General features: G+C 41.4%; 1 protein-coding gene and 1 long non-coding RNA gene across 4 annotated transcripts; both read right to left on the bottom strand.

Annotated features, from left to right (window-relative positions):
* Positions 1–27,101: 27,101 nt before the first annotated feature.
* Positions 27,102–35,697, bottom strand: LOC311521864. The gene is made up of 3 exons (XR_014711986.1): positions 34,530–35,697; positions 30,078–30,159; positions 27,102–27,219 (listed from the first exon to the last, which is right to left on the bottom strand). It is a non-coding gene; the product is annotated as an uncharacterized lncRNA (long non-coding RNA).
* A 5,286-nt stretch (positions 35,698–40,983) lies between these two features.
* Positions 40,984–124,106, bottom strand: ARHGAP5 (Rho GTPase activating protein 5). 3 transcript variants are annotated; one of them, XM_084630654.1, is made up of 8 exons: positions 123,766–124,099; positions 118,289–118,398; positions 110,332–114,230; positions 98,006–98,153; positions 61,039–61,116; positions 59,610–59,741; positions 56,307–56,412; positions 40,984–42,104 (listed from the first exon to the last, which is right to left on the bottom strand). In XM_084630654.1, the coding sequence occupies exons 3-8, from the start codon at positions 114,055–114,057 to the stop codon at positions 41,774–41,776; spliced, it is 4,521 nt and encodes a 1,506-aa protein (XP_084486780.1). In that variant the 5' UTR covers positions 114,058–114,230; positions 118,289–118,398; positions 123,766–124,099; the 3' UTR covers positions 40,984–41,773. The 3 variants fall into 3 exon arrangements, 2 of the variants coding, with proteins under 2 accessions (XP_084486780.1, XP_084486781.1); XM_084630655.1 differs by having other exon boundaries at positions 98,006–98,150; XR_014712001.1 differs by lacking the exons at positions 40,984–42,104; positions 98,006–98,153 and having other exon boundaries at positions 123,766–124,106.
* Between the last annotated feature and the right edge of the window lie 7,831 nt (positions 124,107–131,937).

Below are 131,937 nucleotides of genomic sequence, written 5' to 3'. Positions count from 1 at the left end.
ATCTCTTAATACCATACAGTCCTGATCCCTTTCGTAAGCAAGGCAGCACATTCAAATGTTTCTAAAAATACAATACAAATATTACAATTCATTGTGACCAAATGCTTTCTTGGCGTTCAGTCTCAGCAATATGAATGAAACAGGATAATCCTTGGCTGAACAGTATGTATAGGAATCTAATTAATATCAACAAGCCGAGCCTGAGCCAAGGTGATGAGGAAAGTGCTACGCATTGGTCTGACGAAGATGAAACATGCAACACTTGCTTATAAAAAAATCCCTACCTTGATTACTGATAATGGGGTATTATTCAAGATGCTCTAGTAGCCTCGGCACAGGGTTTAGGGCTGGGATGAGAATTCAGGAGTGGAGCTTGTAGAAAGAAAATACTGTTCTTTGTACACAATACAAATTTTCCACAAAAAAATTTCAGGTTTGGCAAAAAGAAACACACGCATACACACTCGCTCTCTCTTTCTCTCCCCCCCCCCCGCCCCCACTCGCCAATTAGGAAAATCATAATGAGGGCTTCCTAGCCCCATGCCTGGAAGGCTCTTTTCAATTTCAATTTCTTCCTCCAGGGAGAAAACAAAATTGACAAATGCTTTCTATGCAGGGATCTGGGGAGTTGCAGCCAGACTAAGGGGAAAGCATGGAGACTGAGTGCCCCAGATCTCCACCTGCCATATAGCTGGGCTGGGGAAAGAGGCAGGGAGGTGGAGAGCCTGGCCCCTCACCCTCCAGCAGCCTGCCTGGAAGTCGCTTCTCCTTGTTGCTTTCTGTGCTAAAGTGAAATGTTGGGCAGTCCCTAAACTTAAAAAAAAAAAATCCATTTTTTTCTCCCAAAATGGAATTTTTCTGGAGCTCTTTCTGTGAAAAAGTTAATGTTTTTGACTTCTTGTCCTGATTTGGGACAAAAATTAAATGTGATTTTTTTCCATGGAAAGGGATTTCCATTTTCTAGCAAGCTTTACTCAGGAGTTCTAGACTTTGATGCTAATTTGCTGTGTGGCCTTGGGAAAGTTACTTAGCAAAACTGAGGCTGGTTATTATGGAGATAATACTACTTGTCTACCTTATACGACTTTTGTGGGGGTCAATTAGTAAGTGAATTAAAATCTATGTTATTAAGTATCATCATTTATTGCACCAAGCACCCATTCCTTTGGTTAAGATGATACTTTCTCTGGAGGAAAAAAAACACAACAGAGGAAGGGGAGTAAATGTTCTCCAATAACATCTTGTTTTTCATTATAAGATAGTTAAGGGCTGTTTGGCATTGGTCTGCTTTGGACAATCTGTTTTAGAGGGTCTTTGAAGGTAGAACTCCAAGAGAAGAGTATGTGGGAACATCACTTCCCTTTTGTTGTTTGAGGTGCACAAGCCCATATTTGTATTTTGGAGACTGCAGATCAACTCTGGCATGAATATCTTATTGCACACTGGATCTAAAGGAAAGCTGAGAAATCATATGAATCCTGTTAAATCCTACTTATTGAAATGATCTCCCTGGATATTTGGCAATAGGGGTGATGGAGGATCACGTGACTTCTAGTGCGAATGTAGAATCACTGCGTTTGATTCTCAATTCTTTCCCTGGGCATGCCCAGCCATCTCTTTACCCCTTTCATACACACCCCACCCCCACCCGGTGAGATCTCGTCTCAAAGGGAAAACCCATTTCTTTGTGTGCAGACTCGGGATTTCTCAGATACGTTTTTGTCTTTGGCCTTCGTGTCAAGCCATCATCATTGATCAGCTGAATAACAAGCCATCACCATTGATCAGCTGAATCCTCAGCATCCTCTGAATGCAGGTTTAAGAATCTTGGTACCCCTTCCCTCATATATCACATCCTTCCCTCTCTCTTTCCTGTCCTGCTGTTTGTGCTTTGTCTAATCAATTCCAAGCTTGGCTTTATTAAGAGCAAATAATATACAACTTCTTACAGTGCTAGTATATAAATTGATGCTATTGACTGGATACTGAATTCAGTTTTGGTCACAGTCCGACAAAGAAATACAGAAACAGAAAAGGTTCAAAGAAAGTTCAAGAGTAAACAAGTATGAATGGGCATGGGGCATATGAGGAGGAATTAAAAACCAGGATTATTTAATTTGGAAAGGAAATGGGCAATATGACATAACAGAAATACACAAAATAATAAAAGGTACACAAAGTTCTAAGTGAAGGATCCTACTTGTCCTATTTAAAGAAACCAAGGGACACTATGTAATTAAAAGGAAACATTTAATCTGGACAATTTATAATTAACCTCTGCCACAGAATTCAGAAGCAAAGATCCTTATGACTATGAACAGCAGCTGTATTTACACTACTAGGATAAATGGTAATGTAATGTTTCTATGGTGCTTTGAGATCTTGTGATGAAAGGAGCTATATAAAGTAATATAATTAAGAAAAATACAAGAAATATAAATCCTCATGCTTTGTAACAAACAACTGTGTGCTCATATCAGGAACACGTTTCTACTGAGGTAGAGTACTGCACAATTGACTAAGTGCATAATGGAGATTTTCAGAGTCTAATAAAATTGGAGAGTAAAGCCTGGATTAAACCATTGTTCTGTTCCAGTATGACAGTTCCTGTTTGCACTTATGAAAACTGGAGGCATTTAGTTTTTCAGAAGATGGGAGTTTAGTTTAGATTTCACTGTTCCACATTCTCTGTTTACTGTTTTGGATTGTTATTGACAAGACTCTGAAATAGCCGTCTGCTTCAAAACAAATTAAGTCCTAAGGAGTTTTAAAGCTCTTTAAAAATAAACAGGGACAGGGGAAAATGGCTGAGGCAGGATTAAGCGGAGAGAAATCCTGTGTAAAACATAACTGTCCCAGAAGAAAGGTAGACGAGTTGGAGGTGAGAGAGAGAGAAAAATTAACACACATTCAGAAAAAGAGAGTGATGTTAGAAGGATATAAAGCCATGTAATATGTGGAAAGATTAAAGTACAGGATGAGGGTCAGGAGTTCTGGGTTCTATTTCTAGCTTTCCTATACATTTCTTTTATTATCTTCAAAAGGTAATACAAATTCTCTGTGCCACTGATTCATCATCTGTAAAATGGGAATGTCAGTAGTGCCAAACCTCCAAGTGATGCTGCAAGACTTAATTTGTTAGTGTTTTTAAGCATCTTGAGTTCCTTGGATGCAGAGTTCCATACAGAAATGCAAGATATTATCGATAGTCTGCTTTAGTTAATATACACCAAAATTGGATCGTTTATAATGAAAATACAGAGAAGTGTGATATTGCTTTAAAGATAATATCCTGGCAACCAGGGATCAGCTGGAAAAGTCTGGTATGTTAAACAATATGTCTGAAACCCTCAAGTAGAGAGATTCTTCTGAAGAAAGAATTCAAGGTGGTTTCTTCTGACCATGTTCTTACCCCAATCAGGTATGAGGATCTAAATTTACTGTTTGTTGATTTGGTTTTGCTATTGTTTAATAAAAATTTAAAACTTAAACTGACAACGTGGGGTCCAGTTGAATTTCTGCCATGAGCACCATAAATCCACTTCACGCACATCTCAAATCAAAGACCCATCTGTCTTTGGCTGTTAAGTACAATTTGAAAAACTGAATCTGACAGCTCAGGTTGGTCATATAGAAATCAATTACGCAACTTGCGTGAAGAATTAAAAACTAACCAAATATTCTCCCAAGCTGTCCAATACCACCACTGCAGACTCTCAGGACTAGACTCTCCCACATATACTCAGATTGAGTAGTATTTTCTTCTGTAAGAAATCCCATTGATGTCCAAGGATGAAAGGATCTGCTCTTCACACAGCAGGTCTGATTGCAACTTCTTTTCCAGGATAAGCAGTTAAAATACCCACAAACTTTATCTACTATCAGTACTCAGCAACTAAAAATATTTTAAAGGATCATTTCCAAGTGCTTCATTTCCAGAAATACTACACTACAGTGCTTAAAGTAGTAGTAGCTGGGGGAATTCACTTAATGCTGCAGAATAAGTCTGATCTCAAGAGCTGAAAGGGGAAGTAGTAAAATGCAGCTAATCCCTTTATGTAATGACTTCTAAGATATGCTCTTCAGGAAACGTACCTTTACCGAGCCATAGTCCATATGTGGGACCAAGGCATGCAAATAAAACAGCAGAAGGATGCAAGCTAATTGCTTTCAAATTATACACATTTCTAGAAAGAAGAAATATATTAGATCATCCAGTCCCTGACCCTGCCAGTGGTCTCTGCAATATGTTAACTAGTTTTACATCCAGTGTCTCAAATGAATGAGGTTCCACCACTTTCCTTGGAAGACTATTCCAGAGTCCTCTAGATCTCAATTGCACTCTCACTTTATCAGATAAGAATAGCCATACTGGGTCAGAACAATGATCCATCTAGCCCAGTGTCCTGTCTCAGACAGTGGCCAGTGCCAGATGCTTCCGAGAGAATAAACAGAATAGGCCAAACTTGGGTGATCCATACCCAGTCATCCAGTTCCAGCTTCTGGCAAGTGGAGGTTTAGGGACACCTGAAGCAAGGGGTTGCCTTACTGACCATCTTGGCAAATAACCATTGATGGACCTATCCTCCATGAATTTATTTCTTTTCTAAACCCACTTATACTTTTGGCCTTCACAACGTCTCAAGGCAACACGTTCCACAGGCTGCCTGTGAGTTGTGTGAAGAATTCCTTACATCTGTTTTAAACTTGCTGCCTATTAATTTCATTGTGTGACTCCTAGTTCTTGTGTTTATGTGAAGGGGTGAATAACACTTCCCTATGCACTTTCTTCATATCATTCATGATTTTATAGACCTCTATCACATATCCCCTTAGTTGTCTCTTTTCTAAACTGAATAGTCCCAGTTATTTTAACTTCTCCTCATATGAAAGCTGTTCCATACCCCTAATCATTTTAGTTGCTCTTCCCTGTACCTTTTCCAATTCTAATGTCTTTTTTGAGATGAGGAAACTGGAACTGCACACAGTATTCAAGGTGTGAGCATACCATGGATTTATTTTTTTATACACACACACACACAAAAGATATATAGTGGTATTATGATACTTTTCTGTTCTATTATGGCTTTCCAAATAATTCCAAACTTTCTGTTATCTATTTTGACTCCCACCGCACATTGAGCAGATGCTTTCAGGGAACAATCCAGGATTATTCCAAAGTCTTTTTCTTGAGTGCTAACACCTAATTTAGACCTATCTCCTCTGTAAAAATGGTTCATCATTTTGTAGGGATTATTTATCCCAATTTGCACTACTTTGCACTTATCAATATAGAATGTCATCTGCCATTTTGTCATGCAGTCACCCAGTTTAGTGAGATCCCTTTGTAACTCTTCACAGTCTGCTTTGGACTTAACTATCTTGACAAATTTTTGTAATGTCTGCAAGTTTTGCCACCTCACTATTCACCACTTTTTCCAGATCTTTTTTGAATATGTTGAACACCATATGTCCCAATACCAATCCTTGGGGGACCCTGCTATTTGCCAATCTCCACTGTAAAAACTGATCATTTATTCCTACCCTTTGATTCCGATCTTTTCACCAGTTACTGACTCATGAGAGGACCTTCCCTCTTATCCCATGACTCCTTACTTTGCTTAAGAGCCTTTGGCGAGCGACCTTTCTGTAAGTCCACATACACCATAACCACTGGTTCACCCTTGTACACATGTTTGCTCACACCCTCAAAGGATTCTAATAGATTGGTGAGGCATGATTTCCCTTTATAAAAGCCAGGCAGACACTTCCCCAACACATCATCTTTATCTATTGTGACAAAGTTCCTGCTCTACCTTGGTGGGTCTTGTGCTTATTGGCAGATTTGCTCGCCTTGGAGCTTCACGGCAGCCCTCAGCTTGGCCGTTTTTCCGAATTCACAGTCCAGGTCGACTCCTCCTGTGTCTGACGAGGAGTTGGGAGGATTTGGGGGGAACCTGGGCCCGCCCTCTACTCCAGGTTCCAGCCCAGGGCCCTGTGGAATGCAGCTGTCTAGAGTGCCTCCTGAAACAGCTGTGCGACAGCTACAACTCCCTGGGCCACTTCCCCATGGCCTCCTCCCAACACCTTCTTTATCCTCACCATAGGACCTTCCTCCTGGTGTCTGATAATGCTTGTACATCTCAGTCCTCCAACAGTCCGCGTTCTCACTCTCAGCTCCAAGTGCCTCTTGCTCCCAGCTCCTCACACGCACACCACAAACCGAAGTGAGCTCCTTTTTAAAACCCAGGTGCCCCGATTAGCCTTCCTTAATTGATTCTAGCAGCTTCTTGATTGGCTGCAGGTGTTCTAATCAGCCTGTCTTAATTGTCTCCAGAAGGTTCCTGATTGTTCTGGAGCTGCCCCTGTTACCTTACCCAGGGAAAAGGGACCTACTTAGCCGGGGGCTAATATATCTGCCTTCTATTACTCTTCTATAGCCATCTGGCCTGATCCTGTCACACTATGCGTCTGATAATTCGGTTCTTTCCTATAGTTTTGAACAATTTGCCTGGTACTGGTGTTAGGTTAATTGCCAGGATCACCTCTGCACCTGTTTTTTAAAAAATCAGCATTACATTAGCTATCTGTCAGTCATCTGGTACAGAGGCTGATTTAAGCAATAGGTAGTATACCACAATTAGTAGTTCTGCAATTTCATATTTAAGTTTCTTCAGAACTGTTGGGTCAACACCATCTGTCCTGGAGACTTATTACATTTTAATTTATCAATTTGTTCCAAAACCTCCTCTACAGACACTTCAATCTGGGACAATTCCTCAGCTCTGTCACCTAAAAACAATGGCTTGGGTGTGGAGATCTCTGCAGTCAAGATGTCAAGGTTCCTTCCCCACTCTGAACTCTAGGGTACAGATGTGGGGACCTGCACGAAAGACCCCCTAAGCTTATTCTTACCAGCTTAGGTTAAAAACTTCCCCAAGGTACAAACTTTGCCTTGTCCTTGAACCGTATGCTGCCACCACCAAGAATTTAAACAAAGAACAGGGAAAGAGACCACTTGGAGATGTCTTCCCTCAAAATATCCCCCCCAAGCCCTACACCTCCTTTCCTGGGGAGGACTTGATAAGAATCTTCACCAATTTGTACAGGTGAACACAGATCCAAACCCTTGGAACTTAAGAACAATGAAAAATCAATCAGGTTCTTAAAAGAAGAATTTTAATTAAAGAAAAGGTAAAAGAATCACCTCTGTAAAATCAGGATGGTAAATACCTTACAGAGTAATCAGATTCAAAACACAGAGAATCCCTCTAGGCAAAACCTTAAGTTACAAAAAGACACAAACAGGAATATACATTCCATCCAGCACAGCTTATTTTACCAGCCATTAAACAAAAGGAAATCTAACGCATTTCTAGCTAGATTACTTACTAATTTAACAGGAGTTGTGAGGCTGCATTCCTGATCTGTTCCCGGCAAAAGCAACACACAGACAGATGAAACCCTTTGTCCCCGCCACTCCAGATCTGAAAGAATCTTGTCCCCTCATTGGCCATTTTGGGTCAGGTGCCAGTGGGGTTACTTTAGCTTCTTAATCCTTTACAGGTGAAAGGATTTTGCCTCTGGCCAGGAGGGATTTTATAGCACTGTATACAGAAAGGTGGTTACCCTTCCCTTTATATTTATGACACAAGACACAGATGCAAAAAATTAATTTAGTTTCTCCACAATAGCCTTGTCTTCTTTGAGTGCTCTTTTAGCACTTTGATCATCCAGTAGCCCCACTGACTGTTCAGCAGACTCTCTGCTTCTGAGGTACTTAAAAAAATAGCTGTGTGTTTTTGTGGCCTTAGATAGTTGCTCTTCACATGCTTTCTTGACCTGCCTTCTTATACTTTTACACTTGACTTGCCAGAGTTTATGTTCCCTTCTATTTTCCTGGCTTTGACTTCCAAATTTTAAGGGATGCTTTTTTGCCTTGAGTTGCCTCTTTTACTCTGCGGTTTAGCCATAGTGGCATTTTTTTTAATCCTCTTACTGTTTTCTTTTTATTTGGGGTATAAATTTAGTTTGAGCCTCCATGCAGTTTGCAGGCATTGCACACTTGTAACTGTTTCTTTTAATTTCTGTTTAACTAGCTACCTCATTTTTGAATAGGTCCCCTTTTTGAAGTTAAATGCTATTGTGGCGGGTTTCTGTCATAAATATAAAGGGAAGGGTAACCACCTTTCTGTATACAGTGCTATAAAATCCCTCCTGACCAGAGGCAAAATCCTTTCACCTGTAAAGGATTAAGAAGCTAAAGTAACCCCACTGGCACCTGACCCAAAATGACCAATGAGGGGACAAGATACTTTCAAATCTGGAGGGGGGGAGGGAGAAAGGTTTTTGTCTATCTATGTGATTCCTTTGCCAGGAACAGATCAAGGATACAAGCCCTCCAACTCCTGTAAAGTTAGTAAGTAATCTAGCTAGAAAATGTGTTAGGTTTTCTTTGTTTTGGCTTCTGAAATTCGCTCTGCTGGAGGAAATGTGTATTCCTGTTTTTGTGTCTTTTTGTATCTTTAGGTTTTGTCTAGAGGGATTCTCTATGTTTTGAATCTGACTGCCTGAGATAAAGTTTCTTGACACCTTAAATAACGGCTTCTTGGAGCAGCTAGTCCTGGAACCCACAAGAGGAAAGGCAATTCTTGATTTAGTCCTAAGCGGAGCACAGGATCTGGTCCACGAAGTGATTATAGCTGGACAGTTTGGTAATAGTGATCATAATGTAATTAAATTTAACATCTCTGTGGCAGGGAAAACACCACAGCAGCCCAACACTGTAGCATTTAATTTCAGAAAGAGGGACTACATAAAAATGAGGAAGTTACTTAGTCAGAAATTAAAAGGTACAGTGCCAAAAGTGAAATCCCTGCAAGCTGCATGGAAACTTTTTAAAGACACCATAATAGAGGCTCAATTTAAATGTATACCCCAAATTTAAAAACATACTAAGAGAACAAAAAAGTGCCACCATGGCTAAACAACAAAGTAAAAGAAGCAGTGAGAGGCAAAAAGGCATCCTTTCAAAAGTGGAAGTTAAATCCTAGTGAGGAAAATAGAAAGGAGCATAAACTCTGGCAAATGAAGTGTAAAAATATAATTAGAAGGGCCAAAAAAGGATTTGAAAAACAGCTAGCCAAAGACTCAAAAAGTAATAGCAAAAAAAATGTTCAGTACATCAGAAGCAGGAAGCCTGCTAAACAACCAGTGGGGCCATTGGACGATCAAGATGCGAAAGGCAAACACAAGGATAATAAGGCCATCGTGGAGAAACTAAATGAATTATTTGCATCAGTCTTCATGGCTGAGGAGGACAGGGAGATTCCCAAACCTGAGCCATTCTTTGTAGGTGACAAATCTGAGGAACTGTCCCAGACCGAGGTGTCATTAGAGGAGGTTTTGGAACAAATTGATAAACTAAACAGTAATAAATCACCAGGACCAGATGGTATTCACCCAAGAATTCTGAAGGAACTCAAACGAGAAATTGCAGAACTACTAACTGTAGTCCGTAACCTGTCATTTAAATCAGCTTCTGTACCAAATTACAGGTTTCAGAGTAACAGCCGTGTTAGTCTGTATTCGCAAAAAGAAAAGGAGTACTTGTGGCACCTTAGAGACTGTATTCGCAAAAAGAAAAGGAGTACTTGTGGCACCTTAGAGACTAACCAATTTATTAGAGCATAAGCTTTCGTGAGCTACAGCTCACTTCCTCAGATGCATATCGTGGAAACTGCAGCAGACTTTATATATACACAGAGAATATGAACCAATACCTCCTCCCACCCCACTGTCCTGCTGGTAATAGCTTATCTAAAGTGATCATCAGGTGGGCCATTTCCAGCACAAATCCAGGTTTTCTCACCCTCCACCCCCCCCCCCCAATTCACTCTCCTGCTGGTGATAGCCCATCCAAAGTGACAACTCTTTACACAATGTGCATGACAATCAAGTTGGGCTATTTCCTGCACAAATCCAGGTTTTCTCACATCCCCCCCACCCCCATACACACACAAACTCACTCTCCTGCTGGTAATAGCTCATCCAAACTGACCACTCTTCAAGTTTAAATCCAAGTTAAACCAGAACATCTGGGGGGGGGGGGGTAGGAAAAAACAAGAGGAAACAGGCTACCTTGCATAATGACTTAGCCACTCCAAGTCTCTATTTAAGCCTAAATTAATAGTATCCAATTTGCAAATGAATTCCAATTCAGAAGTTTCTCGCTGGAGTCTGGATTTGAAGTTTTTTTGTTTTAAGATAGCGACCTTCATGTCTGTGATTGCGTGACCAGAGAGATTGAAGTGTTCTCCGACTGGTTTATGAATGTTATAATTCTTGACATCTGATTTGTGTCCATTTATTCTTTTACGTAGAGACTGTCCAGTTTGACCAATGTACATGGCAGAGGGGCATTGCTGGCACATGATGGCATATATCACACTGGTGGATGTGCAGGTGAATAAGCCTCTGATAGTGTGGCTGATGTTATTAGGCCCTGTGATGGTGTCCCCTGAATAGATATGTGGGCACAATTGGCAACGGGCTTTGTTGCAAGGATAAGTTCCTGGGTTAGTGGTTCTGTTGTGTGGTATGTGGTTGTTGGTGAGTATTTGCTTCAGGTTGCGGGGCTGTCTGTAGGCAAGGACTGGCCTGTCTCCCAAGATTTGTGAGAGTGTTGGGTCATCCTTTAGGATAGGTTGTAGATCCTTAATAATGCGTTGGAGGGGTTTTAGTTGGGGGCTGAAGGTGACGGCTAGTGGCGTTCTGTTATTTTCTTTGTTAGGCCTGTCCTGTAGTAGGTAACTTCTGGGAACTCTTCTGGCTCTATCAATCTGTTTCTTTACTTCTGCAGGTGGGTATTGTAGTTGTAAGAAAGCTTGACAGAGATCTTGTAGGTGTTTGTCTCTGTCTGAGGGGTTGGAGCAAATGCGGTTGTATCGCAGAGCTTGGCTGTAGACGATGGATCGTGTGGTGTGGTCAGGGTGAAAGCTGGAGGCATGTAGGTAGGAATAGCGGTCAGTAGGTTTCCGGTATAGGGTGGTGTTTATGTGACCATTGTTTATTAGCACTGTAGTGTCCAGGAAGTGGATCTCTTGTGTGGACTGGACCAGGCTGAGGTTGGTGGTGGGATGGAAATTGTTGAAATCATGGTGGAATTCCTCAAGGGCTTCTTTTCCATGGGTCCAGATGATGAAGATGTCATCAATATAGCGCAAGTAGAGTAGGGGCTTTAGGGGACGAGAGCTGAGGAAGCATTGTTCTAAATCAGCCATAAAAATGTTGGCATACTGTGGGGCCATGCGGGTACCCATAGCAGTGCCGCTGATCTGAAGGTATACATTGTCCCCAAATGTGAAGTAGTTATGGGTAAGGACAAAGTCACAAAGTTCAGCCACCAGGTTAGCCGTGACATTATCGGGGATAGTGTTCTTGACGGCTTGTAGTCCATCTTTGTGTGGAATGTTGGTGTAGAGGGCTTCTACATCCATAGTGGCCAGGATGGATAGCTAATGTGACACCAATTTTTAAAAAGGGCTCCAGAGATGATCCCGGCAATTACAGGCCGCTAAGCGTGACTTCAGTACAGGGCAAACTGGTTGAAACTATAGTAAAAAATAAATTGTCAGACACATAGATGAACATCATTTGTTAGGGAAGAGTCAACATGGCTTTTGGAAAGAGAAATCATGCCTCACCAATCTAACAGAATTCTTTGAGGGAGGTCAATAAGCATGTGGACAAGGGGGATCCAGTGGATACAGTGTACTTAGATTTTCAGAAAGCCTTTGACAAGGTCCCTCGCCAAAGGCTCTTAAGCAAAGTAAGCTATCATGAGAAAAGAGGAAAGGTCCGCTCATGGATTGGTAACTGGTTAAATGATAGAAAACAAAGAGGAGGAATAAATGGTCAGTTTTCAGAATGGAGAGAGGTAAATAGTGGTGTCCCCCGGGGGTCTGTACTGGGACCAGTCCTATTCAACATATTCATAAAAGATCTAGAAATGGGGATGAACAATGAGGTGGCAAAATTTGCAGATGATACGAAACTACTCAAGATAATTAAGGCCCAGGCAGACTGTGAAGAGCTATAAAATGATCTCACAAAAATGGGTGACTGGGCAACAAAATGGCAGATGAAATTCAATGCTGATAAACGCAAAGTAATGCACATTGGAAAATATAATCCCAACTATACATATAAAATGACGGGGTCTAACTTAGCTGTTGCCACTCAAGAAAGAGATCTTAGAATCACAGAAGATTAGGGTTGGAAGAGACCTCAGGAGGTCATCTAGTCCAACCCTCGGCTCAAAGCAGGAACAACCCCAACTAAAGCATCCCAGCCAGGGCTTTGTCAAGATGGGCCTTAAATACATCTATGGATGGAGATTCCACCATCTCCGCAGGTAACCCATTCCCGTGCTTCACCACCCTCTAGTAAAATATTTTTTTCTAATATCCAACCTAGACATCCCCCACTGCAACTTGAGACCATTTTTCCTCATTCTGTCATCTGTCACCACTGAGAACAGCCTAGCTCCATCCCCATTGGAACCCCCCTTCAGGTAGGTGAAGGCTGCTATCAAATCTCCCATCACTCTTCTCTTCTGCAGACTAAACAAGCCCAGTTCCCCCAGCCTCTCCTCCTAAGTCATGTGCCCCAGCCCTCTAATCATTTTCGTTGCCCTCCGCTGGACTCTCTCCAATTTGTCCACATCCTTCCTGTAGTAGGGGCACCCAAAACTGGACACAATATTCCAGATGTGGCCTCACCAGCGCCAAATAGAGGGGAATATTCACTTCCATCAATCTGCTGGCAATGCTCCTACTAATGCAGCCCAATATGCCATTAGTCTTCTTATCAACAAGGGTACACTGTGGAATAGGAAAACCAGGCTTCATAAAGTTTAAACTAGTTCAACTGACTCTTTGAATCAATCTCTGCTGGTGATTTAATTTCCCAAAATTATTTGGGTAGAAATTGAGTTCCTCTCATACTGACACATCTAAGCTATTCTCTTTACACAATAAGAAATCAACTTTGCCACTCTTTTTTGTGTGAATGAGATCTTGTCTGGGTCTTCATTGGGATATTGGGAGGAAGCGCGAGCAGGAGAGCACGAAAGGGGAGGACTCCTGCCTCATACTAAGAAAGTAGGACAAACAGCAAGTTATCTCAAGTGCCTATACACAAATGCAAGAAGCCTGTAAAACAAGCAGGGAGAACTGGAAGTCCTGGCACAGTCAAAGAATTATGATGTGATTGGAATAACAGAGACTTGGTGGGATAACTCACATGACTGGAGTACTGTCATGGATGGATATAAACTATTCAGGAAGAACAGGCAGGGCAGAAAAGGTGGGGGAGTTCCATTGTATGTAAGAGAGCAGTATGACTGCTCAGAGCTCCGGTATGAAACCGCAGAAAAACCTGAGTGTCTCTGGATTAAATTTAGAAGCATGAGCAACAAGGGTGATGTTGTGGTGGGAGTCTGCTATAGACCACCGGACCAGGGGGATGAGGTGGACGAGGCTTTCTTCCGGCAACTAACGGAAGTTACTAGATCGCAGGCCCTGGTTCTCATGGGAGATTTCAACCACCCTGATATCTGCTGGGAGAGCAATACAGTGGTGACAGACAATCCAGGAAGTTTTTGGAAAGGGTAGGGGACAATCTCCTGGTGCAAGTGCTGGGAGAACCAATTAGGGGCAGAGCTCTTCTTGACCTGCTGCTCACAAACCGGGAAGAATTAGTAGAGGAAGCAAGAGTGGATGGGAACCTGGGAGGCAGTGACCATGAGATGGTCGAGTTCAGGATCCTGACACAGGGAAAAAAGGAGAGCAGCAGAATACAGACCCTGAACTTCAGAAAAGCAGACTTTGACAACCTCAGGGAACTGATGGGCAGGATCCCCTGGGAGAATAACATGAGGGGGAAAGGAGTCCAGGAGAGCTGGCTGTATTTTAAAGAATCCTTATTGAGGTTACAGGGACAAACCATCCTGATGTGTAGAAAGAATAGTAAATATGGCAGGCGACCAGCTTGGCTTAACAGTGAAATCCTTGCTGATCTTGAACACAAAAAAGCAGCTTACAAGAAGTGGAAGATTGGACAAATGACCAGGGAAGAGTATAAAAATATTGCTCAGGCATGGAGGAATGAAATCAGGAAGGCCAAACCACACCTGGAGTTGCAGCTAGCAAGAGATCTTAAGAGTAACAAGAAGGGTTTCTTCAAGTATGTTAGCAACAAGAAGAAAGTCAAGGAAAGTGTGGGCCCCTTACTGAATGAGGAAGGCAACCTAGTGACAGAGGATGTGGAAAAAGCTAATGTACTCAATGCTTTTTTTGCCTCTGTCTTCACGAACAAGGTCAGCTCCCAAACTGCTGCACTGGGCAGCACAGCACGGGGAGGAGGTGACCAGCCCTCTGTGAAGAAACAAGTGGTTTGGGACTATTTAGAAAAGCTGGACGTGCACAAGTCCATGGGGCCGGATGCATTGCATCAAAGAGTGCTAAAGGAATTGGCGGATGTGATTACAGAGCCATTGGCCATTATCTTTGAAAACTCATGGCGATCGGGGGAAGTCCTGGAAGACTGAAAAAAGGCTAATGTAGTGCCAATCTTTAAAAAAGGGAAGGAGGATGATCCTGGGAACTACAGGCCAGTCAGCCTCACCTCAGTCCCCGGAAAAATCATGGAGCAAGTCCTCAAGGAATCAATTCTGAAGCACATAGATGAGAGGAAAGTGATCAGTAACAGTCAGCATGGATTCACCAAGGGAAAGTCATGCCTGACTAATCTAATTCCCTTCTATGATGAGATAACTGGTTCTGTGGATGAAGGGAAAGCAATGGACGTGTTATTCCTTGACTTTAGCAAAGCTTTTGACATGGTCTCCCACAGTATTCTTGTCAGCAATTTAAAGAAGTATGGGCTGGATGGATGCACTACAAGGTGGGTAGAAAGTTGGCTAGATTGTGAGGCTCAACAGGTAGGGATCAATGGCTCCATGTCTAGTTGGCAGCCGGTATCTAGCGGAGTGCCCCAAGGGTCGGTCCTGGGGCCGGTTTTGATCAATATCTTCATTAATGATCTGGAGGATGGTGTGGATTGCACCCTCAGCAAGTTTGCAGATGACACTAAACTGGGAGGAGTGGTAGATATGCTGGAGGGTAGGGATAGGATACAGAGGGACCTAGACAAATTAGAGGATTGGGCCAAAAGAAATCTGATGAGGTTCAACAAGGACAAGTGCAGAGTCCTGCACTTAGGATGGAAGAATCCCATGCACGGCTACAGAGTAGGGACTGAATGGCTTGGCAGCAGTTCTGCAGAAAAGGACCTAGGGGTTACAATGGACGACAAGCTGGATATGAGTCAACAGTGTGCCCTTGTTGCCAAGAAGGCCAATGGCATTTTGGGATGTATAAGTAGGGGCATTGCCAGCAGATCGAGGGATGTGATCGTTCCCCTCTATTCGACAGTGGTGAGGCCTCATCTGGAGTACTGTGTCCAGTTTTGGGCCCCATACTACACGAAGGATGTGGAAAAATTGGAAAATGTCCAGCAAAGGGCAACAAAAAGGATTAGGGGATTCGAACACATGACTTATGAGGAGAGGCTGAGGGAACTGGGATTATTTAGTCTGCAGAAGAGAAGAATGAGGGGGGATTTGATAGCTGCTTTCAACTACCTGAAAGGGGGTTCCAAAGAGGATGGATCTAGACTGTTCTCAGTGGTAGCAGATGACAGAACGAGGAGTAATGGTCTCAAGCTGCAGTGGGGGAGGTTTAGGTTGGATATTAGGAAAAACTTTTTCACTAGGAGGGTGGTGAAACACTGGAATGTGTTACCTAGGGAGGTGGTGAAATCTCCTTCCTTAGAGGTTTTTAATGGCAGGCTTGACAAAGCCCTGGCTGGGATGATTTAGTTGGGGATTGGTCCTGCTTTGAGCAGGGGTTTGGACTAGATGACCTCCTGAGGTCCCTTCCAACCCTGATATTCTATGATTCTATGATTGTTGTATACCCTTTTGTGCCACATATACTGTATGAACATGTCTGTTCAGTTTTGCTCATTCTGATCTAACAACGCTCAATCTTTTGGAATATGCAATAAAGAACTGGATGACTCATAATGGCAACAACATTTATCTTTTGTAAGAGCAGTGATATGACTGTACGAGGAGCAGATGTGTGTGTCTATTAATAGCTAACAAATATGGGTCAAATCCTGCGTTAGTTAGATCTTACACAGACAAAATTACCACTGACTTTAATGGAAAATTCAACCAAACAAAGACTGAAGAATTTGTTCCTATTTAAAATCTTATAATAAAGAATTGGATATGAAAACAAATTGAAGTGAATGTATTGTGTTCACAATATTGCGAGTAAAGCTACTGGAGTCCAGAAAACCCTGTATTATCTGTATATAAAAGTAATTAAACATTAAAACATTAACAAATATTAAAAATAAGACCTTTAATGAACCCCTACAGAATACAAATTAAGTCTACCAGTATGCTTGCCTAAACTCAGTATTATAAATATAAATGCAATAGAATCATGCACAAAAGAACGATAAAAGAGAGTAACTACCTTAAAAAAAGAATTGGACAGAGGTGCAAACAGCAGAGTAAGATATACATGGACGTAAATGCAATATAGTAAGTTATCTAATATAAATAAGAACTGAAGCCCATTGGATCTGCATGCAGACAGCAAGCCAATCGGACAAATTTTGCCATACCTCCACCACAATGTTTTATCTTCTACTGCCAGCTCCAAGTCACAAAATCAAGACCGGGACAATCAAATTAAATTAACCTTTGATAAAATCTAGGGTAAACACTACAGAGTCTTAATAAAATTCCAATATACTACTTTTTACCAGCTCACAATTCAGTATACAGTAAATAGGAGTTTTCCCTGCAGTCCATCTCTCCTAACATTTTAATTGCACACAACTTGTCAGCTTGCTTCAGAATCGTTTTGCATCACATCAACTCGCTCTTAACATGAGCAGTATCTGACAGAAGTCCTCTAAACCCATCTTACTAATATTTCTTAAACGCACACCCAGCTCAAAAACTTAAGTGAGCTAGACAAACTTCCATAAAACATGCAGAGCTTTCTTTCTTTCTTGGCATTTGTCATAAATATAAAGGGAAGGGTAACCACCTTTCTGTATACAGTGCTATAAAATCCCTCCTGGCCAGAGGCAAAATCCTTTCACCTGTAAAGGGTTAAGAAGCTAAGGTAACCTCGCTGGCACCTGACCCAAAATAACCAATGAGGGGACAAGATACTTTCAAATCTGGAGGGGGTGGGGAAGGTTTTTGTCTGTCTGTGTGATACCTTTGCTGGGAACAGATCAAGGATGCAAGCCCTCCAACTCCTGTAAAGTTAGTAAATAATCTAGCTAGAACATGCGTTAGGTTTTTTTTTTGTTTTGGCTTGTAAATTCTGTGTTGGAGGGAATGTGTATTCCTGTTTTTGTGTCTTTTTGTAACTTAAGGTTTTGCCTAGAGGGATTCTCTGTGTTTTGAATCTGACTGCCTGTAAGATTATCTTCCATTCTGATCTTACAGAGTTGTTCTCTTATCTTTTTTTTTCTGTTGTTATTCTAATAAAGTTCTGATTTTTAAGAATCTGATTGGGTTTTTTGGGTCTTACAAATCCAAGGCTGGTTTGTGCTCATCTTGTTTATTCTCAAGCCTCCCCAGGAAAGGGGGTGTAAGGGCTTGGGGCGATACTTTGGGGAAATAGGAACTCTAAGTGGTCCTTTTCCCTGGTTCATTGTTAAAGCACTTGGTAGTGGCAGCGTTTTACCTAATCCAAGGGCAAAGACTTTGTGCCTTTGGTTAAAAACTTCCCCAAGCTGGTAGAAATAAGCTTAGGGGGTCTTTCATGCGGGTCCCCACACCTGTACCCTAGAGTTCAGAGTGGGTAAGGAACCTTGGCAGCATTAGATTGACCTATATTTTTTAGTGTAAATTTTGTTTGGGTTTATTGGGGATGCTTATTTTTTCTTAAGTAAATTGGGCAGTTTTTCAAGTGGCAAGTTATATCTTAGGTATTTATACTTTCTTCCTGAAATTCTATTCCTGGCTCAGCTGTATCATTCTAAACTTCATCAGGTTTATTTTATATTGAAATAGCCTGTATGGCCAGTCCTGGGATAAAACAGTTTCTCAGATAATTGATAGACAATAAGTCACTTTGTTTGACAACCATTCTGAAACGTTCCACTGAAATCAACAAAGCCTATGTGCAAGTTGCATATTGTCCTATGACTTTCTCAAGGACAGACTTTTCTATAAAACTGGCTTAATATTATTAATAGCCACCATCATCTCTATTATTACAGCACCTAGAAGCCTCACTCATGGATTAGGACCCCATTGTGCTTGTCACCATACAAACACAGAACAAAAATATAGACCCTGCTCCAAAGAGCTAACAACCTTAACCAGCTCCAAGTAAGATCAAAACGTGCAAATTTGTTTGGTTTTCAGTTTTACTGTAACCTGAAAGCAAACATTGTGAATCTTTGTTCTTCTCACCAGCTTTTGAACCACAGGCCTCTTCTTTAGGTCTATGTGGCTTGAAAGCTTGTCTCTCTCTCACCAACAGAAGTTGGGCCAAAAAAAGATATTACCTCTCCCACCTTGTCTCTCTAGAGATTAGCTTAAGCATTTTGGATGGCCCTACAAAATCATTTTTCAGGTCCCAGCCAGCCGTATCTCACTCCTATCCATTATAATCATAACTCTATCCACAGAGTTTGTTTTTCAGATTTTCTAGAGAATAAGAGGATTGTATGGGACACCTCCAATACTACTCATGGGGGAATTCTGCACCAAAATATTAAAAAAAATTTGGAGTACAATATTTTAAAATTCTGCATATTTTATTTGTCAAAATAAAGCAATATAATCATGCTGGTTTCAATTATTTTGGTAATTTATTTAAACTACAATCCAATGGATGGAGAATGGGAGTGGGGAGCATTGGAGGAAATCCCCAAAGCCCCTTTGTCTAATAGTAATGTAGCTAGGTTTGACCCTTTATTTCTAGTTATTAGTCAACAAATATATACAACCATATGCTCAGTGTTACAGCATCGGCAACTGAAGAGCAAGTGAGGGTTGGGGAATCAAACTCACAATTTATATTGGCTATTGACCATCTCCAGAAAGGAAACAAACAGTTCATGGAGCACATTTTGATAAGAATTTTTTTCAGTCCAAAAATTTAGACCAGTTCTAATCACTAAAGCACCATAAGCATTTATAAGCCTGTACTGTCCTTTACACCACTCTGGCAATGTAAAGGAGCCTTAAAACTTTTACACCTGTTTTATACTTCTGAGGGAATTCACAAAGACAATAGGAACAATTCACTAAGCAGGCAGGCTACTACATTCTGCTCTGCCTGAGGAGACAGAGCCTGCCCCACACCTAACTCCTCAGAAACACCCTAAAACCCTGCCCCTCCATGCCAAACAAAAGGGACAGAAAATCTCACATACACACACCAGCCCAGCCCCCTTCTGGGGTGATTTACGTCTCTACCAGCTGCTCTGGGCACCTGAACCGACCTGCCTGAGCTGCATGACTGCTCTTGCGGCTTCCCTTTGCTTTCCTATCAGAAGTTATTTTTCTGCGGGGAAGCAAAGACATGAATTCTGTGCATGCGCAGTGATGCGGAATTCCCCCAGGACAATTCAATACTTATCAGTCTCTTGTTATATAAAAAGAAGGGGTCTCTACCCAGCCTCCAGTAACAGATGAAGTGGAGCCCAGTTACTTATACCAGTTTTTCAATGGACAATTCTTCAAATAAGCCAGGGAGATATGACTCACTATCCCCCATCTACCAAAGCTTTGTATTTGCTTTCTCGTAAGTCTTTAGCTACATTCATTAATCACTATCCCCTTGAGGTGAGGTAAGTATTATCCCTCAGCTGAAAGGTGACTTGAATAAGGTTACAGGGAGAGTCAGTTTTAGAGCTAGGATTAGAATTTAAGAGTCCATTGTTCTCAGTGTGATGCTCAGTTTGCTCAGTCAGGTTGGCTCTCACTATTTGGCTATACTCCTTGTGGTCAAAGTCACATTGGTTGTTCAGCAGAGAAGCTGGCACAGCTGTTGGGGGGGAACTTGCAATGAGCTAGCATAGTAAGCAGGACCCTCTCACCCACAACCACCACAGATTGCTCTGTGCTCCCTTATGGGGTGGGGGAAATCAAATGATGGTCATGGCTCGGTAGTTTGTACCATTACATATTTTAGCATGTTGGAAGACAAAATATTCTAAACATGTAAACATTTAATAAAGGTTGATATATAAATACAAATCAGCACCAAGTCAAAGACTGTGACAACATCATCAAAAACATGAATTAACTGAAATTCATAGTATCTGTTATCCATTGTACTTTGGTAGTACCAAAAATCTTGTTCTAACGGGATATTCCATACTCAGAACTATCAGTAATGCTTTTCTTTCCAATGAATTTTCTATAATATTTACTTTCATCAACATCAGCCTGTCTACTTATACTTTTTGAATCACTGCAGGTTCCTGAAACGTAAGAGCTTTACCAAAGAAACAGAACAAATGGATTTCTAATTCACAAGGTTAGCCCCAAGCATATACAGCCATTATTTTTGCCATAATACAACTCCTTGGGTTAAAGGAAGATTTAATGCATGGAGATACTGTGTCCATCATACAGGATTGGTGCATGGAAGTCTATATTTATATGCTCACTATCAATTTGCTATGCTCTAGAGTTTTGAGGTTAACTCAGACGCCTTAGGATGGCTTATTGTATCTTTAACTGAGGGATCAAAATGTTATACAAACCCTAGAAAGAAAAATCTCCTTATCATAAAGAACAACATTTAATAAGGATTGTTGGTTTGTCATGAACAACGTCTAACTGCATTCCCAGAGACTCACCTAGTCACCACTGTAAACAGATATAAAAAGCCAGAGATATTTTGGTCAGCTAGGTGCCCGGCTTCCTAAATAGTAGCCAAATAAAACAGTAGCAATAAACAAACACTCTATTTCACAGGAACAATTATCTTTAACTACAAATATCAAGCCTCCCAAAATGTCTGAGGTGCTAGCAGAGGATAAAGTAGCTTTATTCCCATTTATATAGGGGAAATTGGCATGAAAAGGTTATGTAAATTATTTGGGGCGATAACTCCTAATATTGGAATAGATTTGGATACTAGGAGTTCTGGCTTCTGTGTTCTACCCACTAGACATGCTCTTGCCACAACTATGAATGTACCATCATTTTTTCTTTTAAACTATCATTTTGGGGGAGGGGGTAGAGAGGCCTCAATCCGATGCAAAAACCCACAAACAAACAAAAAAATGAAGATTAAAAGAATAATACTTGCCAGGAATCTCAGGCTGAGATTTATGTTTGCCAATACTATTACCAATAAGGCAAACCTAGGGAGGGGATAAATTTGGAGTTTGGGATGTGTGTGCTCTCCTTCTCCGCCCCCGCCCCGCCAGTTTACAAGTAGATAAGTGAATGAACCATACCAAAAGCAATTACCCTATTCATTTAAGGGCTTGATCTTGTCCTATTTATTTCTACAGTTTATTACAAAGGGAGCAGGAGTGAGTACTGGTGACTGAACCCTACCACTGATCATCTCATTAATTTGAATGAGTTCATTTTAAAGCCTAGATGGGACTATTAATCTTAAACAGCTAAAGGAGACTTCACAAGAACATACAAATCCAATTAAATATTAATCATTTACTCTAAAAAAACTAATGAAATGTCAGTATTTAAAAATAACACCTCCAAAAGTCCAAGAACATATTTTTTTGGGGGGGAAAAAAACATCGGAAATTTATGTGGCTCTCTAGGGCGAGATCCAACTCCAGTTAAAGTTAATGAGAAAATGCCCACTGAATGAAATGGGAGGGGGATCTGACCAGTAATGAATAAATCACATAAATTATGCCACACAAAACAATCTTTTTAGTCTAAGAATCAAAGTGGATGAATGGAATGCAGGGTATATAATAGTACATATTACATGTCTATCTATCTAGCATTCAGTAATTTTCAAGAATCCATACTTGAGAAATGTATTCAAATTGGCTTAAGTATGCATCTCACATCAGTTGAAAACTGGCTGCCTAACCATAAACAAAGGATAATGATAAATGGCACAGCACCAAACTGCAATAAGGGATCTGCTGTGGTATCACAGGGATGTGTATTAGCACAGTTTTATTCAACAGCTTTATTAATGAACTGAAAGGATGATGCAGGAAGAGAGCAGAATGCTGGTCAAATTCACAGGTGGTGCTAAATCTCATGAGCACCACTGAAAACAGAGAAAGGGGATTTAGAGATGTTGAAATATTGGCAGAAAGGGGATTTTTAGCATGGAGAAACACAAGCTAATGCATTTGGGGGAAAGTAATCCAAAACAGAGAGCTTTAGTATGAGAGAGATATTTGGTAAACTCTTATAACCAAGGGAGATTTTGGGGAAGGTGAAAAAAAGAGTTGGCATGTGAACCCTGCAGGGTTCGATTCTCAAAGGTTCTTACACTGAACTCTCCAGGTTTGCTCACAGGGGTTGGCAGCAAGCCCACTCCCAGATAGACACTGGGAGATCTGAATGATGAACTTGAACCTCCTAGGGGGAATATCTCATCATCCTCCCTACACAACACTTACATGTGGGGTTATGTGACCTGGCTGGCCCTCAGCTGACTAAAGTAGGTGTTTGCTGGCTCACTGCACATTTGTTGCAGTGGGGAAAGGACACAGACACATCCTGTCCACCAGCAAGCCCTTTATGGACTGATGATAGCAGTCCAGCCCCCAAAAGAGTTAGCAAGAGGAAGAAAAAAAAAAAAGAGTACATACAAATACCTGACACTCACCCCTAGGCCCATGATGGAGTGGGTGAGGAGAGAAAACAAGGTAGATCTGGTGTACAAGTAGATCAAATGAATAAAGCGAGGGTCCTCCAAGATTTGTTGAGTGGAGAAGAGTGGCTCCGCAAACCTGTTGTGACCAGGGCTAGGGGCAGAAGTTTGCTGTGTGCTCCACAGTCTCTGTGAGCGTAAGGGGGAGATGTTTACGGCGGGGTGGGAGGCTGAAGCGAATCACCTGGCCGCTGAATACGCAAAGCCAAGCACCAGGGCGGTTAGAAGAGCACAGCAGGAAGCAGTCCGCATCAGAGAAGCTTTGAAAACCAGTTTCATGGCTGGCCAGGGTACCGTGTGACACTTCTGTTTGTTTCTCCTTGATGAAAACCCACCCCCTTGGTTGATTCTAATTCCCTGTAAGCCACCTGCCCTCCCCCTCTTCGATCACAGCTTGCTTGCAAAGGAAATAAAGTCACTATCGTTTAAAAAACATGTATTCTTTATTAATTGATTATAAAAATAGGGAGATAACTCACAAGGTAGCCCGGGTGGGATATGGGAGGAGGGTAGGAGGGAAGGAAAAGGCCACTTTAAAACTTGTTGAATGCCAGCCTTCTGTTGCTTGGGCTGTCCACTGGGGTGGAGTGGTTGGGTGCCTGGAGCCTCCCCCCACGTTCTTGGGCATCTGAGTGAGGAGGCTATGGAACTTGGGGAGGAGGGAGGGCGGTTAAGTAGGGGCTGCAGTGGCAGTCTGTGATCCTGCTGCTGTTGCTGAACCTCCACCAGACGCCGGAGCATGTCCGTTTGATCCCACAGTAGCCCCAGCGTTGCATCCTGCCTCCTGTGATCTTCTGCCGCCACCTCTCATCTTGATCGTCCCTCCTGTCCTCATGTTCATTGGCTGCTTTCCTGTACTGTGCTACTGTGTCCCTCCATACATTCTGCTGAGCTCCGTCAGTGCTGGACAACTGCATGAGCTCAGAGTTTCATTGCGTGTGCTTTTTTTTCGCCACCTTATCTGAGATGGCCTTTGGGACGGAGGAGGGAGGCTTGAAACATTTGCAGCTACAGGATGAAAAAAGGGAGTGAAGTATTTAAAAAGATACATTTTACAGAACAATGACTATACTCTTTCACAGTGAACAACACTATTCACATTACATAGCACATGTGATTTCAGTATAAGGTCGCATTTTGCATCTTATATTGAGTGCCTGCGGCTTTGGTATTAAAGATCACACATGCAGTGCCAGACAACAGAATTCGGCTTGCAGGCGGCCATGGTAAGCCATAGTCTTTCAGCTTCTGCAACCTTCATAACAGCAGCACTCTCCTTTCCCATACCAAGCAAAGCCCATTCAGTTGGCCATTTAGTGCTGCCGTTTTTGTGTTAACGTGCAGAAACCAAACTAACTCCCCCACATCCAATTCTCTGGGATGATCACTTTACCCCTTCCCCCACCACATGGCTGTTATCAGGGAAGTTCTCTGCTAGCCAAACGCGAACAGTTCAGCGCCATTGGCCCCACCACCACCGCTTGGCTAACTGCGGGGAGGATTTCTTTTCAGCCACAGGCAAACAGCCCAGTAGGAACGGCCACCTCTGAATGTCCCCTTAATAAAATTCCCGTATTTCAACCAGGTTACCATGAATGATATCACTCTCCTGAGGATAACACAGAGAGCTAAAGAACGGATATTGCTTGAATGCCAGCAAACACCAGGACCATACACTGCCAGGCTTTGTCATGCAATGATACCAGATTACTTGCAACTAGCATGGCGTGGTAAAGTGTCCTACCATGGAGGACGGAATAAGGCTGCTCTCCCCAGAAACCTTCTGCAAAGGCTTTTAGAGTGCCTCCAGGAGAGCTTCATGGAGATGTCCCTGGAGGATTTCCGCTCCAGCCCTAGACACGTTAACAGACTTTTCCAGTAGCTGTACTGGCCACGAATGCATCAAGTCCTCAGGGCAAATTAATCATTAAAAAACACTTGCTTTTAAAACATGTATTATATTTAAAAAGGTACACTCACCAGAGGTCCCTTCTCCAGCTTGATTGGGTTGGGAGAGTATTTCAGTCAGGATGATAAAAAGATCCTGGCTGCTGGGGAGAATGGTGTGCTGTGCGCTCTCCTCAAGCTCGTCATCCTCCTCCTCCTCATCTTCTCTGTCCGCAAAATCCTCAGGCATGGCGGAGAGTACCCCATCATCGGAGTCCACAGACAAGAGTGGGGTAGTTGTGGCGGCCCCCCTAGAATTGCATGCAGCTCAGCGTAGGAGCGGCATGACTGGGGCTCTGTCCCGGAGCGTCCGTTTGATTTTTTGGTACGCTTGTCTGAGCTCCTTAGGTTTTACACGGCACTGTGTTGCGTCCCTGCTGTAGCCTCTCTTTATCATTGCCTTAGAGATTTTTTGAAATGTTTTGGCATTTCGTCTTTTGGAACGTAGTTCTGATAGCACGGATTTGTCTCCCCATACAGCGATCAGATCCAGTACCTCCAATTCGGTCCATGCTGGAGCTTTTTCGATTCTGGGATTGCATGGTCACCTGTGCTGATGAGCGCGCCTGGCCAAACAGGAAATGAGATTCAAAAGTTCCCGGGGCTTTTCCTGTACACCTGGCCAGTGCATCGAAGTTCAGAGTGCTGTCCAGAGTGGTCACAATGATGCACTGTGGGATAGCTCCCGGAGGCCAATACCGTCGAATTGTGTCCACACTAACCCTAATTCAAAACAGCGATGTCAATTTCAGCGCTAATCCCCTCGTCGGGCAGGAGTACAGAAATCCATTTTAAGAACCCTTTATGTCGACAAAAATGGCTTTGTTGTGTGGACGGGTGTAGGGTTAATTCGATTTAACACTGCTAAATTCAACAAACTCGTAGTGTAGACCAAGCCTAAGAGGTAGGAGACCTAGGTTCAAGTCAGAGAGGGGATTTAAACCCAGAACTCTCACATCCTGAGTTACTACTCTAACAACTAGCTTTTAAGGATGGGGTGGCAACAGCACCACCATTAGCCTTGTATGTGAGGTTAGGCATGCCTACCAGATCAGGCCCCACAGGTGAGCTAAGCAGGGTAACACCTAGTTTGAGGATCTCACTGGGGTTCAGCCTTGAGCTAGGTAGCTGAGTACATGCCCAGCAGCAGAAATTTAGGGACCTACAGTTCTTAGGTATCAACAGGATAGGCAGCAGCTGAGTGAGTGTTTGAGGATCTAAATTTTGGATTGAGGCACTTAAACTGGCATATAGGCACCAAAATCCTTTTGTGAAAGCAGCACACAGTGCCTTATCTGTATCCTCCCCTCAGCATGGCTTCTCCATCCAACATGATGGGCATGGAGACTTCTGTGTGTACAATGTAGTGAAAGAGTTCAAATTTGGAATCATTATGAGTTACTGGATGTCAGCTGAAAGGCACAACCAGCCAATCAGAATGTGGCTTTGAACAATCAGTACCTAGCCCTGCACCAATGAATTATCAGTTCATCTTAACAGTCATGATATATTTTAGTTAAACATTTTCTTTCCAATAGGTTCATTGTTTTTTTAAAAAACAATAATATACCTAAGTATATAAGAATGGGGAAAACAAATCTGGTATTAGCTCATATTTCCAAGATGTAAAATGTAGAGTATATCATTTGTATAAGGAGAGTTTTTAATAAGAAAGACACTGTGTTGTATTGTGTAAACAAGCCTATTTCATTACAGAGGGATATTGCATGATACTAGAATTATAAATATATTAGTGTATTATAGAGGAAGCGTGTAGCAACTCCTGTCAAAGTTTTTATATAGGCATCACAGTACATCTATGCAATGGCTTTACCACTCAGGAGTAATGTGGCTTTTCCGAACTCATGTTAATAAAACCCTTAGTGTCACTCCACTCAATATTGCATAATACATAATATATTTATATCTAGATTATATTTTGAGCTGTATACACACACACACACTTTATACATTATTAAATGTTTTATACAAAAATCTAAATAACCAACCATTGCAAAAAGATGGTTCACATTTATTTTTATGCATAAAATGTTTCCACCTTTTAAAGATTTACTAAAAGTTAATTACTCTGTCATTTAAAGAATTACTCTTTCATGTATTTTGTAACATAACAATAAAGACTGAAGGAAGGAATACTGGCATTGCAGTTTGAAATCAGTACAAACTATCAATGGCTACTCTTGATAAGAATTGCAATGAAGAAATCCATTGTAGTAGTGAGGACTCAGCTCCTTACAAACGTAAATGAGGGCTGTGGTGGAGAAAAGAAAAGAGAGGAAAAGAACCACGTGTTTAAAAAAAGCAAATCACACACACTTTCAGACACTGGCATTTCTTTCATCAGTTGAAAAATTTGTTTTTTCTATGCCTAAAACTAAGGAAAGGTAATGTAATGTTTCCATAAGGAACTCAACAAACTTTATGGCAACATTACATTAAAACTTGAATTAGCACATACTAAATGCAGTCTTTATGATGGGATTCTTCAGAGAAGAAGCTTGCATTATTTATACCATAGCACTAATGTCATTACATACAAAACTAGAATGCTACAAGAAAAACTTCATCTTTTCATTTTAGAAGCAGAAGTTTTAAGGAGATGATTATATACTCTGGAAGGGATAATAAATTGACATTTCTGTGCATATCCAAGAAGTGCAGAACAAGTAGTCAGTCAAGACATCTAACTTATTAACCTATCTAATGATGCATGTTCTTTTAAGTATTTGAATCATTTTGAAAGAAAATAAAATACTCTTTTTACTATGAAAGAAAAGGAGTACTTGTGGCACCTTAGAGACTAAGGTGCCACAAGTACTCCTTTTCTTTTTGCGAATACAGACTAACACGGCTGTTACTCTGAAACCTGTCTTTTTACTATGGAATTCATACCAGAAGGATGCAATATTTTAAAGAGAAGTATTACAGGATAATTGAGGACAATAGTATTGCTGCATTCAGCATGTGTCCATTGAATATGAAAAGCATATTGTATTCTGCATCACTTAATTCAACAACAGTTTTGAAGAAATGCACTCTCCTTCGTTCAAGTTCACCCTGCCATTAACAGCTTCTTCATCATCTCTACCCAGTAAGACTGTGTCATCATACAACCCTGGCATGGTTAAGTAGCAGTATCTCAGGAACCACTAAAAGTAGAAATTAATGATTTTCTAGCTATTTGAAAGGTAGAATTCCAAACTTTCCGAAGTGTAAGTACTGATTCTAACTCTAGCAGTTCTTGTCAAAGCAGCTGTAAAATAAATAGGACTCAAGGTGGAGTAGAGGGGAGGTGGATAAGATAGGAGTCAGAGTGATGTGAACTTACAGTCTGGTTTTTTGTAAGCTATAATTCTGGAATTTAACCACCTCTTTTTAACAGTAGCCAGGATGGTATTTATAGCCCTGGTGGCTTTCAATATAATTGATCTTAAAGATGGCATGGATAGACTTGGTCGATAGCAAAGGTAGACCTAAAAGTTCAATCCAGGGGCATCTGGATAAAACTTTTCTATCAAAGCACATGGCATGCTCAGAGATGGCCCACTGATTGGATAGAAAGGGGAGTAGTTGAGGACATAACTTTCATGGAACTTCCTCTCATTTTAGCTGCAGTGACAAATTATGGGGTGCAGTCTGCAAACAAAAGAGTGAGATTCTGGAGTGAAAACCTGGTGGTAGTGCATGTTATTAACAGCTAGTCATTCAAATCACTAAGCGTGTTGGGGCTGGTGAGAGTATTTATCCTGCAATGTTTAAACCTGTAACAGCTGTTTTACCACTAAACATATCCCTGGGATTAAAGGTGGCATAGCCAACATTTGTCTCAATTACAGGTGAATAGATTTCAAGACTTGGTACTGGGAGCCAACAAGGACCCCAAACAGATGCCTCAGACACTTCAGAACCTTGACTATCACTGCTCTTAGGATAGTGCAGAGATCTGTAGGGGGGTGAGGGAATTTATTCAAGTTCAGGCCACGGTGGGCCTGCCGAAACTTTGGCCAATATCGGAAGATCAGATACTGATAAATGCATGGTCTGACATGGTCAATGATCTCCAGTCGTTTATCCGACATCACATTTTGCAGCAGATTATCAGGTTATCCAGATTCTTGTGTTGAGTCTTTAGTTAGGAGCCTATTAGACAGGTGGTTTCGAACCACAGGCCCTAGGGAAGATCCCTGATAAATCCATCACTATTCAGGTCCTGCATTTGACATAGCATGAGAAAGGGTGCAAAACTGTGGCCTTCTATGGTAACAACACTTCTTCCAGGTTTTGACCTGTAGGTGGAGGTAGTCACATACTTTTGATTGATCAGAAAAATGGAAGGCCTTTTCTGGGATCTGAAACTTTATTTTCATAGTCACCTTTCACGGATCCCTGAGACATAGCCCGCGGATCCCCAGGGGTCTGCAGACCACAGGTTGAAAACCACTGCCATAGAGTATGTCTACATTACAAGCACTACAGTGGCAGAGCTGCAGCTCCACTGCTGTAGTGCTGTAGTAGAGATACTTGCTACAGTGATGGAAGGGGTTTTGTTGTAGTTGCAATACATCCACCCACCCTCCTCAGAGACAGAATTCTTTCATTGACCTAGTGGTAGCTACACTGGGGCTTAGTTTGGCTTAACTATGTCTTTCAGGGATGAGAATTTTTCACACTCTGAGCGACGTAGCTAGGACGACCAAAGTTTTAGGTGTAGACCAGGCCTTAGTCTTGTCTCTGTGGTGGGTATGAAAGCTTGGAGGAGTGGTTGCTGGAAGACTAGCATCCATACTAGGGCAAAGTTAAGGGTGGATGACGATTGCTCCAATGGTGAGGTCTCTCTCTCTCTAAGTGGAATAGAGGGTAAGATGTCTTAACTATTGCTTTTGGGTTAGGTATGTTGTGTATAGACCTGTCTTAATTGACACACAATGTAGTATTTTGTGATTTAATATTATAGACTTGCAAACAAATCCTGTCTCTGGAGGAGAGCTAAAAATGTCAGTTGCAGCTGAAAGGAAACATCAGTTAACTCAGGTGGAGAAAAATACAACATACTAGATGCCATGAAAGAAACATGTTCACATCGGTGTATTTCCAATAAGGAGTACTTGCCTCCAACACAGGATGGCAGTGTACAAGCTTCTTAGGAGTCACCAAAAGTCATGGATCCAGAGTTTTCTGTTAGCACCCACAACTGGAGAGAACAGAGAAGCAGAAAAAGTATTTCAGCAGTAAATTCAAGCATAGCTTTCAAAAAAAAAAAGACAAAGACATTGATACACTTTAGAATAAAACGTGCTTCCCCAAAGTCCCCATCTTCTCTGCAGCTCAAGTCTCATATTGTGGAGGGAAGCTGGAGCAGACTGTCTCCTATTTCTTCTCATCAAGAACATTCTCTGATGGCACTTAGAGTGGTAAAGCTATAGATAGTAAATAATGTTGACAGTTAATGTAGTAAGTGCCCCTAGCATTTCATTAGGCCAGGCAGACTAGATAGGCAGGGTGGTTTGCATTCTATGTCTGCTCAGCCATACTAGAAAGATTAAAGACCCATCTACCATATCTCCCTCCAGCTGATCATCTGTTGTTAAAAAATGGTTTGAATACGTAGTCAAAACTCCCATTCCCTCTTAAATGGTTGTTTCCTTACTGATAATTCAACAAGCTTTTGGTGTGATCCACAAAGCAACTTAAATACCTAAACTCCAGAGTTAGGTGCCTAAGTCCTCATATGCATCACTGAGATCCATGAAACTCCTGCTTGGCTGTCACCTAACCCTGTAAGCACCTAAATTCACTTGGTTCCTACCTTTCCACTGTAAAAGTTCCCTAGGTAGCTAAATTGTAGACCCTGGGGCAAGTAGACAAAGGTTTCTAACCATCAGAGGAGTGAAGTTTTGGAATAGCCTTCCAAGGGAAGCAGTGGGGGCAAAAGATCTATCTGGTTTTAAGATTAAACTTGATAAGTTTATGGAGGAGATGGTATGATGGGATAACATGGTTTTGGTAATTAAATAGTCATGGTAAATAGGCCCAATGGCCTGTGATGCGATATTAGATGGGGTGGGATCTGAGTTACCCCTATATTTTCTGTAGTATCTGGCTGGTGAATCTTGCCCATATGCTTAGGGTTTAGCTGATCACCATATTTGGGGTCGGGAAGGAATTTTCCTCCAGGGCAGATTGGAAGAGGCCCTGAGGTTTTTCGCCTTCCTCTGTAGCATGGGGCACGGATCACTTGCTGGAGGATTCTCTGCTCCTTTAAGTCTTTATATCACGATTTGAGGACTTCAATACCTCAGACATAGGTGAGAGGTTTTTCGCAGGAGTGGGTGGGTGAAATTCTGTGGCTTGCGTTATGCAGGAGGTAAGACTAGATGATCATAATGGTTCCTTCTGACCTTAGTATTTATGAATCTAAGTACAATGCTGCCACCCTCTAGCTGTCCATCTCCTGCCTAAGCCCTATGCCCCAGAGCAATTCACAAACCAGGGGAAGATACATCTTCATCCACCTAGGTTGTATGCAGACCCTGATCCACTTGGCGGCCCGTGAGCATGCCTAGCGGATCAGGTCCTGTCCTACCGCTTAAGTCACATGCAGGGCCCGATCCACTAGGCAGCCTTTGAGCACATCTACTGGAGTGGGTCCCAAAGGCACTCTCACTCTCTCTCTGACGCAAAGACTGTTGCGTGGGAGGGACCACATGAGACAGAATGGCTCTGTAGTCCAGTGGTAAGAGCATCCACCTGGGGAGGTGGGAGGCTGCAGGTCCAGTCCCCCTGCTCCAACCATTCTTTCATTATTTATCCACAGTGGAACAGTTTCAACAGGAGAAATTGAGGGAAGCCCACATCAGAATACCCAGTGGTTAGAGCAGTCCCCTGAGAGGTGGCAGACCCCTAATCAAATCCTCTCTACCTCTGGCAGAGAGAGGGGGAATTTAACCTCAGTTTCTCACATCCCAGGTGAGTGCCCTAACTACTAGGCTAAAAGTTATGAGGGGGAAGGCCCTCATCACCACCTCCTCCTCCAACCATCTGTGTAGTGTGAGGCAAGCATTGAACTCATTCCTGCAAGAAGTGACTTAGGCGCCGATCCATCTGACTCCAGGTGGCTGGTTCTGAGCAGACAGGCACGTCCCTGCAGCCTGGACTTAGGCACCTATCTCTGAGAGAGAAGAGGGGTTTAACACCTTCCCCCCCATCATCAGCATTTCCCATTGGCTAGGTTAGGTGGCATCCTTTCTAGCATGCTGGCTTTTGTGGATCCCATTTTTAGCCACCTCTCTCTCCCTATTCATTGTACAAGAAGCTTAAGTGCCAAACTTGGATTTGTGGATGGCAGAATTGTTCCTGTGATTTTCTAGGCACTGTGACACTCAGCATTGTAATGCCTAATGCCAAAATCCCTTTGCGGATCCCACCCTTTGAGCTTATTTCTTAGGATATGTCTACACTGCAATGTAAGCCCAGGCTTAGCAGAACTCAAGTTAGTAGACTCTGGGTTTGTTAACCTAGGGCTTGAGCGTCTACACTTATTTGTAACCCCAGGTTAGGGATTTTTGACCCCTGGGTCCCAATCTGGGGCTTCGGTGTCTACACTATATTATGCGGGCTTGCATCCAGCCACGCATATCTAAAACTTCTAGTGCCCTCCCAAAAAGTGGCCACTCCAGCCCTTTGCTGGTGGTGCAGTGAGAAAACTTGACTGTCCAGACAAAAAGTTCACCCGAGGGCTTGTGGAATGCTTTTAGTGGACTCCCAGAGCATGAGTCTAGTGCTGCTGTATTTACACTGTAAAGCAATAAGGCTTGAACCCTGGGTCCTGGCTTGACTCAGGCTTGGACCTTCCCTCCCCATGGAGTCCTGCGGCACTCGGTTAGTGCAATTTGTGTTTAGACAGAAGTGCGGTTTAGGCTTGAGTCTGATTTGACGCCTGGGCTTACCTTGCAGTGTATACATACCCTTTGATGCTTATGTGATTACATATTCAACACATCTCATAGAAGACCTTCCTCCCCACCTACAATTTTGGTATTACATGGCATACCCTTCTTCAGACAAGTGATAACTTGCATATATACTTTATCTAAATTAGTCAGGACCACCTTTGGTATCAATGGTTAGTAGAAGAAAAATAAACATTCCAATGTAGGTTCCTTAACCGTTGCAACAACCAAAGAATCAAACTCTCTTGTAGAAACCATTAGCTATTCATTTCTTTTAAGTTTCTAAAATAAAAGTTAACATCCAGGACTCTGCACAATTATCACATAATTTTAAAGCTAACACATTATCACTATGAGCATTCAGCAAGAATTTAATCATATTTTCTAATCAGTTAAATAACAGAAATAAGGAAACGATTGCCTATAGAGTCACCCGAGCCCAGCACCTTCTCAACAACCTTAGAAAAGAGAGCGGGGGGGCGCGGGGGGGGAATATAGCCTTCTGGGAACACTGCAAAGCCTAACAAACGTATGTTCTGGCAATCCAAGCGTGCGGACCCTGTTTCAAAACTGAATCCTCCTCCTCGGAGCATGTCCTGACAGCAGATCCCTCTCAAGCATCTTTGCTGTGGCAGTATGAGGAGGAGACAAGATACTGCAGGTATATCAGGTCCCAACCCATTTAGGGCTCTATAGGTTAAACACCACCTTTCATTTCCACCAGAAATTTTCTGGAAGCCAGTGCAGAACACTAGTCTACTGTGCTTCCCACATGCAGCATTCTGCAGTAGGCTCAGCTTCTAAATGGTCCTGAGTGCATTACAGCAATCTAATATTGAGGTGACAAAGAATTCATTGAAAAGAAAAGGTTACACTACTCTGGTCAAGAGTTAGTAGAAAAAGTACTCTTGGCCACAGCCCTATCTGAGCATCCAAGAGTAGCCCAGAATCTAAAAGCACCCTGTGTTTTTGAAAGTGCTGTTGTACTCTCTCATTAAGCTCGGTATCATCAGTGCACTAAATACACGGCAACCCATGTCTCCTCGCTAACAATCTCATATACCCTATGAACAAGAAAGGTGATAGTACAGACCCCTTCAGCAGCTACAAAAGAGCACTCTTGGGACAGAGAAACCATTGACCATAACTCCCCTTTGGGGTCCTCAGAAAGATAATAGCCACTCAAAAGCAGTGCCATCCATCCCTGCTCCAGTCTGTAAATGAGTCAACAAAATCTCATCGTCAACTGTATCAAAAGCTGCTGACAAATTTATAAGAATCATACACCCTTAATCTTTGTTCAATGCTTGGATATAATAAACTAATGCAACCAGGGAGGTTTCTACCCCCTGTTAGGGCCTATGACCTGTTTGAATCCAAGGAAATCTCAATGACCTTCCTTAAAAATGGGAGATGGGACATAGGCTGGTAGCCAGAATGTGAATATCAAGAGTTGGTTTCATGAGCATGAATCTCTCAATAGCTTATTTAAGAGGTGCTGGGATCCTGTTCTCATCCACCCACAGAAAAACATTCACAATCTTGACAAATAATGGACCCATTACTTCTTCACTGGCCTTCACTAGCCAGAAAGGATAAGACTGCAACTCACACATTGTCAGGAAGCAGCTACAGCACCTCCACAGTCTCTGAGAGTAATACTGGCTGCAACTCAAGCAAAGACGACGAGCTCATGTCCTTCTCCACATATGGTTGAGTTTCCATAGCAATGGGTACCTCAGTCCAAATTTGAACTTCGTCTGCAAAGTAACATGAAAGCTCTCCACAAGGAAAAATTCAATCTGCAACCAAGTGGACACAGCGAGGATTCAATCACTCAGCACAGTTCTGCTGTGCGAGATGTTTGAGAAGCTATAGCAGAATTGAAGAAAGGCAGTTTTTCACTTCTTCCACAGCCATGACAAGCAATCTTTAAATATTCCGTATACTGCAATCAAATTAAGGATAAGATAGGGTTAGTGTAAGCATGTAGGCTGCCCCACACTAATACAAAAGAGCCTTCTGGGTTGATTAGGTTCCTCATTACACTGGTGCTGGAATAACCAAGATTGGTAACTTAGAATTCCATGGCTGCCATGATCATCATTCTACTGTCCCAGGTAGTTTTAAGCTCCATTCATGAGGCTGGATATGCTTTGGATCAAGTGTTTGGACTTAGGGTGGAAGGCAGAGGAATTGATATTAACATCTTTCTATCCAGGACTGCCCATATTCTTTGAAGTTAGGGCACATCAGTCCCATTGGGATGACTGATGTTTTGACAGTTTGCCCTCAGAAGTTGATGAGCCATTTGAGTCTCTGAGCAGCTAAAAGGGATAAAATTGTTCTTCTGAGTTTTCTCTATTGATAATTTGGTAGGAATTTACAACAATCTCTTGTCTTCCACTATTGATACGAAGGCTCCTCACTACCAGCTTTGCCCTCACAGGTCACCTTGATTATAGATTACCTGAGACAGATGAAGTAAGAGGGAAAATGGCTAGCGAATCTGGGGCAGAAGTCCATGCTGATGTTGGTCTTTGGGAGGGCCAAGCTGTCACTGTTGGGGGCTCAGATAAACTCCAAGTACAGACCTGCTTTCCCTCATGGAGGGCTCTTCCTTACAGTGCCCTACTTTTTCACCAATTTATCTCCCTCCACAAAATCACACCTTCAAAACAAAAGATAACAAAACAGGCTTGACAAAGCCCTGGCTGGGATGATTTAATTGGGGATGGGTCCTGCTTTTGAGCAGGGGGTTGGACTAGATGACCTCCTGAGGTCCCTTCCAACCCTGATATTCTATGATTCTATGATATAGCTCCACAAATTTAAAAAGCAAAACTCCCTGCAGATAAATTTCACTAATGCCTCACAATCCTGAAGGATGAAGGCAGTCGTGGTTGATATATGCCTTCCCTTCAGTTCCCCATCTGTAAAATGGGGACAATGGTGCTTTCCACCATCATAGAGGTGTTACGAGGATTAACACTACAGATTGTGAGGTGCTCAGATGCTATGGTGATGGGAGTCATAAGTACCTAAGGGTATTGCTACACAGAAGACAGGAGGGTGCTTCCCAGCAAGAGTACCTAGAGACACGCTAGCTCTCCTTGAGCTAGCACATTAAAAATAGCCATGTGGCAGAAGCAGCACAAGCTAGCCGTTTTGAGTACAATCCCACCCAACTCAAGTACCTGTTCATGCAGTTCACCTGAGCCACTGCGCTCAAACTGCTAATTTTAGCACACTAGCTCAAGGAGAGGTAGTGCATGGCTGTCTAGCAGTACAAGGAAGCATCCTCCTAGCTGCTCTGTAGACATAACCCTAAAACAGATTCCTTTGACAGCTCTTCTTGGTAGGACTGGATTTAGGGTCAAGCTGCAAGTAGAAAAGTAACACTAGCCCTAATCTCAATCTGTCCTAATTTGAAAGCTAATACATTATCACTATAGGCATTCAGTAAGAATTTAAATTCATCATATTTTCTAATCATCGTTACTGAAAAAAACAGTAATGGATCTAGCTATTATGCAATATAATCAGGCAGTATTTAAAACCCTGTTGTGTAGAGTCCAAAGGAACTATAATGGTGGAAAAATGTCAATGAACCGCAATTCAACACCAAAAAGATCAAAGTATATATGCAGTACATCCATCTAGGAATGAAGACAGGTAACAAGGATTAGCTGTAGTAAAGCTCCTATACATTTCTGAAAAGAGTTTGTGGATAAGTAAAGGAAAGATAGCATTCTCTTTGACAAACAAGGTAGTGGACCAAATTCATCCTTGCTATAGTCCACTGAAGCCCAATGGAGTTACCAACAGGGATAAATTGACCCCAAGTGAGCACAAATTTTACCCCTAAAGTCTGAACACTTTATTATAGTTAAGTTTCAGCACAGGAAATGATGAAGCTAAAGGGAAGTGTACAGAATCTAGTGAATCACTTAGATAACCTAGTGAAAATCTTGAGAATCTTGCATATGGCAAAATATAATGAAAGATTAAAATATGATGCAGGCAAAGGACATTCATCTTTGACAGAATAATGTTCAGATAACAACATTTGCTGATCTAAGAAAACATATAGGGTTAATCTGGATTTGAAGGCAGCCAGAAAGTTTTTGTAGCGATTACTACATCATAAACCAGTGGTTTTCAACTGGTCGTCTGCAGACTATATCTAAGGGGTCCGTGAAAGATGACTATGAAATTAAAGTTTCAGATCCCAGAAAAGGCCTTCCATTTTTCTGATCAATCAAAATTATGTGAATGCCCCCATCTACAGGTCAAAACCTGGAAGCACTGTCATTATCATAGAAGCCCACAGTTTAGCACCCTTTCTCGCACTGTATCAAATGCCGTGCTGAACACATGCAACATTTATAGCTCAATCCTGTTCAGTCAGTTTTCAGTCTAAGACTTTTATGGTAGGTGTTCACAGACCACAGGTTGAATTTCCAAAGAGGTTTGCACCTCCATTCCAAATTTTTTAGGGGTTTGCAGATGAAAACGGGTTGAAAACCACTGTCATAAGCTATATTGCTCATTGCACTCTGACAGACATTGAAATAACAAATACCTCCTGAATGGCCACATGTGCAAGAATTAAAACAGTGTAAGTATCAAGTTTGAAAATTAGAGGATGTATTCCTGTCTAGGAATAGCAGAACAGCAATCCATGGAAAATTGACCAATATTACATAAATTAGAGAATTTAAAAATAGCCTCAAAATATGCATAGATAATTTTAGTTGAGGATTAGTGTTCCAAGCAAGGATAAAAAATATATAATTCTTCATTTTTAAACAGTTTCTCGGCACGCCAATATCAAGAAAAATGTTTGCATAATCATAACCAATTTCCTATTGAACAGCTCAAATCAGGTTAAAAAAAAATCGAGACACTATCTGAGACACGGAATTTAACTTCTGTTGAACAAAGTCCTCAGTTCGTAAAGGATAAAAATATTTTACAGGTTTTGTCATTTTCAGGGGGTCTATGCTTCTTCAGTGTATGTGTATATACACATCTTCATGGAGCAATATATTCCTAAAGATGATTCAATTATTGCATGCATCAATACAAGGGGAGAAGTTATCCCTTATTGGAATGCTTTTATACTTAAATATTCAAGAAACCAAACAGCTTTTCAAGTTTTATAAGTAATGTAAGAGATAGAAGAAAACTACTGAATTATAAAACATTTGGTGTAGTCAGTTTGTAAAGACGGACTGCTAAATTTCACCTTGGCATTTAATTGAAAGTTATTGGGTGATTTTGCCTTTAAAATTTTAATAGGCAACTAAACTGAACATTGTACACAGTAAGCATCTTAATGTTTTATTCATTGAATTCTTTATACAGAATAAGTTTCACTGATATTTAATTCACTGCAGTATTCTGTTGGTGGTGCAACACAGGATTACATTAATTATAAACAAAGAACAAAGATCTGACTTTTTAAAATTATAATTTTTTTATATATATATATATATATATATATATATATATATATATATAAAAATAATATAATATATATATATTCATTCCAGTTGACAAATAGCATCACAAATACTGTATAAAAACTGAAATCACCATGGAAGCTAAGACCTACATTTTTTTAAATCTCCAGTTAAGTTTCCCTCTGTATATATTTACCAGAGATATTAGGAACAAAATTCCAGTACCTTGAAAATAAACAAGTCTATGGTAATTTCTAGCAACCACTATTCAAGAAATGCAGAAAACATACAAGAAAAAAATATTTCTCTTCATTGAAGTCAGAAATCTGTCACCTATACACACTATATATGCTCAAAATCCATAAAGTTGTGTATATAATGAATTTTAAAATAATCTGTGAAACATTACTTAACGAAATGCCACTTTTCAAACTCAATGTGTGGGATTTAAAGAATAATCTACTGAAAGAACACATTTAAAAGCAATACATTTTAGTAGCAAAATTTGCCTATAACAAAATACATAAAATACTAATCCGAGTTAAAGTGTCAATGTGAGATGCTCAAGACAACATAACATGTTTTCATGTTTATCAAGATACTGCTCTTATGATTATCGTAAAAATGCTCAATTTAAAAAAATTTAAAGCAATGCTTTTCATGGTTTGAACTTTCATTAGAACAATTATAAGACAATTCCATTAGCCAAACTATGGAGAATCAATATGGAATGACATTATTCCTTGCTTTATAGCAGTACTAAAGATTACCTATAAACTTCACTTTAAAATAGCAATGGTATAATTTTCTAGTATCTTTATTTTCAGTTACTAAATATATAGCCATATAGTATTTTAATATTAATCTAAAGACTACACAAGAAATACTGACAATGTCAGCAAATAGGAGTGTCATATCAAGCTTTTTTTTTTTCTTTTTTTTTTTTTAAATGAACCTTTTAGTAAGAGCTAAAGACAATTTCTAACCAGGCCAAATATAAGAGCAGCATTTAAACAACTCATTATGGAATAAGTGATGCAGTCATAATAGAATACATAAAAACAGATGATATTGCAAATATTTTTGGATCTATAATAAGCTTAACTTGAAATGGAGTTGTGGAAATGTATTTGTAACATAAAAAATACATAATTTTGTAATCAAAGATGAATTTAACATCATGGCCAACTAAACGTATACTTCCACACAGGAAGCAGAAACTTAAAAATGAAATTCACAACACAAAGACTGAAAATTGTTTTACCAGCTAGAACTTTTAAATATAGTTTTCTTTTTAGCCTCCTTCCATTAGAAATAGCCAGGTTTGTTTCCTGTACAGTTTGATGCTTTGTCTATACCATATATAGTAGAAAAATAAATTCTTTAGCAACCTAGAAACAGTTTATAAAACTCTTGAAAGTTTAATTTTTCTTTGCTAAACATGCCAATGTTAGGCTGACACCTATAAATAAAAGCTATGTAGACAACAGATGTAATGTAGAACAAGTTAAGAATACAACAATTTACAGGACAGACTTTATTATTGTACTTTATCAATTCCTGTGTGCTTTGCAACAGGAATAGGGCTTTTTGTTCTTGTTTTCTTAGAAAAGATAATTACTTGCAAGAATATAACACAAATATCCAGATAATTTATCATATGTATGTACTTCAACAGCAGCCTTGTTTATGCTATCATCTTAATCTAGAATGATAATCCAAGTCATAATTAGAAGTACAATACCTAGGACATAATTGGGAAAGGCAATTTTTATTTTAGGAAAATGGAGTAAATCAAAAACTCTTAAGAGCCTTAATTCTCAAAATCATCTATTTACTATAATACATAGAAGACGATTGCAAAATCTCATTATGAATGAAGATTACAACGGTGACCACCATAAAGCTTTTTTAAACTACACAAAACATATCCTAGCAGCTGAGTGAACCAAATTTATTTTTTTCCCCTTTCCAGGCCCCCCCCCCCAAAAAGCTATAATTTGAGCATGAAAGAAAAAAACTGCTAAAAGTCTCACAAATATTTTTTACTTATGGCCTCCTCTCAATTCTGCTACAATGTGTAGTCTTCTAAAATGGTTACCACCAATTAAATGTTTAAAAAAAATAAAAATTAAAAAAAGCAGCACTCTTTTAAAGCAAAATTGGTACCAACATGAAAGAAAAAAAGTTATAATTAAAAATGGTGCAAAATGTCAGTAATTTTGAATTTTTAGTACAACATACCACAGAAAAAATATGAATACAAATTTGTGATTTTATATATACACTCCAAAGAGGTTAATTGTCAGTACCCAAAGTATTTATTGCTATATATTAGCAATGCATTTTTGTATATCTTTCAAGGGCCACATAAAAATAGATTTAAAGAACAGATTAAATTGAAGTCCTAGATTAAAACATTGTTTGGTTTACAGAATTTTACTACAACAAATTTCATGTTTATGTATGAAAAGTTAATAACCTTATATGAAAATGTCATGAACTATTTTCTACACACTAGATGTGTTCCCAAGTGGGAAAAATTAAAATATCTAAAATATATTAGATTAAGTTTACAAGACCATCAATGATCTTTTAAACATGCAGCTGTTTACAGAATTAACAGTATTACAAAATGTTTAATTCAGTAATGGAACATAAGGAAATAACTAGGAGACATCAAAATTTTTGCACAATATTTGAAATTCACTTTTACAACAAGCATGTCCTTGGCATTGTGCTGTAAGAAATAATAAGCAAGTTTACCCACCCCTCAACAAACTGTCCCACAGGTTTACTTAGAAGTAAAGATGGAAGGTGCAGGATTGTAATATTTTCAACAGTGCATTTTGCATTTTTTCAAAAACCATCCCAAGCATACTATAGCATAAGTAGCCAGGAGGTTACGAAATAAACTACAGCTGGGCCTCAGTTGTCTACACAGAATGCTTGAATGTGAATAACGCTGACAAAAATAGCACATTAAATAACAAAAACAGCCATAAAGCAGGCTGTAAGCACTGAATGTCTCAAAAATGTGATATTTTAAATCATTAAATTTCTATAGAAAAATTTTATTCACAATATATTGTGACAAACTGCCACAGGAATGATATAGTGATTGCAATAAGGTTTCATGCAGCAGCAGCTTTGTACTTTATAGCTATTTTTGTTTTTAAAAATTAAATCTCTCCAGTCATGCTTATCCCATGGTTTTGATCTGCAGTGTGTATGAATGAGGAAATACAGTATGGGTTATAACAAAAATGTCCCATCAGTTTGGATGTGAATTATTTTTCATAAATATGAAGTACATTACTGAATCCTGAAACATGCATGTCTAGCTTTATTTTCTGTCCAATGCCAGGCTGCCTGTGTCTTCTTCTATTTATATAATACCAAGAGGATCTGCTTGTAATTGTGGTTGTATCAGCTGAGGTTGCAATGGTGGTGGTAACTGAAGTGGTACCATGGGTTCCACCATCTGCACTGTGTTGGATGGTGGTGGCTGACATGCCACAGGGTTGAAGGTTTCTACTATCTCTCCATTGTAAAAGAAAAACTGGCACTGTTGAATGAAGGTCTCTATAACCGACTGGTGAATCTTGGTGGTAGACAGGAACTCTCGGTTTTCAAAATCAGGTCTCATCAGAGTTGGCCAGAAACAAATTGATAAATTATCAGCAGTCATAAGATTGGTTCTATTTTGCTGGCTAACCCTGAAATGAGAATACATTTTCAGAACACATTCACAAAGAACAATTAAAAATTATATACAAACAGGTCTGATTTTAAATATTTTCATAAACATGATGTTAATTCAAAATAATATTTTTACAAATATCTATTAAAACAATAGCCCATATTCTTAGATTAGTTACACTGTTGCAAATCCAGAAATGAATAAATTATTTCAGACTTACACAGCTAACACATAAGACTTTGACTCAGTGTTTTACTATTCAAATTTGAATCATGGTGAAAATTAAAATGCAAAAAGTTTTAAAACATTTTAAAGTAGGCACAATGAACCTATAGGTAGAGCCCAGCAACACTCAGGGGATTTCCTGCCCTGCAAGGTAAAATCCATTACTTCTGCATAATGTTTGACCTTTGCACTGGGGGGGGGGGGGGAATTTTGGAGTGGCTATAGGCCAAAAATTTTGGAGTGGCTATAGGCCAAAAAAGACCTCCCCTAGCACCGCCCCTGCCTATATGTCTGACTTTTAAATTATAAATTACTCTTTTTTGCCAATCTGTGTTCTGATTGGTCTTTGGTTTAATGCAGCTCTATAGCTGCTGAACAATCAAGCCCTCTAATGTTGTCTCAGTCCTAGGGATAGCCTTAGGGAAAATGGCACCCCCGAGCAAACTTCTATTTTGGAGGCAGAGTAGGGCTGGACGGGCTCAGGATGTCAGCCCCAACATGCGCGGGGCTAGGGCTTACAAGTGGAGCCCTGCCATGTGTGGGGGCTTAGAGCTCATGAGCTCCACATAAGAACCTTGCGACTCCCAGTTTGGGGACACCTATTCTAGAAGAAAAAGAAGACAGCATGCCTATAAAAAGAGGAACATATATTTAGTGATGTCTAGATATCAAAAGAAAAAAGCAAGTAAAGATTGAAATATTTCACTTCATTATATGCTTTTCATATTGGCCAGTGATAAAACAGTGTCTGAAATTAAGCTGTGCTATTAAGCAAATTCCCACTGTTATCAGTAGGTGTTCTGCTTACATCAAGATACACAGGTTGAAGTGCAACATGTCTCCCCGCACAGTTACTTTGAGGAATACACTGTTGAAAGCTAGATGATTCTGCCATGTCAACACTAGCTAATGTCAAAAGAAGAGTATAAATAGCAGTAAGATTAACTTTTATTTTTTAAAATGTTTAAATTTAATATAGCTGGGCAAAGTTGGATAAAATGAATTTTGCGAAATTCAATGGAAAAGTTTTCACCTATTCATTTTGAATGGTTTGAGCCCTCTCAATTTTATTTTTCACAGAATTTCAAAGTCCCATTTTTTTTTAGAAGTTTCTCTTGAGAAATCGCCTCCCAATTTGATGTTTCAGTTTTATATCATTGACAGCTTGCGCAAAAGCACCACAGCAGCTTGAGTTCCAGCTGACTTCATTTTTTAGGTCTGGTAGTCAAGTTCAAGATGCTAAAAAGGTATTTTTAGCTTAGGTGGGGAATAGGGAAAATCTAAAATACAAATAGTTGAGGCCAGGTCATGCATTTTTCTTTTTGTTCTGCAAGATGGAAGCTGTTGAATGAAGGGACATAAATTAAGCTGGAAAGAATAAAAAGGTACCAATATGCTGCTTCAGTGATTATCCAGAGACTCAGAGAAATCCTCCACACTGAGGGAAAAAATTAACTGTATTGTACATTTCAGATATTTGTATAGATTGATAGTTATTGTACACCAGTGGCCTCCAACCTTTTTATGCCAAAGATCACTTTTTGAATTTTAGGGCAACCCAGGATCTACTCTGCACCTTCCCCAAAGCTAAGGGGGAGGGGTGCAGGCTCTGGGCTGGGGCTGAGGAGTTCACAATGTAGGAGGGGGGCTCTGGGCTGAGCCTGGGGCAGTGGGTTGGGGTGTAGGAGGCGGTGAGGGGTGCAAGCTCTGGGAGGGTATTTGGGTGCAGGAGGGGGCTTCGGGCTAGGGCAAAGTGTGAGGGTGCAGGAGGTGGTGCGGGGTGCTGGCTCTGGGAAGGGGTCAGGGCTGGGGCAGAGGCTTGGGGTGCAGGTGGGGGTATGGGGTGCTGGCCCTGGGAGGGGACTCAAGGCTGAGATACGGGTGCACTTACCTCGGGTGGCTACCGGTTGGCAGCACAGTGAGGCTAAGGCAGGCTCCCTGCTTGCCCCGGCCCCACGCCGCTCCTGGAAGTTCCCCGTTCCCGGCCAATGGGAGCTGCGGGAGCGGTGTTTGCAGGCAGGAACAGCATGCCGAGACCCCTGCCCCCTCCTCCCCCCTGGGACAGTGGGGGCATGCTGGCCACTTCCGGGAGCGGTATGGGGCCATGGCAGGCAGGGAGCCTGCCTTTGCAGCAGCCCTGGTGCGCTGCCAGAGCCAGAGATCGTGATCCACTGGGAGAGTCCCTAGGATCAACCAGTCGATTGCAATTGACGGGTTGGTGACCACTGTTGTACACTGTTGAATCATTATCCTGAAATCAAGACTGTCTCCACAAAACAGGTCTATGTTAAGAGACTGTCCCTGTTGACACACAAACCTTCTATACCGGGGGGCAAAAATGAAGACTTTCTGTGCTATGAAGGGCCTTGTTTAACCTGCAAGTTTGGAACAGCTCTCTCACTCACTTTCCATTGCTGATTTCCCTGACCATCACCTTTTCTCCTTCAACATAGCTCCCCTGCCTCCTTTCAGTCCCTGCCATATCCAACCCTTCTGAGATTGCCAGTCTACCCACACCAATGACTTCTCTAAGTCCTCAGCCTCTCCTCTGTTATCTCAGTAGATAACACTACACTTCCCTTGACTCCCCCCATTGCAAGGTTTGCCTAATCAAGCACAAGCCATGGCTCAGCCCCTGTCCGATAGCTGTTGCTTATTTTAATAAGCATGATTGTTTCACTGTTAACTTGTCCTCCCCTTCCTCACTGGTCTGCTTTATTCACCTGTTGTCTTTCACCATATCTAAGGTCTTTGGGAGCTTTTTAAAATTACACACATATAGCACCTGGCACAATACAGGCCAGATCCCTGATTGTTAATCTGTGCATATATAACCAACATGAATTTGTAGTGACAGAGCAAGAAATAGGCAGTTTTTAACAACTTTTGTCAGTATTTTATTGATTAGGTTAACTATTGATATTGCTCTGTATGTCCTATTATCTTTTGGATCGTTATACACGCTTTTTTTTTTCAAAAACATATGGTTATACACGCTTCCAAACAGGAATAGGGGATTTTGCCCTTTCAGGGGAGTGACAGAATTTGTAAGCACTCAAGGTATAAAAAAGTCCAAAAAAGATGCATAGGTATTAAAACGGTAAAGTAACAAAGAACAGTACCATAACTAATGCCAATCAATATGGTTTTCTTAAAAAGTTATCTAGTTAAATAAATGTGTGTGTTTTTTGTTTTTGTTTTTTAAAGAGATTATACATTTGATTGACAAAGGCAACTGTGTTGACATAGACTTCTGTAAGGCATCTGACTTAATATCACATGATATTTGGATTAACCAATCAGCACTATACAAAAATCAACATAGTACACATTATGTGGACTAAACACTGGGACATCCCAAAAAAGAACTGTAAATAGGGAAACATCACACAACATATTTTCTAGGGTCCTGCATGGATCTGTTCTTGGCCCAATGATATTCAATATCTTTATCAATGATCTGGAAGAAAATATAACATTGCTAGTAAAGTTTTCACATGACAAAATAGATGGAGTGGTAAATTTTAAGGAGAAGTCAGTTCTACTGAGTAATCAGAATTGCTTGGTAAGTTGGACTCATTTGAACCATTTTAATATACTCAGAAATACAAGGTCATACATCTATGAACAATGACCTTACAGAACGGGGAGGGGAGCCCTGAATTTTGCAAAGGAGTGCAATGCTATGCATAAGAGAGCTAATGCCATTATTGGATGTATAAGCAGGGGAATATCAAACAGGACTAGGGAGAAGGTATTATCTCTGCATAAAGCATTGATAAGACAAATACTGTATCCAGTGCTGGTGTTCACAATTTTAAAAAAATGTTGACAAATTGAAAAGACTTCAGAAAAGAGGTACAAGAATGATCTGAGGTCTGGGAAACCTGTCTTCCTGTGAGAAAGTTAAGTGATGACTTCTTCACAGTCTGCATGTATCTACGTGTGAAGAATATGTCTTACAGTAGAGGGGTCTTTAATTTAACAGTCAAAGACAGAATTTCCAATTACTGGAAACTGAAACTAGAGATTCAGACTAGAAATATGGTGTAAAATTTTAACAGTGAGGGTAATAAACCATTGCAACAGTTTACCTAGGAACTATTTACCTATGCTGGATTCTCTGTTACCAGAATTCTTTCAATTCAGCTTAGCTCTCTTTCTACAAGATATGCTTTAGCTCAACCAGAAGTTATGTGCTTGATGCAAGAACTACTGATAAAATGTTATGGCCTCTGTTATTCAGGAGGTCAGATTATGTGAACATAATGGTCCTTTCTGGCCTTACAATCTATGAAACTCACAGGGAAGCTTGTCCCTTGTACCCTGTACTTTATCCAGCAGCAGCAATATGTTAGATTTTTAGGTTCTTCAGAAAATGATATATTTATAACACAAGTTCCGGAGAATGAATTAAGCGTTATATAAAATTTTAAATGATTTTAATGCTTTATCATCAGCTCTTGAGTGGAGACGTTAATGAAATGACATTTTTAAACTAACAGCTGGCTTTGGAGCCAATACACACACACACACACACTCACACACGGTTTGAAATGAGAGTTCCTTGTAATTTAGATGTGATCACAAGAGAGCTCTTGCTTCTTTAAAGTTTTCTAGTTGCAACTGAATTTCTACTGTGCCTTTGTTTCTTCAGTTTAAATGTTCCTATGAAAATGTAGGATTCTGTCCTACTTTGAAATACAGCTGCGTATATTTATTAACAAGAACAACAACTGTTTTCTTGTTTTCAACATATAAAATGAGAATTTCCATCTTGGTGCCAGATCTTTGATATCCTGCACTCCTGCCAGGTGTGTGATCTGAGGTAAGTAGAACACCTATTTATTAGGCTAAATATTTCACTACTGTTCCAGCTTTACTGAAAATCAAACTGGTTTTAGATAAGGAATCTTTACCTTTAAAATAGAAAGAAACCACCTGCATTTAGCTGCCTCCAGACATAAGTCTACATCTTGTGCCGCAATTACAGATTTTAAGGTTTTAGATTTGTTGTTTATCTGGAAATGGGCGGAGTTTTATCTATTTTGGTTTTTAATATATGATTAAGGTTCACCAAGTTCATGATTTGTAGTGTGAAAATAATTGGTTAATAAATCTGATAGACAACTGGGACATTAATCAGGACTCAATGTATACAAATATTAAGACCATTGTACAAGAAAATATTTTCCCATTTGCAGTGGAAGAAGTAATTGCAACGGGGAATATTTTGTGTTAATAAATGTAGTACCTTTATCAAGTAGTATAGGATGTATCAAATATTGTCTGTTTTGAACGTATTATGTCCAGAGATATTTACATACTCTTCCTGAATTAGGGCAATATACACATTCTCTTTCTTAAGAACAACTTCTTATATTTTAATGAGTAGTTAATGCTATCAATATTCCATGTACAGAATTTTAAAGAATTCAAAAGACAACAGGGAAGAGGTTGTATTTTGTTAAATGCTTGTATTCAAGGATTTTTTAAAAAAAATTGGCTCTTCTACATATAATTGTTTCCTAGGCTACATCTCAGAGGAAAAGTAATAAATCAGTCTGTTGCCAACTGAATAATTGAATTAAACTTTTAAGAACACTTAAATCTAAACAGGCTAAAATGGTACACAATACCCTGCTGAGAGCAAAGGGAGTAGACTAGTTATTAAAAGGTCATGTTTTACGATAGAACAAATGCTCAGCCTTTAAAATTATCACAGAACCTTCTCCCTTTTCTTCCTGAAGTAATTCAACATGCTGCCTAGACCTACTATCTGGAGCTCTGTTTTAAACTCCATCCTTGACCCTCTCCAGTGAGACTCCCAGCTCCCTATACTTCTCTGAAACTGTTCTCACTTACGTTGCTAATAACGTCTTCAGTGCTAAGTCTCAGAAACAGTATTCTATCCCTACTTCCTGTCAGGCTGCTTTTTACCCTGTTGACCATGCTCTCCCTGAAATCTTGTCTCCCTCAGCTTCCATGACTATTCTCTCTTGGCTCTTCTACCTCTCCAATTGCTACTTCAGTGTTTGGTTTGGAAGATTCTTCTCACTCCAAATAATGAGAGTTCTACTGGGCTTCTTCCTTAGCCCTCAACTCCTCTCTCTGTATGCAAAAGTGATCATAAAGAGATAGATTTGTTCTATCATCTATCTTCTCTGTGTTGACAACACTCAGATCTACTTCTCTACTCTGAACTTCTTCTGCTCCTGGCCCCAGCTAAAATCTCAGCCTGTCTTTTTGATATCCACGGATCATCTTAAACTCAACATGATCTTTTAATCATTGCTTCTAAATCCTCCTCATCCCTTCCTTTCTCAGTCACCATGACAAAACCTGCACTCTACCCTGACATGTGTAAGAACCTGAGAGTACCTTTAATTACCCAGCCTCGTCAAGGTATAAGATATCAATAGCTGAAAATATATGGACAATAAGGAAAAAATTTTCAGGGGCATGGTGTCTATCTCCATGAAAAAGATAAGTCATATTTCGTATAGACCCCCTTAATCAGGACACTCTCTGTAACTGATATGGAAAGTGTAGACTGCCCCACATTAAGATCACGACAGGTTAGATTGTGATAAATCATAGAAGATAGTCCATTTAACACAATTATTGAAGCTAAGCACATATCAGGGAACTAAAAAGGAAATTTTTAAAAATATCTTTTTTAACAAACAGTAACTGCCATTTTCATTACCTTCCCACATTAGTTTAAACACAAGGTAGCCTAGGAGTCTTTACATTTTCTACTCAGGAGCCTTTGAAGAAGTTTTGAAAATTGCAGAGTTTTTAAATAGAATGTTTGTTTCTTTAAAGCTCTTATGCTGCCAGTCTATTCCACTGGTTTCAGATGACTAGATGACCCATCGAGGTCCCTTCCAGTCCTACAGGTCTATGATTTTCAAATCCTTTTACCATCCATTACTGTGATCAAATTTAAGGCAATCTCTTGCATGAGTTTGGTTCTGCATACTGCATTTTGATCTGGTTCCACTCTTTTAGAGCTGTTAACTTTAATATCCAACTTAGCAGGACTTTCTTTCCTAGTGCTCAGAAAGGTTTCTCTAGGGAGATACAGAAAGCTATTTTTGTGGTTTAATTAGTTGGGGAGCCAAATACTTTTTTGAATGAATATCTTAAAAGGATTCAGCTGGGAGCTCACAGAGCTGCAACATGTGACCTCTTATTTAGCATTTTATTTTTCAACATGTTACTGTTACAGTGAACTAAACATAATACTACCCTCTAATGTATTTTACTATAAAATACATTCCCAAATAAATCAAACATTATATAACTACATTAGAAGTCCACGAGAATGCAACATTAAAATTGTATAGCTAGCCATAATTAAGTCCAGAAATGCAATTATGGTTGAATATTCAACTGTACCTATGTCACCTTGAGTCTATGTATTATAAAATCTTTATACTATATTGTGCTATTTAAGAAATATTAGTCATTATGAGATTTTTCTGCTCTAGATGAAGTTAAGAAGAAGAATATACACAATAATCAAAGAATCAGGGTGTTTCTTAATAATCACTTGAAACAGCCTCATCCATTGCACAGATTTTCTAAAATTGGACAAAAAGTCACTATAATGCACTCTACTCTATAGTCACACCAGTTTAGTTTCAGTTGAGTTAATTCTAATTTGTAACTGTGACCACAATCAGACACAAGGCTTTTCAGGGCATACTCTTGCATAGATGGGATGAGAAATCAGATGACAAAACTGGCCTTTTCACTCTTCTTTCCATTATTCTGAATATTACATATTCGTACATACACACGAAGTCATAGTATGGGGAGTGCCCATCTGCTAGTCTAAAGATTAAAAACAATTCCTTATTTGTTAAAATCAAGGAAAAACCTTGACAGCATCAAATGCTCATGTAGACCAGATTTGAGGAGACAAATATAAGATTTCACTCCATAAGAAATATTTGTTTTCAAGCAGTTTTATTAAAAAAGACTTAAAGATGTTATGAAAAGCCAGGAGCAAAATAGACATGATCCTAAGTACCCCTGTATTCACACCTTACAGGCTACTGCAATGTTTGTACAAAATATCTTGTATTGATTTCCCTCTGTATAACATTACTAGAATATATTTAAAGACAAAGACAGCCTACCCTAGGTAAAAGAGATAAACAGGTCTGTCCTAGACAAAGGAATATGATTTTAACTCAATTTACATATGAGCCATTGTGACAGGGCAGCAGTAAAACCCCTTGAATGCCCTGCCAAAATGCTAGTTAAGCCCTGCTTTTTGGTAGGGAAGCCAGGTGCAGGGGCCCAGGTAGCCAGCAGAGAGCCCAGATGCAGGCCCTAATGAGGGTCAAGGACTTGAGCTAAGTAGCGGCAGCTGGACTGAGGAAGGGAAGGGCTATAAAAGCCCTAGAGAAAGCTCAGTAAGGAGGCTAGCCTGGGAGGGGACAGGAGGCTACAGCTGTCTCCTCACCACAGGAAGGGAGCCTCATGGGCCAGGAGACCCTAGAACGGGTTAGAAAGGGGATAACTGTTGGGGGATAAAGAGGACTACACTGTAGCACTGTAAATAAAAGCACAAGGTTGAAACACTGGAACAAGGCATGAGGACTCTTATTTTGTCAGCCTAAGCACAGGGTACAGGGGAAAGGAGGAGGAAACCTGTGAGGACCCTGTGACAGCCATAAACAAAACTATCAAGCTAAACCTGCAGAGGCTGTCTTAAGCCTGAACTCTAGAGAGAATTAAAGTGGCTCCTGCCATGAAAGAGACAGGAGACTGAATCCCCAGGTGGCTTTCCTAACTTTATATTCCCAAAAAATTGGCTTTGTTCTCAAAGGACAGAGAAACTCCATCTCTATCTTTTACCTGTGAAGACAAGGGAAGCCAGCACCTTGAATTTCTGTAGAAGGTTCTAACTGAGAGACAGTCAGTCATGCTAGACAAAGAATAATTGGTGAGAGAAACCATCCTAGAGACCGTACCTTGCTAGATTAAGTTATAGACTTTTAGGTTCATATCTTCACTCCTATTACTAACCATCTTTACCTTTATTTATTTTACCTAGCATTACTTAAACTATGTTCTGTTGTTAATAAACTTGTTTTATTTTTCATCTAACCCAACCCAGTGCTGTGTTTGAACTGAACTGTTAACTTCAGTTAAATTGGTAGGCTGCTGGGTATTGTCTCTTTAAAGGAGCAAACGTACCTTCTGATTTCTCTGAGTAGTCCAGGGGAGCACTGCAGACTTCAGGGCAGACAGTTCTGGGCAAATTTGGGATTGTAGGCGTGTTGGGGTCATCTTGCCAGGTGTAACCAAAACTTGTAGAAACCAGGGATGGAACTATTGTGTTGTAAAGAGGCTGCTAGGGTCAGAGAGCTGAACAAACGGTTACTTACCTGTAACTTGTTCTTATAAATGTGATGCAGACATGTATTCTACTTATGTGTGTGTGCATGCACCCAGCACACTGGAGCTGGAAAACACTGCCTAGCAGTATTCATAGGGGCAGTGCTCATGTCCTGTGCCCTAGCCCCTCCCCTGGCCATATAAAAGGTGGTACCGCCCCAATCTCCTCAGTTCTTTCACACAGAACATCAGAAGTACAGACTCTGATGCAGACGGCATGGAGCAGGAGTCATGGAATACACATTTGCATCACATTTTAAGGAAAAACAGTTACAGGTAGGTAACCAACTTCAGCCACCTCTGAAGAGGACATTGGCACACACTTGCATATTGGACGACGTGTGTGCATGCAACAATATGGCCTAGCAACTGCACACATATTCAGGCTGTGGTTGAGTCTGCAGCTCCAGACATAGGTGGGGAATTGCCTGGAATCACTCAGCTGGTGGAAATGCTCTTGAACTTGTAGAGTCCATCAGTGTCCCAATGAACTTGATTCTTTGAGTTAGAACCAATGTTGACTTTCCACTGTTTAGGAGGAGACTGAGAAGACCAGGTAGGCATAGTGTGAAGTGAACCTGACAGAGAACTTCCTCTCTGGACTTCACCCTTAGTAACCAATCACCCAGATATGGAAAGATATGAATACCCCTCTTCTTGAAGCATTCTGTTACCACAGTCATGTATTTGGGAAATCCCAGGAAGCAGAAGATAGGCTGAAAGGCAGCAGACTGTAGTGGTAGTGCTGGACAGCTACCACAAACATGAGGAACCTCCCATGGCTCGGAACAATTGATATGCGGAAATAAGCATCCCACAGGTCCACAGCAGCAAACCAGAAATTGTGATTTAAGGCGGAGAGGATAGTTGCTAGGGTGACCATACAGAATCTCACATATATATTTGTTGAGATTGAAGAGGTCAAGGACAGATCTCTTCCCTCCCTTGGGTTTGGAAACCAGGAAGTATTGGGAGGAAAGCCCCCATCCCCAGTGCTGCTGGGGAACCTCCTCTATAGTCCCCAGGGCCAACCGAGACTGAACCAGCTGGAGGGGCACATTCTCATGAGAGAAGTCCCTGAAAAGGCAGTGGGTCGGGAGGAGGGATGGAAAGAAACAGTACGGCATAACCCAATCTGATGGTGCTTAGGACCCAGCTTTCCATGGTAACTGAGTCCAAGATATGATAAAAACAAGCTAGCCTGTGCCCAAAACAGATGGAAAGGAGAAAGAGAGGTCGTCACTGGGTTACAGTCCTGGACACTAGAGTCAAAATAGGCGCTTGCTGGATGCTGGGGAGAGAGGGAAATGGGGGAATGGGAGAGCTGGCAGGTTAAACCCAGAACCAGAGAACCCTCTCTTCTGGGATCTGTGGCCCTTCCAGGAGTAGTCCTTCTTCCTTACAGGAAGGGAGAATTGTCCGAAAAAACGTTGCTGTGTTGACCGCAATAGTGGCATCTCTTTATGGCCAGAGTATATACTCCCAAAGAACAGGACTTAGCTATGGAGTTTTTAAAAGAGTGCAGGGTTTCATCATTTTTTTCCTGAAAATAAATCCCAACCATCGAACGGTAAGTCTCCAATGGTCTGCTACATCTCATGTGCAATGCCCAAATTCTGCAGTCATAAAGCCCTCCTCATGGTCACAGCCAATGCTGTAACTCTGGTTGCGGCATCTACCATGTCCAGAGCTAACTGCAACAGTCTTGGTCACCATATGGCCTTCTGCAATGAGTGCTATAAACTATTCCCTGGGAGGATTCTGGCAACTTATCCACAAACTATATACATGGCTGCCCAATTGACAAGAGTCATATTTAGAGACCAACACCCGATGGTTCCCAATGCACATTTGCATGGAAGAGAAAGTATAAATCTTCCTCCCCATTAAGTCCATCCTTTTGGACTCTTTGTCCTTAGGGGTGGACTTATACCTTCCCTGCCATGCCCTGTAATTTGCTGCAGTTTCCACCAGAGAGTTAGGAGCCAGATGGGAGTAGAAACCCTCAAAACCTGGCATGCGAATGAAATACCGCTTCTCTGAATGCTTTGCCATGGGAGGCAATGAAGCTGCAGTATTCCAGAGGGCTTCTACAGGCTCCAAAAGAGCCTCATTCATCAGGAGGGAGAGTCTCCCTGAAGCTAATGACTGGAGAATACCCAAGGTAGTGGCCATATGCCTTAGGAGGTCCTGATAAGACTTAAAATCCTTAGGTCACTGAGGGAGAGAAAGGTTCTGGTACAGGACAGTCATCGAGGGAGGAGGTTTGGTGCATCAGCGACGGGTCCTGTTCTTGCACCATAGGATCTGATCGCAATAACTCCGGAGGTCCAGGGGGAAACAAGCTCAGCAGTTGCTTGCAGCCGAGATGGCCTGGGAGTGGGAGCCATCAGTGGGACCAGGTATCTTGCTCTGATGTAGGTCAAGGAGTGGGACCTCAGGAGCAAAGAAGCATCCGAGGGCTTCCAAGGAGGCCACTGAGCATACAGTTTAGGCATTGTTGGCCAATAGGCACTGGGCCAAGAGCCCTGTCCCAAATGCAGAACAGATGCCCATCTCCGTACTAACACGGCTGTTACTCTGAAACCTGTCATCTCCGTACTGATGGTGATCGAGGGGGATCTGTGATGCCAATCTGATGACGAAGGGTAGGATGACACGGACCTGGAGCTTCAGTAGTCCTGGAGCTTCTCTGGTGACAATGGAGCAAACAGACTCATCTAAAGTCCAATATGGGGGCGGCATCGGTGCTGAAGAGGAATGGGTGATCAGCAACGGCAGTACTGAATGAGAGAGTCCCATCCAGTACTAGGAGAGGCACCAGTATCAATACTAAGGGCAGCACTGAAATTGACAAAGGAATCTGCTGCCATGATGATGGTGCTGAAGGATGCACCCACATCAGGGGCCATTCAGTACTGGGCCCAATGTTGGCCTCAACTCCACAGTCTGAGGCCCAGATGGTGCTCTGGTGATGACGAGCCCAGGAGCTCTGCAACATGGCCACAAGATGCCAAAGGCACAAGAAAGGACAAGGCTGCAGAGGCCATATCACCAGCCAACTCTTGAACCAGTGGAGAGTCTGGGACTGAGAGGCAAAGAAGGTCGATGCTGTTTGCTATGTTGCCAGCATTGAGACAGTTGCGTGGTGCCAACATCATTGGTACCAGACTCAATGAATGCCCCATGACCAGAACCAGAGTCAACACTACAGGCTCTCTTAGTGGTACCAGGGAGCAGTTAGACGATACCGCTCCATCCTGTGTGCTGGTGGGAGTACACTGCTCCTTTCAGAATATCAGGAGAAGCCTCCTCAAGCCCTGGAATGGTCCAGATTCATTTTATGGGATCTCTTCCTCGCCATACCAGAGGAGGAAAAACAACAACCGCTTTTTCTTCTTGGGAAAATGCCAGAGCCCAAGCATGGAGCAGAATCACTTGCCAGATCTGAAGGTGACTGCCAATCTGGCACTGAAGCCCTCATCTAAGTGGGCCTCCTTCAGGTGCTTGTCTCTCACCACCCGAGTCCTCACTGTGAATGACTTGCAGATGGTGCACCACTCTTTAATGTGTTCTTCACCAAGACACAAGCACCTTATGTGGGGATCACTGTTGGGGATGCCCCCCACACCCACCCCACGACAGACAATGCTTAAACACACAGGGCAGCCAACAATTCAAACTAATACTATACTAACACTAAACTTAAACTAAGTGGTACTATATTCAAGAAAAAATTCTTAGAAACTGAGACCGAAAGCAGAAGGTGAAAAACACCACATGGAACTCTGTCACTATCCACAAGTGGTCAGAACGTACGGAGGGAGTCGGGACAGCATTGCCCTTATATGGCCTGGGGAGAGGCTAAAAAGTCACAGAATATGAGTGTGCTCATACCAGGTACCGCTAGGCAAAGTTCTCCAGCTCCTGTGAACTGGGTATGCACACATTAAGTAAAATACACAGCTGCATCTACTCGGAGAACCAGGGCTCCACAGCACACAGACACTCATGATACTGCATGTTTGTCTGCATACTGTAAGTCACAGCAACAGAGCATTTAAGGCACGAGGGTTACAAAGCAGGCAGTGACACAACCCCTTACTGATCTAGACTGCAGAACATGACAGTAGATTAAATATTTATTGCATTCTTATGTTATTTAGTTCATTGTATGGTTTTGTGCTGAATTTTAATTAAATAACTCCCAAATCTACAAGTGTTGCACGCAACTGTCTCTTCAACAGAGACATTTACTCAAGGTAGAGCAAAATTTCTTATATCCCACAAAATAGTGATAGTGTCAGATTATCCTACTTCAATAAATCACAGTTTATTTTTCCATTAATCACAAATTAATAAGATAGAGTAAGGCAAACCTATTACACAAACCATGAACTCTTTTCATTTCAAATTAACTTACGTTTCAAATCCACTTTCTTGCATTCCTTTTTTTTTGCCCTTAGTATCAGTTTGGTCATGCATTCAATATTTTTATTGACAGATGAGTGATAAGACCATATAAAATATTCAGTAATTATTAAATAGATTTTTAGTAGTGATAACAATACTAAACCTGTTTAGATGAGTTATTACAAATTTGAAGACATCGTAGTTCACAGGATGGAATTTCTTCACAATTTCTTTTAGCTCATGCAGTCGTTCTGTCTTATCCAAGATCTCTGTAGAGATAATAGCAAAACACCAATTTTCCCTATATATTTAAAAGGAAACCTTTACAAATGGTGCTGCCAATTCATCTCATGAGTTTGTAGGGACAGAAAGCATCCATACTGGAAAGGAATGCCAAGGTGAGAAACAGTATTTGACAGTTACATGAAGAATTGTATCTAGACGAACTATTGTATAGTTCTACTTCTCTATCATAGGTAGAACACAGTCGGTGCCTGATAAAATTATTTATCTGTGTTTAATGTTGGAAAATCATTTTAATAGCTCATTGTTGGCTTGTGAGATGATCATCAGTAACTCACTTATGAGTCAGATTTCCTGTCAAGATTCCTCTCTGTTTTCACTGTTACTACCCAAAATATTTTATAAGACTTTTATTCAGAGACAGAAGATTCCCAAAATTTGGGGAGAGGTTGTTCTAATGCATGATTTATGCCCATGAACTGAAAATATGTTAAGCCCATCAACTAGTCCAACTGGTGAAATAACATGATTGAGCCTGGGACAGAGAATTTAAAAACCACTCAGTTTAAAAGAGAAAAAGGTAGAAACTAGCAGAAGCAGGCAAACATACAAATTTTAAAGAGCAAGTACGGACAACAGTCTAGAGAGTAAATTAACAGAGAAGCCTTCCCCATACTATTAAAAGTGCAATGTACATAGGCTAATTTTTCTGTATGGATAGCAATCACAAGTTTATCCAAACCTTTGCAAACAGCAGCTGCAGAAATTATTTGAAATAAATTTGTAATTTTAGGGTGAGTTCTTGGTGTTTAGATATAAGGACTGGCACATAAGGAAAGATCATTCAATATAAAATAAAAGAAGTTTAAGGTAGCAGTAATAGAAAGAGCCATTGGAATGGACCTAATCTCTCTCAGAGTAACAGCCTTGTTAGTCTGTATTCGCAAAAAGAAAAGGAGTACTTGTGGTACCTTAGAGACTAACCAATTTATTTGAGCATAAGCGAGCTTAAGTGAGCTGTAGCTCACAAAAGCTTATGGTCAAATAAATTGGTTAGTCTCTAAGGTGCCACAAGTACTCCTTTTCTTTTTGCTAATCTCTCTCGGAAGTGATATGACTAAGGTACCCTCTGTGTCTGATATTTGGGAAATATTTTGTGGCTCCCAGTGGAGCAACAGGACTGGCAGTTTTAGTACTGCTGAAAGTTGCAATTGCAGCAAAAGGACTGAAGCTCCCTCTTGATTCGCTAGAAGACAGTTGGTTAGACAAAAATAATTATCCATAATTTCTTCAAAGGCTGATTGAATGAAAGTTCAAAGAACTGGAACATAAAGGATGCCATCATGCATTTCTCTGGGTAGCCCACGATGTATATGCGAAAATTTCTTGAGTTTTAAAAATTGAGAGAGAGTGGGGTCAACTGGCCAAATGATATTGCTAAAGGAAGTGATGCTGTTTTACAGCTTAAAAAGGACTGAAATGGAATTGTGTTTAGGGCCAGGAACTCAGTGTTTGTCATATGGAGGAAGAGACTTCTAGTATGTTTTCCTATTTAGATGGTGTTAGGATTATTACTTAAAAAAAAAACAACCAACAAAAAAAACAACCATCAATTTTGATCCATCAATTTTACTGTTAGTGTACATAATATTTTTACCTTATTCTTCTGACTGGTAATACTTTATTAAAAACAGGGAACAAATAGTCTCTAACCCAGACTCAAAATAATGCTACAATTAAACAATATGTAGGCACCAGGGAGTTTCCACTCTGCCCTGAACATGCAAACACTTTCTGTGGAGTTAATGCCATTTGGCATCTAGTTCATTAAAATGTTATCTGCATGATTTTATTACTAAAAACAAATTTGAAATGCCGGACCATACAGCACAGCATTAAATCTGTTTCCAAATTGGGATTATTATTCTGCAACAATAAAATTTAATTTATGAACAGTCTTTACTTTTTTTTTTTTTAAAACTGAAAAAGAAAATAATTATGAGTCTACTAGATGCCTGGGAGCGGGTGGGGGGGAGAATGCCCCCAGACAGGGAAGGAAAGTGAAGTTCTTCTCCTTTTTCTCTTTTCTTTTTAAGCCAAAGGAACAACACACAATAAAATACAATAAAATACTAGCCTGAGTTCTTTTAGGAAGAACAAAGGTAACAAAACAAACACTACTTATGCTAATGACACAGATAAGGAAGGGACAACTGCTCATTCTGTCAGAGGCCAAAGGCGGTAGAGAAGGAAGTGAGGGGGGTTCGCCCGTGCAGTGCTAAATAGCCTCAAGGCAGACAAAGAGGGAGGGAGAGCACATACGTGGGCTCAACTGGACACTGCTACCAAAAATTTCCCATTAGAGATGCAGGGGCACACAGACACCTAAAGTGGAGCACCCATAGGGACACTACTCGAAGAACAGCTTTTCCTGTAAATAAAGTATTTATGGATATCAACTAGATAAAGCCAAAACATACAAAGATACATGTGTTAAAAGGTAGATTAATCTAGCTGGTCTTCCGTACCAAGTTTCCAGATTTAGTGTGATGAATATACTGTCATGTTTTGGATAAGAAAACAATACTATTTGTGTCATAGTTCCACCCTGCAAAAATATGTAACATTGGCTTACGTTTATGGAATAGTTTGCTGCAATCCAATTCCCTGACCTAATCTGATTCAAAGAAGGCCTTCAAATGGGGGAGATCCATAAAAGTTATGCTTTTCAGCTGTAAGTGTATGAAACATAATTGAAAGGTAAACAGATTTAACACTGTATAGTTTTTGGGTTTTTTTAATAAACGAATTTGGGAACATTCCCAAATAAAATGAATATTAAATATTTTTAACTTATAAACCTTTTTGAACTAAGTATTTATTTCATGCATGCTTCTATTACTATTCTATAAATTTCATCTTCAACTTTACTACAGACTGGCAAAGACAATTCTTTCAATTAAATGAATTATCCAAATAAGACAAAGAATAAAATCACAATTTGGTCTGAGATATTAATTAAAGGTTTTACTTCTTTATGTAATAGTGCTCATTCATTTTAAAGAATGTCATTTTAAAACTGCACAGACACACCAGAGAGCACCAATTTATTTTAAAAAATTCAGTTTCACAAGAGCTAGTCATGTCAAAATATAATGAATTTAAAACCTACAATAAGATAACCACAGAACATAATCAACAAGAGACTAGATTTACTACTTACTTGATGCTTCTACCAACTCTGGATGTAGAGAATAAGGTATTAAAGGATCTGGCAGATCTGCAAAGAAAGCTTTAAGAGCCCCTGCCACAGCATTTACTGTCACTTCCATAGATTCTAGGTTGATATTATGATCTGTGAGACACAATGAAACAGCAATTTATTAGTGTAAGCAAAACCAACAGCTGTCACTGCACATACCTTATTTTTAAAAAGTATCTATAATATAAAAAAGGATATACCACCAAAAATTCTATTCCAAAAGTAACTGAATGAAAAGGTCCACCAGTAGGCAAATACATGCCTGCAATCATGCTCTGATCCAAACGTGAGTAAATCCACTAATGTACCTATACAGCTGAAGCACTAAGATATTTTAGATAGATATTTAATATATAGATTTATATATTCTGTACAGAAGATGTTGGCTTCAATGTGGCAGAGAAAAAAATCTAATTTACTCTTGCCACTGTCTATGATGAATGTTACTGCGGGAATCAAGGTCAGAGTGTTTCTATATACATGACTGGGGCAGTATATTACAGGGTGAAGTTCAGAGAGGAATAATAATAAATACTACTAATAATACAGGACATCTTCCCTTGGAGATCCAGATTATAACCACAATACACTATTTGCATTCAAGTACATTCTAACAAGATGAATAAAGGCTCTACATTGCACTGGAAGTGGACTACCTACATTTAACATTTTAACAAGATTACTCAAAATATAATTCACTAGAATAACAGAATCCTCATTAGTCATACATCTTGCTTTTTAATTAGAACATGAATGCCAAATACTAATAAATATAAATATTTATCCAAAAATACAACAGTTAAGCTATAAAGGAAGTAGAGGTATTTTGGCAAATTACAGTTGAGAAATGTCAGTCAGAACATAAGAACTGCCATACCAAGTCAGACTAGTGGTTCATCTAACCAACATCCTGTCTCACAGTGACCAGTAACAGACAGGAGTGCTCTTGGATTCTTCACTAACACTAAGGGCTTGTCTACATGGGAACACTCAGGAAAATTAATCCAAATTAACTAAAGGTATCAATTTACAGTGGATTAGTTAAACTGCATTAAACCCATGTGGACAAACATTCAGAATTAAAGTGGGTTTAATTCACTTTATTTTAATTCACTTCCAAAATCAGTGTTCCGCTTTAGGAGTAGTAAAGGGGATATGTTAAAATACACTGTTAGAAGTAGAAGAACTCAAGAACGAACGACATTCATTTGAGCAATCTAAAAGAAATTAGAAAACAAAGTACCTGAGTTCTTATGAATAATATTTAATTTATAACAGCAGGATGCTAGAGTGACCAATACTGAACCCCAATTCCTTTCCAAAAATAGCTATTAAGAATAATTCTGGAGAAGAGACTTATTGCTGTACCAGGAAAACCAGCTACAATTACCTTGATCAAACTGTTTCTGAATGTTGTCTTGATCAGTTTTATTCCCACTAACACGGTAAAGGCCTTCAGTGCATAGTCCTGGTTGGGGAAAGAAAAAAACTTTTTTAAACATAAAAATATATTTTACAGAGTAACAATGAGATGGACATACTGTACATAAATATTCATTCATACATGAAAAGTAGAAATTAATGTGTTCTGCACATAAATTGATTCAAAATAATCTGCTGGATATTACATTTATATAGGAATTACCATATTGTTTCAGAACAACAGTCTATCTAGTCCAGTTTCTTGTCTCTGACAATGGCTACGTTTTAGTCACAGGTATTTTTAGAAAAAGTCATGGACAGGTCACAGGCAGTAAACAAAAATTCACAACCCATGACCTGTCCATGCATGACTTGGGTGCTCTGGAGGGGGGTGGCCTGGGGGCACCATGGGTGTTCAGGGGAGGGGTGTGGCCAAGGGCCTTCACTGGTGCTGGGGAGGTCTAAGGGGCTGGCAGGCTCCCTACCCAGCTCCACACGGCTCCCTGGAAATGACATATTCCTCAGCTCCTAGGCGGAGGCATGGCCGGGGGGGGCTCTGCAGGCCCTGCCCCTGCCCAAAACGCCAGCTCCACTGCTCCTATTGGCTGGGAACCATAGCCCATGGGAGCCTGAGCAGCTCTGGCAGCCTGAGCAGCTCTGGCAGCCCCTGGGCCAACCACACCAGCCACTGCAGAAGCCACGGAGATCACAGAATCTGTGATCTCTGTGACAGATTCGCAGCCTTAGCCATAATACATGCCTGCATTAGACACATGTGGAATAATCTCCCCACCACAAAAGAGATCTGCTTAAATCATGAAGTCCAAGGTTTAATATAATTTCTAAATGCACTGTCATTAATAAAAACTTTGGATATTGATATGTAAATATATAATCCTTTTTTGAATCCTAATAAATTCTTTGGATCAACAACTTCCTGTGGCAATTACTTCCACAATTTAATCACATGCTGAGTGAAAAAATTAGTTCCTTTTATTGGTTTTGAATTTTCTACCTTTTAATTTCAGTGAACATGGCCTGATCTTAGTTAAAAAAGAGAACAGATGACTTTGAGATCTACCTTCTTTATATCATTTATTATTTTATATATTTTTATCATGCCCCATCTTATTCATCTCCTTTCCAAGGCAAACAATCCCAATCTTTTGAGAGTTTTCCAGGCCTTTGATTATTCTCATCAATCTTCTCTGAACCTCTTCCAGCTCGGCCATACCCTTTTGAGTTGGGGTGACAAGTATTACAAAAGTATTTCAGCTGAGGCCGAAGCATTGATTGTATAAAAAGGATTATGTTTTCAATATTATCCTCCATTCCTTGGCTACCCAAACATCTTGTTGGCTTTTTGGCACACTGCACATTTCCATTGAGCTGTCACCAGTGACACCAAAGTTGCTTTCTTGGGTTGATAAACTTAATTTAAAATCCTCTAAGATGTAAAAGTAGTTTAATTTTTTTCCCTCTAATGTGCATAACTTTGCATTTGTTGATGTGAAATTTTGTTTGCCATCATATTGACTATTCACCTAGCTTTAGGTCTGTCTGTAGTTCCTTACAGTCTTGTCTGGTCCCAACTAATCTAAATAACTGTGTGTCATATGCAAGTTTTGCTATCTCACTACTCACTTCCCCCACCACCTTTCCCAGACCATTAATAAATATATTAAACCAACACCAGACCTTGTGTGGAGAGACCTAGCTGTTAACCTTTTGCCATGTTGAAAATTGACCGTTTAATCCTACTCTGGTTTGTCTCCTAGCCAATTTTTGATCCAAGACAGTACTTTGCCTTTCACCCTGTGCCTACTTAGTTTCTTTAGTAGCCTCTTGCAGAGGACTTTTCAAAGACTTTTTGGAATTCTACATATATTATATTACGTCATCTAGTTCTCCTTCATCCACTGCTTTACTGATACATTCAAAGAATGAGATATGATTTTCCTTTGCAGAATCCATACTGATTAGACTTAGCAGATCAAGAGCTTCCAGACATTTTATTATTTTATTTATAATTGTCAAATCACCAACCTACCATGTATAGACGTAAGGTTAACCATTCTACAATTCCTTGGATCACTCCAATGGCCTTTTTATGGATGCAACATTTGCTACCTTCCAATCCACTAGAACAGTAAATGTTTTAATAAAAATGTATTGTTACCAGCTCAGCTACTTCCTACTTGAGTGCCTTTAGAATTCCTGAATGTACCACCTGGGCTTGGAGCCGGATTCTATTTTAAATTACCATTTTGCTCCAGCACCTCTTCTCAGAGTATATAATCTTTGTTACCATGAAAAAGCATGCTCAGGCTAGGAATCTTCCCAACATTGTGGATAGTGAATATTGATAAAAAGAAGTCACTTGGCTTCTCAGCAACATCCTTATCTTCCTTAATTACTCCCTTTAATCAGTGGTGATCCAGCAGATGCACAGATTCTTTCACAGGCTTCCTACTTTTGATACATTAAAAAAAAACAAAAAAAAAACCTCCTGCTTGTTTTTGTACCTTTAGCTATTTGCTTTTCAAACTCCACTTCAGCCTCTCTCATTTTCTTCCTTCTTAATGCCTGCTGTAATTTATGTTACTGTTCATTGACTTCACTATGGTCAGATAAATACATTTTGAATAATTTCTGTTTGGCTCAAATAGCCTCTCGAACTTTGCCAGTTAGCCATAATGGTTTCCTCCTTGCTTTCCTGGTTCCCTTTTTATTCAGCAGTATTCACATCTTCTGTGACTATTATTGTTCTTCTTAGTAGCATCCAAGTCACATCCACTGATTTTACTTCCTTTACTTTTAAATTTAGGGCCTTTTTGGCTACCCATCTCATTTTATTGAAATCTCTTTCTCTATAGTGTAGTGTCACTGTGACTTTTTGGTATGCTACCTGCTCTTCAGATACTGGACCTAATTAGATTACAGTCACTGTTATTTAGTGGGTCAGTTATGGTCACCTCTTGAATTAGCCTCTATGTTGCTTAAGACTAAGCCAGGAATAACTTCTGCTCCTGTGTGATCTAGAACAAGCTGTCTCAAGAAGCAATCACTTAAGCACTGAGAAATTGTTTCTCTGAAGACGGTTCCATTGTGCCATTTGACCAATTTGTACGTTATCATTAGATTTCACTGCCTCATTGATCTTTCAACATTATGCACTCAATTTCCTTTTCTTCATCTGGAGATCACTAGTACTGCCCAACTAATATATTTATAATTTTTTCAGGTTGAAATTTGTGGCCATATAAGATTCAACTGTGTGGCCACTCAGAATTTTTATCTTGTTAGATTCTCTGAAATCCCTTATATACAACCTTACTCTCCCAACACTTCAGTCTAGTCTGTCTTTCCTGTGCAGGTATTATCATATCCCCACTGGCTTTTATCCTCCCACCACATTTCTGTAATGCATGTTATATCAAGGTCCTCATCCAGTACAAGGCATTCCGGTTTGCTTATTTTACTATTTAATCTTCTTGAATTTGGATATAGACATTTACAGTTTTTATTCGGATGAAGTGCCTGTCTTTATTTAACACCTTAATCTAACACCTTGCTGAGTTTGCAGAATTTACCTCTGTGTCCTTATTCTGTCTGCTCTAGTTCAGTTGTAATTTGCACCCTATCCTTTACTGGATTCGCAGATACCACTGTATTACCATCTTTATCAGATGACTCTGACTTGTGTGCTCCTCAGCTACGGTCGGCTTTCCCCATTTATAAGTTTAAATATTCCTCCAACATATTATTTATTTTACGTACCAAACTCTCCTGTGCTCATTCCACCTTCTGAGTCTGGGGCTTCTCCTCACTGGAGACAGGCCTTTCTCTGCCTAGCTCTGTAGATAAAGCTATCCCAAACAAGGATCAAAGACTTCAACTCCTCCCACCCACTTGATTATTGATGATTAGTGTCCTGAAGCTGGCATTAAAGAACTTAGTACAATGCGTAACTCAAAAAGTCTAGGGGTATGTCTACACTACATATGCTAGAGCGGTACAGCTACAACACTGCTGCTGAAGCACTGTAGCATAGACACTTCCTACATTGAGGAAAGGAGTTTTTCCAATCTGTGTAGTTAATCCATCTCTGTGAGAGGTGTTAGCTAGACTGACAGAAGAATTTTTCTGTCAACATAGCTGTGTCTACACTAAGTCCATCCCAATACAGCGCTGTATTGGGTTGGACTTAGTGTAGACACAGCTATGTTGACAGAAAAATTCTTCTGTCAGTCTAGCTAACATGGAGCACCATTTTTCACAACCCTGAGCAACGTAGGTTGATATAATTTTTAAGCATATACCAGGACTAGCGAAGAGTTGCTGTATGCTAGATCCTTTTTAAAAAAATAAATGAAGTCAGAAAGATATTTATAGATCAGTAATGTAAAACTGCATCTTCTTAATATGATTAACACAGTTTTAGTTAGTTACTACTGACATCTCTCAATCCATTCTCTCTTCCACACCATAAAATCAGGTATTTTCTGTAGACTGAAATCTTACACTGAACTGTGTAACTTGGCCTTTATTATAACCTAGTGGGAATCAGAGGCAATGAGGAGCAGACTATGAAGTAAAGAGCCTGAAGGCTTGGGGCAGGGAGTGGGGTGTGAGGAGTGGAAGAGGCAGGAGAGCCTAAGGCAGCCTCCCCTCTTCTTCCTCCCACACATCCCTTATTTCCCTTCTACTCCAGCCCTGCCCCTTCTGTTCCTGTCCCCTAGCACCTCCCTCTTTTTCATTCTGCTCCTATCATTCGTCTACCTCTGTTTCTAGCTCCAACTCTGCACCTCCTAGCCTGTCCTCCTCCTCTAATCTGTTCTCCCCTGCTCCTATTCCATTCCCCTCCAAGCATGAACCCCATCTGATCCTATCCTTCTAAGTCTGCACCTGCACCAATTTCTTGTCCCCCGCATCTCTGATCCTCAGGCCTCTGCATTTGAGTTATGTTGTTCCTCCTCCTCCACACTGCCTGAACACCAGCAGGGGGAGTGCTGAGAGCACAGGAGAGTCTCTCCCTGTTCTTCTCACTGGCACCGCATCAATCCTCAGCTGTCGAGGGAAACAACTGAAAGAGAAGTTCATCTCAACCCAGCGAGAATGTTTTGAGATTTTAGCTGCTTACAAATCTCTAAAGAACATGTGTTACAGTGATTTTCATAGATTTATAATTGGGGCAAATCTGAGTAGATTTTCACAGTAACAGCACAAAGCACATCTGATGTCAGGGCTCATAGGTTCTGACTTTCCAAAGTGCGAGGGTGCTCAACCCTGTCTCTGCCCCAGGCCCTACCCCTTCCCCAAGGCCCATTTCCCCACCCCGGCTCTTCCCACCAAGTTCCACCCCCTCCCCTGAGCCTGCCGTGTCCTTGCTCCTCCCCACTTCCTCCCAGCCTCCTGTACACCACAGAACAGCTGACTGCGGTGGGCAGGAGGGGAAGGCGCTGCTCCGCAGGCCTGCTGGTGGGCGGGAGGCATTGGGGGGGTGGGAAGGAGAGCTGAAAGGGGCTGCTGGTACGTGCTCAGCACCCACCATTTTTTCCCCATGGATGCTCCAGCCCCAAAGCACCCACAGAGTCAGCGTCTATGTCAGGGCTAGTCCCACCAAATTTCAAGTTCCTACTTCAAAACATGGCGGATGGGATTTTCAAAAGCACCTAAGCGAGGTAGAAGCACAGATACATTTGACTTTTGGTTTTGAAAATCTCACACAAAGGTACTGAAGCTTTTCATTGAAACAGCTGTAAGAATTTAACATTGGCAAAACAACCTATTTTTCCCGAAACTTCTTCCAAGAAATGGCTGTACAGTTTTTGTTGAAACTTTAAAAACAAAATATGGCTCAAAGCAGCCACCTGGCATGGAAAATTTCAGATCAAAGAATTGAAGTTTGGCAAAGCAAATAAAAACAGGACCTGACAAAGAAAAGTGTTAGGCCACCTTGAAGTGAAAAGGGGAGTGATTAGGATGAGGAGTCTGGGGACTGGGACTTGGATGAGAAAACTGGAGGAAGACACTTGGACAAGGTGGAAGACAGGATCCATGATGGAAGAGGTCAGCCAAGGATTGAGGATGGAGAATGGGATTGATTAGGCAAGGAGATGGACTGGGACACAAAGCGGGGGGTGAGGGGAGAGAGATAAAGAGAACTGGCACAACAGGCTGCAAGAGACATGAACAGAGAAGCCTGTGCCCAGTAGAGTACACTGTTCCAAGACATGGAATGGAACCCAGCATTCTTGAGTCACCCCCTTCATCTACTGTCAGCAAATATTTGCAAAAACCACTGGCAAAGTGCATGTTTTATGCCCTACAGGTGGATGGCCCTGTGGATGGAGGGGGGTCAACCAAATAGTACTATCAGTTATACAGTTGGCTCAAGTGGTAGAGGCCTGTGCTATGGACATGAAAGTTCCAGCCCTGATGATGACTCAGGTAATGGTCAATATGAGTCCCAAAAATGATGAAATTTGTTTTTCTGATTTGTTTTGTAAAAAGTTAGGAAATTACACACAAAAAGCTACGTTAAAAGAATGTTATGATTGTAAAGTCAATCTTTCAAGTGTTAGGAAAAGAATTAATTTGTCATTTGAGTGTGTATGCATGATACAATCCTTAATTATGTGATCAGAGCTTTTCCAGTATTTTCCAGACTATTTTAGTGCTGTACAAACATATAACCAAAAGGTAACCTCTGCTCCAAAGAGTTCACTATGCAAGTAATTATTAGTAATCTAAGGTTGTTCTATAATTGCATACGACAGGTTTTCTTGGGTCTTCCCCGAAGCATCAGATATGTTGTCAGACCATACTGAACTAAAAGAACCATTGGTCTCATCCTGGATGGCAATTCCTACGTAAATGAAGTAATTTATGGGGAAAAGAATCTAACCCATTTTATTTTTAAAGGGGAAAAAGAATAAAGCAAATCACTTATTCAAGTATGTTAAAGTTTCACATGAAATTAACCTATACAAATGATAAATTTAGAAGAGCAGACATTCTTAATCTAATCTTTTTAATTTGTAGAAAGGGTGGGATTTACACACTACTAAAACGAGGTACCATTCATAAGTTTAAAAAAAACAAAGCAGAACCAGACAACTTCAACATTAAAGTGATCTAACTGTGCTAATTAAACAATTTATAGTGAACATTAAGAACTTTCAGTAAGCAGTAGTGTGTTTATTTAAAGTTGAACCTTTTCAAAAGTAAAAAACATGGAGAGCTTCATCTGATGTTGAATTAACAGTTCTACATTTGCAAATACTAAAACTTTTTATGTTAACCAATCTCTAACAAGCCCTCTGACACTACAGCAAGCATGGCTATTCACTCTTATGTCCTAAAGTGTGTTCACACTGCTGACAACCGAATAAGATTTCTACTCATATGACACTACAAGCAGCAATTCACTTTCCCTGCAGATGTCCTAGATGAAGTGCCTATGCATTTATTTTATTAAAGGATGAGTAACTCAGATGTGAAGATTATTTAATTTGACTGCATCCAACTGTATCAGGTGTTTCCTACTTCTGGGGAGCGAGGGGGGGCAGCATATCAGTCACGACAGTGAAAACAGATATGGACACCCATGTTTAGATTTATGCTCACATGATTTATATCTTCTTTACATAATTTCCATTGTGTTGACTCAGAAAAGATATCTTAATTAGTAGACAGTTGAAATGTACAACATTATTGTATATTTCAAAACATGTGACATTTCAAGATCTTGTATGATACACAAAAAATTAATTTATTTCTTACTTGTTTTCTCTGATGCCCCACACTAGTACAAACTACTGATATGTTTCTGTCCTCTGTAACACACATGTGGTGTCCAATCAGGATACATGATTTTTCATGCTGGCCTTTGCCCCTTTCTGTATTTGTTAAGGAAGACTTCTCACTTTATTATTTCCAAACTCACATAATACAAGTTAATCTGTGATGTCTTTCCTAACCTTGTCACTCAGCCCAGGCCCCAAGTCCAATGAGGTGGGCATTTATAAATACATGGTCACTCCATGACAAACAATTAACAGGTAAGAAATCGCTATCACATAATGTTACTAGCGGTACCCCTAAGCTATGGAGGGAAAGCTAAAGCCCAGGCTGAGGTAAAGTGACAAAGTCAGAAGCGGATAAAGGAGTGCCAAATTGATCCTCTCCCCTGTGAACGGTAGCCTAAATCGAACAAGAGACTACATCTCAAAGCACTTACTGTCTTATGCCATAGCTGAAAAGGATCAAACGTATACAGAAAAATTGGAGAAGCTTCATGGAGTACCAAACAGCCGTCTGATACAATTTGTCCTCTGAGGTTTCTCCCTCTTCTTCCCAGGAGGTGGGATTTCTCTCAGCAGAGTGAGTCTGGAGTTAGGGCTCTAATCCACCGAGGACAAAATTTAGAGGCTTGGTTTCCCTTCTTAAAATCCACATATAAGAAAGGGATTGGAATTCCCTAAATTTCTTGGAGAAATCAAGATAAATCTTAGTCCCCACCACACATCTAAGGAATGTGACCAAATTTCTATCTGTGTTTTGGGAGAGGAGCAGAGAAAGAAGTCTGCTTAAAGAAAAACCTGACACTATTTGGGGGGGAAATGAGAGATAGGAGTAACCATTTTTCTTGATGAAAAATTTGGTAGGCTAAATCACAAACAAGGACAGCAAGTTCACCCCTCTGCAGACAAAGGGGCTAGCCACCTAAATGGAAACTATCCAAGACTGAAAAGAGAGAGGCACTCCAAGTATTCAGAGGTATCTAAAAATAGATATTTTTTGCTACACTAATCTGAGATTCCAGAGGGTCTGAAAACTAAAATGGGATGGGGATATCTTAGGTAAAACAAGTCACTGAGAAATCTACACATGGCCAGATAAAATCCATTATGAATCCTATCTACCTGACCCTGGAAGAAACAAAGGGAAGAGGCCTGGACCTGGAAGAAGCTAACTGTCAGATTGTTATCAACACTGGCCCATATGAAACCTAAAATTACCAGCAGTACAGTTTTCTGTTGGAGAATTTGAGAAATTCACATTAAGTGCATGGCTCAAATCATGTAGCAGGCAAACAAGGGCTGTTCTTCCAGCGGGACTGAAGAAGAATTATTAGGACTCTGACATGCTTGATCTATTTAGAAGGCTTTGTTTACAAGGTGGGCCATTAGCCTTTAAATTGCAGGACTGTGATGCAGAACAGATTTATCAAGCAAGGTTGGGTCTTCTGGGAAATGGAAGATTGAGACCTTGAGACAACTAGAGCACATCTGCAAATCACATTCTTGGCCAATCCAGAGCCACTAGGTCAGTGGGCCTATGCTGTTACTTGCCTTTTTGAGAAACTTCCAAATTAAAAGTGGGAATAAACTAAAAAATTCCCATGTGTACATAAACACAGAAAATACATCTTAGCCCACACCTTAGATTCTGTATACTGGCTATAGCACTGTGGTATCCAGTTGAAGATTAACTCAACGACCTCTCAATGTTGGCTGTTAAACAATAACACTTCCTTGCACAGCAACCATTCCTTCCTTGGATGGATCTATATTCTGTCAAACCAGTCAGATTGGGTGTTCAACTGGGCAGGAAATATGGAGCACTTTTAAAGAGACTCCACATGCTTCTCTGCCCTTTAACAGAAGATAGAGGACTCTCAGTAGATCTCTACTGCTGGCTTCCCCAGTCTCCTCAGTGATTTGGGATGCTCTCCTTGACATCATGAGCCTGGGTTCTCTTTATAACCTTGGTCTACATGTCTAGGAATAGTGCCAACCCTCCTCCTCCACAGCTCCTTTTTCCCCTGCACAAAGGCTTGGATACCAAGGGAGCAAAGGACTAATCAAGGCTGCCTTCTACTGGGTTTTTCCCATTTGGGAAAAAATTGAGTTTTTCTGTCAGATTTCTGAGACGAATGAGCCCAGTATGGGTGGATCTTGGGCTGGTATGGTCAGTACTTAACTGAGGACTTGCAGATATAGAGATCTGGGTCAGCCCCTTCCTAGAATAAAAGGGAAAAAATGTCTCCGTGATTCCAAGATGGAGAAGACATGTATAAAGCAGGGAGGTTTTTCTCCTACCAGGTCTCTCAGAGAGCTGAGTCCTGGACTTCACAAAAGAATTTTGAGAAATCAGAAGACCTGAGCTTTGAAAATAGAAACTTCCCCTGTGCCAAACTTCTGGGGCTCTGCTTGCTAAGATGAAAGCCTCCACAAAAATCAATAGCCTCAAGATAATTATAGACCTGAGCCTTGATTTTGAGACTATTCAGAGCTATCAGACAACTAGTTAGATTTCTGCAACCTAGTTTGTGAAGCCAGGAAAAGAGTACTCTGTCCAAATGGACCTCCATTAGCCTTCAGATGGCAGCTGTAGATAGATGTACAAGGGACAACAGGCTTAACCCCTCAGATGAGTATCTGTCTGATCAGTCCTTCATTCATGCAGTCATTGCCTCCAGTCACAGACTAGAAATCCTGAAGTCAGGGGCCACTGCCGATTCCAAATTGGGGTGGGGCAGCCAGAGATCCTGAAACACTCAAACTGAGTTTGTAAACCTTAGTGGTAATTCATAGGAAAAGAAAAGGCCTTGTCTAGAGTGGAGTAACCCACCTCTAACATTTTGATACAGGGATGCACAGTGAGGACCTTTTCGTGATTTAGCCCTTGAAGGAATACTGAAAAACTCAACCTCAACCTCCTGTCATTGTGAAGCATGTTGGTGTACAGGAAGTGACATCCATGACGGCAAGGATGGTTGTTCTGAAAGTTAACATGCTGTGGAGTTTCTGGAGAAAGTTGCCTGTGTCATGGAGGAAACTGGCCCTGTGTGTAATGAATGACTTGAGGATAGTTTCTACAAAATCTGATATTCCTTTAGTAAGAGTGTTGTAGCCAGATATGATGCATCTGGCAGTGTTCCCTTTTTTATCTTGGGAAGCATGTAGAAGTCCCTGGGGCAGGTTCATGGGGGATTAGGTTATAGAGTTTCTCTTGCAGTTGTTTGGCTTGATATCATTGATGTTTCTCAATTATATTACTGATTTTGTGGTACATTTGTCCAGAAATTTTTCCTGAAGGTGGCCCATGAAGAGACTGGCAGATTGTCTGGGAAAAGTATTTGAAGATATGTTTAAATTCCTGTGTGAAGTGTGGTGTGGGGTCTTCTGAGTTTTATAAAGTACATTGTGTCAGTGAACTGTCGGTTGGTCTCATCGATGTACTCATCACGGTTGAGGACTACAATGGCACCCCCTTTGTCTGCTGGTTTGATCTCTATCATAGCTGAATGTCAGGGACTGAATAACTACCCTCTCAGTCGAGGAGAAATTGCGGTGGATATAATGTTTGTTAAGGATTTCACAGTCAATATTTTTTCTGATACAATCGATGTAATGATTCATTGTGTGGTCTTGTCCACTGGGGGGTGTCCAGCCAGAGGATTCCTTTTGCTTATGATTGTCCAGGATGTGGTAGTTCTGCATAGTATCATCTTTGTTGTGAAAGAATTTTCTGAGGCAGAGTCAGTGAAACAATTCTTTTTGTTCACCACATTAGTATGATACCAGTTTCTGCAGTGGTGCAGGAGTTCAGTCCCTTGTCATGGTTACTCTAGAGCAGTGGTTCTCAAACTGTGGGGTGCACTGGAGGTGGGGTCCAACTGTGGAGAAACGTTGGTGGGGGGGAGCCACACTTCCAGCCCCGCTCACCCCTAGATCAGCTCCACCTCCAACCCCAATCAGCCCCCCAGTCCTGCTCCACCACCAGGCCCAGTTCTACCTCCACTCCCTCTCCATCCCCAGACCAGCTCCGCCTCTATCCCCAGCTCCTTCCCCATCCCCATCCCCAGTTCTGCCTCCAGCTCTGCCTTTAACCTAAGTTTCACTGCTGAGGAAGCGTTGGCTGTGCAGTAACAGAGGGGAAGCGCAGACAGATTCCATTACTGGGAAGAGGAGGCACAACTGAAGAAGTTTGAGAACCACTGCTCTAGAGGTGTTGTTCTGTTTGTGGAGTTATATTTGGTTCCACTTTTTGTTTTTGTGTTGAATGGCTTGTTACCCAAGGTTTTCAGAACCCTAAGCAGTGGTAACTTAACTGTTTCTCTCCAGGAAGTAACAAACAAATCAATGGGAACACTGTGCTTCCATCTCATAAATGATTGATACAAGCAAGCATGCTTTTATTTAAAACTACTATTTATTAGATATTAAGCACACACCCGCAACCTGTTGCGGATATCCCAGGTATAGTTACCCATAGTCTGAGATGGTTTCGAGTCATCTCCAGCAGGGCTTCCAGGGACCCTCCTTCCATCAAGTTGATGGGGAGTTTAGAGGTCAGCTCCTTGCCCTATGAAAAGCTCCCTCAAACTGTTCTGAGGTATTTACTTTTACCTAACCTTTTAGAGCTAATTATAACAAAGCATAAAATCTATAGGAACTCCTAGTGGGTCATCATCATAATCTCTACTGGATCACCAATTCTCCTAATTTCAACAAACTACTCACTATCTCAAAACATTTGTAGCTGTAAAAACAATATGTCAGGGGCAGCTAAAAACAAGGTCTCTATTCACTCACTCTCTTCCACAGCTGGTGTGTCATTCTCCCATTCTGATTAGCAAACTGCAACTATGCAGTTGTCTGACCTTGCCTCACAAAGGCCTAAAATTATTCCTCGCTATGTGGCATTTGGTTTTCAGCTGGCAATGGCTGAACATACAAAATAACTGACTGCAGTACCATCAAGTTCTGGGGTGCAGGAATGTTGAATTCCAGGGTAACATGCTGTCACCATGTTCCTTCGATAGTTGTTTTGGGGTTCCTGCATGATTTCCAGTAACTTATATGATTATTTTTTCTTCCAGTGTGTGGGACAATGTAATGGATTTTGTTTGACATGATCCCTTCTGGAGTATGTGAGGTGCAGAAGATGGTTCTTCAGTTTTTCCAAAGTACGTCTGCAGAGCTGTTCAGCGTATGTGGACTTTTATGCAGCGTATGTGGTAGTCAGAAGGTTCTAAAAGGTGAGTCCTCTGGGGACGGTATTTTGTTTCTTGCCTTTGCTCAGGAATTAGATGTCACTGTTAAGTTTGGTTTCCTTCTTGTTGTCGTTGTGGAGTTTCCATTCAATAGGAGCAGGCAGATTATCAAGATCTCCTAGCCAAAAATCTAAAAAGACAAGGAGGAAGAACTGGTGTTCAGACTAAGTGAAAAGAATTGGTTGATTGTACAGCAGATACCTGGCCTTTATTGTAATAGAGGCTCAGGCCTTTTGAAAAACAGGTAACAGGAACCCAGTACATTTTTTTACTAGTGGCCAGCAAGAGATGTGTTGCTTTTGGACACACTAGAAAAACCCATCCTCTTGCATGTTCTTTTATTCTTCCTCAGTGTGCCTTTATTAATTTAAGGAGGAAATCCAATAGCTGTCTGAAGTATTTGTGCTACATAAGACAACAACTGGAGCCTCAGGAGATCTGAATAATGAAAAGCACCTTGATGAATTAAGCATCTCATGAGAAAAAGTAGCTATTAGTCTGATGTAGATAAGAGAACCATGGTCTGCGAGGCCAAACTGGAAAGTTAAAATCAAAAAGGCATAATCCCTATATAACTTCCAAGTTACTTTTACCAACAAATAGAACGAAACAAGTCAAGCACTCCTCAACTGGAAGGAAAAAAGAGTTTATCTTCCAAGACTCCACAATGAAACTTCTCTATAGGTAATTTGCAAACAAGGTTATCTTGTAGAAAGAATTATTTTGGGCTAGAAGCACAAGAATATCCTAGCTCATTTTACTTTATTTCTGTGAAGAGAGCTCTCAGCCTCATGTGGGCTGCTTCCACTAGATGTAAGTGGTCCAAAATGGAGGTCTAGATGTTACAGACATTGGCAGGATTTCTGAGTTTCTGGATCTGTTTGTTTCTAGTGCCTCCTTTCCTACTGATGTGCACAATGGTGGTGTGGTTGTTGCTGCTATAAGCAGAACTTCTAACAGCCCTCATGGAAGGACAATTTTATTGCACTTTCCAAATGATCTCATTGCCAAAAAGCTTATGCTGAAACATGAATCTTCAAAATCACTTCGGACTAAGGGAAGGCTTGGCTACAGATTGAGTTGTTCCTGATTAATTTTTCTTGATTAACTCCATGTGTAGACACGTATTCCTGAATAACGTTAGAGAATTAAGCAGAATAAATCAGTGTGTGGACAAAGGGCTTGGCTACACTTGTGAGTTACAGTGCAATAAAGTAGCCCCAGGCGCATTAGCTCACTACCCGTCCACACTGGCAAGGCACATAGAGCGCTCTGATTCCGTGGCAACAGCACTGCTGGGACTCCACCTCGGTGAGTGGAATAACGTTTGCTGCACCCTCATTGGAGCACTGCGGCGCCAGTGTGAACGAGGTGTTGCTTTACTGCGCTCTGATCAGCCTCCGGAAATCCCATAATCCCCTTAAGTCAAGTGGCCACTCTTGTCACTGTTTGGAATCACAGGAATGCAGAAATGCCCTTTGAAAGCTCTGTTTCTGACAGACAGCTGCTGATCTGCTCCAAGACAAAGCAACCTTTAGTGTGAAATGCTGTTTGAGAGAGAGGCGGGGGAGGGGGAGATCTGCCGCTGTCTGAACTTCCAAGACAGCATGCTCACATGCTCTCCCCCCCCCACATACACACAACACACTCCCTGTCACACTCCACTCCACCCCCCTCCATTTGAAAAGCACGTTGCAGCCACTTGCATGCTGGGATAGCTGCCCATAATGCATCGCTCCCAATGCAGCTGAAAGTGCCACAAATGTACCACGCCAGTGCGCTTGAAGCTGTGGAGAGACTGCAGCGCTTTCCCCACTGCACTCTACGAAGGTTGGTTTAACTCAAAGCGCTCTAAATCTGCAAGTGTAGCCATGCCCTAAGTGTTTTCCCATCTGAGCATCTCACAGAGAAACAGAGAAAACTACATACTGCACAAGGGGTATTTAGCCCTCAATCACCACTGAGAGGAGATTAGTCACAAAGCAAAGTCCTGAATAATAAAACAAAATGGGAGTCTTACAATTGGAGGTGAGGAATGAGAAAGGTGAAAGATTAAGCCTCAAATCTGAGGCTTACTTGTCTTATTCTTTGAAACGATTGGTAAGAAAACTGGCGCTGAAAGTAAAATAATTCTGAATGTACATAATTGAATTATTTTGTAATTTTCTCCTTTTTCTATTTCTGCCATCAAAATTACCACTTCAGAGCATTCCACATGATTTCTGTACAATATGTCAATGCCTGTAACAGAAGAGAAAAGAAAATTGCCAGACCTTGGCATACCAAGACAGCAAGTGTTCCTTACAAATTCAGAAAGGACCCGGAAGGAATGCTAAGAACCACTATACTAACTCACTGGAAAAATCAATAGCAGTTTAGAACTCTAAGGAAAGCTTCATGTAATGTTGGTGTCAAACATCAAGAGTAAAATCTTGCTTGGGAGATGGGGGAAGAAGCTGGCAAAATCCAACCACTCTACTTTAAAAACTTAGGATATCACACTGCTCTGAAAACAGATTTGCTTTAACATTTATTTTTGCTTACCTGTCATAAAACAGAAGCTTTAGTAAATGGAGTAAATGCTTGTTTTACGGTATGTTTTAAATATCAGTATCTTTGCAGAAGTTCCGGTTGTTTATTCTTACAGCAATTACTCACTGAATATACAACCTTAAGGAGGCAGTACAAATGGAAAGGGTGGATGGTGAAGCTATTTTCAGGGTAGATAAAAATCAATTATTTTAAAAAAATCAGATTTTTTTTTATTTAAATCTGATTTTTTAAATAATTTTTTCTGCAAAAAGCATTTTATCTAAAGATAGTTTTAAGATACATTATAGCTCAAAGATACCTCATCATGGAATAGGGATTATAAATTCTAATTCTGTAGCATTCGACAATATATTCATGTAATGTTTAAGAAAAAATTGGAAAATGAGTTCATATAGCTCATGGATTAGGGACCCAATATTACAGGGTTCGAGGGGCTTCTGTAGAGATTAACCTAAATAATCTATCTACCCAATGAGACGCAGTGCTCAGTCTAAAAGATACCATAAGAGATGCTTCATTTTGCAGTTCTCAAACTGTGGATTTGTGTCTCCAGAGATAACAGCAAAAGTGTTTTAAAATAAATAAATAATATATAGAGGTGAGAAATAACAGACCTCAACCCTATTGTCCCTCTGCAAATTTGTGTACGCAGAGTCAATCCCTTACCTCTATCTAAAAGTGCAAAGTTTCAAAAAGTTGGGGGCAGAATAGATCTGGACAAGGAGAAGAAGTCTGGAGATAAATGTGAGAAGGGAGGGATAGGCAGCAGAAACAAAAAAGTGAAGCTGTTTGAGCAGCATATTCCAGAAGTCTTGAGGTCTTTCTGAGTGTAGCCTTCATTGATTTGAGATCTACCATACCATTCTCCCACTAGCAGGGGAAACCTATAATGGCAGCAGGCCATAAAACAGACCCAGTTTGGGAATATTTTAATGAAGTTCCTCTACCTGTGGGTAAGACAGGCATGTGTGCAAAATGCAAACAGTGCAACAAAGAAATGCAAGGCCTGCTTGCCTGAATGAAACATCATCATGAGAAGTGTTCCTTCTCAGGAGGAAGCTGCATTGATGAGGATGAAAGGAACCTGTCTGAACATGCAGGATCTTCAGGTTGGTAAACTTTTTTATTTCATACTTCTTTCTTAAGGACTGCCTGTCTTCCTTCTGGACTATTCTAATTCTCATGTTTGAGCAAAAAAATATAGTTGTTACTCTATGGTACTATAATTTTAGATGCAGTTGTGATAAAAAAATAAATAGCTGAAACAGGCAGATCTTCCTTTTACAATTTCACCTTTAAAGGAGTACTGAGTGTCAGTGAATGCAATGAGTAATACTAAATGAGCAGTGTGGTAATAATACTTAAATAACTGCGTTGACTTATTTTGTTTAGGAGAATCCATCCTCAACATACAGGATTCTGAAGACTATCCACCTTCAAGATCACCATCATTTTCTATAGTTTCAGAGTTATCTGCCAATGATAGTATTTCAGTCACATCATGTATGTCACATAACCACAGTATATCACCTGTAGCAAAAAGGAAAAAAAAAATCCCCATCATCCAGAAACAACCATAGATAAGTTTGTGATAAGAACCAGCAGACTACAAAAAGTGGTAATTGATGAAAAAATTGCCCTGTTTCTTTATGCAACAAACTCTCCTTTCCGTATAATTGAGAACCCACACTTCATTAACATGGCTCAGTCATCAAGACCAGGATACAGTCCACCCAACAGAGCAGTGTCACAGGCAAATTGCTGGATAAAGTGTATGAAAGAGAAACTGAGCAGTGTGCAAAAGGTCTAGAGCAGTGGTTCCCCAACTTTAACAGCCTGCAAACAAACCCCTTTCACTAAATTGTGAAATCTCGTAAGCTCCCTCCTAAAAATGAGTATTTCCAGGGATTTAAGTTTAAATTTCCTCCGCATTCCGTGGGGCTCCTGCTGCTGGATCCCGCTGATCACCCCAGTCAACTGAGCTCCATTGAGCTTGGGCTGCAGGTCCCACTGACCACCAGGGCTCGGACTGCCAGCCCCAACTGCCTGGCCCCACTCTCCCTGGGCTTGAGCTGCCAGTCCCATGCAAAGCGCTGGGGTTCAGGTTGCCGGCTCCTCCGCTGACAGGGGTAGGGCTCGGGCTGCCAGCCCAAACTGCCCGGCCCCACTCCTCCCTGGGGCTCAGGCTGTCTGCCCTATAACCGGGTCCCACCTGATGCCTCCAATGCCCGGGGGCCTCTGGCCGCCATTAGTGAAATTATTCTGGCGAACTCCCTGTAATGTTCGCAGAACCCAGGGGTTCACGAACTCCAGTTTGGGAACCACTGGTCTAGAGGGTAAAATTGTTAACCTGAGTCTTGATGGGTGGAGCAATGTCCACAATGATCCTGTTGTACGTGCTTGTGTGACAACAGAAAAAGGGAATGTCTTCCTTACAGAAACAATTGATACATCACGAAATGCACACACAGCAGCAGAATACTTACAAGAAGTAGCAGTAAAAGCTATAACAAACTGTGAAAAAAAATTCAAATGTCCAGTACACAGCTTGGTCACAGACAATGCTGCAAATGTATCCAAGATGAGAAGAAATTATTTAGAAGAGAGTCCCAAACTAATAACATATGGTTGCAGTGCTCATTTGATGCACACTTCCTAGCCAAAGACTTCAGTGTTCCAGAAATAAAGGCTAATGTTGTTGAAAATGCAAAAATACTTCTGTAACAACCACTTTGCAGCAGCTGCTCTGAAAAAAGGGGGAGGAACCAAGCTAACTCTCCCACAAGACGTGCGATGGAACTCAGTAGTGGACTGTTTTGAGCACTACATCAAGAACGAGCTTAATCGGATGAGTTTGTGAACAAAATTGTGAAAAAATAGATGGCACTGTCACAGCCAAAGTTCTCAACACTGGGCTTAAGAGATGTGTTAAACACACGCTGAGTACCCCGAAGCCTATTTCTGTAGCCTTGAACAAAATGCAGGGAAATAGCTGTTTTATTGCTGATGCTGTTAAAATTTGGAAGAAACTGAGTGAGATCTTAAAAACAGAAATATGCAACGACAGAGTTAAATTACAAGCATTAAAAAAACAAATGGGACAAGCACTATCTCCAGCTCATTTTCTTGCAAATATTCTCAATACTCGGTACCAGGGTCAAAACTTAACTGCTGAAGAAGAGGAGTTGGCTATGACATGGACATCCAGCAATCACCCCTCCATAATGCCAAGTATAATAAACTTCAGAGCTAAGGGTGAACCATTCAAGATATATATGTTTGCTGATGATGTTTTAAAGAAAGTCACATTAGTGAACTGGTGGAAGTCACTTAAGCACTCGGATTCAGAGACTGTTGAAGTGATAATCTCACTTTTAACAGCAGTACCTTTTTCTGCCAGTGTAGAAAGAATATTTTCTTCTTTTTGGACTAATTCATTCCAAATTGAGAAATCCTTTGGGACCTGAAAAAGCAGGAAAGCTTGTTTTTCTTTTCCAGATTATGAACAAACAGGAAAATGAAGTGAAGACGACTGAGTTAGCTGCAGAAGCCAATATTTTAAGTTTCTCATGTTGACGTGGCTGACGTAGTCAATTTAATTTTTGCTGTTTTTTTTAAAATATTTCATTTAACTATTTTAGTTAAAAACACGTTTAAAGAAAACAAATCTGATTTTAAAAAACTTAAATGTTTAACTAAATTCAAAAATTCATATGCTGGTTTTGATAAAATATTATATGTTTGTGGTTGAAGAAAAAAATCCAGAATACTTAACGTTGTTGTTTTAGTTAAATAAAGCAATGTAAATGGCTGACTGGTGATGTTTTCTTCCTAATACAGCATGGCAAGAAAATCCTCCAAATATTAAATGATTAACCTGTTGAATTAGAGATCACCTCCCAGTGACGCCATAAATATCTGCTTCAATTACCTTTGGTAAATGAAATAAGCGAACAATCATTCATTTTCTGATACAGCTGTAAAACTAATCTGAAAAGCTTTCAAAATAAATCACTTTAAAAATGTATACTCTGTCCCTTCTAAAAATGAAACCTACATCTATCTCTGAGTTGTGAAGAATATGTATTAAGGTTATAACCATCAACAAGAATGCACTGTTATGTAGAAATCCATGATTAAATCGAGTCTTCCTGACTAGTGATTTAAACCATGATTTAAATCAACTTAATTTAAATCAAATCCACCCTGGCTATTTTCAATCTCTCTTCAGTCATTTCAAAAGCTCAGTGCTATACTAGGACTCCTCAACGCTAATACTAAATATGTCTAGTTGGCAGCCGGTGTCAAGTGGAGTGCCCCAGGGGTCGGTCCTGGGGCCGGTTTTGTTCAATATCTTCATTAATGATCTGGAGGATGGTGTGGATTGCAATCTCAGCAAGTTTGCAGATGACACTAAACTAGGAGGAGTGGTAGATACGCTGGAGGGCAGGGATAGGATACAGAGGGACCTAGACAAATTGGAGGATTGGGCCAAAAGAAATCTGATAAGGTTCAATAAGGATAAGTGCAGGGTCCTGCACTTAGGACGGAAGAACCCAATGCACAGCTACAGACTAGGGACCGAATGGCTAGGCAGCAGTTCGGCAGAAAAGGACCTAGGGGTGACAGTGGACGAGAAGCTGGATATGAGTCAGCAGTGTGCCCTTGTTGCCAAGAAGGCCAAAGGCGTTTTGGGATGTATAAGTAGGGGCATAGCGAGCAGATCGAGGGACGTGATCGTTCCCCTCTATTCGACAGTGGTGTGGCCTCATCTGGAGTACTGTGTCCAGTTTTGGGCCCCACACTACAAGAAGGATGTGGATAAACTGGAGAGAGTCCAGCGAAGGGCAACAAAAATGATTAGGGGTCTGGAACACATGACTTATGAGGAGAGGCTGAGGGAACTGGGATTGTTTAGTCTGCAGAAGAGAAGAATGAGGGGGGATTTGATAGCTGCTTTCAACTACCTGAGAGGTGGTTCCAGAGAGGATGGTTCTAGACTATTCTCAGTGGTAGAAGAGGACAGGACAAGGAGTAATGGTCTCAAGTTGCAGTGGGGGAGGTTTAGGTTGGATATTAGGAAAAACTTTTTCACTAGGAGGGTGGTGAAACACTGGAATGCGTTACCTAGGGAGGTGGTAGAATCTCCTTCCTTAGAAGTTTTTAAGGTCAGGCTTGACAAAGCCCTGGCTGGGATGATTTAGTTGGGGATTGGTCCTGATTTCGAGAAGGGGGTTGGACTAGATGACCTCCTGAGGTCCCTTCCAACCCTGATATTCTATGATTCTATGTTCTGTACTTGGAAGTTTGAACCTAAAGACACGAAGGAGGAAAACAGAATTAAACATATGGCCAAATGGCTTTCAGTATCTTAGCCTTCAGTTGTATGTATTTATATTATTTTAGTTCAATTACATAACTAAAACTTGAAAGCCATGCAGCATGGGACCACTGAGACTGCCTCATAGGTAGATATGCCCGTGACTCCTAATACTGTTACAGCTATCAAACCCAACAATTGTATAACACCTGCTGAATCAGACAAATCTTTTCCTTCCTCAACAATGAGAGAAATGATACAGCCTTGTGAGGGAGGGATAGCTCAGTGGTTTGAGCATTGGCCTGCTAAATCCAGGGTTGTGAGTTCAATCTTTGAAGGAGCTATTTAGGGATCTGGGAAAAAATTGGGGATTGGTCCTGCTTTGAGCAGGGGGTTGGACTAGATGACCTCCTGAGGTCCCTTCCAACCCTGATATTCCAGGATTAAAAGCACTGGACTGTTACTCAGAAAATTCTTGGTTAATTTTCCATGTCCACTGCAGATTTCCTGTGACCCTCAACATGTCAAATCTCTCTACACCTAAAGACAGGTTTCAGAGTAGCAGCCGTGTTAGTCCGTATTCACAAAAAGAAAAGGAGTACTAGTGGCACCTAAGAGACTAACCAATGTATTTGAGCATAAGCTTTCGTGAGCTACATCCGATGAAGTGAGCTGTAGCTCACGAAAGCTTATGCTCAAATACACTGGTTAGTCTCTAAGGTGCCACTAGTACTCCTTTTCTTTCTACACCTAAAAACTCCCAATCTGTAAAATGGGTTCATCATACTTTTCTCCCACTCTTTGTCTTGTCTATATAAACAGTTAAGTTTCTTGGTCCAGAGATTACATCTAGTGTAACCCAATCCCAGTTAGGGCTGCTAGGCACTGCTGTAATACAAAGAATATATAATAGTGTCATGATCCACACAGGAAGACTGGTGTATCCTGATACATCTGGGGCAGGAAGTCTTTCAGTTGGGGTGTGGCAAGCAGGACTCTTAAGCAATGCCCAAGGTACAATGAAGCAAAATCACTTGCTTTCTGGCACATTTGGAGCAGTACATTGGAAATTCTGGATCAGCCTCAAACACATTTAAAATAAAGATTTTAACTAAATACACAAAGGAGTATAATCCAAATAGTACTTGTTTTGTTAATATGCTTTTCCTAAATTTTTCAATGTTCTACCTACTTTTATATTGACAATATAAAACTGCATTGCAGAATTTATGTGGGGGAAAATCTAACCAATTCTTGTAATTCTGTATTAGGAATGAAGTCCCATGCAGAGATTCAGAACAGAGCACCCTGCCTGCTCAGAAACACAGACTGCCAGGAATATATTACCTCAACTTGCCATTTTCTGCACTGACTCCCCAGTGACACACAGACTAGTTCAAGACTATTGTCAAGATTTTCAGAGTCCTAGGTGACAGAATGCTTCTCTGTCCATGACAACCTCCCATGACAGCGACACTGGTACAATGAAACTGTTGATCTATATGGCAAACTTATGACTGCAAGAACAGAACTTTCATGGGAGCCAAATCAAGACAATGGAACTCACTGCCAGATGAAATAAGAATAACCAGCATTAGCAGAATTCAGAGCTAAGTGCAAAACTCACTTAATCCAAGCTTTCCTGCAATAATACCGTCAACTTTTAGCAACTACAAATGTTACAAAAATTTATTCATTTTTATGTAAAAGCTTCCTTTTAGTAGGAAGGTCTACTAAATCTTGCAGTCAATCTTCAGCCTATGTGCTGATCTGAGGAGAGAATCAGAGCTGTCAGCCACTGGCAGTAAAGAAGTGGTCCTTGTCCTGGATAGACCAATGGTTTGAAAACTTTCACATCTAAGAATACTGTAATTATAACTAGAAGTCAACGTGAACATTTGTAACAGTGAACTCTAACACAGAAACTATGAATTTGCAGTTCTCTAATGAAGATCTTAAGAATTTTCTCCTCCACTTTAACAGCTACCAGTTTGTAGAATAACAATGTTTTAGCCCAGGATAAACTAGATCTGATGAGATTCTCAGATAAACACATAAGTTTTCCTATACAAAGGAAGGTTAATAAGTAGAGCATAATTTTAGCACACTGTGTAGTCAGAGTGGGAGATAAAAATGTTAAGAACTGTACATACAATTTACATATCTGTTTCCACCTTACAGAGATAATAATTTTATTTGAGATAATGTTGAAATAAGGAACGGTACAGAGTTCAAGCATAGGAGTTTCTGGTCGTCAGGGGATAAGGTACAGATTATCGAGGGGTGCAAAATGCGATTTAGGAGCTGGTGGAGCAAGGATCACATAATAATCTGCAAATTCCCCGACTGGGGGAAAAGTTTAACTGGTCAGAGTACAGACATCGAGATATGGGGTAAGTTATCCACACAACAGCTACGTTCGGTATGCTGGGTATAGTGAGTGAATACGGGGGTGGGGATGGGTCTACCCTCATTTGGTGGGGTTTAATGTTCAGCGGGTTTACGGTTCCAGTTCATACGGTCCGATGGGGAAGGCCTCTCAGTCTCTTTCCCACAGTGTGTGCACAGCGTCGTACCGGCTCACTCCTCCTGGTACTGTCGGTGGCCGGTGATGTGCTCAATATAGATGTCCCTGGACCATCGGATGGTGTCCGAGACCATGAGGCGCCGCATGAGTCGTGCGTAGCGTCTACCGATCCCGCAGGTCCGCAGCACACGCTCGTTGCAGGGGTCCCAAGCGCCCAGGGCTCCGACAATCAAGGCGTCCAGCTGCACCTCGTAGCCCTTCGCTCTCAGGGTGTCGGCCAGTGGGGCGTACTTTTCCAGTTTCCGAGCTCGAGCTTCTCGGAAGGCCGGGGTCCTGTTCTCGAAAGGCACCGTAATGTCGACGAGGATTATCTTTTTCTGGGTTTCGTTGGTGACGACCACGTCGGGTCGTAGCGGGCTGTCAGTACCGGGGATGGCGCAGTTCACGGCGACCTCCCCCAGGCTAGGTGAGATGGCTTTCACCAGGCGGTTCTGGATGGCATTGTGGCGCAGCTGCCAGGCTCTGGAGTGGGGCTTGCAGCTGCACAGGACGTGGGGCAGGGTCTCGTTGGAGTAGCCGCACTTCCTGCAACGCTTGTCTCGGTTCCCGTGGCGGACGGCTCCGTTGAGCGGGACGGAGTTGAGCCGGGCGCGGTGGATGAACCGCCAGTCGGCGAAGTGGGTGAAGCTGCCCCCGGCGAGGAAGTGGTTGCTGGCGTCCCACTTGCTGGTCAGTTCGAAGGCTTTTCCCTGGTCCGGCTTGCGCTTCAGGGCTTCTACGTACAGCGAGTGGGTGGCTGTCTTCAGGGTCCTTTCCAGCAGGCCCCTGGCGCTCGGGGTGACTATGGTGTTGCCCTCGGACCCGATCTGTGGCACCAGGACACCCAGCTCCTGGCGCTCCTCACACCACTCCCAGCGGCAGCCGATGCGTTTCCCCAGGCGGCGCGTGGCATTGCGGGCGCGGGACCACAGCGAAGCGATGTCGCCCCCATCTCAGCCGAATTCGCCGTCCAGGGAACCGCTCAGGAAGCTGGCGGTGTCTTGGCTGGACGGGGCTCTACCGATCCGCTTTTGCGTTACGTCGTGGAGGGCTTTTGCTGCGATGCTCTTTACCGTGGCGTCGGGGCACGTCAGCAGGCGGAAGGCGTGGGTGATCACTGCGATGTCACCCAGGTCACCCATGCGGGGGACATTGGCACCGCCATGCCTGTGGGTGATATAGACCAGCTCGTTGCTGGCTCTCTGGGGAAGGAATAACCACTTCTTCACCAGCTGCCGGATGACCTTGTCCGCCTTGTTGAGGGGTACCTTTGCCATGGCGGAGCCCCTCAGGACGAACGAGATGCGGGGGATCAGGAAGGTGTTCAGGGCGTTTATCTTTTGCCACGGTGCTAGCAGGGAGATGTCGATCTTGGCGGTATCCTGTAGGATCTCTTGGATGGTGTCCTCTGGCGTCTGGCGGACACGGAAACCCGTCGGCGTGCCGAGGTGTCGGTAGGCCTGCCCCTCTGCCAGGGGGATGACGGGCTCGCCCTGAATCTGGAATTCCGTCCCCTGCACGGAGTCCCTTTTGCTGCCATCTATGTGGAGGGATGCGCATTTCTTCGCATTGAAGCGGAGCCCCATCCAATCGGCAACTCGACTGGTGGCATCTAGCATACGCTGGAGGTTCTCTGGGTCATCTGCGGTCAGGACCAGGTCATCCGCGTAAGCCAGGACACTCACCCTCTCGCCGTGGAGGTTGAAGCCGCCTGCGCCCTTGGAGATCGCTCGCAGCAGCGGCTCCATGGCGAGGTTAAAGATGATGGGGCTGAGGGGACAGCCCTGCTTGACTCCGCACCGGATCGGGATCTCGGCTGTCTCTCCTTCGACCGAGCGAATGGTGGTGCTGCATCCCTCGTACATCTCTTGGATCGCCCGGCGGAAGTTCTCTGGCATCCCAAACTCCTGGAGCGTGGCAAAGATGTGGTGGTGGGGCATGGACCCAAAGGCGTTGGCCAAGTCCAGCCATGCTATCGTACCCTGCCTCCGCACCCTTCTGGTCGTATCGATGATGGTTTGGAGGACAAAGTTATGTTCGTAGCAGCCCTCGCAGGACATGAAGCCTTTCTGGGTGGAGCTGATGGCCCCTCCACGCACTGACCACTCCGTGATCCTTGACGCCAGGCAGCTGGCATAGAGCTTGTACATCGTGGAGCAGAGGGAGATGGGCCTCCAATTGCTGGGGTCATCGCGCTCACCCTTCTTGTACACCAGAACCGTCATGGCCTTTTTCCAGGAGCTGGGAGTCCGGCAGAATCGCTTGCACTGGTTGAAGAGCGTGGCGAGGACCAGGCAGCCGGGATCTCGCTTTTTCAGGAGACTGTAGCGGATGCCATCTTTCCCGGGAGCTGTGTTTTTTGTTTTTGAGAGCCTGGCCAACACTTCCTTGGGCGTGAAGTCAGCTTCCAGGGCGCCCGCTTCGTCGACACGGGGCAGGGGGCGGAGGCACTCGGGGCGCAGCGCACCATCCTGGGCTGTGTGGTCGAATACATCCTTGAAGTAGCTGTAAAGGCGTTCGGGTGGGATCGTGCAGTAGGGCGAGGGCCCGTCGAGGATCTCTCTCATGGCTTTGGGGCGGTTTGCCCGGTACAGCTTCTGGATCCTTGAAGCCGCTGCTGGATCGTAGCGGCAGTTGGCGCCTCTCCTTCTGGTTCCCCCGGTGGTGGTGTTGGGGTTTGGAGCAGGCGTTCTGTGGGCAGGCGGGGCGTTCTCCTGGGTGGGACGTCTCCTGGGAGCGGTTTCTGAAGACAGTTCTTGGGTGAGTCTGTCTACGAGGAGGTCAAAGTCGTCGAAGGAAGCTGTCGCTCTTAGCTCCGCGGTCCAGGCAGTCTGCCACGGAGTGGCAGCCCTTTCCACCGGCTGCTGGCCCTCATGGTCCTCGACCTTGTCTGAAGCAGACTCGTCACCCGCACAGTCGACCCGCCGTCCATCCCGCGAGCCATCGTTCCCTTCGGTTGGGGGCTGGGGCGGAATCTCCGGCGGGATGCTGGCGTTACTAGTGGTCGGAGGGACGCGGTCCGGCTCGGGGGTTGCCGGGACGTTGCTGGTCCTCCTAGGGGTGGCTGCTGCTTGGGCGGCTGCTGCTGGAACATGAGATCCGCTGTTGGCAGCGTCCCGCAGGATGGACTCGGGGGTCGTGCTGGGCTGTCTGGTGAGGAGGGCCCGGTGGTTTTCTGTGGCTGCGGGGTTGGTTTCTTCAGTAGTGCGTGGAGCTTGCTGAGCGGCCTGTGGCTGGGCACTGGCTCCCTCGGCTGCTGGAGTTTGCAGGGCAGACTGAGGCGCGGCTCGGGCTCCTCCGGCGGTTGGGGTTCGCAGGGCGGCCTGAGGTGTGGCTCTGGCTCTTCCGGCGACAGGATCTCGAGCCGCTATGCGCGAGGGGGCACTGATCCGTCTGGGGACGGGAACGTGCTGGGCCGGGGGCAAGGTAGTGCTGAGCCGTCTCAGTATGGAGATTTGCCTGGCGACGTGGGAAGGTGAGACGGGCCTCCTGCTGCCGAGGACCTGGGTGGCATTTCCCGCGGCAGCAAGCACCTTCTCGATCGCAGCACCCTGTTGCGCTGGTCTGGCGACGGGGGCAGCCTTCTTGACGGCAGCTTGCACCATCGCTGTTCTTTGTTGCGGCTCAGGAGCGGTGGGCCGGCGCACAGCAGCAGGGCTGGGAGCCGGGGCAGGAGGCCGTGCGGTTCCTTTGGAGCGCTTCCTGCAGGTGACTTGGTGCGCCTTGCATTGTTTCTGTGTCTCGAAGGGCAGGCTGCAGAGGGCACAGCTGAAGGCGACCCGCTTGTTGTGGCATCGCTTTAGGTGCCTGGTGACTCCACCAAGGAGGTGGAAACTTCGGGGAGGGAAGCAGATGGGGCAGATGAGCGCGTCCGCCACGAGGGGGTACTGCAGGTAGACGGTGTCCTCATTACCTTGCAGTGGGGGTGTGCCGGTGGCACCTACAGTAGACTATACTTTTCTGCTAAATGCAGTTTCAGTTAAGCTAACATGCCCACTTTCCAGAAATTTGAGAGAGTGGGACGTCCTTGATTTTTCACCTATGTAGATAAAACTGCAGGATCCTAACATGTTAAGTCCCTTCCTTACCTCAGTAGAAGTGTGGAATTATCCAAAAAGGGCAATATTTTTGGAATTTAATATACCCACCATATACACACCCACATCGTATAGGATTTGAAAGTTTATTTTCTGTATGTTTAGATGAGATCTGATGTGGAGCTGCCAAGTGGTGCCAGTAGAAGAGGTGAAACAATGGTACCCATAATAAGAAAGGGTCTTTTTTTTTTTTGCACAGTTCCAGAAACATTGCAACATGACTACTGACTATAGTTATTACCGATTACATTAATCTCAACACCTTAATGTGGTATTTATTGGTCAAAGCTCCCAAATGACAGCATATTAAGAGATTTTTAGTGGTTTTGAATGGTCAAGGGTTTCCCACCCTGTCCCCCGAAAAAGATTAAACTGTTTAGCATGTGTCAAAAATAGCAAATAACATTTTGCAACATATTAACATGAAATATTTGCACATTGCATATTCTTAATTGTTGAAATATTTCACAAGTGATTATAACAGTTTTCTATATTTGCAACTGAACACTGCTGACCAGATCAACCTCAAACTAAAGGTTATGCATCAGGAGCATGCGTTCTCATAGCTCGCACAGCAGAGCTGCCAGATATAAATGTATGTGAATTTCAAACGTAATGCTTCTCGATTTGTAAGCTTTTGTTCATAAATGCATCCTCTAGTCTTCTTAAGGCACGCCTACACTACGGCAGGGATCGACACAATGAGATCGATCCACAGGCAGTTGACGTAGCGGGCCTACTAAAACCCGCCAAATCGACTGCATATCACTCTCCAGTTGACCCCGTTCTCTACCCCTGAAGAGAAGAGTAAGTTAAGTCGAGGGGAGATTTTCTCCTGTTGACCCCCTGCGGTGTAGACTCTGAGGTAACTCGACCTAAGGTACGTCGACTCTACTTATGTTATTCATGTACCTGGAGTTGCGTAGCATACGTTGACTTACTGCAGTAGTCCAGACATAGCCTTAGTACAAGATTTTAATTTGTAATAGCCTGTGCATGCACTACTAGATTTTGAAATATTCTAGAGACTAGCTCTTTAATTCTGTGTCACTTATGCACAGGTCAGTATTAGTGTTATGCATGACAATACACAGCTTCATAGTATGAATATGCAAAAGCTATTCATAATAGAGAAAGAAGTGGCCCAACAAGAAGTAGTGAAGACAACGTTCACAAACGTTCACGATGTGATGGAGAGACTGCCGAGACTCATCAAGCCCTCGGATCGCTACTCCTTCCTGCTTTTCCACGTGAGCACCAATGATACTGCCAAGAATGACCTGGAGCAGATCACTGCAGACTACGTAGCTCTGGAAAGAATAATAAAGGAGTTTGAGACGCAAGTGATGTTCTTGTCCATCCTCCCAGTGGAAGGAAAAGGCCTGTGTAGAGACCGTCGAATCGTGAAAGTCAACGAATGGCTACACAAGTGGTGTCAGAGAGAAGGCTTTGGATTCTTTGACCATGGGATGGTGTTCCAAGAAGGAGGAGTGCTAGGCTCCACCTAACGAAGAGAGGGAAGAGCATCTTCGCAAGCAGGCTGACTAACCTAGTGAGGAGGGCTTTAAACTAGGTTCACCGGGAGAAGGAGACCAAAGCCCTGAGGTAAGTGGGGACATGGGAGGAAGCACGAGCAGGAGAGTGCGAGAGGGGAGGGCTCCTGCCTCATACTAAGAAAGCAGGACAAACGCAAATTATCTGAAGTGCCTATACACAAATGCAAGAAGCCTGGGAAACAAGCAGGGAGAATTGGAAGTCCTGGCACAGTCAAGGAATTATGATGTCATTGAAATAACAGAGACTTGGTGGGATAAATCACATGACTGGAGTACTGTCATGGATGGATATAAACTGTTCAGGAAGGACAGGCAGGGCAGAAAAGGTGGGGGAGTTGCACTGTATGTAAGGGAGCAGTATGACTGCTCAGAGCTCAAGTATGAAACTGCAGAAAAACCTGAGAGTTTCTGGATTAAGTTTAGAAGCGTAAGCAACAAGGGTGATGTCGTGGTGGGAGTCTGCTATACACCACCGGACCAGGGAGATGAGGTGGATGAGGCTTTCTTCCGGCAACTCACGGAAGTTACTAGATCGCAGGCCCTGGTTCTCATGGGAGACTTGAATCACCCTGATATCTGCTGGGAGAGCAATACAGCAGTGCACAGATAATCCAAGAAGCTTTTGGAAAGTGTAGGGGACAATTTCCTGGTGCAAGTGCTGGAGGAACCAACTAGGGCAGAGCTCTTCTTGACCTGCTGCTCACAAACCGGGAAGAATTAGTAGGGGAAGCAAAAGTGGATGGGAACCTGGGAGGCAGTGACCATGAGATGGTTGAGTTCAGGATCCTGACACAGAGAAAAAAAAGGAGAGCAGCAGAATACGGATCCTGGACTTCAGAAAAGCAGACTTTGACTCCCTCAGGGAACTGATGGGCAGGATTCCCTGGGAGAATAACATGAGGGGGAAAGGAGTCCAGGAGAGCTGGCTGTATTTTAAAGAATCCTTATTGAGGTTACAGGGACAAACCAGCAGGCGACCAGCTTGCCTTAACAGTGACATCCTTGCTGATCTTAAACACAAAAAAGAAGCTCACAAGAAGTGGAAGATTGGACAAATGACCAGGGAAGCGTACAAAAATATTGCTCAGGGATGCAGGAGTGAAATCAAGAAGGCCAAATCACACCTGGAGTTTCAGCAAGCAAGAGATGTTAAGAGTAACAAGAAGGGTTTCTTCAGGTATGTTAGCAACAAGAAGAGAGTCAAGGAAAGTGTGGGCCCCTCACTGAATGAGGGAGGCAACCTAGTGACAGAGGATGTGGAAAAAGCTAATGTACTCAATGCTTTTTTTGCCTCTGTCTTCACAAACAAGATCAGCTCCCAGATTACTGCACTGGGCAGCACAGCATGGGGAGGAGGTGACCAGCCCTCTGTGGAGAAAGAACTGGTTCAAGACTATTTAGAAAAGCTGGACAAGCAGAAGTCCATGGGGCCGGATGCGCTGCATCCGAGAGTGCTAAAGGAGTTGGTGGATGTGATTCCAGAGCCATTGGCCGTTACCTTTGAAAACTCATGGTGATCGGGGGAGGTCCCGGACAATTGGAAAAAGGCTAATGTAGTGCCCATCTTTTAAAAAGGGAAGGAGGAGGATACTGGGAACTACAGGCCAGTCAGCCTCACCTCAGTCCCTGGAAAAATCATGGAGCAGGTCCTCAAGGAATCAATTCTGAAGCACATAGAGGAGAGGAAAGTGATCAGGAACAGTCAGAATGGATTCACCAAGGGCAAGTCATGCCTGACTAAACTAATTGCCTTCTATGACGACATAACTGGCTCTGTGGATGAGGGGAAAGCAGTGGATGTGTTGTTCCGTGACTTCAGCAAAGTTTTTGACACCGTCTCCCACAGTATTCTTGCCAGCAAGTTAAAGAAGTATGGGCTGGATGAATGGACTATAAGGTGGACAGAAAGCTGGCTAGATTGTCGGGCTCAACGGGTAGTGATCAATGGCTCCATGTCTAATTGGCAGCTGGTGTCAAGTGGAGTGCCCCAAGGGTCGGTCCTGGGGCCGGTTTTGTTCAATATTTTCATTAATGATCTGGAGGATGGTGTGGATTGCACCCTCAGCAAGTCTGCAGATGACACCAAGCTGGGAGGAGAGGTAGATACGCTGGAGGGTAGGGATAGGATACAGAGGGACCTAGACAAATTAGAGGATTGGGCCAAAAGAAATCTGTTGAAGTTCAGCAAGTACAAGTGCAGAACTCTGCACTTAGGACGGAAGAATCCCATGCACCGCTACAGACTAAGGACCGAATGGCTAGGCAGCGGTTCGGCAGAAAAGGACCTAGGGGTTACAGTGGACGAGAAGCTGGATATGAGTCAACAATGTGCCATTGTTGCCAAGAAGGCCAATGGCATTTTGGGATGTATATGTAGGGGCATTGCCAGCAGATTGGGGGACATGATCGTTCCCCTCTATTCGACAGTGGTGAGGCCTCATCTGGAGGACTGTGTCCAGTTTTGGGCCCCACGCTACAAGAAGGATGTGGAAAAATTGGAAAGAGTCCAGCAGAGAGCAACAAAAATGATTAGGGGATTGGAACACATGACTTATGAGGAGAGGCTGAGGGAACTGGGATTGTTTAGTCTGCAGAAAAGAAAAAAGAGTAGGGATTTGATAGCTGCTTTCAACTACCTGAAATGGGGTTCCAAAGAGGATGGATCTAGACTGTTCTCAGTGATAGCAGATGACAGAACAAGGAGTAATAGTCTCAAGTTGCAGTGGGGGAGGCTTAGTTGAATATTAGGAAAAACTTTTTCACAAGGAGGGTGGTGAAGCACTGGAATGCGTTACCTAGTGAGGTGGTGGAATCTTCTTCCTTACAAGTTTTTAAGGTCAGGCTTGACAAAGCCCTGGCTGGGATGATTTAGTTGGGGATTGTCCTGCTTTGAGCAGGGGTTTGGACTAGATGACCTCCTGAGGTCCCTTCCAACCCTGAAATTCTATGATTCTATGGTTCTCTGAACTGAAGAGGGATGCAAAGCATGTTACCAACCATGTTATTAACAATCTGACAAACCCACTGATCCTGAATCACATCTAGAAGTGAATATCAGCATATCTACCAGACTGCATGTAACATCAGATATACAAGAGACTCTACTGACAACAGCAGGTGTTGGTGAAGAACAAACGGAGAGATTGGTGAGAAGTACACTTGATTCTGATGGGACATCTAGCTTCTTCAGCTCAGTCAAGAAAATCTGTCATCAAAACATCTGCTGACATGGCCAAGAAGACCAAATTTGAAGTCTAGCAAGGGAAGGAGAATCACATTTCTGGACTGATAGCTACTTGCTTCCACAGAGCCCTGTCCTTAGCAAGACAAAGATGTTTCAATGGGAACTGTTCTTAGGCACATAATCCTGTTGGGTGATTATGTCAGACAGAGCTAAATTAGGGCATCAACTAGGAGTTCAAGCTGAAAGAATCCATGAGCTAAAAACCCACAAGAAAATAATCCACAGTGTACATAAGCGATGCCATGGCCATCACACCAATGATGGCTGGAGACAAACTCCACACTTTCGATGAATTGGCTGCTGCGCATTTTATGCATGTCCTAAAAGGATTAATTCTGTAATCCAAGTCTTTGAAAGATATGACAATAGTATCTCTAAAAAATGCAGAAAGACAGCACAAGACAGGATATAAGGTTAAGCTGCAAGCAGTATCAAGTGATTGGTGGACGCTCTGTGCCTCCATGGCCATCCTTTGACATTCAACAAGCAGTCACCTGTAAAATTCCCCAGTTAATATAGGGTTCAAAATGCACCTGAGAGTGAAGGAGCACACCCAGTACAAAACCACTCCTTCCTGGTGAACACTTTCCCTGTTATTAAGTAGCAAAGTCCATCACCAGCAAAAGTGCTGAAGAAGCCCAAGACTTATACAGTACAGTAACTCCTCACTTAATGTTGTAGTTATGTTCCTGAAAAATGTGACTAAGTGAAACAATGTTAAGCGAATCCAATTTCCCCATAAGAAGGAATGTAAATGGGGGGATTAGGTTCCAGCGAAATTTTTTTTGGCCATACAATACAGTACTATAGTTGGGTGATGCCCCCGCCTTACCCCACACAGGCACAGCCCACTGGCACTGGAGACAATTAGGCAAGCAAGGAGGCTGAAGGTGCTGTAGGCTAGGAGAAGCACATTGCGCAGCAGCAACTTCCCCGACTCTGCAAGCACCAGGGGCAGGGGGCCCAACCCTCAGCCCGCCCACTCTACCTCTTTCCCCCAGCCCCTACCCTTAACCCACCTCTTCTCCCCCGCACTTTCCCCCTTTACTCCACAGGCCGCATCCTCACTACTCCCCCCTCCCTCCTGCCTGCAGCAATCAGTTGGCTCGCGACGGTCAGGGGGCAGGAAGGAAGCAAGGACTCAGCACGCAGCCTCCCCCCTTCCTCCCGCCCGTGGCAATCAGCTAGTCTGCAGCATTTGGGAGGCAAGGGAGGGAGGGGGAGCCTGCGCGCTGAGTCCTCGCTCCTCCCCCCCTCCCTCCTGAATGCCACAAGCCAGCCAATTGCCATGGGCAGGAAAAGGGGGAGGCGTTGATCCGCAGGGTCTGCCGGAGGACAGGAGGCACTATGAGGGTGCGGGGGGCGTAGGGGAGCGGATGGGGGGCTGTCAGCTGTGGACAAAGTAGGCAGCCAAACGATGTTCTCGTGAAGCATTGCACAACTTTAAATGGAACATGTTCTGTAATTCACCAGGGATGTAAGATTGAAACAACATTAAGTGAGAGGATGTTAAGTGGGGAGTTACTGTACTTAAGAGGAAGCAGTCAAAAGGATGTTTCTGCATGCTGTATATGCCAATATGGGTTTTGGGCATCTTGGTGTCAAAGGAACCGTAGTAATTAGGTCACATGACAGATGTTTTACTCCTTGCTGTTCATTCTTTTAAAAAATTGAACACAGATATATGGACTGTAACAGTCACCACTATCAGCACAACTGACAAGCTTCAATTCATATCTGTGCATGCAATTTGTGATGCACTCACTCCTGACTTCTGCAACGTACTTCCTGCTGTACACGCATTAACAGGATGTGACTGTCATCCTTATTTGGTATGGGGGTGGGAGGGAGAATCTGTGTTTAATGCTGTTAAAACAAATGTAGCTTACCACTTCAGAGTCCTGCCAAGTAGGGAAAGACTGACAGACAAGCTGCAATTTCTGCAGCAAGGAAGTTGGTAGGAGTGCTGTATGACCAGAGCGAAAAAGAAAAGGAGACCCACAGAGATCTGAATTGCTCGTGCCTCAATCTAGCCATCAAAAAGGACAAATCACTGGCCAAACTCCCACTACATGAGGACAGTTTTGAAAAGCATGTCAAAAGAGCACCATGGCAAACAAAGATTTGGATGTCTCTGTGCACCGGAGCCCCCTCCCACACTCCGAACCCCTCAGCCCCAGCCCAGAGCCTGCGCCTACTCCCAAACCCAACCCCTATCCCAGCCCAGATCTAGAACGAAGATCTGCTCCAGGGTCTGTAAGAGGAATGACAAAAGGAAGGACTATTGCCTGAGTGGGGAAAGGATAGATATTCCCCCCCCCCCTTTTTTTTTTTTTTTTACTGGAAGGAAGTAGCTTTTGATCCAGGACATCCCCAAACACATTTCCTTTCAAAGCGGGTGGCAGTGAGACAGAACTAAGCCTGAAAGTCTCCTTCTGGAACCCAATCCATAACATACTTCTGAAATTTAAGATGCTATCAGTAGAATAGATATGGCCAAATCAAATGCTGCTTCCTGTAGAATATCTGCAACCAACTGAATGCCCAATCCACATCAGCACTTTCTGAGTCTCCTCTTTTGAGAGGCCACCACAAGCCAAGAGACTGACTAAAATATATGATCCCTTCCAAGGCAGAAAAGGGACTGGTTAATGAGGGCAGGTTACTGGCTGAGAACATAAAGATGGCAAGTCTTTTCCAGCTGATTGAAAGTGAGCTGTAGCTCACGAAAGCTTATGCTCAAATAAATTTGTTAGTCTCTAAGGCGCCACAAGTCCTCCTTTTCTTTTTGCGGATACAGACTAACACGGCTGCTACTCTGAAACCTGTGATAAAAGGAAGAGTAACCCACTTCCCAAATCATTAGAGCTTTCCCTCCCACCCCCGCCCAAAGCAGAAGTCATATTTTCATCCCCTGTGTTTGATAACAATTATAGTTTGAATACTCCAGGTATTAGGATGTTATTTTTATCAATTTCTTTAAATTAACTTTTCTCAGAGAATTGAAAGTGCTCTCACAAAATTAAACGTCCAATTTCTCATTTGACAGCTGAAAGACTTATGAATATGCAAGAGTTTATTTAGATAAGATTGCATATTACCTATCTGTAGACTTTCTAAAAATTAATTTTTCCAAAATATCTGTTGATAAAAAAGTTATTTTAACTTAAAAAAAAGGAGTACTTGTGGCACCTTAGAGAGTAACAAATTAGGTGCCACAAGTACTCCTTTTCTTTTTGCAGATACAGACTAACACGACTGCTACTCTGAAACCTTATTTTAACTTAGAACATTTTATTCCCATTTTTAAGAGAACATTTTTGATTTGGGCAATGGATTCACCACCACCGAACATATTCATTTGCCATACTCTGGTAACATTTGCAAGCCAACATCAAGTAGACTACCGTTATACAGTGCCTTCTCTCTCTCTCTTTTGGGGTGGGGGTCAAACACCAGCTCTTGCCTTCAGGCATGGAAGCCATGAAAGAAAAGTGTTAGAGACAGACAATTCAGTTTCTTAATTCTCTGATGCCACAAAAGGTCAATGCCTGATCAATTCATCTAATGTATGTACATCATATCAATGCCATGTATAACAGATGGAACTTCTCCATGGTGATGACTATTAGTCATACCACCTGTAGTAGCTCTCTTAGAAACATTACAATAGCACATACTAAACAGCATTTCTATTACTGATAAAAATATCCAGTTTCATTTTACTAGCAATAGATATACTTTGTCACCCTACGATCAATGGGATGCTACGGGGGATAAGAATGCTGGCCAATATGAATCAGTAACATCTTAGTATGATACTTCCACCGGCCTAAAAAAAAATACCAAACAGATTAAGTATGTGTGTTATGTTGTATTACATAATGTGCATGCATATACTTTCTTCAAATATTTTTCACTATTAGAGAATTCTCAGAAGTGTTAAACTGGACTACACAATCAAATTATTTTTCTTTCAATGTACTGCATGAACAGTAATTTCTACATGAAAAATGTTAAATATCATAAGAGAACTACTAAGAAGAGCATTATTTTGTCAATTTAAAAAGAAAATTTAAGTTGGTAGAAAGGATTTTATTGAACAAATTGCACTCATATTAAAATCAAGCAATTGTTTTTGCCACCTGAAAAATGTGGATTGAGTTTTTTTTAATATATGATTATGCAAAATATATTAGCGACAATCATGGTGCCATTGTGTTAAAGTTCTAAATAATTCTACTGACATTAAAAATGAAGCTAGCCACTTATTTAAAGAGCTGCAGTGGCTATATTTAAAAATTGTGTGTGTAAATACCCATAAAACCAGTCATTTTAAGCATATGATCTAAACATACTTGATATTCCTGAAGTGTATTTTTATCTTACAGTAAACAATCTTAAAATTGTACGAATATGTACTTGTATGTCAACGTCAAATTATAAAATCAATTTCACAACTAAAGGAAAGACACACATTCCTCGCTGAAAAGGGTAAAAATCTTTCTTCCAACAATACTTCTATCCTACCTGTATCTTCAATAAATTCCACACATTTTTCAACAAACAGTGGTATAGGCTTCTCAGGTGTAACCAGATCCTGTAGGGGCATCCCAAAGTAATTACTTTCCCAGTTTCTACGGGTTGGAGGATTGAATGCCTTAGTTTTCTTTTTCTGCTACAACAAAACATACCACAGTTACTCCAAAAATATTATTAAAGCAGTGTAATAAAACATTCACAATACAAACCCTCAATTAAGATCACATCTACAGTATGTGAGTTTTCCTTAACAGCAAAACTTAAGTAAAAAGATGTTTAAAATAGTGTGCTTTAAGTAGAAAGCATTCAATCATTTCCATTCTGTTAGGTCATATCTGCACCAGAAAGCAAACAGGATGATTTTTTAAAAAAAAGACAAGAACAAATATGAAGCCCCAGGAATCATAATATACTATTTGTCTAGAGTTGCAATGATGCTTTTTCTTCTGTATTTAAACTAATTAACATGTTAACATGAAACACCATTCAGAGTGAAATTATAATGATGCCATCTTTCACAACAAAACTACAGAAGTCAGTTATGATTATGCATACACAAAAAAAGATGTAATAAAGATTCACACTGACAACAAAAGAGGAAAGAATATTTCTGCATCTTTTGAGAACCAAGTTGCTAGAACTCTGAATGACTCTTCAGTATGTTTTATACTAAGGATACTGCATTCTGCGCACTAGTTATTTTACAGACACACACACACGCAGAATTATCCCACAACAAATGTAAAATAAAAGTATAATGTAGCATCAGTTTGACATCTAGGACCCATTCATTGGTGCTTATTAAAAGTTTTGCCATTCGGCTTGTGATTTTGGCTTAAAAAAAAAACAGTTTGTACTGGATGAAAACTAAAGAGAAAATGGCTGAATTTCACGTCCAAGTCTTTTACTATTAGCATGTGCAGGAGCTTTCCACAATGAAATTCTTGTTTCAGCTACTAAACTGATGAAAATAATCCTGATATCAAACATTTTATCTGTCAAAAATGTAGTACTACTGGACTGTTTGCAGCTACATATCCACTTTTTACATTTCACTTGTAAAATCAGCACCTAAATGTGGAAATTAAACTAGCAACCAGAAATAAATTTTACATTTCATGTACAAGTTACAGACATACAAAAATGTCAAACTAAACTAAGATCAGAGTCAATTATGTGTCAACACTTATAAAATAGTGCAAGAGTAGTGAGTTGGGGGCCATCTAAAAACCACAAAAGCTTTTGAATTTGTTAAGCAACTTCTCAGTAAAACATCATTTAAACTGCTAACCATAATTACAGTTCTGCTGATATGTCCACAAGATTATCACCTGAATTAATATTTAGAGTACAGCATATAATCCAAAATTTTATTTTAGGAAAAAATTCCATACCAACTCATCATCTTGCAAGACACAAGGACCTATTAGGATATATGAAGACAGAATTTTTTGGAAGTTATTTCTTCTGAAATTTCACACAATTTCTTCAATCTCGTGTTTACAGGAGGGTATTTTCCTTGGCGTGAAAGTAATTAAAAATGTATCTGTTTCCAGTCAAAGCAAACTGAAGTTGCACAGGATAAAACACTGCAGCATCCTCCCCAATAATGTGAAAAAAACCAGACTTCAATAGAAATGTCTACCTTCTAAACTGGGTTGCATATAACAGATTATTAAAAGTGACTGCTTCCCCCCAAAGCTGAGTATTTGTAAGGTATTTATTACCCCTTTGCCTACTACAATGCTGCTCCTTCTAAGGAGACTTAGACCAGCGTACACAAGAATAACATCCTCCCTACCTCACATGAGTGTTGTGAGGGATAAAATTAATTAATGATGGAGAAGCACACACATACTACAGTGAGGATGGATACATGTGTTAAGTTCTTCTCTTGGTGTTTTCTTGAGGAGGCTAGAAGGCGGCCAGAAGCGGTGCTGGTGCATCTTCCCATTGGAGCAATTTGAGCAGGACAGGTAAGGCAACTGAGGCAAAGCCATGCCTGCACATGAGCACTATATTCTGTGCACAGCCACACCAGAGGCCTGTTGGCAGTGGGATAGGGCAAGAGAACAAAAAGCTAAGAGGGATAAAAAGTGTTTTTCTCAGGGTCAGTTCTCACCCTCATCAACTCCTTGCTTCAGAGATCCCTCTAAGTATGTGCTTCACTCATAGTTCAGACATAAGGAACTTAGGATGTTTGGCTTTGAAAAGACTTGACAGTGTGGGTACTTCCTGACCTTGAAGCTCCTGCAGGAGAAAGACCATGCTGCACTCAAACGAAAGCTGACCCACTGCCAATAAGATTAAAAGCTGCAGACACAGCAGTGTGAACCAGGACACTGAAATTTCCTTGTTTTTGAGTACTTGACTTTGCAACTGTAATATTTTGTTAAGGTATTTTTAAAGGTAACGTCCTACTTTTTTTAAAAAGCCTACTGAGAACAAAAAACCCACAGGAATTACATGTGGAACCATGACTACCAGACAGCTCATTAGAAGAGTTGGAACCATGAGAGCCAGAGCACAGATCACCCAAACTACTTGAGTTAACTGAGTAACTGATAGCGGTTAGCCTCTGAGCAGAACAGAAACTATAAAGGGAAAAGACATTTTGCCAGTGCGTTTCACAGCTATTTGGAAGACAGCACAGGACTATTGAGACTCCAAGACCCTGGATTCAATTGAAAGTTCTGGAGGAGAACGTTTTCTAGGAGTTAAGACACACTTCTGCACTTCCCCTTCACAGATACTCCCTGCCCTTATCTGCCCCATTTCCCCTGTCAGACTCCTGCCCCACCCACTCCACCTTCCAAGCTCCTATCCACATGAACACTGCTCCTGTCCCTTCCCCGTTCCCATCCACATGCACATGCCTCCTGCCCTCTCTTACCACCTGTTTTTAGCCTGTTCCTGTCTATTCCAGCTTGTCCCTGCCCTCCCTCTCTGCATTCATCCAGCAAGTTAAATTATTTCCTCCACTACTGCATGGTGCCTGGGTAAAATGGGTTTGTTCGGGGTGGGAGAGAGGGGTATTCAGTACACAGGAAAGTTTTCCTGCTCCCCGTTTTTGTGCTCAGCACTACACAGCCAGGACAAGCTATTGCAGGAAAAGTCCTCAGTTTTGCCAACCTCAAAAGTTCTAAAAGCAGGAGTCAGACCCCAAAATAATCACGATTGGCCCAAAAAACAAGTATTTTTTAAATACACCAAAAAGTACAAGAAAATGTTTTCATTTTCCCCTGGTCATCCTGAATGTGTGTATGGCAAAACAGTGTGGCCAACTCTCCCAATTCGTAAGGTAAGGTGATTTTGGCCCCTGCTGCAGGAACTCTCGCAGGCTGCCTGATGATGTGGATCTGTCAACTTCTCTCCAAATCCCAAAATTTTAATGAATTCTGCGCTGTCCCCGGCATCATCTTGACCTGTCCCCCAGCCGATCAATGTATGCACCTCCCAGCCTTACATCTTCCTCTTGCTCATCAATGTACCTCTGCTCCTCCTGAGGTTCTTCACCCTTCCTCCTCGGGGGGATCCAGCTCTATCAATTTTTCCTCTCTCTCTCACACACACACACGATAAAGGGGAGGGGAGGTTGAAGGAGTAGAGAGGAGAAATCCATTTGTCACGTATTCAAAAATATAAGGTTTTGGACTTTGGGTGACAAAAGTCCCCTGAAAAATACGTTTGCAGAAGACAAAAAACTGGTGGTGATATTGAAAGGTCCCTCCACCAAGTAGATTCATGGGTAGGAATACGACACACATATATTGCTTGTGACTTATAATACTGAAATATGAATATGAAATAGCTAAATGGTAAGATTAAGAGTTATATTTTAATAATTTATATTTATGAATAGTTAATGAACTTAGATAAGGTAACACTTAAGTCAGGGCCTTATTGGCATAAGTGTGGTTTTGCCAATTCTCCTCCTCTCATACAGATTTGCTTAAAATGATGTTATTATTGACATAATAAAGGTGTCATGTTGTGCTGGAAGTTCTGAGATAAAAATACACAAACCTGTAATAATGAGAACCCCCTTCTCATGGGAAAATCCAGGGGAAGGATGACACAAACATGACGACATGGAAATTAAACAGCAAAAGTTGTGTAAACTGAAGCGTGTGCATGCGTATTACCTAAAACGCTTGCTTAATGTGCTTAAAATTGATTGACGTTAAAAAATATGTAACGAGGAAATGTATAAAAGGACCGAAATAAACAAGGCCCAAATTGGAGAAACAGCAGACCAGAGACTGAAGGAACAGACTGTGTGATCAGAGGAGTTGACAACCATCATGGAGTATAGGAGAACTTCTAGGTCCCCCAGAATATGGTAATTTGGGACCCATAACAATTCTGTCTTATTGTTTATTGGCTGTCAGAAATATATGTTCAGACAGTATAAGTGACAAGTCTGTCTGAAATTGTATAAATAAAGGCAGAAATTAAGCAAGCCTAAATTGGGTAAATGGGCAAAAATCTTCAGCCACATTTATAGAAACATTTAAAAATAATGCTATTAGGTTTCAATCATGATTGAAGAAGGGGAAATTTAAGTGAATTATAAACAATACATTTTAAGCAAGTATTTGAATGTAAATGTTTTCCTGAAACATATGCCCAAAAGAGAGATCTGCCTTTCTGCTTACTACAATTTTAACTTCATCATCATCATCATCACTTACAGTAGTTTTCCGTAGATTTTGTCACATGGAAGGATTGAGACATGCATGAATATCCTGCTGTAGCAGCCTGGTTTATAAATATCGTCATCCGCAACTCACTGGCAGCCGAAAAAAAACTTACTTTCAAGCTATAAAAAGATTTAATTCTTGCAGATTCATAAAGGTTGAACTAATAGGGATATTCAAAATCCAACATCTATTGTGGTCCTGGAAGCACTATTAGGTGTTTTTCCATTTGCCACAATTTTAACTTCTGTGGACAAATAAGTCATTGCTTGTCCTTTAGCTCATTGTCTCCAAATTATCCTATTCAACGTTCCCACACATGCAGTTATTGTGGCTTGGAAAGTGTCAATATATAATCAGGCTAGACATGCATCATGTAACTTTTGGGTCATCTTCTCTTTCATTTCCAAGCAATTCACTGTATAGCTGTAGTTAAAAAGTTAAACTGTGCAGATTCTTTATTTTCATACTTTGCATCTCCACCAAATTCCTCCATATGCCCAGTGTATGCTCAGTCACAATACAGCTTCTCCAATTTCTTGATCAGGAAAAGCAAAAACCACTTTTCCCCATTCATAAAATAGCAATGTGCTCCTTTAGCAGTGTATTATATCCTAAACTGACCTTACTTCAGATCACCAATCTATTTGTACATGTCCTGGAGTTCAAAAGACCATAATTTTATAAAAACATGAACGCTAACACATTTCTAAGTCTTTAACAGAAGATTTTCTCGATTTATGTATCACAATACAATTTTTCCCAAATATTAGGTGGTAAACTTTAGAGAAGGTTACCTAGGCTACTTTGATTATGACTTTTTAGCAATACTTGTAGAACAGGCTGACTGCTGCCACACGAACCATTGTGTATTTAGCCTATAAAGGTAAGAGGCTGTGGTACTAGTGTCAAGTCTAAGGGGAATACACTGAACACCTCGAGATGATTAATAGTACCTGGATCAAGAACCAGGTGAAGAAAAACAAGCCATCTTCAACATCTTACTTCTGAAGTCAGTATTACAATTTACAAGCAGAACCTAAAGACCTTGTCTGGAATTAATTTCCATTTCAGGCATGAGTGTAGCTGCAACAGCGCAAACCCTTAGTACAGATGAGGAAAACGTCAGTTCACACTTGTGAAGTTTACCTGAATTTCCAGCAGGTGTGCGCCACCACTGGAAATTGTGACTGTCTACAGAAAGAGTCTACATCAGTGCAGCTACACTAGTGGTTAAAAATGGGGCTAATTCCTGGTACAAAGAAATTCAAAGATCTAACAACTCCACATTGAACCCCAGTCCCATTCTAGGTATAACTAAGGGTACCATCTACACTGCAGCTAGAGATATAATTTTCAATTCAGATAGACTACATGTGCTAGCTTTGACTCATCTAGCTTGCTAGAAAATACCTCTGTAGAAATGGCAGTGTAAGCAGCAGCATGGACTAGCCGCCCGAGTTCAATCCCATCTGAAACCTAGGTAAGTACTCGGGCAGCTAGCCCACACCACTGCTGCCACCTCGCTACTATTTTTAATGCACTAGCTCAATTAAACACTAGTGCATGTACATCTACCCGAGCTTGAAATTACACCTTGGGTCTAAGGGTTATGTCTAATTTCCAAGGTAGTTCCTGGAACCTTTTGGATTCAAGCCTCTGAAGTCAAGTCATACATTGTCCCAGGAAAGGATGTGACAGGCCTGAGAGATCATGAATTTTTAATGCACTAGCTCAATTAAACACTAGTGCATGTACATCTACCCGAGCTTGAAATTACACCTTGGGTCTAAGGGTTATGTCTAATTTCCAAGGTAGTTCCTGGAACCTTTTGGATTCAAGCCTCTGAAGTCAAGTCATACATTGTCCCAGGAAAGGATGTGACAGGCCTGAGAGATCATGAATTAGTCAGACTGTCGGGAGAAAAGGATAATCTTCCATTGCTCTGAAGAGAAGGGAGCACAAATTACTGTCACCCCAAGCTCCCCTTTAGAACCAACAACATTCTGATCCAAAGTACTCCAAAAGGTAAGAGAGCAGACAGACTGTCAAGAATCACATCTGAGGGGCCCAGAATTCAGACAGTCAGGATTCCACACCCCTTCTGACTCCAAGACCCTTCCAAACCCAATGAATGCTACTGCCTGTACACTAAACTCTTATCACTGGCTCTTCATACTGGGCTCAAAGACAGTGCTCAGATTCTTCCCTTCTTTTTCTGATGGTCAGAGACAAAGGCATTAAGAATTCTCTCAGGCTTTGTCTACACTGGACTTTCATCAGTGAAACTTTTGTCGTTGAGGGGTGTGAAAAAACCACACAGCCCGAACAACAAAAATTTTGCCAACAAAAAACACCGTCATGAACAGCGCTTTGTTGGCAGGAGAGCTCACCTGCCGACAAAGCTATCACCGCTCACTGGTGGACTTTTTTTTTTTTTTTTTGTCGGCAGGAGAGCTCTCTCCTACCAACAAAGAGCAGCTACACTGTGCACCTTTTAGGGTTCAGGGGAAAAAGGCCATGGGGGAGGGGAAGGGACGAGAAGGGACTTCTGCATAACTACTTAAACACAGCCTCCAGTCCAAGGCCAGAATCTTTGGATTTTGTGAACTGTTTCACTCTGAAGCAGCCCTGCATCCTGAGGGATTTAGGAGTCTCTGAAACAACAGGAATGAAAGAAACGGAAATAGTCCTATTAAGCTCAGCACTCTAGGTTCTCTGTGTTAATGGTAGCTCCAGCCAATGCTCCTGCTTAACTTAATCTACAAAGCCAATACACTGATTGCAGAATCCTTTAGCAAAAGAACTTCTGAGGAACTTTCAGCATTTGGAGTACTGTTTTCTCTTGGATACTTTGTCTGAATACAATATCTGAGATCACTTGAATCCAGAGTTCTATGCAGAGATGTTGCATTTGAGCAAATAAAAGGAGCAATGATAAACTTGCCCTAAACAAGGAAACATTTACATAATTTTACTTCTTCCTAAGTTAGAAATGTTAAATAGTACTGAGCACTTAAAGAGAAATGATGGTTCAGAGGCCTGCTCCCTCCAATAATAGGAAAGGAACACAGAACAGGAGGCACAGCCCCTTTCAGACACATGTGAAGGCTTGTATACCAGCCCCACATACTGATTTCCAGATGATTCTGTGACTAAAAGGCACTCTTAAAAGTGGGGATCTGCAATGGCAATACTTGACAGAAAAGCAACCAAAAACCTAGCAACTCAAATAAAATAATAATAATAAAAAAAAGTGTTTTAATCTATAATCATTAGCCATGTACAAATCTGGACTCATTAACTATTTACACAGTTCCATGACATGCTGACCAAGACCATCTTAATCAAAGACATCAGCAATTTACAAAGACTCTTCTATTACGACAAACATACACAGTACCAAGGAAAGGCCAGAAAAGTGCTTCCTTTAATTTAAACAAGCTGTTCTGGTCTCATCCTAAGCAAAAAAGCATCCACTCCGAGCACAAATTAAATACAAAAGCCCCTCAACCTGATCAGCTTATTGGATTTTTATTTTCTCAACAAAACTCAGCTATATGCCTAGTTTCAACTATTAAGAGAAAATCAAAATACTCACATTATAAACCAATAACCCTAACTTTAAAGCAATAACACGGCAGCAGGGGTAGTTATAGATGTAGCTTTTTGCATTCAAATGTTTTCTGATTTTATATATATTTTATATTTCTTTATATACATAAACATATATAAAGAAATATAAAAATATCTTATTGGCAAATAACTAGAGCAAGATTTTCTTTGCTAAAGACATTTCTAAATAGAGAAACAGAGCCACACAAATGCTGACGCAATATACTTTTATCCTCTCATCCAATTTGTACACTCTACAGAAAAGTACTTTTATTTTTGGCACAGCACAAGAAAAAATTAGTTTGCATAAGTTTTCTTTATTGTGTGGGTATTTTGTTTTAAATACTTACTTCTACTTTCAATAGTATATCAAGCTTTTTACATTAGACAAAGAAAAGATGTGTATACATTGTCTTGGTTAGAGACTATGGAACAAAGAGTCAACTCTAAGTGTAAAAGTCTATACGGGAAAATTCTGCCTTCAGGTACATAATTACTTTGATTCATAGCAGACAGAAAATTAAAAACCTAAAGATTTTCCACAACCTTCTACGTGAAGAGTCCTCTGCAGTTCTATACAAGAGACCCAGATTAAATACCAAGTCTTTCACTCCCTTAGCCAGAAAAGAAAGGAGAGTGTGTTTCAACAACAACCATTTAAACTGAGTAGCCAGAAGTTTCTAAGAGCATTTTATATGGAATTTCTCAGTAACTATAGAATGGTAGGTGTTCATGGCACCAACAGAGAAAGAGAGGACACCAGTCCATGCATGTTTGTTTCTTTAACATTCATTTTCTTTACATACTTATTGCAATCAAGCCAGGAGTTTCAATAAAGTTTTATGAATATATGGGCCATAAATCTATCTGAAACATACCAGTACATTCCACAAAGTATTTCTTGCCTAATGATAACATAAAAATAATGAATTTTGTACCATATGTCATAGATGAAATCGTCACTAGCTGGGAAAGGTAGCCAACTGTCTTGTACCACCTACAGCTGAACAATTGAAACTGATTAACAAATTTAAGAAGCCTGTATATACACCCTTCTAACCGTGAATCTAAAACAGCAGTCCTTTCATGGTTGAAGGGGGAAAAGTTAAAAAGCCTCAAAACAAAAGTCAGTAACAGTTTTATATTGTTGGTACTAGGAGAAACTGGATGTTTGTCATATGTGCAACATATCTCTTCTATTCAGTGAGGAATAGATGTAGTATAAGAGTCTCATTCTGCAATTAAAAAATTCACAAAGTGCCAAAAGACTACATCTTTCTCCTGAGGACATTCTGCACCAAAAATTTAAAAATTCTGTGCACAATTTTAAAATTCTGCAAATTTTGTCAAAAAATGTGGAAGCGCCAGCATGGCATCGGGGAGCACAGGCCATTGGCTGCATGGAGGTGGGAGATCACTGTGCAGCTCCCCCCGCCCCCCCCGGGACACGGACTCAGCAGTGAGGCTGCACCCAACCCACACAGCGCAAGGACTGGGCCTGCCCCAGAAACATCCCAGGACCCTGTCCCTTCATGCCAGGTGCACCAGCTGTGGGCAGGCAGGCTCAGCAAGGCAGGATCCAAGTGTGGAGGAGCCTAGTGTGGGGGGATCCAGGTGTGGGCTAAGAGGGTTCTGTGTGGGGCTATCTGGGTGCAAACAACTCAGTGGGAGACCCAGGTGCGGGGGCACATCTAACTGCACAGGTGCTTGTTGGGGGGCGTTCTGGGTGCAATTGTAATGGGACTCTGCAGGGGGGGGGGGGCTAGGTGAAGGTGACTGGGGATCAGCAGGGGTCAGCGTGAGGGCAATAGAGCTCAGCACAGGGGCCTGGGTGTGGGGGACCTAGATGCTGGGAGGAGTGGAGCTCAGTGGGGTGGGGATCCAGGTGCATCTGGTTGGGGCTTGTTGGGGTGGGGATCCAGGTGCAAGTGGCTCATTGTGGTGGTCCAGGTGCAGGGGGAATGGGGCTCATCAGGGGGGTTCGGGAGATAAGGGACCTGTACAGGGATCCCTCCTCCTGCAGCTGAGGAGCCATGGGTGCAAGGAGTGGGGGAAGGAGGGATGCAGCAAAGGGAAGGGAGTCTGCAAAGATTCCTGCAGCTGGGGGAAGAAATCTGGAAGAGGCTGGGAGGTTGACCCAGCCCCAGATGCTGTGCAGGGGAAGGGGAAGTTCTGTCCTCCACACCCTAGCCAGGACTAGCAGCTGAGCCCAGCGCAGGGTAGGAACCACCAGCTGGATCTTCCCCAGTCCCGCCTCCTGCCTCATAGTGATTTACCTCTCTGCCGGCTGCCCTGGGCACCCAAAACATACAGCTGGGGAGGGTCGCATGACTGCTCTTGTGGCTTCCCTTGGACATTCTGATGGGGAAACAATTTTTCTGCAGGGAAGCAAAGAAATCTACAGGGGACAAATTCTGCGCACGCACACTGTTGCAGAATTCCCACAGGAATAATGACATCTAAAAAGTGTAGGAAAACAGAAAGGACTGCACCCTTCCAAACTGAACTTCCACTCTGCTAGAGAATCCTCCAACACTTAGTATGATCTTGCTGGAGCTATATATGCCAGCTTCAGAACAATTTTGTGCCAGTAACGTAGTACAGCAAAGGACATTTTCAACTCTACACAGCAAGACTGTTTGCACCCAAAGTAATAGGCACCCCTCAATTAGGTTTATTACAAAATTATTTAAAAGTTACTTAACTTAGTTAAAAAGCATAACTTCAAAGTGAGTATTTTTGTAACTACACAACTCTGTTGAAGATATTTCATGAATATGAAGGCTTTGTTTGTGCTAGTTTGGGAATCTCAAGAAATTGGCAGTGACTTCGTACTGAATCATGTATTTCAGAAATTAGTCCATTTATAAAATGTGGATTTTAATTTTACATGAAAAAAATTTGTAAATGCTATTCAAGAACAGCAAATATAACCTTAAATTAATGGGAAATTCTGCGATTCTGCAAAAGGCAACATCCATAAGATCTACCAATTATTTATATAGTGACCAAAATGACAATTAATTGACCAAATGTGTTTCTGATATCATACTAAGTGAAAACCAGGAGTACAATGACCAAAGCATTTCTGTGAGACTAAAGTGTGGCACAACTACCTTAGACACCCTAAGTTAAAAAAGTAGAGGTCATACAAGTACCACAAAGTTTTCATTCTGTTTATATAATTAGATATTTTAAACAAAGAAACTTAACCTACCAGAGAACAAAAATTAGAAAAGGGATCCTGAAAAATAGAAACCCTTCATGTAGTTGCACATGTGAAACAATCACACCATTGCTCTTACTAGTATTTTTTTTTAAACAAAGATGCAATATCTGCACACAGATCTATTTAGCCTTGTGTGCAGAGTAACTGTGCATGTTTCTGAACATTGCAAATAAATATTAAAAAATTTTAAGTGAAGTTCTATGTAGAATGTATCTAAAAATAGTATTGTAGAATTCTATGTTTAGAGTCCCAGTTTCCACGCAAAATGTATATAATTTACAAGTAAAAAATTTTTTTTCCTAAATGCTAACTCTGCAAACTCTACCAAGGATCCAAAATTCTAGCCGGCTTTATTCCCCCCTTTTCTTGCATTATCACTAAAAATAAAGGATCTGAGGACAAATGATGCCTTTTGGGACAATGTGCAACCCCACTGCCTTCCATGTGTTTGCAAAGGAGAACCTGTCTAGGACTTTGTAAACAACTGATGCATAAGGAGAAAAAACCCAGCTCATTCCCTCATATTAAACTGGCTGTTCAGTGCTAACAAGAGTAAAAACTTGCACAAAAGAAAGCAAATACAACTCTGAATACATACAAAGAGCAGATCTATTCATAAAGAAAGTGCCACTTTCTAATCACAGAAATGAATTTTAATGCTTTATAAGTTAGGACAGCCAAAGAACTGTTTAAAAAAAAAAAAAAAGGGAGTCTTAGCTTCATGGAACTCATCTATACACCATTTAACAAAATGGATTGAGCTAACTTACCTTCTTATCTTCTTTTACTTTGTGAGTTTTCTTCTTCATTTTTTTGTCATCTAACTCTTGATCTGAAGTGATAGCGGGGTTATCGATTCCACCTTTCCAGGTTTCAACTGGAGACAGAAGTGGATCTTCTTCACTTCCACGATGTCTTCCTTTTCTTTTTGTTTTAGATGTGGTAAAAGCCTCATCATCACTTGCGTCTGAATGTGTTCTCCTGTAGTAAGATTTTGCTTTACTAAACAGTGTTTTGGATTTATATTTGTATTTTGATGGCCTTCTTTCCCCATGACTCTTTGATATTCTATCAGAAAATCCATTTTCTTCATCTCCTTGTGCATTTATAACAAATGAGTTTCGAATTTTAATAATACGATTCTGACTATCATCTGGAACTGCATAGATATCATCAGTAAAACCTCTGTGTTTAAAAACAGTGTCAATAGGTTCTGCATAATTATCGGATTGGTCTGAATCTTCTGGTGGTGCCAAAGGCACTCGAGAGGATTGTTTCCTTGGGTTTTTACCAATGCCAGCCTCAATTGTTTTTAGAAGGTTTGGATCCAGTTTTTTCACATTTGCCTTAGGTACAAGCGGCTTGGGTTTTATAGGAGGAGGTACTTTGTGGTTGCGTTCATGGTCATGACAGTTGAGTGGTGTGCTATGAACAGGATACTCATTTCCTTCCAAGTCTAATCGATATTTTGAACGATCGCTAGGTGTTGGGAGCAACTGCACATCATCTCCAATTGGGCTATAGGGGGGTGGTGCTTCCGTATCATCTTCTGAATCTGGGTAGTAATTATACGCAAGAGAATTTCCTCTGGGAGACTGCAGGAAAACATCTTCACTTGTATGTGTTGATTCTCTGGTGCTATCAGACATATAGGAATTTTCAATCATGTTTTTCTTCTCTAATACGTCACTGAAGAACAAGGTGAAAACCTCAGTCTGACGATGATACTGAGATAAAGAATATAAAGCTGTAAATTTAGCAGTAATCTCTGTTGCTATATGTTCTCCTTCAGTCATTAATTCCTTGATAGCTTCATTCTCAAAAAAATCTGCCTGGCTATCAGTTACAGCCACCAACTGGACAGGAATAGTGTCCTGTACTTCTGAAAGAAATGCCCGAAGCATTCCCATAGATGCCTTCCTTTTAGCAGAATAAACTAGTATATACCCATGAACTAGTTCATCTTTCCTTACACCAATTGAAGAATGGTATGATAATATGGTTATCTGTATCCGCCTCCTTTTTTCACCTATAATTTTATCAAGCATTAAGGAGTTATTCTGGCCAGCCTGAGCAGCACTACACGAGTGAGAGTCAAGGAAGGGTGAAAGAATAAGATCCACACTAAATGGATCTCCACACATGGCACACATCACAATTCTCAAGTCAGCTTCTGACAGATCTTTAATGGTGGGAACTGGGCTTACAACATCCAAATTGTGTTTAACTGCTTCCAGCACTCCCCTTAGAGCTTGCTTTATTTGAGCCTCATTAAATTTACGTGGATATGTACCAGCAGGCACATCTACAAAAGGACACTGCAACTTATTGGCTAATTGCTGACCTTGGTGTCTCAGAATAGGTAGGTTTTTGCTAATGCTGTCTCTCTGATTAGCCAATATTAACGTAAATGGAAGACTAGCCATATACTTGTCTCTCCTTATCTGAGATGCTTCAGCCCTTATTTTTCCAATGCATTCTCCAATAAAATTGAGGGATTCAATAGAGTTAAACACACAGAAAAATCCATGCGGTTTAAAGGCAGAGGTCCATAACTGACTTAAAAGGTAAGGTGACTTTGCATCAACTGGCCTAAGATCTAGTTCATATATTTTTCCATCTAAGGCATATTCATCATCAGTGGATTGTGTCCGAATCTCATTTGCCAACTCTTGCGCAAGACCATCTTTACCCAAAATGAAAAGATTAACTTTATCAATATTGGCTCTATCATGGTACAAATTTAAGCGACCATGGTCAAGCTGCAAAAGACTATTGGCAAGTAACTGCTCTACTTTAATGTCCATGCAATTTTGGCCACTGAGACAAGTTTCTTTTGTGGGATGATAAACAAATCCTATGTGTTTAAGAAGAAGGGATTCTCTATCAGGTGCAAGTTTCTGTAAAGCTTTGTATCTCGGCTCTTCACTCAGAACTGCATGAATTTCACTCATTTTATCTGAACTGGGTGTTGCATTAAGATCTAGGTCATAGAACAGTTCCGAATGTTCAAAAAGCATTTCCTGAAACTCCTCTTTGGCTTTTTCAACTATTTCCCTCTGATGCCTGCTATATACTTCTTTACTGTCTGCATCAGTGATATATTTGAATGCTTCATCCTCCATAACAAAGCACATAACTTCTTCCCATGGCTGCCCAGGTGAAATGAACTGTATTTTCTCAAGAGTTTTTTTGAACTTCTCCTTCATTTCAACCCTCCTCTTCTCAGATATAAGATGCTGTACATGGTTTTGATAGACTTTTTCAGCTTCTAATGTACTGAGAAGGTCAAATGGAATCCTCCTATCATTCACTTTGTCTATATGGTCAGTTTCATCCCAGGGTGTTTTTTCTAATACAATAAAACAAAGTTGGAAGTCTGGCCTTTTCTCCATTATCTTCAAGGCTTCTGACCAGTTCAGGTGTTCAATCTCATCAAGGTTTGACAGCAATGTGTTAAAAGCTCTTGGCAGTGTATTAATATATTCTTCTCTTCTTTTTCTTATATGTTCCTGTTTAAGCTGCTCTATGTGTTTTGAAAATGTATTTTTGGCCTTTTTTGTTCCTTCCAAATGTATGTACTCCTCGTAATCAGGATGATTTTTCAGTTTATTACTAACAGTTTTCCAAGTTGCATGATAGTCTCTCACAGTTTGCACAAGTTTTTCAAATTTATCTGTTGCAGTAACAACAAGTTGTCTCTGTGTCTTATAGGCATCCAGATACGGAATTATTTTAGGTTTGCCACGAGTTTTATCCATCATTTGTACCAGTGCAGTAAAACATGTCTCAACATTGATATTGAATCTTGCTGATGTTTCCACTACCACAAGGTTCTTTTTATTTGAAGCAAACGCCTGAACCTCTCTTAGATAATGATCCACACATTCATCACATTTAGTTGCTGCTATTATTATAGGTTTTTTAGATTTTGAGAGCTGGATATAGAGATTATTCACAAATTTAAGTTGATCATCGAATTTCCTATTGCATCCTTGGCTAACATCAATGCATAATAAAAAGCCATCTATGTTCAGTTTCCCTTCAGGCATTTGTTTTTGCTCAAAGTCTTGCTCCAAGCCTAGCTGATCTGTGCAAATGTACATTAATTTTTCTGCTGACTGCAATTTGGAGGCAGCTGCCCGTTTTATATATGGTTGTAAATTCGTACTCCGATGAGGCAAGAAAGTCTGATCATCAATGAACTCGGTCTGTTCAATTACATGAACTTTGCATTCTGTTCCGTCCTCACCGCTTTGTGTTACGTCACCCCAGAACAAAAAGTGATCATTATTAACAACTCGTCCTCCAAAGTCAATTGTGCTAAGCACAGAGGTATGCTCAGGATAATATTCATCTGCTTTCGAACGCACAAACCTATTGCACAAACATGACTTTCCAACTCCACAATTACCTTTGTCTTTTTCAGTTCCAGATAGTCCAACCACACTAATAGCATAGGATGGGGGACGAGGCTCTTTGTTTTTAGCCATCATAACTTTCTTCTCGTCCTTCTGCACTCATCAAGATAACTGAATGTGGTTTTCATTCTGAAAAAAACTCTTCAAATTAAAACTGTATATCCTCGTCTCCAGGATTAATTTCAGTTTTCCTTGTTTCCCCCATCACCATGAGAGCTTATATATTCAGGATTAGGTGAATCATCGTCCTATAAGAGAAAAAAGTCATTTTTTAAATGTTGACTATGGTTTCACTGAATATTTAAGATACAAAATCAATAAGCAAAAGTGAATCAATTTCAATTTTAATTTACAAATATATTACAAATGCCCTTTTCAAATTAGGAGGAAATTTTATAAATACTTTAAATAAAACATTTGTAGTTCAGACTGCACCCTTTTATATTATTTAAAGCACCAAAACTTAAACTTGCATCTGAAAAATTTTCAACTACTGTTGCTAAATTAACACTTTAAACTACTCTAAAAGATGAGAGAAAAATAAATTCTGTGGGGTATTTTTCAGGTTGTTGGCTCTGTGCATTTGGCAGCACTTTACACAATCAGGTCCATTGTTTCTTTTGTTTGTTTTGGTCTTTCACATACCACAAGGCAATGAAGTGAGCTGTAGCTCACGAAAGCTTATGCTCAAATAAATTGGTTAGTCTCTAAGGTGCCACAAGTACTCCTTTTCTTTTTGCGAATACAGACTAACACGGCTGCTACTCTGAAACCTAAAAGAGAAGAACACTGAATTCTCACCTAGATAAAAACAATACAAAATATACTCCCTATGGAACTGATGCTGTATAAACTTATGCATCTCTCTAAACAGGTGAGTAGTTCAACTGAAGTTAATGGGACTATTCATATGAACAAAGTTACATGGATGGGTTAGGGTCTTATGTTTGTAAAATCCAAGTCCTACTAAAAATAGGAGGAATCTGCATGATAGTCCTTGAATACTTATTTCAGTAAAGAAATGCTTAAAAACAGAGTATAAAAACAAAAGACTTGGTAGAGTAACTAAGGAGTACACACACATACCAAAAACTAATATTTGGTATTTTTTTTTTTAAATGGACTAGATTTCATAGTTGACAGCAACCCATTTGAGCAGAACAAATCACTAACAAAGTGTAGAAGGAAACAAAATGTTATCATCCAGAATTGGGATTTACAAAATAACCTTAATACTGAAATACACACAATCTTTATTTTTTACTCGGTACCATTCACATTGCTTTCAAGAAAAATAAAGGTTTAGAATGTGTTGTAAACAACAACAACAAAATTTTAAACAAACACCAAATATAATGGAGTTACTCCAGGTTCACAATGGTATCTCTGAAACAATAATATGGCACAAAGACTATCACTAACTTTTAGCTTTCTTAACAGATCATCTATTTAATTTAGAAACTATGAAGTTATGGGGAGAGGGGAAAGAGTGGAGTACATTTCAATAGCTAGTCTATTCTAATTATGATCCCCTTTGACAGACTTCTGGGAAAACAAGGAGTATCAGATGACACGGAAGACTTGGTAGGACTACTGCTAGATTAGAGTACCACCCATACATTTGTACAGATGTATGGGCTCATAAAACAAACATGCAATTGTGCATGTATAAGCAACCAAAACACAAAGAAAAATTTTTAGGTGGGCTATATAGACAAATTCCAATTTTGTATCTCAATTTTGTAATCAGACTTAAATTATAATTTAGTCTTTATTTTTATTATCCTAAGAAATCCATCAACTACAGTGGATATGAATGATATGATTCCAAGAAAGCTTCTTTAGGCCTTGTTTACACAGGATGTTAGTACACTGCAAACTAATGTGCTGCAGATTTGCACCGTGGCTTGCTGCACACTAATGTCTCATATAGACAAGCTCTTAGTTTTAACAAAAACAAAAAAAAGGTTGGCATAATACATTTCCAAAACCTGCCAAAGTTTAGGTCAAGACTTAAAACAGATAGGCAAATATTAAAATGTATCTATATTTGAAATTCTAAATTAAGATGAGGCAAATAAGAATGTATTGTAAATAGACTAAACTGATGTCAAATATTCAAGAAATTATTTTTCATGGCTTTATCTTGTAAAGCCAATGTAACGCTTCAACACAGCTTTCCATTTGACATCTAGATTAGAAAGAACTAAAACTGAGCTTCAAACTGATCAGAAGCAAAATGCTTACATGTACCATCCGTTGTCATGATACTCACTCACTTAAAATTTAAACAGTTTTCACCTACAGTGTTATCTCAGCTATGCTGCTATTACTAAAATGGGTAATTTTAAAACCAAATACATTTCATTAAAAACAAGGAATTTAAACTCAGCTTGATTTCTACATCACAGTGAGTTTTTTGGTCACAAGAGGCAAAACTATTATGCATTTTATTATGCTTGATATTATTTGCCAACAGTCTCTGACAGAAACATGTTCAAAAAGAGTAAAACAATGTAAGATTTTGTAAGTTCCTTCTTCCTAGGTTTTTCTCTGTTCTTACAACCCGGAGAATGCAGGCCTAAAACAAAATGGCTCTCTCAGCAAAACTATTTAGCAAAAATAAATTGGAACACTGTTTATAGATAATACTAGGTTTATTTGTCTTTTAAAGTAAAACACATTATAGTGGCATCATTCACAAGATAAGAATTAGACACTGAGTCAACATTTTCATTATAAACTACTTTCTGTTCCCCACAGTCCAGTAAAAATTTGCTGTGGACTGAAGGTTGGAATATAAAGTCTTGGCCAAGGAGGTCTGATTCACTGATTTATTTCAAAAGACATATCATTTGAAATCCAGTTAGTTGAAAAAAATAGTAAACAATAATTTCAGTTACTATATCTACAAATTTAAGGTTTCATTTTCACATTCTCCTTTTCGATTTTTAAAAGTTTTATTTCCCTTGTGACTGTGAGATGGCATAAACAGGACAAAATGAATGACAACACCAAAGACTGATACCAGCTGCAGACAGAATACTGTCAAATGAGAGGTAAACAAACATCATAGAAAAAAAATCTTCTAAGCTTTCAGTTATAACAAACTTGGAGTTACTCATAATTCTAGCATATAAATGTTTTCAGACATAATTGATTTTTATTTAATGTATCCCCTTTAATATATAAACTGCACACTAAGTCTTTCCTTCTCCTCTCCTTTTAAGGAATCTGTGTTCAGAACATAATACCAACTTTCCAGTTGTACAACTGAGAAGACAGTAAGGAAGTTATTCTAAAAGACTAAAGACCTAAGAACAAGAGGAATTAAGAGATATTTCAACTGGGAATAACAGAATGAAATTAAGGAAAGAAAAATAGGTTTTTTTGCTGAGTAGCAGTGAAAAGTTCCTGACAGGTGTATTAGACTGATGAAGATCTTTCATGGAAAGTGGTAAAAGTTGCATCAGTTGGAGCGTTGGAGCATTAACAAGATGGACAAAGGAAAAAATTGTAAGGAGGGTTGGCATTAGTAGGAACATGAACTACGTGACCCAGCAGGTCTTTTTCCATCTCATTCATATACAGATATAGCTATAGATATACAGATAGATATCGAATTAGAAAATAACACAAATAGACAATGAAATGCCTTTTAAATAAATACATGAGAAAGTAATAAACCTGTTAAAGAAATAAGCTGACTATACATTATGAGTAGGCGTTTAACAGACCATTACTACTATATTGTTCCCTAAAGGGAAGCAAGATTTTCTTCTAAGTACACCAATATAACCCTACCTCTAAATGTTCCATGTTTACAAATTTTGTAAACTTACAAATGTGCATTTTCTATAAATTCATGGTAAGATATGAGTTTATAGTCTTATTCTATTCAACATAAAATAATTACACTGAAGTATCATTAAAGATCTGATTAAAACATGAATTTCTAGAAACTTTCCCTAGGGTTTTTGATTGCTGGGAGTTCAGACCTTTGTTTTGTTTCATTTCTAAAATCCCCTACCTTCCAAAATTTTGGGGTTACTAAAGGATCACAGAGTTTCTATTTTTGGGTCCCTAAAAGAAGGGCTTTGTGAATTAAAGCATACTGAGGAAATGCATGACATCATTGCAAAAAGAGTTGCTTTGAATTGTCTATGTCTTGCCATGGGACTGAACGGGTTTTTTAATTTCAGAATGTAGTTATAAAAAAAAAAACCCATAACATATGTTGTGATCAGTATCTATTCACTTCTACTAATTTTTCAGAAGATCATGAAGATCAAAAGCCTAAACTTACCCTGATAGAAGCAAGGTACCAAGCAAGAAGATGGTTAACTTCCAGAGATTTCCCTGCAGCGATGTCACACATTTAAACTATCTCCTTCAATTAGTCCTTCCTTGAGGGATCTGAAAATGAACATATGATCCATTAATACTTTCAAAGTTATAAAGACATAAGAAAACCAGCATTGGGATAAGGTACAAAACTTTATTTTATTCATCAGAAAGATTTACTTTAGTTTAAATCTATAAATACATGAATTACATTTGTTTCCGCATATATGTACCTTAAAAATACTTACAAGAAATATATTTTTAAAATACAGTTATATATTACATTACAAGCTACTAGGTATGTTTGTCATTAGGAAGTGACAGTGGGTTATAACAATTGGAGCAGAAAAATAAAAGCATCGCTATGGCTCAAGATGAAAAACCCTCAGCTTTTGGATACAAGTTTTTTTTATTTTAATCCTCCCCAAAAATTGAATTTATACTAAGGGATGCTGCAATAAAGTAATAAGAGAGGAAAAGGTGTTACACTTCTACTATGCTGTCCTTTGAAAAAAGAACATGAACAAAGGTTCATTTTTTCCTGTCTCTGGTGGTGGTTCAGTTCTTAATTAGACTGGTTTTATTTTATTTTATTTGGGGGGGGGGGTATACAATGAAACCTTGAGTCCTGGGAAACATTCACTAGGTTTTAGTGTTCAAGGCTGGCTATGAACTATATTGATGATGCATATACCAGAGCCATTGAACCACCAGTATTCATTTCCTTACTTTCAGACATCTCAGAATGTTCCAGGACGTTAGTTACCAAGAGTTACCCTTAAGTGTTACTTATGACAGCCTTTGTAAAGTGAGTTGATAGTCTCAGTCCATTGCCTAGTGGACAAGGGTGCACACACACCTCACTTCAACATTCATGCACATTAAACAAAGCTGTTTAGGAATGCTTGCACTACCTCTGACCATATTTAAACTTAAGTATTCAAGACTGCCAATTGGGCACCTTTCATAAGCATTAAAAAATGTAGTAAGAGTGACTATAACCAAACTGAATTATTCATTAAAAAAATTGAAAATGTGTAAATAACTTCAATAAATTATTTTAAAACGGTTAAAAACCCAGAAACACTGAACCAAGGAAGAAAACATTCAGGCTACATTTCAGGAAATAAGTGCAACACAGGAATAACTAACAAGAATAAATACAGAAACAAACTACCAAGAGAGGTGGCTTGAGCACTAACATTGCAGGTATTTCAAGATCAGAGAAGATATTAGGTTGAATGGAACAGTAAGTAGTAAAGCGAAATAGATAGCGGATGAGACTGGATGATCCAAATTTTTATTTGTTTCTGTTTTCTTTATTATATGAATTCTAAATATATCACATTACATTTTTAAGGAGCAATACAACCTAATTAATCCTATAAAGAAACTGCTATCCTCATTTTACAAACTGGGACGGACAGAAAAATTAAGTGCTTTGCCCAAAGTGGAACCCCCCCCCCCCCCAAAGGCAAAACTTGGCTTAAAAAACAGGTGTTTCAAGTTCTCAGTCCCTTTCTCAATCCACTAGATTTTCCATTTCATCTCTGACTGACTAATACTATATTCAGTTTGAAAATCCCTAATTCTCTTAAGATTTAACATAACCTACAAATTATTTCCACTTTTAAAAACAAAACACCCCACAGAGCTCTCAGGATGGGATCTTATATTCCAATTGTTCTAAGAGTAACTATATTTTGACTACTTGTGGCACCTTAGAGACTAACCAATTTATCTGAGCATAAGCTTTCGTGAGCTACAGCTCACTTCATCGGATGCATACTGTGGAAAGTGTAGAAGATCTTTTATACACACAAAGCATATAAAAGATCTTCTACACTTTCCACAGTATGCATCCGATGAAGTGAGCTGTAGCTCACGAAAGCTTATGCTCAGATAAATTGGTTAGTCTCTAAGGTGCCACAAGTAGGCCTTTTCTTTTTGCGAATACAGACTAACACGGCTATTACTCTGAAACCTATATTTTGACTGTTAGCAATTTCACATAGTGCTCACCAAATAAATTTACCATTTGCTATTTTTAAATTTCTTTCTAAAATCCTAGGAAGCATTTTTATGACTATTACATTACTGTATTCATATAAAAAGTTAACTACAAGTGGATGTTACATTCAGGAACCACCACAACATGTGTTGTCTTGAAATCTCAAACAACTGTTTTATGAAGACACACATGTTGGCAAACAGTAATGGTTCAAATTACCATCATTATGGAAGTCTGAACTTTTTTTCTCTAAATTAGGCTATTGGTCTTCTACAGAAGATTTTCAAATATCTGAAAGACAACTGTTAAATTTAGATACAATACCATTATTTAAACAGAAGCAAAAAGTAAAACAGTAACACAAAATTAGACTAGGCCTGATCTTGTAGTCATTATGCAGGAGCAACTCCCATTGAAGATATTCATGCTGTTCAACAAAAGTTTCTCAGTGCAAAGACTGCAGGATCAGGCTCTCCATTTACAGATAACATTATAGTTACTCAAAGACCACAAAAGCGTTGCTGGAAGGAAGATTACCAAAGGGAATTATGGGGAATTCACAACAGAACCTGCAAGATAATGGGATAAAGGAAGTGATGAAGAGGGAAAAAAAAGAAAAAAGTCATAATTAGAGGAAGAAACTGTGAAACTGAACTAAAACCAGTTTGGCATGTGGAAGAAAAGAGAATAAATCCAGTCACTAAAAGGACAGAGAAAACAGTGGAGCAGAACTCAGCAACCCATATTTATTGTACCACGTAAATCACGTGTCCTTTTTGTTTAAGGAGGAATTGTGATGGATGGCCTAGGCCCCAGTAACTAAAAGTCAGGAGATCTGGGTTCTATTTCTAGTTCTGCCACTGACTTTTATGACCTTGGGCAAATCAAACATCTTTGTCCCAGTTTCCCTCGCTGTAAAATGAAAATAATGCTTACTCACATTTGTAAAGTGTTTAGAGATCTATGCATAAAAAGCACTCTCCAAGTACCAAATATTATTAACTATTATAAAGAGAAACTTAAGGCCAAATTTTACCTTTGAAAACATTTTGCAGTGCCTGGGATTTCTAAAAGTGTATCGTCAGTAACAAATGTTATCTTCCAGTGCTAAAATAATTGCTCACTATAGTAGTAGTATAAAATTATTGTAGATTTACTCAACATTTTCTCTAGTAACTGCCCATTTACAGTAGAACATCTCTATGCACACCTCTATGTGACTAAATTTTGAAGTCATGAATTACTCATTCATTCCAGACATCCACTTAGACAAACTTTTATTCCTTCAATAAAGGTAAATTCACATTTAGAATCAACTCTGGAAGCTGCTTTCTAGAAAATTTAAAGAATATCCCACATATTAGTCTATTAAAAATAATAAATGTTTCAAATTACATGTAAGGCATCCTCCAGGAGTGCCACTATATTTACCTTTAGTTAAGGAAGTACTTTTTGGTGGTCTGATAAGATTGCCAGCATCCTTTAATACCTTCATTAAAAGGAATGGAATTATTTTTAGTAGCATTATTCTTTAATGAAGATGCTCAGAAAACCCAAATATATTAATATGTTTATGTAAACTTCATAGAGAAATTTTCCTTGAAAGTAAAGACCTATGGGACAAAAAAAATTTAGCTTTAACCTCAAAAAACAAATTCTGTTTGTTTATACCTGTGCTAACAATAGGATTTTAAGACCATTTGTTCTGAGCATAAAATATTTAATTGGATTAATTATGTTACCAATGCCACACCTTAGAAAAAATAAAGCCTAACACTACCAAAAGAAGAAACTTGGCTGTAAGTTTTTCATTTTATTGCGTTGTTCACAATTGCACTATTAAACCTATTTACATTCCAATCAAGCTTATAAAAGGTGTTTTAATAATTTGCATATTCAGTGTTTAGAATGTTATTTTCCCAAATTAAAAGCAACAAGCTAGTGATAACGTAACAAACTCTTAAAGTAGTGTTCTGACACTATATGATGTACTATATCGCCACTAAAAATATCACCACTATATTAACTGCACACTCACTATGTTATAGTAAAATTACTGTATTTAAGTTGTAGCATATTACCATAAACAAAACCAATAGTTGCAGGAAAAGAATATAAGCGCCCATGTCAAAAATGTACCTGGATGCTCATTTATAAACCAACAAGTTTTAAATATGCACTGTTAATTCTTTTTTTTTTTTTTAAAAGCATAATTCTGGGATTATGGTAACTGTTGTCACAGCTGAAAACAGCTTTCATACCACAGAACCTTATAAGGTAGGACTCCGTGACATCAACACAATAAAAAAATACCACCTATTAACTCCGCATTCATTTATGACATGGGTATTCCAGTATCAGTGCTGTAATTCATTTCAATAGTAGTGAAAGCCTTCCAAAGACACACAGTTAAAATGGACGTTCGATTGATCAGCAAATGCAGTGATCCATTTCAGTTTTATTCTGCAGTGCACACTTTTAAAAAAATTCTGTCAATCTCTACTACCTAAGCAAAAAAAAATAAATTATCTGTGTGAATCTCAACTTAAGAACACACACACACACCTCTATGACTATTTTGTTTTGGACTTAAAATGTTTGACTCCCACTTATTAGGTAAATCCTTAGCACTGAGTATACCGAAAGCCTCATACCCAGAGGGGGCAAAAAAGGGGGGTAGCTTCCCATTTTCTCTGTTATTGATCCTAAATTTTTTTTTTTTAACAGATCCAGTGTTTTACCCTCCCTATATCATGCATCTGCAGCACCGTACTGTTATTTCTATATGTATCTCTGGAGCTTTCCTTGGGTGGAGAAAGTCTAAAGGTTACACCGGTGGAAGGGATATAAATGCTGTAAATTGCAACATCTTATCCTGGATCCCCTATTTCAAAGGCTTAAAACCCACCTGGTGGAAAAATAGAAACGCACACACATCATTAAGGGAGCGAAGTTTGCTGAGATTTAATTTCAAGGAATTTTTGAGGCGTGAGAGAAGGGGGCGAGGGTGGGAGAACTGAGAACAGTTGAAATCCATTAGAGAAGGGGAAAAAAGAGAAAGGAAGAATTAGGAGGAGGAGGAAGGAAGGCGAGAGGACGAGGAAAGCTCCCCCCACAACCGTGACCAGCTGGCAGCCTCGTACGGCAGGCTCAGACCCTCCCATTGCTCAGGCCTTGCCCTTCACCTGTCTGGGACCAGGCAAGCTCACTCCTCTCCCGCCCTCCCCCGCGCGTAGGTGGCGGGCGGCGCTGGGGCAGCCGGCTCCCGGTTCCGCCGCTCCCAGCGGGCAGCCGTCCCGGCTCTCCGAACTGGTTACACCCAGCGGCGGCGCCAGCTGCCCCTTCTCCGCCGGCCGGCCGGCCCCGGCCCCCGCAGCCCGGGGTGGGGAGCCGGGTGAGATCCCAGGGGGACGGATTCTTTCCCCTACCTCGCGCGGTCGGGATCCGGCTCCTCCGCGGCGGCGGGGGTTGCAGCATTCCCGGGACGCGCTCTCCTCGCCAGCGGCTTCTCCTCCCCGCCGGGCTTCCTGGACTCGCCGGCCCTCAGCCGCCGCGGCCCCGTCCCACCTCCCTGGCGCTCTCGGCTCAGTAATGGCGGCCGCTGAGCCTCCCCGGCTCTCGCTTCGCTGACGGAGTCTCTCTCTCTCTCTCTCTCTCCCCCTAACTTTACCTCAGCAGCTTCCCTCCCGCTCCCGCCGCCGCGCGCTCCCGACGCCCGGCTGCGCGTGCGCGGGAAGAAGCTCTGCTGCTCCCGCGAATTTCCTGGGAAGCTGGGCGGACGCGCGCCTTCCCGCACTCCCAGTGCGCGCATCCGTACGGGCGCGAGCTGCCGCGGCTGATTTACTCCCTCTTGGCTAAATGGCTAGTCCAAGGAACTGGCAGAGGTTGAGCCTCCGGTTCTAATCCCACCTCAAACCCTAATTAAGGGCTACGTGTGCGGCCCTGGACACCAGACCCTTAAGCCCAACTTTTTGAAAGTAGCTGTCCAAAACATTGAGCAGATGAAGATGGTCTTTTACAAGAGGGGGAATACAACCTTTGCCCACACCCCCCATCCTCCCCTCTATAAAAATAGGGTAGTGACACTTGCCTACCTAGTAACATAGTTCGGGAAATTTAATTCACACAGGAAAAAAAAGCGAGAATTAAAAGCGTGAGGGCACAACAATCAGTATTACAGCCTATGAAATTTCCTTAACGCTTCCCCTTCTGAGACTGTTTTCAAGTGCTTATAACTTTGCCAGACTATAACTGTTTGGACTGAGAATTCCAGCCAACACCTGCTGCTCCTCAAAGTCATCTAAGGAGTCAGTGGAGCCCCAAAGAACTCTGCCCAGAGAGTGATCTACAGCTGTGGGTCCTTTCCCGTCCTTGTCCGAACTTTCTCCTCTCTGCCCCCTTCTCCACTTTCCTTCTCCTGCTGTGACGGATGGCTGTCTTAGCCAGCATCAGGAGCAAGCTGACAAGGAAATCTTGCAACTTTCTGAGGCTACAGCTTGGGGGTGAGTGAATCAGGAGGTGCAGGGAGAAGTGTAGCTAGAACCTCAGTAGGAGGTTCTGAAGGAAGGGCTGCAACCTGATGCATTCTGTGTAGATGTGCACCAGGTACACAAAAAGGATAGTTGTTAGGGGAGTTTGTGTTTGTGAACCACACCAGCTACACAGCTGGGCTCAGGGTTCTATGAAGGAACCGCCAACCATAGGCAGCGTAGGGGGGATGTTGGGGCATGCAAGGTCAAGTATACCTCCCCCAGATTTGTGCTTGGCCTGCCAGGGGGAAGGAAAAGGGCTCTGTCCTTGTCTCGCTGCACCTGCCCCCTGGCACACTCAGGCCCTGTCACTGCCAACCAGGCTTGGTTGGGGACCAGCCACTTCTCACGACCGCTGCTCCTGGTTGCTGCTCTGCGAGAGCCAGGGTACAGAGGCACATTTCCGGATCCCTCAGCCCCTGTCCCCAGCAGCCGTGCCTGGGCAGTGGGCAACCCACTGCCTCTGCAGTTTGGCTCGTACAGGCAACCATTGCGCTTCATAGAGCGGTGACCCAGAGCAGCCAGCTTTAGCTGACTCCTTCGAGAAGCGGCTTCTTCCTGGGCCCGGCTGCCAGGGAGAATGCTCAAATGTGCCAGGGGGCAGTGGGAGGAGGACAGAGCCCCCTTCTCCCCTACAGCTAATTCTGGTGGGGCAGTGAAAGCATGGGGGTCTAGACTGGGAGCAGAGCAGGGAGGTCATTGGACAGAGGAGATATGTGGGGTGGTCCCATGTCCTTCCCTTTAGATTGTGCCCCCCCCCCAACATAAGGAGGCACAAGTTGTCTATGCCATTGACTAATATCCCTGGCAAGCTGTGGGACCAGAATGGAGTGCAGACTGGCCCACTGGGGCTCCTCGCCCTCCTTCAGTGGCAACAAGTCCCACCACTTGGTGTCAGGGCAGGACACAAGGGCAAGGAAGTGGATGGTGTGAAGCACAAGTAATACAGATGTTTTTCCTGGGCCCAGTTCAGAGGCAAACCAGCTGAATATTGTGCATTCGGCTCTGGTTGCATGTTTGGGTCAGCCAGGGAGGCTCACAGGACAGGGACCCATTGATGAGTTCCAGAGGGCCAGGGTGGACAGCCTCATGCAGTGGTTAAGAACCATAGGTCCTCTCAGACCCTCCTATTATAGTCCAGGAGGTCTCAGACTGGTGGTACCAGCCAGGACCAACCTCCAGTGCACCAAGGGAGATTCTACCACCTGCACACACAGATGAGGGTTATGTAGCAGGGGTTCTGAGAGGAGATCCTCCCACTAGGTGGCTGCCACTTTCTTGGTTGCAGAGACTAGCTTCCAGGTCCTGGTGGAAGACTGGCAGCTCAGAGGTCTGAGGGGACACACTGGTCATACTGGAGTCTTCAGAGGTGGTGGAGGAAAGTATGCACCAGCGTGCTCCACCCTAGACTACCTGCACTGTAAAGGAGACTCTACAGGACATGGAAATGGAAGGCAGGGACCTGGAAGGCAGGGACCTGGCTGCAGTTGCAGACCAAGCCCTGCCTTCCCTACACCAGGGGGAGACTCAGCACATCCACAAAGACCGAGTGCAGCCTTGGCCAGAAAAACTCCAGGATTATCTTCTGGGGACCATCCAGGGTTCCCAGCGGCAGGCTCAGTGTGGTAAATTAGTTCCAGAGCATCTGATTGAGCACCAGTGCCCTCCCGCAAAAGGGAAAGGTACCGGAACAGCCCTGTCCATCTCTGCAACCAGTGACCAACCTGGTCTTGTTATTGACCCAATTCTCCAGGGCCGTGATGAGCTGCCACAATCTTAACAACCAGTTCCCTCCTCACCCCCCAAGGGGGTCGTGGCCCACCCTTGCCCCCCGGGACTCCTGCCCCATCCACCCCCCTCCCCTGTCCCCAGAACCCGGCAGGAGGGTCTCGTGGGCCACCGCAGTGGGTGCCCACCATGCCCTGCCCCTAAGAGCCAGAGGGACCTGCCGGGGGATGAGGTAGGGAGGTGGGTGCTTACCTGGGGCGGCTCCCAGGAAGCATCCGGCAGGTCCCTCTGGCTCCTGGAGGCGGGATAGCGTAGCTAGGAGGGGAGCAGGGGGAGCAGCTGTTCCCCCCACCAGTCACATCAAAAGTGGCCCCTTAGGCACCAACTCCCTGGGTGCTCCGGGGCTGGAGCACCCATGGGGAAAATTTGGTGGATGCAGAGCACCCACTGGCAGCTCCCCGCCCCACGCCCGGCCCCAGCTCACCTCTGCTCCACCTCCACCTCCTCCCCTGAACACGCTGCCCCACTCTGCTTCTCCGCCCCACCCCCCCAGGTTTCCCGCCAATCAGCTGTTCATGCGACAAGCCTGGGAAGGCTGAGAAGCAGGTGGCGGCTTCGCGCTCAGGCCCAGGGAGGTGGAGGTGAGCTGGGGCAGGGAGCGGTTCCCCTGCGCATCCCCCGAGTTACCTGCTACAGCGCGGGCAGCCCTCCTCACGCCCCCCCCCCCCGCCCCAGCTCACCTCCGCTCCCCCTCCGCCTCCCTGGGCCTGAGCGCAAAGCTGCCACTTGCTTCTCAGCCCTCCCAGGCTTTCCGTGCGAACAGCTGACTCGTGGGAAGCCGGGGGGTGGGGCGGAGAAGCAGAACGGGGCGGTGCATTCAGGGGAGGAGGCAGAGCAGAGGTGAGGTGAGGTGAGCTGGTGCTGTGCAGGGAGCTGCCGGTGGGTGCTCTGAACCCACCAAAATTTTTCCCATGGGTACTCCAGCCCCGGAGCACCCATAGAGTCGGTGCCTAAGGCGCCACTTTTGGCCAGTTGTTAAATTTAGAAGCCCTTTTAGAACCGGTTGTCCCTCATGGGAGAACCAGTTCTAAAAGGGCTTCTAAATTTAACAACCAGTTCCAGCGAACCGGTGCAAACCAGCTCCAGCTCACCACTGCTCCAGGGGGAAGGGATCAGTGGCAGAACGGTAGATGCCCAGATAGAGTAGCAGACCTGTACCCCAGCAGATGGCACAGAGAGCAGATTGGAGGGCGCCCACCTGCCACATATCACTGAGATATGTGGGAGGGGATGAAGCAGAAGGGGTCAAGCTTGGGAGAGGACAGACAGAAGAGCCTGTCCCCTTTAGATCGTGCAATGGAACCCAAAATTCCTGAGTCTCAACATACCTCTGCTGCCAGCAAACATCTCTGAAACCCACTGACAAAGTGTATCATTCCCTTTTAATGCTGGTCTGCATAAAGAACCACCCTATTACTGCTATCAGTCACTCTATTAGCTCAAGCAGCAGAAGTGTATGGAAGTGTAAAGGTTCCAGCCCTGTCGATGATCCATGTGGGTGTCCATACAATGCCAAAAAATTGAATTTGTTTGGGTTTTTTCAATTTGCCTTTTTAAAATCATAGGAAATTAACAGAAATGGAAACCACCAAACATTAAGCCTGAGAAATCAGGCATTCCCTAATTCTAGCATTTCTTAACTTTCGAGTCCTTAACTTGGCAGACTTAATAACATTCTTTTGTGCATAATTATATATACATATTATAAAATTCTGGAAAGAAAACAGGAAATTAGACGGCTAGTTCAACAATCTTCTAATCCCTTCTGAAGACCCACTTCTTCTGAGTTCTTCTCTACATGAGAAAGTTACACCAATTTAACATCATTGGTTTAGAAACCAATTTCGTAAATTGGTAAAAACTACTTGTGTGAACACTTTCAGTATAAGAATACCCATACCAATTTAGCTTACATCAATTCCTCACTGGTTTAAGTTAAATCAATATGATCCACTTTAAAACTGAAATGAAAGAGAGTGTCCACACAAGAGGCCTGAACCAATTTAGGGTTTTTTAAACTCACCACTACAGCATCCTACTTTTCTGAGTTTTGAATTTTTAATCTTAACTCTGAATTGCCTGACTTTCAAGTACTTGGGGTATTTTTCTTTTTCTGTTTTGTTTAAAGTTTACAACTTAGAGCATTATAATTACATTTTACATTACTGCATATCAAGTTACAGTTTAAATTCTATCTGAAAGTTTTTGCCTCATATTTTAAGAAAACTTATTTGTATAGCTTTCTAAAAGCATTGAAATTGTTTATCTGAACATTTTAAAGTAATGTAATTTAAAGTAATTTTTAAAAAATGTTTTATCCCATATATTTGTGTATAAGGCAACTCACATATGAACCACCCATTTTGCCTGCAATCTGAACATTAAAGTCATTCAGGGAGTAAAATTAAAACAATCTGAGTTGGTTTATATTTTTATATAAACCATAGTACTAAGTGGGACCAGGAAATATCAGGATAACCTGTCCAGCAAGCCTATACCTTAAGAATATGAAGATGAGGCAGGCTGCCTGAATTAGGAGCATATGAAATCATCATTAGAAGTTGCACTCCTTCAGAGCTTCAGTAGGATTGTCCCTTCTGCTTACAGGTCTTTGAGTAATCTCCTCACTCACATATGGAAGCAGAGTGAGTTAACTGCCTCTGCAGCACCATTTCCTTGTGCCCCCTCCCTCAGTCCCACCAAGCATGCTCCACTAGAGAAAGGGGCAGAGATTGTAAAGTCTCTTTGCAGGAGTGGGTAGAGTCAGGGGGAATGCTCATTCTTCGTCTTCTTCTTCTTCTACTGACTCATGGTATCTCAAACAGATTATTAAAAGAAAGCTGAAAGCCTACAAGAAATGGAAGATGGGAAGGATCTGTAAAGAAAGCTACCTCTTGGAGGTCAGAAGGTGTACGGGAAAAGTGAAAACTGCCAAAAGCCAAGTAGAGCTAGACCTTGCAATGGGAATTAAAATAGTAAAAAGTTCTATAGCCCTAAAAAGAAAACAATGAAAGAAGTGGGACCCCTAAACACTGAGTATAGAGTAGAGATTAAAGATAATCTTGGCATGGCCCAACACCTAAATGAGTATTTTGCCTCAGTTTTTGAATAAAGGTAATGAGCTTAGGGGTAGTTGAAGCAGGAAATGAGAACATGGAAGTAGAAATTACCACATCTGAGGTAGAAGTCAACCTCAAACAGATTAATGGGGCCAAATCAAGGGGCCTGAATAATCTCCATCCAAGAATATCAAAAGAACTGGCAGAACAAGCCCAATAGCAAGGACTTTTAATGAATCTGTAAACTTAGGGGTCACTCTCTGTTACAGCAATATGCTGTTTATTGCTAATTATCCTTTGTGCCTTCTTTGCGACACAAATCCCCCTTGGAAACGCCACAGTACCTCAAGTGTCTCACTCTTGGGTGCCTGGCATTCCATGAAAACTCTGTAACTCATTGGCTAGTTCTATCTCTCGCTAAGGCAACATGATGTGAAGAGGAAGCAACAACTCATTGCCATCCTCCCTCCCTCTCTCTCTCTCACACACACACACACACACACGCATTTCCTTCACTGGCAGCAAGAGGAGAGGAGAAGGCAATTCATGTCTTTATCCATTCCCTCCCCCTTCTCCCCCAACACTTCTGGAAGGTTAGAAATGCAGTCTTGCTTACAAATCATAGAGCAGACCAGCAACATACACACTCCTCCCACTGGCATAGTATTTTCTTCATTGCCTTTACTTTTCTATCACTGCTTTCTTTCCATAATGATGTAAGCATGGTGTCTATTGGTTATAAAATACTGTATTATATAACTAATAGACAAAACGCTTACAACATTGTTACTACATGGTTTAATTAATTATTGTATCATACTAGGTATTTTTGTAAGGGAAAACAAGTCAACCTGGAAGCACAAAGTATTTATAAATTACAGAAATGTTATTTAATTTCTGATAGGAATCACTTAGATATCTTTAGTTACTTAATAGGCCCACAACTTCACAGAGACTCACAACCAGGGATTCAGCTGTAGTGGAAAGACAGCACCCCCAAAAACCTATTGGTTTCCTAGTTATAAAGCATAAAATACCTTTCCAGTCCCAGAGAAGGTATTCCCTACATCCCCCTTTTGCTTTCACCTGGCTTGAATTATTGTTTGTTAATTATGCTATTGCATTCACCTGTATCTTTGAGATATTTGCATGATTTGCGATTCCCAAAGGAATTTCATAACTAGTGTAAATCATTGCTCAGAAGCCAGGTTATGCAAAATCAAGCATACTTTTACTATGATGCATCTTCCCAAAGAATTCTTGACATGTTGTATGTAAACAAAAAGTGCCATTTAGTAAATCATTAGGTTACCATAGTTCAGTGTTTAGATTTGCAGAAATAAATAAGTAGGTCTGTCTTGTAAAATAACTGTGGTGTTTTCTCAATCTTATTATTATACCAGAAATGAACTGTCCCATGCTAGAAGAATTATTGAGCAAAGAGGACCAGTAAAATAACTCAATAGCTCTGTATGTAATCATTGATATGTACATCCATAAATAGTCATTGTAGGAGATTGTAGGCTTCTTGAAAATATGATAATTTGTATATATTAATCCCTCCTTTACTGGCTTTTTTTGGAGTAGGGTTGATAGTTTATCTGTAAAAAGCTGAAGTGTCAGTAAAACTTAAGTATGTCAATAAACTATTTTTATATGGATTGTTCATTAAAGAAAATGAAGAGTTTTCTAAATATTGTAGGATATAATTTCCATGACAAGATCCTGGTCTTAAGTGTAATCCCTAAGTGATTTACTTTATCGTCCCATTGCTTCACTCTAGTTTTGACAACAGTGAGTGACAGAATCATCACTCTTTCCCTATCAATACTCAGGAAACACTACGCTTATTCAGTTAAAGCCACAGGTTTAGGAGAGACTTTTGGCACAGCATTGCCTTGGTGGTGGGGGCGGACTACCAAGACAGACTGTTGTTCCTCTGTTAGGCGAGTATAAATCCCTCCCTCCCTTCACTGTGTGTTCCACACTTCAAAATAGTGAAGCTTGTTCTCCCTTGTGTTCCCAGATAACTTTGTGGGCCAATGAGGTGGAGCCATAGACCCATCTTTGCCATGCACCATTAGGGAAATGTGTTCTCCCCAGGAGTGTACAGAAAAAGCAGTTTTTGGGAGCTCCTTAGGGAACTGCAAATAACCTTGCTTTCCATGAGCACACAATGGGAGGAAAGTTCCTTTCAGTATTCTCCTGGACAACCCCTGCATGG

This window comes from Lepidochelys olivacea (genome assembly GCF_965140295.1).
Source record: "Lepidochelys olivacea isolate rLepOli2 genome assembly, chromosome: 6".
In the NCBI taxonomy this organism is placed as follows: domain Eukaryota; kingdom Metazoa; phylum Chordata; order Testudines; family Cheloniidae; genus Lepidochelys; species Lepidochelys olivacea.
The sequence above is the reverse complement of the archived record's forward strand: the minus strand, read 5'-3'. Positions and strand labels throughout refer to the sequence as shown.

Bases quoted from the DNA above. Each gene is read 5' to 3' on its own strand.
- ARHGAP5 (XM_084630654.1), bottom strand. From the start codon at position 114,057: ATGATGGCTAAAAACAAAGAGCCTCGTCCCCCATCCTATGCTATTAGT. The intron at 59,742-61,038 runs GTAATTGTAGCT...TGTGTCTCACAG, and splicing joins TCAGAAACAGTTTGATCAAG to ATCATAATATCAACCTAGAA. The intron at 42,105-56,306 runs GTTTAGTATTGT...TTCTCATTTCAG, and splicing joins GTAATAACTCATCTAAACAG to GGTTAGCCAGCAAAATAGAA.